Genomic DNA, 144,179 nt, shown 5'->3' with positions numbered 1-144,179 from the left:
AAGTAAATAGGATATATTACTGTGCACCTAAATTAATAACAGATGAAATCTTAAACACAGGGCAGTAAGAGAAAAGAAAGAGATAAATCAAGTGTCATCAAGGAAGTATCGAAGAGAGAAAACTATAAAGCAATTAAGACAAGACATTTTGCTGTTACAGGAATACAGAAAAGGGAACAGATCAATAAAAATATTCAGCTAGAAGCATAAACGCAATGTGCAGGATCAGAAAAGACCAGTATCTATCATAAACTATTGCAAATAATACATTAAAGACATCAGCATAGGCAGAAAAACTTAGAAGATATGCAAATAAATATAAAGGAATAGTACCATATAAGCAATTTATTGATAACCCCAAAAAAGTTTTATAGAGAATAAAGAAACAAGTGAAAATGAATAGTAACACCACCCAAAAAAAAAAAAAAGAAGAAATAGATACATTTTGGAGAAATATCTATGAAGATCCTGTGGAACATAACAAAGATGTTGAATGGATAGAAGTAAAAGAAAGAATAAGAAGTTTAAGTGTACAGGGTATGAAATGGGATGAAGTAACAGCCAGAAAGATTGAAACAAAGTTAAGAAAAACTCCTAATTGGAAAACCCCAGGCCCAGATGCAGTACAACTTTACATAAAGATTTAGCCATGAGTAAGAACTACTTATGCATGCATCCCAAACAGATGTCAACCTGTTTAATAAACACCTTAAGATTGAACCTGCAAGATATACTAAACACTATAGATCAATAACTTGCCTTCCAATGATATGTATAACGCATACAATGGAGCTGATGGTGACAGAGTTTATAGTCATTTAGAAGAACACTCAACCATGACACTAGAACAAAACGGTAACAAAAGAAAATCATATGGAACAAATGATCCACCCATCCATCCATCCATCCATAAATGAGTGCTTACAAATGTATGAGATACACCCTACATTGATTAATTACAGTACAGTGACCATGAAGCAAACCACTTTGCAGCTAAGACATGATAAAGGACAAATTATTACCCCAGGGATAAAAATTCAAAAGGAAATATTCCAGAGTACCTCTTTGTCCCCACTGCTATTTTGTCTTGCCCTTAATCCGTTAAGCTGTCCACGTAATAGATTAGGCTATGACTACAATTTGGCTCTAAGAAAACAACAGTACAAAGGCTTCTCATCTTCTCTTTGTGGATGATTTAAAACTGCACAATTCATCAGAAGAGGAACTGAAAGCACAACTGCAAGTGGTCAAAACTTTCTCAGATGATATAAGAATGTTGTTTGGTCTTGATAAATGTGCAAAAGCAACTTTTATAGCAGGAAAGTTGCAAAACCAAGAAAATATCAGTCTTGGACAGGAATGTAATATAAAACAACTTGAGCAAGAAGGAGTGTATGAATATTTGGGATATGATGAAAGATCAACATTAAAACATGAACAAATACAAATAAAATTTAGTAAGGAATATTTTAGAAGACTAAAATTAATATTGAAAAGAGCTCTGACATCTAAGAACAAATTCCAAACTATAAACTAATTTGCTCTTCTCCTTATAACTTATAGTTTTGGGGTGAATGACTGGCCCCAAAAGGTACTGGATCAGTTGGACAGCAAGAAAAATGCTTCATGCTTATAAAATGATTTATAAAATCAGTGTATACCATGATTACATATTCCCTGCTCTGAAGGAGTTATGGGCCTTCTCAAAATTGATTACCTGCACAGATCTGCAATCTTAGGACAGCATACAAATTTGCTGACCTCACAAGATCCAAACATAGATAAAGTTTTAAAACATGAGGAGAACAAGTCTAAGATGAATCCACTGCTTTGTTTATCAGAAGAATATCGGTGTCAAGAGGGAATGGAAATCAAACCAGAAATAGATAAAAGTCAGGCAGCAACTGAATGTGCCAAAACACAAAAGAAAGAATATAAGGTGAAGGATCAGATGAGAAAGCAAGAAATGTGGAAAATACATAAAGTACAGTTGTGTACACTTACCATAAATGTAGATGTTCGAGTGTATTCACTGTTGCAGTCCTCACACTTGGGTTATCTGCTTGCAGATGACCCTCAGTCGGCCCGAATACCACAGACTTAGTATTTTTGCATTGATTGCTGTTGCTCCAGGTCTGACATCAGCTTGTCAGGGGTATAAAAACAGGCATCAGATGCCATTACATCAGTTTTTCTTGCCCCAAATGTCAGGAGCCCCCTAATAGGGAGCTAAGCTATGGTGGAAAAATCTCCACCAGTAAAAAGTAAATACCAATACCCTTGTAAGGGGTGAGTAGTATACACAGAGGAGAGAGAAGAGAGAGAAAGAGAGAAGGGGGCTGGAGGGAGGGAAACCAGAACTGCAACAGTGAATACACATGAACATCTACATTTATGTTAAGTGTACACAACTGTACTATGTTCTTTGTGTTTCACTGTTGCAGTTGCAGTCATCACACTGGGGTTGATTCCCAAAGCTGTAGAAAGGGTGGAGGCAGTCAAGAAGTGTTTGGGCTGGCTAGAATGCCCTGCCATACTGCAGTTGCAAAACTCACCTTGGATTTGGAAAATATAGGCAGGTGGTAATGCTTGATGAATGTGTGTACAGAACTCCAGGTAGCAGCCTCCAGAATGTCCCTGGTACGGACTCCCCTGAGGAATGCTGTAGAGGCAGAAGTTGCCCTAGTGGTATGTGTTCTGACTCCTGAGGGGTTGGTTTTCCATGGTGTTTGTAGCAAAATTGATACAGTGTGCTATCCATTTGGAAATTGTCTGTTTTGAAATGGCCTTGCCCCCCCCCCCCCGGTGCAAAACTGAGTAGTAACTGGTCAGATTTCCTGAAGGGCTTAGTCCTATCCAGGTAGAATCTGAGCTGTCTCTGCACGTCCAAAGAGTGCAGGATTCTTTCCCCTTTATTTTGAGGATTAGGGAAGAAGGTTGGCAAATGGATAGATTGGTTGAGAGCCACACTGGACACCACTTTGGGCATAAAGGAAGGATTAGTCCTGAGGGAAACCCTGTCACCATGAAAAATAATGAAGGGATCCAAGGCCATAAGTGCTTGTAGCTCAGACACTCTTCTTGCTGAAGTGATGGCCAGGAGCAAAGCTGTTTTCCAAGAGAGGAATTTTAAGTCTGCTGATGCTGCAAGGTCAAAAGGGGGCAGTGTGAGCTTTTCCAGTACAAAGTTAAAGTCCTAAGCAGGGGTGGGTGGTATTCTTGGTGGCCTTAAGTTGTTTGCCCCTCTCACAAACTGGTTGATGAGAGGTTGAGAGAATAGGGGTGGCTCAGAGTTGTAATGAGCCGAGATGGCAGAGGCATGGATCTTAATGGAGGAAAAGGATAGGCCTCTGTGGAGTAGATCTGCTAAGTAATCCAGGATTAGGGGTAGGGAGGGCAGAGTTGTGTCCTCACCTTTAGACTGAATCCAGGAGCAATACATTTCCACTTATCAGCATAGGATTTCCTTGTACTGGGTGTTCTGGCTTCAAGAATGACATTCAGAACATGCTTGCTTAGGCTGGTCACTGGGAGAGAATTCAAGGAATAAGCCAGGTTGCAAGATGTAGGGTTTGCAGTTGAGCATGCAAAATCTGTCCCCCCTGCTGAGTTAGCAGGGTGGGGCTCTGGGGTAGGTGCCAGGGTGGCACCAGTGATAGGCTGCATAGGAGTGGGTACCAATGCTGGCATGGCCAGTCTGGGGCAATCAGCATTTTCCTGGATCTGTCCTGTCTTATCTTGAGCAATATTCTTGAGAGAAGGGGCAGAGGGAGAATTGCATAGCTTGAGAGGATTACCCACTGGAAGGATACGACATCCACTTTCCAGGCCCTGCTGTGAGGTGTCCTGGTGCAGAATTTGCTGAGCTGGTGATTGCAGGGGGAGGCAAAGAGATCCTCCTCTGGGGTCCCCCATTTCTGAATCAGAATGCTGAAGGTTCTGGGCTCTAATTGCCACTTGTGTGGGTCTAGGAGATTTCTGCTTAAGTCATCTGCCAGTGTGTTTTGCTTGCCTGGCAGGAATGGAGCTTGCAGATGGACCTGCATGTCCAAAGCCGTGTTCCACAGGGCCATGGCTAACCTGCAGAATGGGTAAGAGTGGGTTCCCACCTGCTTTTTGATGTACCACATAACTGTGGTGTTGTCTGTTTTTATTAGCAGGGTTCCTGGTGAGAATAAAGCCGTTAGACAGTTAGAGCATGCTGCACAGCTAACATCTCTTTTTGGTTTATGTGCAGATGAATTTGACTTGGGCTCCTGTGGCCTTGAATGCACTTGTCATCCAGGTGTGCCCCCCCCAGGCATAATCTGTTGCATCTGTGGTTAGGCTCTGGGTGGCGTGGGGTAGAGTAAAGAATAGTCCCTTGTTGCGGTTGCATGCTGCTGCCCACCAAAGAAACTCTGTCCTTAAACAATGTATGATAGGAATGATGGTTTCCAGGTCCTGAGAATGTTGGCACCAAAGACTTTTTAAGTACCACTGAAATTTCCTCATATGCAGTCTGGCATATGGAATGAGTAAGATGCATGAGGCCATGAACCCTAGGGCCTGCAGGATTTTCCTTGTGGATAGCTGGGTTCTGGTGGCCATTTGACTGAAGTAGTTTGTCAGAAAGACTTGTTTTTCTGGTGCAAGGAATGCCATCTGGGGTCCTGTGTCCATGCTTGCTCCCAGGAATACAATCTTTTGACTGGGGAGTAGTTTTGATTTCTTTTTGTTGATGGTATACCCCAGGGAGGTTAGAATGCTTTTTATAAATGTCAGGTGCTGCAACAGCATTTTCTGACTGTCTGCCTGAATCAGGCAGTCATCCAAGTATGGGTAAATTTGAATTTTTCTGTCTGCAGTAGGCAATTGCTGGAGCCAGGCATTTTGTGAATACTCTGGGAGCAGTGGATAAGCCAAAGGGAAGTGCAGAAAACTGATAGTGCTTAGATCCTGCCCTGAAGTGTAGGTATTTCCTGTATGAGTCCCTTACAGGGATGTGCAGATAGACTTCTTTTAAGTCTAGGGTAGCTAACCAGGCATCTTTGGCCAGCATAGGAAGAAGCTGCTGCAGGGTGAGCATTTTGAATTTTGGTACCAGGAAAAGTCTGGAATAGAACCCTTGACCTATCTCTTCTGCAGGAACAGGTTAAATTGCCCTTAAAGAGAGCAGGGATTGAACTTGGTTTTGTGCCTTTGCCCACTGGTTTGGAGGAAAGTCTGGGAACCCTTCTGGGGTTTGCAGTGAGTGGAAGTAAAATTTGTACCCCTTGGATACAATGTTGAAGACAGTACAGTTGTGTACATTTACCATAAATGTAGATGTTCGAGTGTATTCACTGTTGCAGTCATTACATTTGGGTAATCCTGCTGGCAGGTTGCCCTCAGTCAGCCTGAATTCCAAAGTCCTGGGTCCTGCATCGGCTGCTGTTGCCCCTTCCCTGACGTCAGGTCGTCAGGGGTATAAAAGATGCAGCCGATGCCATTTTCTTTAGTTTTTCTTGCCCCAGATGTCAGGTGCCCCCTAAAAGGGTAGCCAAAATGTATACACACACACACACATATATATATATATATATATATATATATATATATATATATATATATATATATATATATATATATATATATATATATAAATACATGCACCAATATACCTTCCTCTACAAGCAAATACACCACATAGGTTGTATAAATCAAAGGAAAGATAGGTTCCATCAGAAGAAAGGGGGATGGCGGGTGGGTAACCTGGACTGCAACAGTGAATACACTTGAACATCTACATTTATGGTAAGTGTACAGAACTGTACTATGTTCTTCGTGTTTCACTGTTGCAGTCATTACATTTGGGTAGAGTCCCAAAGCTATGGTTGTGAGGCTGGAGCGTTAGGAGCGGCTATGAGGCCCTGCAGAACTGCAGTGGCAAAGCCTGCCCTGGATTTAGAGTAGAGTGGCAGATGATAGTGCTTTGTAAAGGTGTGCACTGAACTCCATGTAGCAGCCTCTAAAATGTCCTTGGTTGGTACTCCCCTGAGAAAGGCTGCTGAAGTGGCTGCAGCTCTGGTTGAATGTGGCCTAATGCCCTTGGGCACTGGCTTGCCATGGTGTAAGTAGCAGAAACTAATGCAGTGGCCTATCCACTTTGAAAAAGTCTGCTTTGAGATAGCCTTTCCTTGTGATCCTGCAGCATATGCCACTAGTAATTGCTCTATCTTTCTGAAAACTTTGGTTCTGTCCAAGTAGAATCTAAGCTGTCTGTGTACGTCCAAAGAATGCAGAATTCTCTCCCCCTTGTTCTGTGGATTTGGACAAAAAGTTGGCAGATAAATAGTTTGGTTAAGAGCCACACTGGACACCACCTTAGGCATAAATGTTGGATTTGTCCTCAGAGAGACCCTGTCTGGATAAAAAATGATAAAAGGTTCCACAGCCATGAGTGTCTCTAGCTCTGAAACTCATCTTGCAGAAGTTATTGCTAGGAGCAGAGCTGTTTTCCAAGATAAAAACTTTATATCAGCAGTAGCAGCTGGCTCAAAAGGAGGCAGGGTGAGTTTTTCCAAGACATAGTTGAGGTTCATGCAGGCATTGGTGATCTCCTTGGAGGCCTTAAATTTTTGGCTCCTCTGAGGTACTGCTTTGATAAGGGATGAGAAAAGATTGGTGGCTCTGTATTGTAATGAGCTGAAATGGCAGAGGCATGAATTTTAATAGATGAAAAAGAAAGGCCTTTGTCCAGCATCTCAGTTAAGTATTGCAAAATCTGAAGAATATTTGGCACAGCTGTATCAGTTCCTTGTGGCTTGTTCCAAGCACAGAATCTCTTCCATTTTCCAGCATAAGATTTTCTAGTACTAGGCCTTCTGGCTTCCAAAATGACATCCATCACAGCTTTACTGAGAGGTGTGTTTTGTATGACTACATTATCTGCCATGCTGCCAGGTTTAAAGTCCTGAGTTGGCTGTGCAGGATCTGATTGCTTTGCTGGGACAGTAGATGAGGTATTTGAGGTAAGGTCCAAGCTGGGCATTGAGACAAGTTCCTTAGTATTGGATACCAGTACTGGCGGGGCCAGTCTGGGGCAATTAGTATCATCTTTGGCTTCTCCTGTCTGACCTTTAGGAGTACCTTGGGGAGGAGAGAAAGTGGGGGAAAGGCATATACTGATAGGTTTTTCCAGCTGAAAGATAGGGCGTCCACTTTCCATGCTTGTCTGTGATAAATCCTTGTGCAGAATCTTTTTAGTTGGTAGTTGTGAGGGGAGGCAAATAGATCTATGTCTGGGATCCCCATTCCCTTGTTATCATGCTGAAGACTTGTGGATCCAGTTGCCACTCGTGGGGATCCATGACGTTTCTGCTTAGTTCGTGTGCCAGAGTATTTTTCCTTCCTGGCAGGAATTGTGCCTGCAGATGTACTTGGTAAGTCAATGCTGTGTCCCACAAAGTCATGACTAGTCTGCAAAGGGGGTAAGAATGTGTGCCCCCCTGCTTGTTTATATACCACATGACCGTGGTGCTGTCTGTCTTTATCAGTAGTTGTCTCGGATGAAGTAGGTCCTTGAAGGTTGTCAGGGCATTTTGAACAGCTAGCATCTCTTTTTGATTGATATGTAGATGCATTTGGTTTGAGGTCCATGTGCCCTGAATGCATCTTCCTGCCACGTGGGCCCCCCAGGCATAATCTGATGCATCCATTGTTAGTGTCTGCCTGGTTGGGGGTAATGTGAATGGCTGTCCCTTGTTTTGGTGACAAGCCTTTGCCCACCATCGAAACTCCTTTTGCAGGCAGGGAATTAGAGTAATCATAGTTTCCAGGCTGTGGCAATGTTGAGTCCAAACACTTTTTAGGTACCATTGAAGTTTCCTCATATGCAGTCTTGCATATGGAATTAGTAGGATGCAGGATGACATGAAGCCCAAAGCCTGCAGAATTTTTCTTGCAGATAATTGGGCCTTTGTTACCAACATTTTGAAATAGGTAGTCAGTTACCTTTGTTTGTCTGGCGTGAGATAAGCCATCTGGGTAGTTGTATTTAAGCTTGCACCCAGGAATATTATCTCTTGAGAGGGTACTAGTTTTGATTTCTTTTCGTTGACTGTGTACCCTAGACATGTTAGAAGTCTTTTCACAAATGCCAGATGCTGTAGAAGAATGTCCTTGTTTTCTGCTTGAATTAGACAGTCATCCAAGTAAGGATATAGTTGTATTCCTCTTTGTCTGAAAAATGCAATTACTGGTGCCAGTCACTTTGTAAAGACCCTGGGCGCAGTAGATAAGCCAAAGGGCAGTGCAGAGAATTGGTAATGCATTGAGACAGCCTTGAATCTGAGGTATCTTCTACATATTTGTCTGATTGGGACATGCAGGTATGCCTCTTTTAGGTCTAAAGTCACAAGCCAAGTGTTCTTGCCCAGCATGGGCAGAAGCTGCTGCAAAGTCAACATCTTGAATTTTGGTATATCCAGGAATCTGTTCAGAATAGATAGGTCCAGTATTGGCCTCTAGGCTTTGTCCTTTCTGGGTACCAAGTACAGTCTTGAGTAAAATCCTTGTCCCTGCTCTTGCTCTGGTACTTGTTGAATAGCCCTCATGTCCATGAGGGGTGAGACTTGTTTTTGTGAGTCTGCCCATTAATTTTTTGGCAGATCTGGCAAGCCGTTTGCCTTTGGCAGGGTATGGAAATGGAACTTGTAGCCTTGTGACACGATATTTAGGACCCACTTGTCCTGGGTAATAATGTGCCAATTTTGAGAAAAAAGTGCTAATTTTCCCCCTAAGGGTGCTGCCAGGACATAAGTGCTTGGTGCAAGCAGGGGGAAGTCATTGGGACTGTTTCCTGTATGGTTGTGATTTGTCTTCTCCAACTTTGGAGGTAGAAGCACCCCATTGTTTTGACCTGTATGAACCTTGCGCCTGGGATCTGCCTCTAGGGCATCTGGATCTGCCCCTTTGAGGTCTGTCTGACACAGGAAAGGACCAATTCTTTGTTGGCCAGTGTCTACTAAACCTAGGTGGCTGTACTTGTAAAAAATCTTTGACAGTTTGCATTTAGCTTTGTCTTCCATTTTCTTTAACACCTCTTCTGCCTTAACACCAAACAAAGTATCATGCTGTAAAGGTGCATCTAGTAATTTAACTTTGACATGATGAGGCAGATTCTGTTCTTTTAACCAAACATGCCTCCTAATTACAGAACCCGTAACTGCAGCCCTGCAGGAGGCCTCCAAAGAATCAAAACCACATTGCAAAGTATGCTTTCCAACTTGTTCAGCTGCATGCAATAATTCCTGCATTTCCTTGTTTTCTGCACATTCAGAGTTTAACATTTTCTGTTTAAGCAATGCCTTGATATGTTGCTGATATTTGAGCATATGAAACTGACAGTTAAGGCCCTTATAGCCAAGGTAGCAGATGTGTATACCTTTTTTCCCCATCTATCCAGTGCCCTAGAATCTCTGTCAGAGGGGGTAGGTTTTTCTTGCAACGGAACCTTAACTCCTTTGGGACCCTGTGAAATAGTTTCTTGGTCTGCAGCAGGGTTTTTAAAAAGGAATTTATGAGAATCAGGAACCCTGTAATATCTGTCAGGCTTAACAGGAGCTGTAGGTAAGGAGTCAGGGGTAAGACAAGACTCCGAAAACACATCATCTACAATATCTAACACAGGTGGAATGGCTATTGGCCTGTGTTGTGGTAGTAAAAGGAAATCCCTGAGCCTCTTTTTAGATACTGAAAAATCTTGGCTCTCCCAGTGGAAATGCTCCCTCATGGTATGCAAAGTTTCCCCAAAAGAATAGTCCTCTGGAGGAGAAGCTGAAGGTATAGATTCTTCAGCATCAGAATCCTCATAGGGGGGAAGAGAATATTCCTGATCAGAAGAGGAATCAGAAGAAATGGAAACCTGATCTGAAGATTCATAGTCAGTCTCTTGCCTAGGCCACTTATCAGGAGGGGGATGGGAACGCCTTATCAAGGTAATCAAGTCTTCGGCCACTTTGACCATCTGTTTTTTGGGCATAGAGGCCTGACCACGTGGCTAGTGAGTTTGTTTCTTTGCTTTAGAAGGTGCTTTAGTCTTTGCCTTTGAAGCTGAAGTTGGTTTAATGTAAAGATGTTTAGGTCTGAATACACCCTCAGAAGCTGGTGCCTGCTCAGCGGCTCTGGACCCATCTGAAGGAATAGTATCCGAGGCTCCAATACCTTGAGTTTCCAGCAGCATGGCCGACTCCACGTGGGAGTCGGTAGTGGCCTGCAACTCTAAAGTAGTGGGTGTCAGGGGCTGCAAAAGCGCCTCACTGAGAACCTGCGAACTGGCGACTGGCTTAGGAGAAGCTTCGTCATCGGTTTTGGGCCTTGGTTGTGTATCTCTCTCCTTTTCTTTGTGTTTTTTGTGAACTCCGGTAGTCGGATGGCTATCCGACGACATTTCTGGATAATTAAACCAGAGTCCAAAATAGTTTAAAGCAAAATTATACCAACGCTTAATAGTGTGTTGGTTAAATCTAGCACAAAACCAACAACCAGAACCGTTGTAATCAGGGCCTAGGAAGGAATACAGTAAGAATGAAAATCCTTATGAGGTATTTGCTTTCCACAATTATTTACTTTTTCCTGACATTGGTCTGGAGCAAGAAAAAAGTTTCCCCAATGGGGTACTTAACTTTATTGAAGACTTCGGATCTGAAACTCGAACACGAAAATTTCAGGAGTCAGCCGACCGGTACTTGCAAACTGCTTCTGCTTCGGGCACCATGCGGCAAGAAAGACTGAAGAAAATGGCATCGGCTGCATCTTTTATACCCCTGACGACCTGACATCAGGGAAGGGGTGACAGCAGCTAATGCAGGACCCAGGACTTTGGAATTCAGGCCGACTGAGGGCAACCTGCCAGCAGAATTATCCAAATGTAATGACTGCAACAGTGAAACACGAAGAACATCCATCGGTCCTTGGTGATGGAAGTCCAGTTTTTTGCATGATGGGCAAGTTTTCTTCCTAGGGGCACAAGGAGTTGGGCAGAGGTGGGGGGGTGGAGTTGAGAAGTCACTGGGAATTTTTCCCGTAAGGGGTGTCTTAGCACTCCCTGTTTTTGAAGTGGAGGCACTCCATTGCTTAGATCTCTGCATACCCTAAGACTGTAGTCTGGGGGGGTCTGTTTCCCGTGGGTCCAGTTTGAGATGGCCTTGAGGGGGCTGGAAAGGACCAATGTTTCGAGGGGCAATGCCTACTGAATCTAAGAGGCTGTACTTGCAAGAAATCTTTGACTGTCTGCATAGATTTAGCTTTTTCTTCCATCTTTTTAAGAACCTCTTCTGCTTTGGTGCCAAACAGATTGTCCTTATTCAAAGGAGAGTCTAGTAATTTTGATTTGACATGGTCTGGCAAGGTTTGCTCCTTAAACCAAGCATGCCTTTTCAGTACAGAACCAGTGACTGCTGCCCTGCAAGATGCTTCTAGGGCATCAAAGCCACACTGCAATGTATGCTTGCTGACTTGGCTTGCAGAATGCATAAGCTCTTGTAATTCTTTATTTTCTGCACATTCCATAAAGGTAGCTATTTTTTGCTTAATAAGTTCCATAATATGTTGTTGGTACTTCAGCATGTGAAACTGGCAATTTAAATCCTTAATGGCGAGAGTTGCAGAGGTATATACTTTCTTACCCCATCTGTCTAAAGCTCTGGAATCCCTGTCCGCAGGAGTGGGATTCTTAGCTGTAGTTGCTTTGATAACTCTAGGCCCCTGGGAGATGACCTTTGGGTCAGCAGTAGGATTTTTGAAAAGAAATTTGTGAGAGTCAGGAACTCTGTAGTACCCGTCTGGTTTCCTAGGAGCAGGGGGTAAAGTAGCAGGAGTTAAACTTAATTCCATAAAGACATCATCCACAACCTCCAGGACTGGGGGTCTTGCTAAAGGCCTATGTTGTGGCAAGTCTAGAAATTCTCTGAGTCTCTTTTTGGACTGAGGATAGTCTTGGCTTTCCCAGTGAAAATGCTCTCTTAAAGTATGTAAGGTTTCACCAAAAGAAAAATCCTCTGGAGGAGAAGCAGAGGGAATAGATTCCTCTGCATCTGAATCCTCATAAGCAGATAAAGGCATGTCTTCATAATCAGATACCTCAGAGTCGTCGGACTCTTGGTCTGTTAAAGCTGTTGGGGACAGGCCTCTTTTTCTCTTAGCAGGGGAAGGCTGACTTCCCCTAATCAACATAATAAGGTCTTCTGCCATTTTAAGCATTTGATGTTGTGGCAAGGAAACAGGTGCATGAGTTTGGATTGTCGTTTTTTTTTAGGTGTAGCACGTACTCTTGGCCTTAGAAACTTGGTAGTTTTAGGCAGAACTGAAGAAGTGAAAGAAGTCGTCAGTTTGTGTCAAATATTGGTAGTGCAAAGAACTTCCTCAGAAGGTGGTGCCTGCTCAGCGGCTCCGGACCCATCCAAGGAAGAGACATCCGCAGATTCCGTCAAAGAAGAGTCTCGTGGCATACCGGACTCCAAATGGGTCTTGGTAGAAGCCTGTGAATCCACTGAAGCAGGCATCAGGGGCTGTGAAAGCACCTCACTGAGTACCGGTGAACTGGTGACTAGCTTAATGGAAGCATCGTCCGCAGTTTTGGAGTTGTGTGGTCTGTCGCTGTCTTTATCCTTATATTTTTTCAGTAGATCAGTAGTCGGATGGCTTACTGAAGCCGTTTCAGAATACAGAGATTGAGAATGGATGTATTTAGCAACAATAAGGGCCCGAAGATGAATAGTTCAGGTATTGAACAAGGCACAAAACCGACAGCGGGGGATGTCGTTGTCTGGGCCTAAACAGGTGATGCAGTAAGAATGAAAATCTCGGTGTGGTATTTGCTTTCCACAGGCAAGACAATTGTTAACTTTTTCTGACATTGGTTAGAGCAAGAAAAAAGGATCCCCAATGGGGTACTTAGCTTTAGAAGACTTCAGGATAATTCAATTTGATAACGAAAACTCGGGTAGCAGCCGACTGGCACTCATGTGGACTGCTTCTACTTTGGGCTCCTCAGCAAGAAAGACTGATGTAATGGTGTCGGCTACCTGTTTTTATACCCCTGATGACCTGATGTCAGATCTGGAGTGACAGCAACCAACGCAGAAATACTAAATCTCTGGTATTCGGGCCGACTGAGGGCAACCTGCAGGCAGATAACACAAGTGTGATGACTGCAACAGTGAAACATGAAGAACATCTGTAGTTACAAGTACAGAAAACTCCTGGAACAACCTCATGTCAATCAGGATTTAATGTAGGAATGGTTAAGAAGAGGTAAATTTAAATCAAAAGATGAAAGTTTAATATTGGTGGACGAGGATAGTGGACTACATACACACTGGTTTACAAAATTCATTAAACATGTCAGAGAAACAGACAAATGCAGGTGTTGTAAAACAGAATTGGAAACAGTCACACATCTTGTTGCTCTGTTATATACTCATGTCAGAAGGCCTGTATATTGAAAGGCATAATAATGTGACAAGACTGTTTTATTGAGGATTGTGAATATGTTATAATATTTAAGTAGCTGGGTAGTACTGGAAACAGGAGCCACAAAGCATTATAGAAAATTATGATGTTTATATCAGATGAGATTACCCATTACCAGCATTTCAAAATAAATGTGAGAAAACCAGATATATTAGTCCAGGAAAAGAAAACATAAATAGCATTGATCAATGAAATTGCTACACCCAGTGACTACAGTGCCTTACATATAGACAGACAGATACAAAGTCATAAAATATCAGTACATACAGGTAGAAACAAGGGCAATGTGGAAGAAGGATACCTAGACAGTTCCAACAGTAGTAGGAGCAATGGGTCTCATAAAAAAGACTTTAAAGTCATATTTAGATATGTTACTGGTACATGGAACTTTGTATGAATTACAGAAGGACTCAATTCTTAGCACATTGAGGGTGCTGAGGTGAGCACTTTTGGCTAACATCAAACACTGAACAATACTAATTTCATAAACATTAATCATACTTTGAAAAGTCTTGGAGAAATTAAAAAACAAGAAACCAAACACTTTCTCACCAACACAACTAAAATTACACTTGCCACCGATTACCTCCTACCCTCACAACTTTATAGCACTCCCATCCTTACTAACTTCCAGACATCACAAAAATAACAACTTGAACAATGCTACAATAAAGTGGTTAAATTTGCAGCAAATACCTCTTTCAGAAGCCACCACTTTATAGCACTAAAAAGCCTAAATTGGATAGAACTACCCCATCAACTAACATATTCACAGCTTCTTACCACCTATAAAATTATTTAGCATTCATATTCTTTTCCAACACTAAATACTATTCTACACAACCATGTTTCCAATCAGTCATTGCAATCCAATGACCAAAATCTCCTCTCTGTCCACAAACCTATAAAATTTGCTGAGCAATGTCTGTACTCATACTATGTTGCTAACGCCTGGAACTCCTTACCTGTATCCTTCAGATACCTATCAAGAGAATACTATACACCACTGCTAATACCTAACATTGCTGGAACATATGACTCTTCCCCTGATAGGTACCACATGGAGTCTGTGTTGCTGTCCATGACTCCATATATTTTGGGTGCCCTATAATGGATGATTTCTCTCTGAAGCTAAATAAACTAATTTACATTTTAAATGATATTAGACTAGCTTCTATATCAACATGTGAGGTTTGATACCTCAATCTGCTATTAAAAGTAACCTTATCTACACAGAAAAGGCTAAAGTAATTCTAATTATCTCATTAAAGTTAAATTAAAGCTGGTAAACACATGGGCATTCCTTCTTCTCAAGAAACATTATCTTTCATTTGTAAATTAATAACCAACTTAGATTGCCACATGTGCCAGACAACTGGAAGGATCGCCTAGACAACATAGATATACAAATGGACTGGTCCAAAGCTTAGCTTAGGCCACATAAATTTATACGATTTTGCTACCAAGAATTTATGATTACTCATAATTTATAATATACATCTACAAAAATAGGACATTGTTGCAATCCTTGTATCTAATTGTCCCTTATGTCTTAATAAAATGGCTGACACTGTGCACATATTTTGAGACTGATCTACAATAAATTTAATTTATTCTCATTTACGCTGATCCATAAAAACGCAAAACAGAAAAAGAAATATCTGCAATTGGTATAACAATGACTAATACATGTTTACATCAAGCTCAGACAAGACAATAGTATGTTTATCAACATGGGTTAAAGTATTAATTGTGAGGCATTGACTAGATAGAAATTACACTTTTTTGAAGGGATGGATGTCATTTATTACACAATAATTGAAATCTGTAAATTTACACAGAAATTTTGGTAACTATATAAATTGTACATAATTAACTTAGGTGTATATGTGTGTGTGTGTGTATATATATATATATATATATATATATATATATATATATCTATATAAAAATGAATAATTGCTTCAAAAGAACTGCATTCTGCTATGTCTTTTTATTATATCTGCCTCATGGCTCAGGCAGAAGTGGGATCTTATTCCAGCCCATGCACCAAGTCAACAAATAAAGAATAAATAAATAAATAAATAAATAAATACATAAATGTCTAGATTTTTGGAACAAACATTCTAGGGCTGGTCCTAGATTTAGGAACCGTCTTCCATTTTATGACAGCATTTATATTAATGGATTTGCTCAAATTTGCAAATCATTTTTCTCAACCAAATAATGATTTGATGTATGCATAAAATTAAATCTACAGATCAACATAATGAGAATGTTGACAAAGTTGGATGTATGAAATGGCTAGTGAGCTAGGTATGCTCATTAACTGAAAGAGCTTCTAAACATTGTTTAATATATGTTTCAAAAAAATGTAATTGTTGTCAAGTACCTTAATTTTATGGCTGTACATCAAAGATCAGACAGAGCTACATCTGCTATAAATGGAAATATTAAACTTAATAAAAAGGTATGATGTTTAGAAGTCTAGGATTCATCTGTGTAGATCAGATAGTTTTAGAAACATAAAATTGGAGTTGTGTGTTTTTACTTAGTGGGATCATCAAATCAGAAAACAATATAACAGTCAAAGGCTGGTAGAATAAATCTACATGCAGCTACCTAGAATTCAGAACCAAAACCTACCAAATAAAATTCAGCAAGCATATTTATTTACAAAATCTTCAAAATGGCAAGTAGAGCTACAATTAAGATGGCATCTGATGAAATTTCACTCAAACTTGAAAAATGGCAGTACTATACAGCACACACATCATATATTTACTAAAGGTTTACAAAACATACCACACTTTCTTAATTTACTCATCACTTTATTAACTGTACAGAGTATAATCTCTATATGTACATTTATTTTACAAGAATAAATAATTATCCAGATTACTAGAGCAGAGTCTTCAGGATTGTTTCTAGATTTAGGAATCAGCTTATATTTTATGACAACTTTGATATTAATGAATTTGGTCAAATTTGTGAATAACTTTCTTGTTTTTTTCCGCCGCTCAATAATGTATGATGGATGCATAACATTAAATCTATGGATAAATGTAATTTGACAATCTACAAGGCTGACTGTACAAAATTACTAGAGTGCTATATATATCCATTAACATAATGTTTTAAACCTTGTTTAAAACACGCTTCAGGACAATATAATTGTCATTGAGTATCTTAACTGTATAGGTGTACATCAAAGATGAAATAGAGCTTCATCTGCTATAAATGGAAATGCAAAACTCAGTAAAAAATATATGACTTTTAGAGGTTGGGGATTGAACTGCATAGATCAGACAGTTTTAGACACAAAACTGTAGCTAAATGTGTTCTTGCACAGTGGGATCAGCAAATCTTAAAAATTATATAATAATCAAAGACTGTCACTATAGATATAATATACAGACACCAGTACCTATTAAATACAACTCAACAATTAAAACATTTATTTACAAAATCTACAAAAAAGCAAGAAGCACTAAAGTTAAGATGAGATCTGATGAAATATCAAAACTGGCATTACTGTAGCATGTTTAGGGTCTCCAAAAGCATCTATGTGTGCATGTGTGTGTGTGTGTGTGTGTGTGTGTGTATATATATATATATATATATATATATATATATATATATATATATATATATATATATATATATATATATACATATATATATATATCTGTGTGTGTGTGTGTGTGTATATATATATATATATATATATATATATATATATATATATATATATATATATATACATGTTACATGCACAATAACAACAATAAAGATTAAATGTATAATTAAATTAATTACACAGAATAAATATCCAAACACAAGGCAAGTCGTTAGCAGTAGAACAGGGTCCTTAGATAAAAAAGAAAGATACAATTTCCAGAGGAACATCCAATAGACCCCTCAATTGCTGTATTTGTAGATATAAAACTTGCAGTAAATTTTCACAGGAACTTTCAATGAACCACTCAATAAGTAAAATCTGTAGTAAATTTATTTGGTGAGCACTTTCGTGGCATAGATATACCACTTCATCAGACCTATTACTAATGAAACATCCAGCACTTATACATCCATGTTAGTTAAAAAACAACCAATCATCAGTCAGCAATTATTAACTTGAACACACCTTCCTTCAAAGTTAATACATCATTACTAAAAGCTAACAATTTAAAAATATGTACTATATATCCCTATCAGTTAAAAAACATTCTGTTAAAAATATATATATATATCAAAAATGTATATGTTACAATGTATACAACTGTTGTGCCTAATTACACAACTTTATTTTCTGGCCAATGGTCTCAATTTTAACAGGGGTTTAAGGGATACCCTATCATTTAAACCCCTTCCTTTATCTGCCCTGAGTCTCACTATCCACCTACTTTCCGTTATCTCTGTCAGGTTTGCAATATCACCCCCTCTTTCACTTCCATATACCATTTCTACAGCAAGAAATCTAAATGTGTGTGAAGTGTCTGTTGTATTAACATGTTTTGCCAAAGCATTGGTGCAGTCACCATTCCTAATCTTCAGCATATGTTCCCTAATCCTAAATCTCAGTTTTCTGTTGATTTTGCCAACATAGAAAGATGAGCACTGGTTACATATCGCTAAATAAACAATATTTATACTATTACAATTTGCCCTAACATTAAACTCAAATTCTCTCTGAGAGTCCGGATGTAGGAATTTGTTAGTAGTATCAATGTAACTGCGTGGATTAGAGTTATAGCATGGGATGGTACCCTTCTTTCCACCTTGTTCATCAATCTCTTTTTTCTTTTTTGGATAACATAAAAACTGTTTCAGTGACTTTTTACTCTTGTAAGAGAAAGAGGGCCTCTCACCTACAATGGGCCATATATCTGGGTCCTGTGTTAAAATTGGCCAGTACTTCCTAATAACATCAGTGACTACACCTACATCACTTGAAAATTCTAAAAACTTTGTGTCTACCTCCCTGGCAATTATTTCATTCCAGTCCATACCCTCTATACTGGAATTTCTTATTTTTTCATGGCTTTTATCTATTCATGATACTTGTGTTCAAGAGGCCCTTGTAGACATTTGTTCAATAATTTAATAATAGCCTTTGTTTTTCATTGTGTTTCAGTTGTTGCTGTTTCCTTCCCAAGTCCCTGCTTTGAGTAATTCTTGCTCTGAATTTCTCCATGTATCTCTTGAGGCTTCTTTTCTTTTCTGGCCTATGCAGAGAGTTTTAATTGTTAGAAAGAACTGGTGTAACACAGATCTTGATATGTTTTATAATGGCTTTGTTTTAGAACAACCACTTTTATTACAAATGATATGGACCAGTTTCCTTTTCTATAGTCATCCTATAATGATGCTTAACTGTTTTACAGTTATCTTTAACTTATATTGATATTGTTATATTCTATTTTTCCTGTGTTTCCATTTAGTACTTTATGCTTTCTTGGTAATACCTTGGTCCAGATTCCAAGATTCTCTGTATGTGACTTACTCTGGTGCATTATACTACAGTTAAGTCACTTACACCAAGTGGAAGTCTTTTGGAATTGGGTCAGGGTATACTGGAACAAATGCTTATACTGAGAGCAAGTCTTTTGGAATCTGGACTTTTCTGTATTATTAGTTTTCACAGAAGTGTAATGTATTCTGTTAATATCAGTTGCAACATGAGTCTTCTTTGCTGTGCTTTGGTTTAATTTCTCCAAGTGTTTACTTTTTTTTTTAATACCATGATGGGAATGGACCCACTTTCTAAGTCAGGATAGAATTAAGTTCATGAAATCAGTTTTGTTTCAGTTTGTTGATGTTTGCCATAAGGTCTCTTCTCAACACCCACAATGTACCCAGAATCGTCTTTTTTGCAGCTGAAAAGGGGTAATTTTTATTGGTAAATAGTTCTTTGGATGGTTTTCAGGCTGTGCTCATTATGATCAAAGTGACATCTTTTCATGTCAATCCATTGTATATATCACTCTTTCTCTTACACACACACACACACACACACACACACACACACACACACACACACACACACACATATATATTTAATTATTTCTTCAAATGTTTAATGCTTTTTGATGCTATGATAAAATTACAGTGTCAGTGGTGCAAAAGGAAGCACACTCAACTTTGGGTTATATTCCAACATCAGACAGATCAATTACTGACACTACAGTGCACCAAAAGGGTAGTGTTGCACTCCTGAGTGTGCCATCCTTTGGATGAGATATTAAATTCAGGTCTCATCTGTTTGAACTGATGGTAGCTCAGGTGGATGAAAAAGATCCCATGACCCCTATTAAAGAGTACGGGTTCTTTACTTACAATACTATGTACAAAGTTATACAGTGCACAGATTTCTATTCCTTCCTTTCTGTTACTGTCAACAATCATAGATATCTTACTTTTCATTATTATGTTAATCTTCTGTCTTCATTATCTGACTTGACCCCTACTCCTCTTTCCACAACCACCATCTAATTTTCTTAAAATTACTGCTAATCTCCCTTTACCATTAAACATGATTTAATTTAGTCTTTCACTCCAAATGGTCCACAGAACATAAAATAATCTTTTATCTATTTTACTAACATATTCCTTATTTTACGGCTATAATACCCACACATAATCATATCCATATTTATTTAATTTACTTCCTTTATATTTTTAAAGAAAGTTTATTTGCACAATTTGTCCCACAATTCTGCAACCCTTATACATTGTAAAAACATCTTCTGTAGTGTTTGTTTACCACAATATATACAAATTCTTTCAGTGATTTTTTTTAATATGACATAATTCCTTTTACTGGTAATTTATTAATATACTAATCTCCATACAATCTTGACATTCTACTTGCTTATTACACCATTCTTTTCGTACTTTTATAGCTTTAACTTTTTCATTCCCTAGCTCAGCCCAGGGATTAACATAATATCATATCATATTTTTATACCACACTTTCCTCTCATTTTCGATTTCATCAATGTTTATTTTCCATAAAAAACATTTTTTTTCTTGATAACATCTCATTACTTCATTTAAACATACCTTCCCTCTTTTGAAAATTTTTAACATATCCCAATTCCACATATATTCATACTTTAGTAAATTCACGACTAACTTTTCATGTTAACATTTATCCAAAACACAGCTTTATACAATTTCAAAGAAGTAGCATAAACAATTGGGTTTATTAATCCTAAGCTTCCATCTTCCTTGTCCATGTATAAGACTCCTCTGTTCAATGGATATAATCTTGAAACCTATATAAAAGAAAAAAAATTATCTGTAGTATTTCTTTTCCATAGATTATTGGCGACATATAGACACTACCTAAATATACAATCTTTCCCAGTTTAACTGAATTAAACAGATAAACCTTTTTTATTAAATGATAGCTTGTATGTTTTCTAAAAATAACAAAGCTCCTTTATTTCATCCAATATCCTAGTCCATTTTTCCTCACTTAAATTTTCACCACCAAATCTTATTCCTACCATAGAGATTTCTTACATCGAGAAAGATACTCCTCTTATCTTTACTATATCACCCAGTTCTTTACTTTTTGTTCTTTAAAGTCATGTCTATTATATTACATGACTGGAATTTTTATCCCTTCATTAGTAATATGCTTAACCATCTAGTCACTAAAATAATTAGTTTATTTTTATTACATGTAGAACAACATGTAGTCTTAATTTTATTACTAATGTTATAGTCTTCCATAATCACCCACAAACCTTCCTGCTGTACTGTACTGTATCTGTACCAAACTTTACTTAAATCTCCTATCATGACCTTGGTCTTATCAGTCCTGTTTATTATATCATCCACAATTTCCCTTACTATGAATAATAAATTCCTGACACCCTTTTCCCTTTAAACTATATATATTATAATCCATAATACCTTTCATTTTACTTCCCATATCTTCTGAATTATTTTCATAAAAAAATTACAATTTGTAATGTTCAGTACTATAGGTCTCCAATTTTTGGTTGTATCTTTATCTTCCTTTTCCATACAAATTTAAGAATACCACTGGACAAATCTGTATAGATAAAACCTTCATTCAACCACTTATTCATAACTTTTAAGTAGTATATTTTTCAGCCAATCTTCAAAATTCTTATAAAGCTGGTATCCTATTCCATTTGATCCTGAAACTGACTAAATTAACTTTTCTAAGTATATTATCTAATTCATATAAGGACATAGTTTTCCAATTCCTTATTTTCTTGTTCTGTCAATTTTAATGTCATTTTTTATTGTTGTACCTTCTTTATATCTTGAAATACTTTCTTTATATACTTTATTACAATATTCATAATTTCTTCCAGAGATCTTATCTCTTCTCTATCATCTTTCATTTCTCTCATTATACTAATATTTTCTTTAACTATGCTACTCAAACTGATACCTCTCGTCTTTTTTACCTTGTAAATAAGTTTGCTTAAATAATAATTCTTTAATTTTCTCTTGATTCTTTTCATAAATTATCCACTCTATCACATATTCTCTATCATTTCATATCTTTTAAACCATCCATACACATTGTTTTATATATTTTTTTGTTTTTCTTACATCTGACTGCCATTCTAAAAATATTTTTTATAATTTTATTTCAAAGCTAGCCATCACTCAGACCAGTTTTTATAATATGGTCTACTGGAAATGCGATCTTTCCATAAATGTAGACTTACCGTTTTTCCATTTTCATCCCATAATTTCTTATTAAAGCTTTTTATTCTCTTCCCAATCATACACCTGATTTTCTTGTTTCTTATCCTGACTGAGGGTTCTGAAAAGTTTGTTATGTGTATCTCTCCCACAGTTATATTTAAACCTTGTGATATAATAATTTATATTTTATATCTATATCTGTAGATATACATCTATATATATATATATCTATAGCGTTTATATCATGCTATTGAAAGATGAAAATAGCAAACGCTATTTCATTGAACCTAAAATATCTAAATAACAAAATAACGAACATTCAGAACAGCAAATTTTTTCCCATGGAAAAAATTTGCTATTCTGAAACACATACACACAACACAAGCACACCAAAAAAACAGCAATCCACACACATACACTTAAAATTCTACATCTAACCCTACACTAAACTGTACATACACTATCTATCCACTTACCTTAACTCAAACCCTAACCCTAAGGTCTGTCACTATCGCACACTCACCTAACCTGCGCCCTAACCCAAATTCACTTAACCCGCCCCTAACCCTAAAGTCTGTCACTATCACACACTCACCTGACCCACGCCCTAACCCTAACCCTAACTCACTTAACCCGCCCCTAACCCTAACTCACCTAACCTGCGCCCTAACCCTAACGTCCACACAATCGCACACTTACCTGAACCTGACCCATAACTTTCCACCACAGCTATGAAAATAGCGAAGCCACAGAAAAGGCCAACTGAATTCTTTCCCTAGGAAAAAACTTCAGTGTTCTGCAGCTTTGCTATTTTTAGCGTTCGCTGAATAGGGGTCAATATTAGAACATTCGAAGTTTTAAAACTTTGATGTTCTGATATAGACCCTAAAAATATATATATATATGTGTATATATATATATATATATATATATATATATATATATATATATATATATATATATATATATATATACATACACACATACACACATGGGTCCCCTTCAGTTGCTTGAACTTTTAAAAGTTCAAAGCTCATATGGCTGAGACCATCTTATTGAACTTTTAAAAGTTTGAACGGATTGAATGGAGATCCCCGTACAGTGTGGAATGGGAAGATTTCCCTTTTCCACAATGTAGTGTGATCTCGGAGTTGGTATATTTAAGTAGCAGGGGGTTCAGGGGGCTTGCCCCCCTGCTAGAAATGTTTAGTTTTGGGGTTTTTTTGTTTTATCTCAGTGTTTGAACTTTTAAATGTTCAATGTTATGGTCTTGGCCATATGAGCTTTGAACATTTAAAAGTTCAATATACTAAAGTAGATTTGTATATATATATATATATATATATATATATATATATATATATATATATATATATATATATATATATATATACACACACACACACACACACACACACACACACACACACACACACACACACACACACACACACACACACTTTGACTATATATCCACAAATTATTATTCCAAATCTTTAAATTGCCTCATTTTATAACTTCAAAAATTTTCTTGACATAATTTCCTCTCTTTTTTCCTCACAAGTCACATTTAAAATCTCTCATATTAAATTAATTACTATATGATCCAAAATGTTATAAAATAAATTTTCACTTTCTTTACTTGTAACGTAGGCATACAATGCTATAATTCTATATTCCTGATTATGACATCTGAGATCTACAATAGTTAATCTTCCCATCATTGACAATGTTATGTTCAGTATTTTCACTGACTCTCTACAAAGTAGAACTATATCTGAACATAGTTAAGTTCCTAGGCTCCACATTGTGTCTCCTCCTCAAAGTTTTTTTTTATTATCTCTCTTCTTGTTTCAGAAATCTTACATCTTTCAATATTCCAAGTATTACATCAACACACCTACTCTTTTACTTATATTTTTCATACTATTTACATTTACTGAAACCACTCTAAAGTTATGTCTATATTGTACCATACCAGAAATTGTGTAAATTTGAAGTATTTATCTCATTTGCATCATCCATTTCCTTTCTTCTTCTTCTCTTTTACACATAGCCCTTTAAATTTTCTTTTTCTGTCTCTTACTATTTTGCCAACAGAATTCTTTTTGCCTTTCACCGTTTTCCAGTTTATATCTTCCTCATCATTTATTTCAGAAGTTCTGTTTCATTTTTCTCTTTAATCTTACCTTTATTTTTCCCTGATCTTGCTCCCCTACTTCCTCTTTACCTTTTATTGGAAATATATCTTCTCTTCATATACTGTTCTCACTTTTGTTTTCTTCTTTATCTTTTTTCTCTAGATTACTATACATCCACAAATGCCCAATTTTGTTGCATTTATAACATTTCAATTCACATGGTTTTGCATCATGACCTGTTTTCCCACAAATATAACATCTCCTCTTATCAGACTTACTTATCAAATAATCATCTTTTCCATAACTGTCCCCGATATTTTACAATACCTCTCTTACCCTCTACATTTATCATACAAGGGATTTGAACATTTTTTCTTTCTTCATTTTCAGCATAATATGGCAGTCTCATCCTCCAGTCCATATTCCTCTATTATTATAGACTTTGCTAATGTCCATAACTTCTTTGCAAATTTGCTTAAATTTCTTTTTAAAGTCTATTTTTCAACTTCAGTTTGAAATTGAACATGTATTTTCTTTTTTGTTTCTCTGTGAAATGCTTTAACCACATAAGAATTTCATGGATTACTGTTGTTTTCCTTCTCATACTCTCCCAAAAAACTTTGCATGAAAAACCTGTCTCAAAATGTCACAAATGTCTGTTTTAAAATAAGAATAAAAGCTTACCTCCTGAATCTTCACTCCCAATGGGACCATTAAATTATAACTGTGCATTTCTTTTTCTTCTTTTTTTCTGAATTATCTCCATAAATTTTATTTGATTGTTGACATGTCTTTTCCTGTGTTCATCTCACATCACTTTCCCCGCAGTTTCTTTAACAGGCTCAGCATATGATTTGTGTGGCAACCTTCTTTCAACATAGCTTACGATTCCTCTGATTGACTATTGTCCATAATTTCACCCCATGAACCATCTTTTTCACTCTCAGGTTCACTCTGCAGCAATTCACCCAAAATATCCTGCAACCCTCTGACTGGAGGGTTGTAATCACAAGATCACAGGAGATTACTAGGCTAATGACTCACAGGTCATCGCAAGCCTATCAGTTTCATCCCAATGTAATAACATAGAAATGCTAGTCAATACCCAAGATTGCATTTATTAATGACTGTCCATGTCCAGGAGGGTTGTGGGCACTATCCCAAGTAAGAATTTATGGTGCCCCATCCACTCATCCAGGTTCTTCTTGAACAGTATCTTGGAAGTGCTCTGTTTCATATGAATTGGTAGCCTATTCCAAAGATGTGGCAGTCGCTGGGAGACAAATATATCCCTCCAGCGTGTCTTATTTAAGTCACAGGCCATACTTAGGTCCTTGGAATGGGTAACACTAGTCCCGCTTGACTTACGGATATGCAGCAAGTTCATTAGGTTTGGGTCTGAGATTGCTCTGTAAGCCAGGCATAAGTCTCCCCTAAGAAGGCTATATGATACAAACTATGGTAACAGGGACTTTAGTCAGTCTATGTAAGGCACATGCTGGAGACCCTTGATCTTTTTTGTTAGAAACCTTTGAGGTCTCTACAATTACTTCAGATGCTTTGTACAGTACATGCCGAACAGGGTATTACACTCAATTATGGGCCAGATTAATGCCGAGTATAGAGGGATTATAACCTCCTTTGCTCTCGAGGCAATGTTTTTACTAATCAAGAGTGCTACATAGGAAGCCCTCCTTAGTACATTATACACATGGTGGTTGATGTTAAGGTCACAGTCAACTAGTGATCCCAGACCCCTTACCACTTATTTATTTATTTATTCCAGTTTGGTGACCGGGGAGGTCCACTGGGCTTGAGAGCCCGTTTTCAGTGGAGGCCCAGGGAGAAAAGCTCCACATAACAAGTTACATAAAGTACACAATTTTCATTTTGGTTAAGCAGCGAAGTTCCGCATAACAACTTACATAACATATAGAACTATCACATTGTAAGTTACATAAACAAATTTAAATAGCAATAGGAAAAATTTCATATAAATTGCATTCAAATAAGAAGATATATTATAAGTGAGAGGTTTAGAAGGGAAGAAGGTTAGCCAGGAGAAAAGGAAGAGGGGAGGTTGGGAGGTGTGGGGAGAGGAGTGCAGTTACATTTTCTGTGAAGAAACAGGTAGGAATGGCATAGTCTTTGGAGGTGTTTAGGTTGTCACAGGCCCTCAAAGTGGAGGGCAGGGCTTTCCATTTTTAGCTAGGGTGTAGGAAAGTAAAAGTTGACCAGCAGGGCGCTTAGGTTCGTGAATGGTAATAAGGTTTTGATGAGTGGATCTAAGGGGTCTTGGGGGGCTATAAGGTAGGAGGATATTAGATAAAGAAAGGCAGCTGGTGGGTTGAAATATTAACTTGTGGGCTGAGACAATTTGGAGGAAGTCTAGTTGATTTGGGAGTTCATGCCAGTTTAGAGTAGTAGAGAGGAGCAATGGTGAGAGGAGGCTTTTGCTTTTGTGGCAAACCTGGAGATTTTGTTGTAGCATACTTCTAGTTTGGAGGTGAGAGTAGAAGATAGATTAGTAAGTAGTGGAGCGCCATATAGAAGAGATGGGAGAAGACAGGTAGTGACCAAGGTAAGTCTAGTGGAGGGAGAGAGGAAGTGATTATTCCTGTAGAATAGGCCGAGTTTTATGTGGGTTTTCTTGATGTTAAGTTCTTGATGTTAAGTTGGATATGGGTGTTGAATTTTAGGTGTTCATCAATGGTGACCCCCAAGAGTTTGGCGGAGGGAACAATATCAATGATAGAGTTGTTGAGGCTGGTAATTTGAAATGAGTTTTTATTAATGGGAATGGCTTTGGAGGGAGTGAATAGGAGGATTTTAGTTTTGTTAGCGTTGAGTGAGAGGTGGATTTGGAGCATCCATTTTTCAGTGGTTGAGAAGGCAGATTGAGTTAGCAATTTGAGTTCAGATTGGTTGGATGCATAGCAGATCAGAGTAGAGTCTGCATATTGGACAATTTTGGTGTTTGGAATGGCATTGTGGAAATCATTAATGAAGATGTTGAATAGCAGAGGGCCAAGAATGGAGCCTTGGGGAACTCCTGTGGGTGCTGGAAGGAAGGTGGAAGAGGATTTGCCCCATTTCACTGCTTGGGACCTGTTAGAAAGATAGCTGGAGAACCAGGAAAGAGTTTTTGGGAAGATGTTAAGGTTAGATAGATGGTCTAGTAGATGGGTGTGAGAGATGGTATCAAAAGCTTTAGATAAATCTAATAGAATAGATGAAACTAAGTTGCCAGAGTCTTGTGCTGAATTGATAGAGTGTAAAAAGGAGAGAAGGGCTGTGTTGGTATTGTGTCCAGGGCGGAAGCCATGTTGGGTAGGAGAGAGTAGTTGATGTTCTGTTAGGAATGGCATGAGCTGTATGTGAATTCATTTTTCGAGAAGTTTAGAGATGGGAGAGAGGATAGCTATGGGGTGGAAGTTGGAGAAGTTACAGTTTTTGCCACCCTTGTGGAGTGGGAGAATAAAAGCAGAACGCCATAGTTTTGGTACATATGACTCGAGTAGTGATGTATTGATCAGGGGGCTGATAGGGAGAGCAATACTGTCAGAGGAAATTTTTAAGGTGGAGGAGGGAATGTTGTCAGGAGCATTGGTGCAAGGTTTGAGTTTATAGAGAAGTTTTTTTTATGAGGTTGGTGGATACAGGTTTAAGTTCGAAAATAGGGGGAGTGGGAGGAGATGGGGTGGAAGTTAGGGAGGGGGTGGGTAGGGGGATGTTATTGGGGAAGGTTTTGGTCAACTCAGCAATGGAAGAGGTGAAGAAGGTGTTAAATAGTTTGGTCAGATTTGCTAGTGTCAGGACAAGGGTTATTTGTGGTACCAGGCTTGAGAAGGGAGTTTGAGTTCCAGAATTGTTTGGGGTTCTTTGTATGATTTATTTGTAGGTGGTTGTAATAGGATTTTTTGTCTTTAATGGCTTATTTTTTTGGCTAGGTTTCACAGCTGTTTGTATTTTAGTAACAGCTCAGGCTGTTTATGATGGTGATAGCTTTTCCAAGATTTGTCTCTTTGTTGCATAATTTTCTTGGTAGCTTTTGTAAGCCAAGGGGCTGTTTTTGCTTTAACTCTTTTGGTTCATGTTGGAGCTAGGTAGTTTAGGACAGAAAGGAATGTAGGGTTGAAGAAGTCTATGGCTTCGTCTAGAGGTAAGTTTTTTAGTGGGTTCCAGTTTGTGAGCTTAAGGGAGTCAGAGAAGGTAGAGGGGTTAAAGTTAGTTAGGTTACAGGTTTGTAGGAGGTGGTGGGAGTATGGGTACTTAAGGTATTGTTGTTGATTTGATAGTGTTAGGGGACACTGTTTGTGCCAAAGGGAATGATGATGCATTTCTTTGCAATCAGTTTGAGACCATGACTAAAGCACCAGTCATTGGTCTGCTTAAGACCCTCCTGGAGTATAACGATATCAATTGAGGATTCAATAATTGCATGCAGTTTGCAGTCATCCGCAAACTTTGTCAGCCACAACCCCTTAGTTTTGACTTGACCTTCTGAGAAGTATATACCAAACTGTGGGGGACCCAGTACTGACCCCTGTGGCACCCCACTGGTAACAGGTCTGTTGGTGGATGTGGAGTCTCCCACTTTGATAGTGTGCCCGGTTTGTGAGCCAGTTGGCAACCCATCTTACAACAAAGGGTTTTACATTCAGTTTGCTAAGTTTATCGATAATGTCTGAGTGTGGGATTGTGTCAAAAGCCTTTGCCAAGTCGACGGATGTTGTGTGCACAAATTTGCCCTTTTCAATGGGCCAGGTCATATTTTCAAAGAAATCCACCAGATTTGACGGGCAGGATCTGTCCTTGAAGAAGCCGAATTGGGTTGGATCCAGGGTTTGGAGGTTGCCTATGTCTTTCTTTATGAGGTCCATTATGATCCATTCTATGGCCTTACAGATGAGGCTGGTTGGCTTATGGGTCTCTAATTCCCTAGGTCTGTTGCTAGACCCCCTTTGTGGAGGGAAATAACTGTTGCTGTTCTCCATTCTGTAGGAATAAAGCCTGTGTTTAGGCTAGGATTGAAAAGGGTACTTAATGGTGATTCTAGTTCATATTTTAGCCTGTTTAAAACACAGCCTGGAATGTTGTCTAGTTCCATAGAGATTGCATTTTTTGCCTTGGACAAAGCTTTTATGACCTGCTCTTCAGATATGTAGGGTGGAGGGAAGTTTGGGGGAAGGTTTGTGATAAGTTTGGAGGGGATAAGGGAGTGAAATCTTCACCAAACCTATTCACTAGCAGGTTTGCCATCTCTGTGGGATCAGGCTGTGTGATACCGTTAGCCACTAGTTCTGCACATGCTTGGGTCCTACATTTTAGGCGATGTACTAGCTGTTAAAGGCCGTATGGTTATCCTTGGCCGTGCTTGCTAAGTTTCTCTCAAAGGAGTCCTTAGAGGATTTGACAAGTTGTCTTATTTGCCTGTTGCGGCTGAGGAGGGTGCTTTTACATTGTTGGGGCCTCGCCTTTGTTTTATTGGACATCAACTTTTTGCTTTTATTGTAAGTTTATTGATGCTGGTTGTCCACCATGGAGGCTTGTTTTTACTTGGGACTCTGGCTTTGATTCTTTCTGGTACAGGTGAGTGTATACACCTATGCAAGTGATTATACAGGGCTTTAATGTAAGCTGTGTTGTAGTTACCACTTCCAGCTGGGTTACGGCTTGGAATGCATTTATACCTTCACCTAGGGAGAGTATAGTTTGCCTTGGTGAAGTTTTTTAGTCCAATTTCACCCTTTGTAAGTTCTGGTGTTGGTACCAGCTTGAATGTGACAGATTTGTGGTCATATTTAACTAATGAGGGTCCGACAGTTGAGGCAGTGCATCTGTTTGACATGTTAGTGAGGACCAGATCTAGTATATTTGTTCCATGGCATTTGAGTTAACAAAGTCAAGGAACTTTTGCACTAGTGAGTTTGGGCTAGAGTAGCCCAGCTGATGGTGGGATAATTGAAATCCCCCATAACCAAAGTGTTCGGTAATATTTGGAATGTCTCCAGTTTGGTCAAGTAGGCTTCATTTGCGTCATGGCTCATGGAGGGAGATCTATAATTGGCTATGAATTGAATTGGGATCTTACCCAGTGTAACCTGAACTTGGAGTAACTCCATGGAGCTGTCCAGTCTAACTAGACGGGAAGGTGAATTTATCTTTAATGTAGATAGAAACACCGCCTCCTTTGGTTCTCAAACATTCATTTTGCGGTCTGAAGGTGTGGAAGGCATTGTAGCCTTGCAAGGCCAGGGTACTCTCTAAGGCCTTGAACCAGGTTTCTGTGACTGCACAGACATCTACATCTTCCACATATTCCAGTGAAAGAAGTGCTTCCAGTGTGTGCAATGTTTGGTTTAAGCTCCTAGCATTTAGCAGCATGACCCTTATTTTGTTATGATTGGCAAATTTCACTTCTATAAGTTTGTTATTGAGATCTTGCCTAAAAAAAGGCACTATGGGGGAGGCAAAAGTCTTTGCCAGAAGCTGAAAGCCTAGTGGTGCCAGGTGCAACTATGGCCTCCCAGGCTGATAGGAATTGGATCCCCTTTGAATGACACCAAAAACTAAGCCAATTAGTGAAATCAATCATTTTTGTTTATACTGTGGCATCATTCTAGGTGAGGGTAGTACACTGCTCAAGGCTAGTGACATACCTGCCTGTTACACATACTCAGAGAGCTCAACCATATCTCTAATCATATAGTCCAGTGAGGTATGTCTCAGATCGTTCACTCACACATGAACTATGACAGAGTTATAATGGTACTTGTTGCTGAGAGACCTGAGTGCATGTGTAATCTGATGAATCCTGGCACCAGACAGGCAGCTGACTGTGACTTTCTCCTTGTCCAGCCTGGTGATTGGGATGTGTATGTGTTTCACTATGGAGTGTCCAATGACAAAAAAGTTGTTTTTAAGTATTACGCCTTACAGGCTTGGTAGGTGAGACACTGGTGTTACTATGTGTCATGGGTGCTGTGGGAACTCTGATAGTTGTAGCAGTCATGTTTTGGAGTTCTGTGGTGTTTCAGTAAGTTTTTTTGACAGAACATACTCATATGTTGATTATTGTGTTTGACACATACTATTTGTATGAGCAGTGGTACTATGTGCATGAGTAGTGGTGGGTCGGTTGACAACCTCTTTATTGTTACTGTTTCAAGTGCGAGAGAGCATGGATTCAAGATTCTTGGTGTACATACGTCTCTCGCACTCTGTACTAGAGTGAGTTATTAGTACAAGGTTGTTGGTGTAGATGAGGCAATTGTTACACTGCCTCAAGAGACCCAAGTCAACAAGGTTGGCAGGAGAAACAAGTGTAGTCCAACTGTCCATAATGTTAAGTTGAAATCTGTTATCACAAAGGGGGGGCTTTTCAGGATCAATCAAGGAGGAGCTCAGTGGATGGATATTTCTGCCAGGGGTTTTTTTTGCTGTTGGTTTAAATAGGTTACAGCTCACTAGCAGTATTTCTTTGACTGGAAAAGTACTAAGGATGAGGGCTACACTAATGTGCTACAGCTGTACCTAAGGGAAAATTTGTTGAATTGATCTGTCCAGCTATGGCGTTCAAACAAGCATACAGGGCTTAAATACCAGAAGCTAAAAACTTGAAAAGAATTTAAAAAGGCTCAAAAGGACCAATGAGGATGTTTACTCCAAGCCCTAGATCAACCATCCCTCAGGAGACAGGTTCCAATCAGCACACTCCGCTTACTAGAGTGTAGAAGGGCCCTTTCTGATCAAAGATGGCCTAGAAAATGTGCTGATAGCCACTACAAACAGACCCAGATGCAGTAAACCTGTATCTGGACTATGATACAGCTACTAGCTACCATAGTTTCAGTGGGAAACACTACAGAATGTTTAATACAGCAGAAAAATAGCAGTGAGACACTAAAAAAACATTTTAAACAGCAGAAAATCAGCAAGAAGACTCTAAAGAATGTTCTAAATAGCTAACAAATCAGTTATTTTAACACTGCTTGGCAGGAAAACCAGAACAAGCAGAACAGATTGCTTTGCAACAGTGAAACATATATGAAAACACTTAAACAGTGAAAACAGCAATAAAATACAATTTAACAGGCACAGTAAGGCAGACAATTGCAGTACAACAGAGTATTTAGTATATAGTACTTATATACAGTATTAAAGTAGGTGGCAGACAATAAAAAGTGCAGTAAATAGTATAAATAAACAAAAAACAGGCAACTTACTTGTTTTGGGAATCTCAGAAGCCTCTATTCATCTGGTATCTCAGCCCAGAGTTGTGGCTGGTAGCCCATCTCAATTCAGCTCAGTACAAACAAGCACAAACACATCTGTCACTGTTTTGAACATTTGCTTTCAATGACAAAAACAAATTCTGCTGAAACAGCTCCTTAGCATCTTGTAGAGCTTCAAACAATGCACCAGCATTTGGCTCTGTGCTGTCCACCATCTTTGGATCTCCCTGAGTGCTGTTTTCCTATCTGCCACTGCACTAGGAATGGAACATGTGCTCTCCTAATGAGTATAGTAAGTTCCCCAATCCCTTGGCCAAACTTCCTCTTAAAAATACCACCTCAGGTCTTCCCTGAAAAGAGGCTAGTAGCCTAGTAGGACTAACCAAGTCAACAACAGGATAATTACATAAATACTCCATGTTTAGGCTTTTTTATACAGTGGCAGGGATGAACATTCCTCCGTTAAGGTATAGTTGCTCTGTGTGCCCTTATTTCATATTGCTCTACTTTCTGTTGATATGTCTTAATATTTTCTAACTTTGTTTTTCATGTATAACATACTGTAGTTGCTAGAAATAGTTATACTGCAATAATTAATGCTGCTTTTGTCTTTTTCTCAATATCAAGTTTTCTTGCTTCTACTTTTTTTTCTGAAATATTTTTACTGGTTCACAAATTTTATATATATATATATATATATATATATATATATATATATATATATATATATATATATAGTTTCCCTTTATAATCTCAAAATACTAAAATAACAAATTTTAGTATCTCAAGACTATAAAGCCAAAAGTGCAGTTACACAAAACTGCATAATATCAAATGCGGAAATGTCGAATCAGCGGTTTTGTTGGCGTGTTCATAATGTGCAGTGTGGTTTGTGGATGTAGCTGAGAATTCAGGTTAAGTGGTGTTTTTGTAAGGGTACTGGGTGGGGATTTTAGTGTGCATGAGTGTGTGTAGTGGTGAGTTTTATGTGTTTGTGTGTTTAGCGTGACCTCGGAGTTATTATATATAAGTTGCGGGGGTGTGGGGAGTGCAGCCCCCCACATGGGGGGTGCAGGGTTGCTTGCTACCTGCTTATAGATAGGGTAGGTGTGTTTCTTTGTTATGTTATCTTTGTGTGTGTTGTTTTGTTTGTTGTAGTGTAGTTAGGTGTATGTGTGCTTGTTTGTGTGGTGCTGTGTGTATGTGTAGGATCGTGATTTTGAATTTCCCAGTTGTGGGTTGTCGGTTTTTTGCATTTTCGGCTTTACAGTCTCGAGATACTATATATATATATATATATATATATATATATATATATATATATATAGGCTCATAGGTAGGTGCTAGGCTATTGGCCCTAGGGCCTATACAAGCCTAGCCAAAAATGTATCCTGGCTTTCGCCACCCAAGAAAATTATTTTCCTGTGCCCCTGTCAAGCAGAACCACAGAAGTGATCCCCAGGGTGAATTTCCTATTACCCATCCAATCATCAAGATTTTTCTTGAAGAGTGCTGATGAGGAGCTCTGTTTGACATGGATAGGTAGTCTGTTCCAGAGTATGGGAAGTCTCTGGGACAGGAATCTATCCCTCCAGCATGTTCTGTTTATTGTGGTGACAAGGTTTAGGTCCCTAGAGCGTGTAGCTCAGAGGAATTGGGATTTCTTTAAGTGGAGCATGTCCAACAGCTCTGGGTTTGACATAGCTTTGTATGTTAGGCAGAGATCGCCTCTGAGTAGGCGATATGCGATGGAGTAAAGCTGGAGTTTTTTGAGACGGTCTGCGTAAGGCATCTGTTTGAGGCCAGTAATCCTCTTTGTGAGGTATTTTTGCGGCCTTTCCAGTTGTTGTAGATGTCTTGTGAGGTACATACCAAAAGGGGAGTTGTACTCTATAATGGGTCTAATGAGTGATGAGTAGAGGGGAACAATGACCTCTTTTTTTCTGGATGAGAAACCTTTTGTGATGAAGTGTGCCACATAGAAGAATTTCTTGACCACTTTGGCGATGTGATTATCAAAGGAGGGACTACTGTCCACCTGTGTCCCAAGGTCTCTTATCACACTTTCAGTGTTAAGTAGATTACCGCCTATGTGGTAGTTCATGGGTACAGAATTTTTACCAAAGGGGATAACAATGCACTTTTTGGCATTGAGCTTGAGACCATGTCTTTGACACCAGGCATCTGTCTCAGTGAGGCCCTTTTGTAGGATGTCCACATCATTAGGAGTTTCAATTATGGCTCCTAGTTTGCAGTCATCTGCGAATTTAGTTAGCCAAAGACCTTCTGTGTTAGCCTGTACTTCAGAGAAGTAGATACCAAACAGGAGAGGACCCAGGACTGAACCCTGTGGTACACCACTTGTCACTGGTCTGAAGTCTGATTTGGAGCCTGCTACTTTCACAGTGTGGGTTCTTTCAGTAAGCCAGTTGGCAACCCATCTTGTGACATAGGGATTTATACTTAGTTTAGTGAGTTTATCTATAATTCCAGAGTGGGGGATGGTGTTGAACGCCTTGGCGAGATCTAGATAGGCTGTGTGAACCACCTTACCCTCATCTATGGCTTTGGTGACTACTTCCAAGAAGTCTATCAGGTTTAGGAGACATGATCTGCCTTTTACAAACCCAAACTGTGTGGGGTCCAGGATTTGGAGATCTCCAATGTCTTTGTTTATGAGATCCATGATGATACGTTCCATGGCCTTGCAGACGAGGCTCGTCAGGCTAATGGGGCGGTAGTTCTTGGGGTCTGTTGTGGCCCACCCCTTTGTGGAGTGGGATAACTGTCACGGTGCGCCATTCAATGGGCACAAAGCCTGAGGTGAGGCTATGATTAAACATGGTACTTAGGTGGGGCGCCAGTTCATTCTGTAGTTCATGTAGAAGGCAGCCTGGGATGTTGTCAGGTCTCATGGATGCTGTGTTCTTGGCTTTGGAGAGTGAATGTTTTACCTGTGCAGCCGTGATTACAGGAACTTTGCATTCTTCCAGTATAAAGATGGGCAATTTAGGGGGTGAAAGGGGGGTAAAGTTAGCACTGAACCTATCTGCCAGGATGTTGGCAATATCAGTTGGTTCTGTATATTTAGTGTCATTGTGCTGTAACTCAGAGCAGATCTGAGTATATATATATATATATATATATATATATATATATATATGTATATATATATATATATATATATATATATATATATATATATATATACACTATACACACACACACACACACACACACACACATATATATATATATATATATATATATATATATATATATATATATATATATATATATATATACACACGTTACCTGTGTTTTACCAAATGTACATTTGTTCAACAAACGCAGGGGGTGTGATTTAATGTCGATGTTAAGGATGGTGGAACAGTGGATATGTCAATGGTATTGAATGTTGATAAAGGTAAGTGAGGCTAAGGGGGGGTGGGAGCATGTGTGTGTGTGTGTGTGTGTGTGTATTTTTGGGTAAGGGTAAGAATTAGGTTAGGGAACAGATTTAATATTTCTGTGCGCTTGTGAATGTTTGTGTGTGTGTCTTGTGCAGTGGCAGTGTTACAGGAAGGTTTTAATAATGTTAATGTGTAGGATTAGGGTTAGGGTTAGCTCCCTTTACTAAGGAGGTACATGGGAATGGAACAAGGAAGACTTTGTCATCTGATATGACAATGAAAACGTGGAATTTGTTGTTTATAGGTATTTGGAATGCATCATTATTAGTTCTTCCTATATCTTTTTACCCACACAGAACAATGACAACGTCATATCTCATTCCTTTTGTAAATAACTATTTGACAAATTGCTACCATGTAAAGATGAGACAGTGATATGTTCTCTACTTATTCTCAGAATAATGTTTCTTATACTTCTTAATAATCAGCAGAAGTAAACCCAAAAAGTGGTAGGTAGTAAAGGTCTGTAATTCAACAAAGATAAATATCAGGAGAAAATGATCCACAGACCAATAGGCTATAAACAAATATAATTTAATATACCAAGATGCTAGCGCTTTCGGGTACAAACCCCTTCTTCAGATGTCTGATTTTCTCCTGATACTTCTTAATAATGAGTATACCCAATTAACACATGATTGTGAACATTAGTGTTATAATTAGCTATATTACCATCAGACTCATAGGCAACAGAATAATTATTTATCATTAGTGTAGACGGATTTCCACCTGTAGCCCTATGACAACACTTCTTATGAGACCGAGTACAAAATTCATCAATTGAACATTCTTCTAGCTCACGATTTTTGTTAAATACATCACCTGAATCACCTCTACCCTTACTTATTGTCAAATCAGCCATAGGAAAAGATGTATTTGCTTTGTGAAACAGAACATCATTCAGTACATTCTCTTCATGTCAAAAAGAGGTACGTCCACTCAATGGGTGGACTATTTATAGTAACACACACATACACACTCAACAGCAAGTGAATACATCCCCAGACTGGCTGAAGCTTAAGTATTGCTGCTTACCAAATAGTTGTTTCAAAAAAGGTTCAAGAACAGTCCCAAGTTATTTCGTGCCCTTACAAGGACATTCAAGAGAAAAGTTAATAAAAGAACAGTCCAGGAAACAAATGCAGCTCTAACAATGCCCTTTTAGCAAGCACTCATGTCTGCTGGTGGGCAGACTGTTGACAGTAACACGCACTCAAAAACAAATGAACACCCCCCTGACTGACTGCATCCTAAATACTCGCTGCTTACCAAACAGTCATTTCAAAAACAGTTGGAGAATACACTCCAGTTATCTCTTGTATCCTTAAAAGGCCATTCAAGAGAAAAGGTAATAAAACAGCAGTCCAGGAAACAAATGCAGCTCTAACAATGCCCTTTTAGCAACCAGAATTAAGAAAACTGCAATGAAAGAGAGGATTATGAAGAAAGTATGTTAAAAGATTTTGTGCAAATGTACAATAACCTCTTTGGAATACTTTGAAACAGAAAGGTATTCAAACAGTTTTTATTACATCTAAGCATAACAATGTGTTTACTGCTCACAAAACCATTTTTTGCTAAGCAATTGTGCATGTCAAGGACAAAAGGAAACAGCATGTGACGAATGTCTGATTGCATGTGAAAAAGTGTCCGTCCATTTGAAAACCTGTTGCTATTCACCAGAAATACCTTAGTGATGCTTCACAGCATCAAATTGGGGATTGTGAAGGGAGAAGTGTAAGATGGGAGAAAATATTTTTCTCTTTTTGGCATCCATACTTGTTTTGAAGATGGATCTGGACAGCCTGGGCATATCTTTAGTTTTCTTTCATTGCCAACATGAATATTGCCAGCTTAGAAAGTTCCAATATGGAAGAACAGAGTCTGTGCTTAATAAGGAAATACAGAGATAAGGCGTCAGCAGATTCTTAGTAAGCAAAATACTACAAAGGTGTTTAATTTTAACTGGTCAGTTGCTACAGTTTAACAGTTACAAAATGTTTTGTCTAGTATCCTTTAAAATATAAAAGAATGAAGTTTCATGGAGACAAGAACTTGACTGCTTAGTCTCCTATGCATGTGTGTTCTTTATAACAAATTATTCTACTCTGGTGAATCATATTTCATGGTTATTTTTGACTATAATAGTCCCTTGCTAGATTCCTGAACCACAACTAGTAAGTTTCTAGGGCTCAGCTGTACTGTGGTTTGCAACACTTTTTCACTGTAACTGCAAAGCGATCTTTTTTTTTTTGTACTACATCTATGGCATACATATGCTTTGCACCTTCTTCATAGGTCGATACTAGGCTGTTGGCCCAGAGGCCCTTATAAGCCTAGCCAAGAATTTAACCCATGTTCCCACAAAGTCAGCACCTGTTTTTCCTGTCCAGCAGGGACACAGGTGGGATCCCAGGGGTCCAATTCTTCCAGTTACTGTGGCTTTGATTAGCAACATGTAATCCTTAGCTCTGAGTAATTCGTTTTACTACCCTTCTGCTTTACTGCCATGATCGAGTTTTATGTAAATTACTACAATCTGCAACAAATCCTGTATACAGCTAAGTATGTTTGCTGCAACTCTTTTTTATTTCTAGTTTAAGTAAACAATGAATTGCTGCTGCATAGGAATTCAGAAAGAAATGTGCCACTTCCACAGACTTTTCTGATTTCTCAGTATGCTAGTACTATTCCTTCAGTAAGTGCATTTAACTGAGGTCATTTCTTCTTAGCATGAATTAGCTGATGCCCTTTTAAAATTCTTTTACATGTAAAACCTTTGTGGCAGATAGGACATTTATAGGGTCTTAGTCCACTGTGTTTATTCTCATGTGCAGTCAGACTTGTTTTATCTCTAAAACCCTTGTCACACATGGTACATTTGTATGGCTGGTGTCCAGTATGGATATATTGGTGTTTTTCCATGTTAGACTTCAATGTAAAATCCATCCCACATGTGGCACATTTATAGGGTTTGTGCCCAGTGTGTGTAATCTGATGCCGTGTCAAGCTTCCCCTATCTCTAAAACCCTTGTCACATGTACTGCATTTATATGGTGTCTGTTTACTGTGGACAAACTCGTGGCTTGCAAGTCTGCTTTTCCACATAAAACTTTTGTCGCATGCAGTGCATTTATATGGCTTCTCCTCACTGTGGATATATTGATGTTTTTCCATGTTAGACTTCAGCGTAAACTCCATACCACACGTGGCACATTTAAAGGGTTTCTGTTCACTGTGGATATATTGGTGTTCTATCATATTACTTTTCTTTGCAAAACCCTTGTCACATATAGAACATGTATATGGCTTTTGTTCAGAGTGGACAAACTGATGTTGTATCAAGTTACTCTTGTGTGCAAAACCTTTGTCACATATTACACATTTATATGGCTTTTGTTCACTGTGGATATATTCATGTTTTACCAAGGTTGCTTTCCGTGTAAAACCTTTGTCACATATACCACATTTATATGGTTTTTGGTCGGCGTGGATATATTTATGTTTTTCCAGGCTATACTTCTGTGTAAAACCCTTGTTGCATGTGGCACATTTGAAGGGTTTCTCCCCAGTGTGGATAACCTGATGAACTGCCACACTTCTTTTATGCATAAAACCCTTGTCACATATAGCGCATCTAAAGGGTTTCAGGCCGGCATGTATACTTTCATGGGCTGTCAGACTTCTCTTACATAGAAAATCCTTGTCACATAGGGCACATTTGTAAGGTTTTTGACCAGTGTGGATACTCTGATGACTTTCCAAAGTGATCTTGTATCTAAAACTCTTTTCACACATCCTGCATTTATAAGGTTTTTGGCCCGTGTGGATAATTTCATGCACTGCCAAACCTATCTTATTAGTAAAGCCCTTGTTACATTTATTACATTTGTATGGTGTCTGCCCAGTATGGAGCAAATGATGCATTAGTACACTTCTTTTATATATAAAACTCTTATCACATGTGGTGCATTTATAAGGTTTCTGCTTAGTGTGAGTATAATGACGTATCATGTTACCCTTCTGCGTGAATCCCTTGACACGTACAGATAATTTATGTGGTTTGAGTCCAGTGTGGATGCTTTGATGTCTTACTAAGGTATTCTTGTATCTAAAACTCTTATCACATATGGTGCATTTATAGGGCTTTTGCCCACTGTGTGTAATCTGATGACTCACCAAAGTACTTCTGCGGCTGAAACTCTTGTCACATTGGGTACATTTATAAGGTTTTTGCCCAGTGTGGATAAGCTGATGGGTAACCACAGTACTTTTGCGTGTAAAGCTTTTAGCACATATAGTGCATTTATAGGGTTTCTGCCCACTGTGGATAAGTTGATGGGCTACCATGTTGCTTTTGTGTCTAAAACTCTTGTCACACATGCTGCATTTATATGGTTTCAGCGCAGTGTGGATAACTTGATGTTGTGCAAAACTTTGATCATCTGTAAAACTCTTGTCACATATAGTACATTTACATGGCATCTGTCCATTCGGGACTAACTGACTGTCAGTGTCACCCATGACACATTTAGGAACAGTCTTTCTACTGATTATTTGTTCATTTGTTGTCGAGGTGTTGTCATCTCTCTTCCCACTATGAAGTGTGAACATACTGCTGCAACAATTATTCCTGGTGCATGACTTTTCCTCACCGACAGTTTCATCCTGCATTTCTAGTTCAGATTTCCCGAGAACGTCTTCATTCTTTTTTACAAAGTTATGTTTACTTCCAGTCAGCAGTGGGTCATGTCTTGTGATTGACAGAGTTTCTGACACAGCTTTGTCACATTCAAGATGAAGGCATTTTCCACATGATGACCATTGACTCTTAAACTTACTGAAATCTGCATTCCTGTTGACTTGAAAGAAAAAATTGAGTTAAAATATAACAATGAGTGATGCGGACTTACTTTCTTAACTGTACTACAGTATGAGCTGGATGTAATTATACATAACTAACTTTTTTACTTTTCATAAACAACTGCTTATGCATAAATTTTTAGAAGTAAATGTCATGTACACACACTCATATACAAAGAAAACTGTTTTGCCTTCTCAATATGACAACACTGTTCCTTCAGTAACTGCATTTAACCATACTACCTGTCCATTATTTATTCAGATTTTGTAAAACCTGCCCAAAGACAAATGTTTAATACTTTTCAGTCTATTTCTTGTCTCCATTTCTACCACGTAAATGCAATATCTCGTCATATCGACACCCATTGTCATTTAAGGCTCTCACCAGTTCTTTTTAAGACTTAACTACTCTCTTCAGAATACATTAAAATGCAAAGTACATTACAGTCAAAGCAAAAAAAAATAGAAACAATGTTACCAATAAGAACTGTCAGATTATCTGTTCTTAATGGAAACAACTAATAGGCTATTCAAAATGTTACAGACAAAACACAATTCCAAAGGGGAGCACCTCAGCTTGTTGTCAGAATCTGTCAAAAGCCAATTTACCAAGAATGTGTGATGTGTTAAAGAGATGTATGTTATGATCCTGTACATGAGTTTAAGACATTTAGCATTTTTAAGATAGACATGCAGTGTAAATGGTGGGCAAGTATTCTTTTTGAACATCCTGCAATTTGTAATTTTGTAAATAGAGAAGTTGTAAATGGGTGTACTTTTTCACACTTACAAGTGACTGCTTTTTCTGAGGCTGTGTGATGTCATAGCTATAAATAAATAAGTAGCGGTGTGAGGTGGGCTGCCCCTGCAAAAAAAAAAAAAAAAAAAAAAAAAAAACTTTTTGGTTTATTACTTGCCTAATTTATCTTTAGTGAATGGCAGCTTTTCTGATGTTTCAGTGAGTTGATTTTTTTTGTTCATCTACAGTTTTAGGTGGGGTACAGAAATAATAAATAATTTATTGCAGAAGGGTTTATAATTTTTTCCAACCTCTAAATTTCTATCTCAGAGGTACATTTGGACTTCTGTTTTTAATAAAAACGTTATTTTACATCAAAGTTAGAGTCTAGTACTGATTATGGGATGAAGTAGGATCTCAGACTAATTTAATGCGCCCATCACATTTAATAATGCCTTTTCTGAATAAATCAGATAGAGTTTATTATCATGTGGCAATAAATTAAAGTACAGAATATTTAATTAAATGCATTAAATACTTTATACATTTTAATCTATCTGGAATGAAATGGTTTGTATTAAAGCAGCTATAAACAAGTGTAAACATAATTATTAAACTGGCTGATAAAAGATGAAATGTCAACATGTATAAAAAATTGTACTTAATGTGTTACAATTTGTTAACATAATAGAATATCAGAGAATGATTAACAAATTAATAAGTCAGGTTTGCTGGTATTTTTGAGTGACATGTCTGAAAAGAAAGTAATAACTGAGCATGTGTTTGAGAGTTAGTTTTGTCTCATCCTTGACTCCCTTTATTTTATGCTTTACCTAAAGTCAATAATGCAACACATATCTCACAAAGCCAGTGTGCCAAACAGTCACAGCCCTTAAGACTAAACAACACACCTGATACACTTGTAATAGGTGACTCTATCGTCAGGCACACTGACGTCCCGCTCACCAGGCTGAACAAGGAGAGGGTCACGGTGAGCAGCCTGTCGGGCGCTAGGATCCGCCACATAACACAAGCACTCAGGTCACTCCAAGGCAAGTACAAATATGACTCAGTCATTGTCCATGCTGGTGTGAATGACCTGAGACGTACCTCCCTGGACTACATGAAAAGAGACATAAAGGAGCTCTCTGAGCATGTAGCCCAGGCAGTATGACCCTGACCTTGAGTAGCATCTTACCCTCACCAAGAATGATGCCACAATATGAAGACAAGATGATCAATTTCAACAATTGGCTTAAGTACTGGTGTCATTCAAAGGGGATCCAATGCCTGTCAGCTTGGGATGATATGCTCGACAAGCCACGATGCTTCGCTAGGGACGGCTTGCACCTGTCACCCCTGGGCTTTCAGATATTGGCAAAGGCTCTTGCTACCCCCATAGTGCCTTTTTAGGCAAGGCTCAAAAGACAAACCCACTTCCATAGGTATCACAAGGGATAAGAAACTAAGAGTAATGCTACTCAACGCCAGAAGTCTAAACCTCAAGATGCACGCTCGAAACTCTCCTTAGCATGGAGAACATCAATATCTGTGCAGTAACAGAAACCCGGTTCAGGGCTCCGAGAGCACCCCAGCACTACCAGGTTATACCTCATACCATGCTTTTCGCCCCAAAACTTGGACCGAACCACAAAAGGAGGGGAGTATCGATATTCATCAAAGATACCCACACCTCCAGGTTGGTGGCAAAGCACGAAGCATCAGAGACTATCCATGTGCAACTAACAGTGGGTAAAACTGCCTTCCAGTTTATAGCCTGCTACAGACCACCCTCCCAAACCCAGGAACCCCACTCGGCCTTCCTGAGAACACTGGAAAATATGAAGGTCTCTCCAAACACCATTATATTGGGCGACTTCAACTACCCAAACATAGACTGGGAGCATTACTCTAGCTCCAACACCCTAGCCCAAAGGTTCCTAGAATTTATAAACTCAAATGCTATGGAACAACTTGTTACCACTCCCACAAGAGGGGAAAACATACTGGACCTGATCATCACCAACATGGGGACTCTATGCCCCAGACCAGAAGTGTATCCCTCACTGGTAAGATCAGACCATAAACTAATCTCACTGGATATTCACATCCCAACCCCACCCCGTGCCCAGAAAACCACAGTGAAAAACTTCTCTAAAGCAAATTTCACACTCCTCAAAACTGAGGTGGAATCCTTCAAAGCCCCCGGGCCTGTGGAAAATACGGCCCAGACCGCAGAATCCTTTATAAACGCATTCTATGAACACCTTCAGGAATGCATGCGATCCCAAATAAAACCAAGACCCAATCCTCCAAAGGCAGACGTCCTGTCTGGTGGACCCCAGCCATAAACAAACTATACAATAGAAGGAGGAAGCTACTAAATGATAGAGCAAAATCCCAAAAAGGGAAGGCATCACTGATCAGTATTAGCAAAAAACTACGGGCACACATAAAATTGTCTAAGGCCAGCTTCGAGAGAAAAATTGCACAGGACACTAAGGATAATCACAAGGCTTTCTTTAGTTATGTTAGGAACCTGGGTAGTAATTCCCAGATATGCCCAGAATTAGTCCAAAATGACAAAAAATACACCGAACCCACAGACATTGCCAACATCCTAGCTGACAGGTTCAGCGCAAACCCCCTCCCCACCAAAAGGGCAAATATCTATCCCAGCAGAGTGCTGCCCCCCTGACATCTCAGATGCTCAGGTAAGAGCCACCCTCTCCAAAGCAAAAAACACAGCATCAATGGGACCAGATGGTGTCCTGGGCTGCGTCCTACATGAACTCCAAGAAGAGCTAAACCCAAACATAAAACTACTGTTCAATCTCAGCCTTACTACAGGATATGTGCCCAAAGAGTGGCGTACAGCAACAGTGGTCCCTCTCCATAAAGGTGGTGCCTCAGCGGATCCTGGAAACTATCGCCCCATAAGCCTGACTAGCTTGGTCTGCAAAGCTATGGAAAGGATCATCATGGACCTCATAAATAAAGATATTGGGGACCTACAAACACTGGATCCTACCCAGTTCGGCTTTGTTAAGGGCAGATCCTGCCTCTTAAACCTGGTTGATTTCTTTGAAACAGTCACCAAGGCCATTGACGAGGGGAAGGTGGTCCACACAGCCTACCTGGACCTTGCAAAAGCCTTCGATACAATACCCCACTCGGGCATTATAGATAAGCTCACCAGCTTAAATATAAACCCCTATGTCACTAGATGGATTGCAAACTGGCTCAAGGACAGAACCCACATGGTTAGAATTGCTGGAGCCATGTCAGACTCCAAACCAGTTACAAGTGGTGGTCCCACAAGGCTCAGTCCTGGGACCTCTCTTGTTCGGTATATATTTCTCGGAGGTACAGGCCAACACGGAAGGACTGTGGCTGACCAAGGTCACAGATGACTGCAAACTGGGCGCCATAATCGACTCTCCAGCCGACACCAGCATCCTCCAAAAGGGCCTCATAGAAACAGACAACTGGTGCCAGAGCCATGGCCTCAAGCTAAATGCCAAAAAGTGTATAGTCATCCCCTTTGGCAAAAACAAAGTGCCCACAAATTACCACATAGGTGGTAATCCATTAAGTACAGAAGAAGTAATTAGGGACATGGGGACCCAAGTTGATAGCAATCTCTCATTTGACAACCACGTGGCCAAAGTGGTTAGAAAAACATTTTATATAGCCCACCTAATCATGAAGGGATTCACATCTAGATCAGGGGAGGTCATCGTGCCTCTTTACTCATCCCTCATCAGGCCCATAATTGAGTACAATGCCCCTTTTGGGATGTACCTTACCAGACACCTGCAGCAACTGGAAAGACCCCAAAAGTACCTCACCAAGAGGATCAAAGGGCTCAAACAGATGCCATATGCTGCCCGGTTAAAGAAACTCCAGCTCTACTCAGTGGCATACCGCCTGTTCAGAGGCGATCTGTGCCTGATGTATAAAGCCATGTCCAACCTGGAATTAATGGACATGCTGCACCTCAGAAAATCCAAATCCCATCGAGCTACGCGCTCGAGAGACTTGAACCTCAGCACTGAAATAAATAGGAGATGCTGGAGGGACAGATTCATAACCCAGAGGCTCCCTTCACTCTGGAATAAAATCCCAGTCCAGGTTACGCAGAGTCCCTCATTGACTCTCTTCAAGAGGAATCTAGATGAGTGGATGGGAGATTATAGGTTTACCCTGGGTATCACTTCTGTGTCACTGTTAGACAGAGGCACAGTATACTAACCTCGAAAAAGGGCATAGCAAAATAAATTTAAAATGGGTGGCGAAAGCCAAACATACTCTGGCTAGGCTTATAAATGCCCTAGGGCAGATAGCCTAGTATGAACCTGTGAACCTAATAAGAACATCAGTTTCCCTCCTGGCAGACCCATAGTGTGGAATCTGTATTCCTGCCCCTCCCCCCTCCCCCCTCCCCCCTCCTCCCTCCTCCCTCCTCCCGAACTTCCTCCTGGAAGTTTTTAAAGTCCCTCCATAACTCTGGGTGCCATTTTTAAACTCACCCATACCAGCCTGCTGTGCGTCCTTGGCTGAGCACCTACACCTTTACTTTCACCCTGACTTTCCCCTTGTGATTACGCCTCGGTGGACTCCTTCACCCAAACTATTACTGTACATCCTCAGCCAATTGCTCAAAGCATTTCAACAATCCCTGCTGACTCTACCAAGATTCTCCTTCAAGGAAGTATGTGTACTTGCTGCCTAGCCGATATTCCATAGTCCGTAGCCCTGCTAGGTGTTCTGTTTGCTCCCAGCCAGGAAAGCCAGCAGCCTAACCCCTCTTAACTTCCTATCTCCATTCTTCCCCCTCACCTAGTTCCCTGACTTCTTGAGCTCCCCTCTCCCTTCCGTCCGCGCCTGACCTGGGACTGCCCTGGTGCACTACAGTGCAGTTCTGCATTTGTCCACTAGATGGCAACCTCTCCCCACTAATATCTACTTCAATTCTCCTACACTAACATTCTCTTTAAACTCTCTCGTTTCTTTCTTCCCTCTTTCTCTCTTATTGCATTTTAGTCCATTCTACCCACTATCTCCAGGTTCCCTCTACTTACCTTTCTGCTTTTCAACACACCACTGATAGGTTTTCGATCCTCTCCTGATCCCTTTGGTACTGCTTTCTCCGTATCCTACTATACTGCTCTGCTCCCTCCTCTCTCCTCCTCATACCCATCTTATAATTCCTTCCTTAGCTATCAGAGTTATCTCTGACATTACAACGCTGCACACTCTTGGTCTCCTACCCTCTCCCTATCTCCCCATCTCGCCCTCTCTTCCTCATATTTAATGTACTGCCTTGCCCAGGATACCCCTATCTTCCACTACCCAGCCATACTCCTGGGACTCTCCCCACTTCATACCTGCCTCTATCTACCATATACTCTGACTCATCCATGTGATACTACTACATCTCACCTCCTAGCTGCATTGGAAATACAGCCTTTCCGGTCTGTACCTGACTATCCTTATTCCTGCCCCTCTCCCCTCCTCCCGAACTTCCTCCTGGAAGTTTTTAAAGTCCCTCCATAACTCTGGGCGCCATTTTTAAACTCGCCCATACCAGGCTGCTGTGCGTCCTTGGCTGAGCACCTACACCTTCAGTAAGTTACCTATTTGTTCTTTATATTTGCTGTATCCATTGTTTATGCTTTTATTATTTACTAGTTAAAGTTAAAACAACAGTTTATGCTTTTATTATTTACTAGTTAAAGTTAAAACAACAGTTATTACTCTATATTGGTTATGTGCCGGTAACTGAATTTGCTACTCCCTGCACTCAGTTTTGTTTTACTAAGCTATCAGGAATATCCCTGGTCTAATGCTTTAAAGCTAATTACAGAGCGTATGTCTCTGTATTATCACAAGCTGCGACTATCGTCTCTATGAGTGCACTGCTTCTGTAATTCAAATAATATAGAGATTGCGAGTATAATTGTTATTGTAACGAAACTGCCATATTAAGGGTCTCATAGTGCTTGCTAGACTTTGCCTGTATTTGCGACATAACATTTCTAATTAGCGGTGTACATTTTAAACTCTGAATAGTGTTGAAGCACAAAACAGTTTGGTTTTCCGCGACTGTTCCACGCCTATTTAGTTGTGCCTACTTGTTAAACGGACAATTTAGAGCTTGGATTCTGTTTATATGTATAAGTGTTTCACTAGCTTACTGCTTTGAACCATAGGATACTGCCCTGCCTCAGTACCATTGCTTATTTGTACAACTGAATGTTTTTATGTTTGTCTACTGTTTACTGCATAATACTTAAGACGCTGTTTTTAAAAATGTGTTAAACACCGCAACATTGCCCGCCTTTTTAAAATAGAACCTTTGTGTGAAAAGGAGTGTTCGTCTAACGCTTCTAGCTCTCTAGAGGCTTGTTACTGCTTAAAAGTACCTTGGGTGTACCAGAGCGTTCGTACAACGCTTCTAGCCTTTAGAGGTTATAATACTGTTTAGAAGTACCTTTGTATACAGCGGAGCGTTCATATAACGCTTCTAGCATTTTGGGGGCCTGAAACTGTTCAACTATATAATTACTCCTGGCGGTGTCTTTAACTTCTTTAAACACAGTGACATCGCCCAGCTATAGAAGAACCTGTGTACAAAACGGAGTCTCATATATGCTTCTGATCTACCTTAAATGTACTCTGCCAATGGCAACCATTATATGTTGGAATTAAAAGAAAAAAGTGCCCCACTCTGTTAAATTGCTCCCTTTAAGGCTGTTCAAGGCCATTAAGGATAGCAAATTGTAATACTGTGCAGTGTAGACGTGTGTACTGTTTTACTCCCTACAACTGTTTTTGTCTCAAGCCATCTATTCCCAATGTGATTTACTGTGTTTCAGTGCTACTAATAATTGTTGATTCTTCTGCTTGTGCACTAGGGATACTGTGTTAATTACCACTACAACTTATTTCTCACTTTTCTCTTGTTCTCCAGCTTTCACCCTGACTTTCCCCTTGTGATTACGCCTCGGTGGACTCCTTCACCCAAACTATTACTGTACATCCTCAGCCAATTGCTCAAAGCATTTCAACAATCCCTGCTGACTCTACCAAGATTCTCCTTAGAGGTATTCAAGGATGTATGTGTACTTGCTGCCTAGCCGATATTCCATAGTCCGTAGCCCTGCTAGGTGTTCTGTTTGCTCCCAGCCAGGAAAGTCAGCAGCCTAACCCCTCTTAACTTCCTATCTCCATTCTTCCCCCTCACCTAGTTCCTTGACTTCTTGAGCTCCCCTCTCCCTTTGGTCCGCGCCTGACCTGGGACTGCCCTGGTGCACTACAGTGCAGTTCTGCATTTGTCCACTAGATGGCATCCTCTCCCCACTAATATCTACTTCAATTCTCCTACACTAACATTCTCTTTAAACTCTCACTTTTCTTTCTTCCCTCTTTCTCTCTTATTACATTCTAGCCCATTCTACCTACTTAAAACTCTTTAAACTCTCTTTTCTTTCTTCCCTCTTTCTCTCTTATTGCATTTTAGTCCATTCTACCCACTATCTCCAGGTCCCCTCTACTTACCTTTCTGCTTTTCAACACACCACTGATAGGTTTTCGATCCTCTCCTGATCCCTTTGGTTCTACCCGCTCTGTTCGCCCTGTGGGCTCACTCCGCTCCCCTACCCTGCCCCCAAATTTCACCCGCCCCCAGCACTTCTACCTTTATCTCCCCATAACCACACCCCCCATATTACTAACCTATCATTCTCCAATACTCTACAAACACCCATTCCTGCTCCCGCCCATTTTAGACCAATCATTCTTCAATACTCTGGAAACACCATCTCCTCTTCCCTCCAACACTAATTTCATTTACATTCCATAGACTTATCACCAAACCACTTATATTCCTTTAATATCACACTCCCACTCCCATAACACTTCACCACCTATCCTTCATAACTCTCTCACTATAACCTCCATTTAGACGCTAATAGCTCTCACCTCCACATACAATTTAATCAACTACTTAATAACTACACTTAGCTCCACTTCATCATGCCTTCAAAACCCACATTCTTCTTCTCCTCCTTCTTACTAACTCTACTACTTACCTTAACATATCTCTACCTTCTCACACAGCCCAGTTATTCCTACCACTCCCAATCCTTCCATGTAACTAACCATCTTACCCCTTCACTAACACACTCATACATCCCAATCTCACCCCATCTTTGCCCTATAATAAACCTTCTACTTTTCCCATTTAAACTCATACCCTCCCAGAAACAGTCTACCCATTTAACCATCTCTAAATCCTATAAAAACACCATAGAACTAAATCTGTTCTCAAGACTGTGCATATACTTCACCAACTCAAATATATATTCCATTACCAACCTTTTAACAGGCGATATCCATCCTAACCCTGGCCCCTCCACCTCAACAATTAAAGACAAATCCATACTACTCACTGCCCTAAACTCTCAAAGTATAGTTAACAAAATCCCAAACCTGCATGCCTGGCTAACTCACCATAAACCTGACATCCTATCCATATCAGAAACATGGTTAAAACCCCAAATAAAAGACTCAGAAATACTCCCACCAAACTATTCTATTATCAGAAGAGAAGGTCTCACAAAAAGGGGGGAGTAGCTCTCCTCTACTCAACCTCCCTGTCAATCACTCCCTATAACAAACCTAGGGTTGGGAGGGAGGCCTAAAGGGTTGGGAGGTTGGCCTAATGGTTAAGGTGTTTGCCTTACAAACACAAGGTGCAGGGTTCGATTCTCACAACGGATAATTGGCTAAGCCTAAAATGGCTCGCAAGGGCAGTTAGCTTAGTACTAATCTATGAACCTAATCTATGAACCTACTCCTCAATTTAATAACGCTGAACTACTCTTAACACTACTTCAAGTTAATAAACACAAACACATATGTATAGCCACACTCTACATCCCCCCAGGAGATAATATTTCCACACTCGAAGACATATTCTCCTGGCTTACCAACAACATTAGCTATGAAACAATAATCTTAGAGGACATGAATATTAACTGGGATGCCATTCAGTCTCCCATCAACCCACTTAACATTAACCTACATAATTTTACACAACTAATCACCTCTATAACACACCAAACAAAAAACCTCTCCAGTGGCAGTATCCTGGACTGGATCTTAGTCTCACATCCCCACTATTTCGCCAGCAGTGGAACTCTTCCAGATCCACTTGGTGACCACATACCCACTTTCACTCACCAGCTCCCCCTACTCCCACACCGCACCCAAAACTATATTACAATCCATAATCATAAAAACTTTAACCCATCTACCTTTAATAACTCCCTAAAAGCAATAAACTGGAATTGTATAAAAATACTACCCTTGGATAATGCTGTTGACCACTTCAACACCACATTCTTAGAACTACTAGACTTCCATGCTCCTCTAAGAACGAAAAGAATAAAAACCAAAACCACCCCTTGGCTTACCAAAAATACACTAGCAACAATGAAGCAAAGAGATAAAGCCTGGACAAAGTACCAGAAAAATAAGACCCCCCCCCTCATTCACAACAAATATAAAACACTTAGAAACAGGGTAAAAGAGCTGATCATCTCTGATCGACAAAATTACTTCTCCATTCTCCAAAGCAATAACAAAACAAATCCTCAGAAATTCTGGAAAGGCATCTCCACCCTACTTAATCCCAGTAAGCCTGTTTCCCCCACCCCAGACCCTAATGCCCCAGATATCGACTTAGCTACTCAATTCAACTCTTTTTTCATTGAATATATCTCCAAATTAACTTCTTCCTTCTCTAACAACACACTCTCAAACTCTCCTCCTTACCCCCCCATCAACACTCCACCCAGCACTACTACCTCTCCCCCACCCATAGCTACTAAATCTTTGCCATCCACCTCCTCTCCCACTCTCATTCCCTCCTCATCTTCCTCACCCCCTTTACCATCCACCCCCTCTCCTACTACCTCTTCCTCCTCACCATCTTCACCCCCTCTCCTACTACCTCTTCCTCCTCACCATCTTCACCCCACAACACCACCTCTCCACACTCTCCTCCATTCTCATTAAAACCTATACCCACTTCTACCATACAAAAACTCCTCCAGAAACTAAAACCATGTACCAGTGCCCCTGATGATATCCCTTTCTACTTTCTTAGCATAGCTGCTGAAGCAATTGCTTACCCCATTAGCATACTAATCAATCACTCAATCCAAGAAAGCATAGTTCCCCAAATCTGGAAAAAAGCCTTTATCATACCTTTACATAAAGGTGGCAATAATAACAGTGTTACTAACTTCTGCCCCATTGCTATCCTGTCCCCATCTCTAAACTCCTTGAAAAGTGTATCCAACTTCAACTCCTACCATATCTCATAGATAATCACCTACTATCTCCCACACAACACGGATTCAGACCTAATCACAGCACTATGACAGCTCTCCTCTCCTTCCTCGAAACTGTAAATAAAGCCCGGGACTCTGGCCTTATTGTCTCTATCCTTCTACTCAACCTCTCTAAAGCCTTTGATACTATATCACATAACCTGCTTCTAACCAAACTCTCAAAACTTAACCTATCTCCCCCATCAATAAACTGGTTCTCCAGCTACTTATCCAACAGATATCAAGCAGTAAAATAAAAAAAGGCAACCTCCTCATTCCATAACACCCCAACTGGAGTCCCCCAAGACTCCATATTAGGTCCACTCCTCTTCAACATATTCATAAATGATTTCCACAAGGCGATCCCTTTTTCCAACATCATCCAATATGCAGATGATTCTACCATTATCTGCACTGCCACATCTATCCCAACACTCCTAACGCTAACTCAGGATGCTTTTTCTACCACTGAACAATGGATGAAAACAAATCACCTAGCACTCAACGCCTCTAAAACCAAACTAATGATATTCACCCCCACTAAAGACAACACTTTTAATACAAAGACATTCTCTATCAACAGTCAAAATAACACTCAGCTAGAACTGGTGACAGAGACAAAATTGCTAGGAGTCCAAATTGATAACCAACTAAAATTCAACTCCCATCTACAAATAAATATAAAAAAAACCCATCAAAAACTAGGGATGCTCTATCGACAAAATCACTATCTTACAACTGCCACTAAAATCACTCTCTCTACTTCCTTTCTAATTCCATCCATTCTCTACCAAGCTCCACTTCTAACTAATCTACAAACCTCCCTGAAAACACAACTTTCCTCCTGCTACAACAAAATTGCAAAATTCGCTACCAGCCAAAAGTCCTCAACCCACCACTGTTCCTCTCTCCAACAATTAAAATGGCTAGAACTACCCAATCATCTCACCTATACTCAACTATCCCTCGCACATAAGCTTATTCTCAACCCCTCCCTCTGTCCCTCCCTGTCTTCTGTATTTAAAATGCATAGACCTGACAGAATATTAAGGTCTAACAACCAAAATCTATTAGAAGTGTATAAACCAACCCGTCCCCCTGGCAAAAATCTTCTATCACATGGCCTAGCTGGACTCTGGAACTCTCTACCTCCATCTATCTGTATCACCTCTAACCATTTTATTTTCAAAAACTCTCTTCACTCACATCTTCTATCTCAGTGGGAATGCTCTTGCTCCCACCCCTCATAACTAATACTGGGTATTTCCTTTTCCTTTCCTTTCTCCTGCTTATACCCTTGATTTCACTCTAACATTTCTCCTAACTCTTATATTATTATTACTATAGTATCTGCAAGAATATACTACACTATACCTCATAAGTGTAGGACTCTTAATATGTAATGACTTCTTATTTTTAATTGTAAAATCCTGTTTAATCTGCCTCTCATATAAGTTTTAACTCTTGTTGTATTAATTGTAATTGTTTGTTTATTATCTGTATTGTCTACTCAAATTTTTTACAATGTCTAAACATGTCTAAGAACCTATTGTAACCCAAAATGTCTGGAGCTTTTCTCCCCAGGACTCCATTGAAAATGGGTTCATCTTGGCCCAATGGACTATCCTGGTAAACCAACTGCAAATAAATAAAAAATAAATAAGTAAGTGTACATTGTGTGTACACATTTTGAATTCAACAACACGTTTACAATAATGTGTGTGCTGTCTCTTCATTCAGAATGGTTACACTAAGTGTACAGATGTGGTAACCGTTATGAATCTCACCCCTACGCTTACGGGTGCAAAGACCATCATAAAGGATTGGAATAGCATTGGATATATTCTTACAGTCGTATGCTCAGAAACTGAATTTGCACATTGCAGAGAGATGCAAGACTTTGTTACAACTTAAAGGGATAAAACAACAGTTTTATGTTTATTACTATACATGCATATGTTATACAGTATAATTTAGGTATGAAGGTAGTGCAGTAGATTTTGAATGTTACAAAATGAAGGAAGACTGTCTTAAGATGATGGGGTTTTGTTTAACTAATAACTTTTTATATTCATGGATTTTTTTTAATCATTTACAGGGCACAGCTATTGGAGAAAAGTTTGTACCCACTTCTGCTCATTTGTTTATACGCATATAAATTATGAAATGCCAGGACACTGAACAACCAACATTTGTTTAGAGCTTTAATCTTAAACTTATAATAGACTTCTTGAGAATTCAATAAACACTTTCAAACATTGCATTTTAAATACCATACAGACACCACCTACAACTAATAATGCCTAATAGCACACTATTTCCAACTTTGCAATTTTAAAAATAACATAATATTTGTGCGCTCATTCAATCCTGAGGGGGGGGGGTGACACAGCATCTAACTTAGACAAATTAATTATTTCCTTTTACTTTAAGTCCTCAACAGATATTGTTACTACAATATAGTCCACAAAAAATACATATATTTTAAAATTCACAGAGTGCAAAGAATGTTTATAAAGAGGCTTTGTTGTACATTTTGGATTTATTACATGTAAATGCTCTAAATTTCTTACAATGTGCTAAATGGTTTTCCAACATAGGATTTATATATGTTATGCACATAGCTATAAAAACTACTTTTTGTATTTCAGTTACATCTAAATTTCAGACTAAAACTATGTTCCATCAGACAAGCCAAAATGATTTTTCCTGTGTCTTTAAATCTTCAGGCTAAAAGAACTCTCATGGATAAGTCTGGGTTTATTATGCTTTTTACAAATTGTAGAACTGTATGCTTCTAACACACCTTGTATATTGCTTTTTATTAACAAAAATTGAGTATTTCCTAAAATTTCAAGTATGTCTGGATTTCCCCACTTTATACACCAGTGATTAATACTTACTTTTGCTGAGTTAGGTTAGCACACTGGAAAACATACAAACTGGAAAGGACTACTACCACAGGGGCACTGTGACGGCAAGCAGTAAATATGACTTATAATTTTAAAATGTACAACTTTCAACCAAAACATTTAGTAGCAGTGAATTACAAAAAGGTATTATTTTTATTCAGGCATGCAAAGCATGTTTAGTAGACACAATTAACAGTGTAAAAGCTTATACTCATAAAATGAATATTAAAATATTGTTTAAAGATGATGGTAAAAAAATAATGGAAATGCTTCATTTGCATAAGAATGTCTTAAGTGAAATACACTCACTGGTCTTTTTACAGTTCACCCTTTTGGCAGTCACGGGGCTCCATATTTATGTGAAGGTCGATGGAAAGTTTGAATTAAAAAGCTTTATAAAAGGCATAGTTAGGTTAAAATTATTGAAAAGGGTAAGTTTTACTGGATTTCAGTGTGACATTTTATTTGTCTTGTATTTTTTTTGCCAGGATAGAGCACTGATCACCATGGACCTGCGTCAGATTCAGCCCAGGAGCTGAGGATTTAGGAACATCAAGATTAGCATCTGACTCACTGGTAAGGCAGGAACTGTTGCAACAGCACTGCACATCTACCTGCAATTGTCTGGGATGTGTCATACTCAGTGCTGCATTCATTACTCTTACATGTGTACATCTGGTTACTGCAGGCAGTGGTTATTCGTAATGGAAATGTTCAGGACTGTACTGCAGCTTACCTTCCTGGTAACTGAAGGATTAAATAAATGAGGGCTTACTTATCATTCAGTTTCCCCCAGGCTTCTCTCAAAGCTCCACAGGCCTACATTACACTGTACACATTCCTGCACATAATACAGGTGATAAATTTATAATACAGAAAACAGTACAAAGGGAAGGAAAACCAAAAAGCATAAGTAAGGCTTCACTTTCTTTTAGCTGTTTTTCAATTCCTGAATGAAATGCTTGCCACAGAACTGGTTTTACTCTGCTAGGGTAGTTATGTATAATTATCGATCACTGGTAGTTATGTACAATTATCGATCACTGGCTCTGAAAAGATCAGGGTCATGTTGTGACAGAACTGTTTTTACTCTGATAGGGTAGTTATGTACAATAATCGATCACAGGTACGGATGTACAATAATCAATCACTGACTGTGACATGATTATGTTTTATCTATCACTGGCTGTGACATGATCATGATCAAGTTTTATCGATCACTGGCTGTGACATGATCATGTTTTATCGATCACTGGCTGTGACATGATCATGTTTTATCGATCACTGGCTGTGACATGATCATGTTGTGCAGAATGCAGATGGCACTAAACGTTCTGTGTGCATTAACAGGTTCATACTGAAAGGCCTTCCTCGGACTCATCTAAGTAGATGAAATGGGCTTTGAACACAGCAAGCACCCACTCAATGACTATATGTTTATGGGACAGTGCAGAGTTAAAGCACTGCTCGGCAGCAACATGAGGGTGATGGACTGATGACAAAAGCCAAGGGTGTCGTGGGTAGCCTGCAGCATCTGAAAACAAAACAGGTAGGAGACACACAGCAAGCAGGTGATGATTACTCAGTACTATTTATGCTACTATACTAATACAGAAATAATTGTGGTTAACAACATTAGAATAGTTTGCACTTATCTCCTAGGTGACCATAAGAATTCCTATCATGCAGGAAGAGGTGGTACAGTGACCTTATGTGCCAAATATCAGAATCAAACGCACTACCAGAATGCTTAGGTGATGTATTAGTGATGGACTCCATATGCATCATACACTACTTCCCAGTTGTTAGAATGGTATCCGTATCTGTTATAGGAGTACACTCCCCATCACCCAAAGGGGTCCTTATAGCATCACAGGTGCAATCCATCATACCAAAGATATCAGGAAAATGTGCCATTCTGTAGAAGACATACATGGTACTGGCTCCATCCTATGGTGACACTGGGAAATAGATATTTTCATCCACATGTGCCAAAGGTATACTGAAGAACTGCTGCAATATCCTTCAGGCAGAAGCCTGTGAGATACCCAACATATCCCCAGTTTGTCCCCCTGATAAGTTTAATGAGGGCTATAAATATGTTAGTATCCATTTGCATTTTCTTCCTTCCAATTTCTGGGCCATATGAGTTCACCAAAACTCTTTATTATATAGCCTTGCCCACTCTAAACCTGTCTAATAACTCCTGCTGGCAATGTTAAGTTGAGTAATTATTTCCCATACCTTCTGTTCTTAGCATGGCAAGTGGCACTTGACACGATCAAAATAAGGAAATCAAATTAGGAAACAGCTATGACTGCAGTGAAACAGAGCATCTTCCTGCATTGCAAACTAGGTAGAAAAGGTGTGGATTCACTTTTTATAACCCATCTGAGCCTGTTGCAGATGCATATCAAAAAGCAACTAGCAAAAGGGAGAAAATCACCCATTTACATATGGAAGTTACAGATTTTTAACACGATCATCATTTGCATCTTGCATTTCCCTCATTTGCATAAGACAGTCTCAGTCGTCTTCAGACTTATTCACTTTGGCACAGTTGGTGTTCTGAATCGCGTCTTAGCTAGTCTTGTGCGCACACTCATATACAATCCACTAAGCTTAAGTTTGATAACTATGAATATCGCTCACAGGCTCTGGACCCAATTCTTATGGCCTATAATCAACAGAAAAGATGAAATTCTCTTCCTTTAAACTAAAGGGGTAGTGCGCGATAAACTGCAACACAGCGCACAGTTCATGTTCACTGTTAGTGTGCTTCTAAGTTCCAATTTGTGTCATAACACAGTTCAAAAGAACAAAATAATACTTACAGGATGTTAACAATTTACACAGCATAACAGTGCAAAGTCCTTCTAATGTAGAGACAGTACCACACACTGTAGAAATAGTTCCTTCCAATCTCTCCAGATTTCTGGCAACAACAGGCTACTTTCATTAGGTCAAAATATGCCTTGTCCAACCTCACCAGGATTAAAGAACCACCAGGTTTCCTTCTTTATCCTAAAAGACTCATTTTAACTTCTGCAGTTATATTCCTCCACCTAGGTTATGGGTCTTACAGTGTTTTACCTTTCCAGCAAGTTGGTAAAGTCTTCTATCACGCTCTTAAAAGGGGTGTTTTGCTCCTCCCGTGTTTCTTTCACTATGTCAAGCAGGCTAATGGAGTATCTGCCATATAACACATTAAAAAGTATTGACCCTAGCCGAGGTTTAGGATACATCCTTCATAAAAGAAAGACGAAAAGGAAGTAGCTGGTACCTATTTATCTTCCATTTTCTATTGCTTTCTTCAACATGGACTTTTAAGGTTTTATTAAAAAATTCAGCTAGCCTATCTGTCTCAGGGCGGTATATAGAGGCCCTCAGCTGTTTCACCTTAAAGAAATGGTAAAGCTCATGCATTACTTTCCAGACATCAATTAGTAAGACTTTCTTGGTGTAGCTTTGGAAATCACAACCTGTAAAGGTACTTTTTAATGGAATTCAGTTGCATAGTCAGAAATAAATTTGCTGGTGAACTTTACCAGACTTTACAAATGAACCTACAACATCCATTCCTATTTGCATGGACAGGAATTCTGTTATAGGTAGAGGTATTAAAGGGCTCCTAAAGCCTATGTACCATCTTTTGACTTTCTTGGTAGGCGGCACAAAAATGTTTTACTTCCTTCAAAATAACAGGCATTTAAAATCAAGCTATAAGTCTAGCAACTAAAATTAAGCTATAAGTCTAACAACTGTTGTTGCTATTCACCAGATGCCCCCCCCCATACTGTGGCTATGTGTCAGTATCATTACAATTGTGCTGAAATGATTTGCACTAACATATGGCTGAGTGTGAATTTCCTTTCTTTGGTCCTACTAACAAATCATTTCCTAATCCAAAGTAAGCATATGAAACGGGGCTATTCTGGTCAGTTTATTTATTTAAGATTTGTTAACCGGGAAAGTCTGACTTCGAACGAAGTAAATTTTCAGCGGAAGCTCGGGGAGAAATGTTCCAGTTGCATGTCTTTATAATGTGGGAGGAAACTGGAGCACCTGGAGGAAACACACAAACACAGGGAGGACATGCAGACTCTGCATAGAAGGCACCCCAGCTGAGAAATGAGCAGGAGAACCTCTTGCTGTGATGCGACAATGCTACCGCTGCACCACTGTGCCGTGGTTGTCTCCCTTCCATTCGTGCCATATTCTCTTTGCTCAGCCTATTGAACTCCCACTGGGTTTTTTTTAATTAATACGGTTTATCTGGTGATCTGCCAGGTCAGAGTTTACTTTTCTTCTGACAAAAAGTGAAAGGTGTAGCCTATTCTTCCATAAAGCCAGGTATGGCTTACTTCTTTTCAGCTAACTCATCACCTAAAAGGGTAACTCAAAGTCATTTTCTTCTGTTTGGGATACTGACGATGTCCTGTTCAGTATTATTCCTATTTTTCTAGCCTTAGATTCTCACTTCTGTATCTGTTTGGCTCTCTGCTCTGGTACAGCAAACAGGATAGCACTCCTTTATTGGGCCTGTGTATCTCTGAAAACATGTCCATTGTACCCCAATACACATTTCTCATAGTTCTTCAAACTGTGGCAACTCCTGAATTATTATATGCTCAGAATTAGTCCAAAATGATAAAAAAATCACTGAACCCACAGACATTGCCAACATACTGGCAGACAGGTTCAGTGCAAATTTCTCCCTCCCCCCCAAAAGGAGAAATATCTATCCCACCAGAGTCTAGCCTCCTAAACATCTCAGATGCCCAGGTGAGAGCTGCTCTCTCTAAAGCAAAAAACACAGCATCAATGGGACCGGATGGTGTCCCCGGCTGTGTGCTACATGAACTCAATGAGGAACTAAACCCACACATAAGGCTGCTGTTTAATCTTAGCCTTACTACAGGATACGTACCCAAAGAATGGCGTACGGCAACTGTGGTCCCACTCCACAAAGGCGGTGCTTCTACAGACCCTGGAAATTACCGCCCCATAAGCTTGACGAGCCTTGTCTGCAAAGCTATGGAGAGGATCATAATGGTGAACCCAAACCCCTCCCTCCCCCCCCCCTCCCTACTCCCCTCCCTTCCCCTTCCCTTTCTTTCCTTTCCTTTTTTACCTACCCCTTTGGTTATTTTTCTTTCGTTTTATTTTTCTTTCTTTTTTCTTTCTTTTTTTCTTTTTTTCTTCCTTTTTTATCAGTCCTAATGACCGGAATCATGTCAAGATAGGCATATAATAAAACATTAACTGTTTAGGTCCTATTATCATTATTATTTTCAATGTTCTAACATTATTGGTTTTAGTATTTTTTGGAGCTAATTTTATTGCAGCCTACTTTTAAGATTTTTACCTGTGTTTTTTATCACAATAATAATAATTTTCTGCGTATGGAAGGTCAATTTAACTTATTTTAAGTTATTATAGCAAAATCTAGCATTGTATATTTAGGTTATTCACGGATGTGGCTTGGTTTCATTTTATAGTGACTTAAATAAGCAACTGATGTCATCATTTATTTATGTGCCTTTATATTATTGGTGCATTGCTTTAAAAGCTAAGTATAAATTGAATTTGCCCTTGCTAACTAATTGTCTGAAGAAGGCGGGTCATTGGTACTTGCCGAAAGCGCTTACCTTCACGGATATTGTTGTGTTTACAGCTTGTAATAAAGTTGATTGTGGTTTTTACCAGTGTTCTCCTCTGTGTGCAGTCGGCACTTTTTGCAGTTTTTTGGTTTTAAAAGTTGGTTGGTCTAAAATGCCTTGTGGTTGTCCTTGGCCTGGCAGGCCAAATTTACCTTAAATTTGGATTTGGTAGACTTTACTTGCCCTCTGAGTTGTTTGTTTAGTTTGATGAGGGCACTTATTATTCTGATGGGTGTTACAAATCCTAATTTTTTGCCATGATTTTCTTCCTTCTGTTATACAGCCTATTGATGTAATTCCACCAGGGTAGCTTGTTTTTTTGAGTTAGTTCTGTACTTCTTCCTGGTGGGTACAGCTGCCTCTATGCAGCTATTAGCAGGCTTGTATAGAGTTTATGTGAACAGTTTCATGTAGAGAGCAATGTTCTCAGGGTTTGGGGGGGGGAGCTTGAAATTTTGCTAGGTAATCACTTAATAGTAGGATGCTAGTCTTAAGGGTAGTTCCTGAACATTTCTGGGGTGGCTGGGTTTTATTTTCACTTCAAAGGAGACCATTTTGTGGTCTGACCTTACCAGAGAGGACATTACACTAGAGGGTGTGCAACACTCTCCCATATTAGTGGGGACCAAATCCAGCATGTTTGCACCCCTGGTCAGTGTACTGACAATCTGGCCCAATAAGCTTCTGTTTACAAAATCCAGGAATCTCTGTGCATGCATGATTAGTGTCATTTATCATTTCCAGTTAATAGTGGGGTAATTAACAGTATTTTCAGTAAGCTTAAAAACATGTTACGCTTTTCCTGGGTCATATATGAGGGCCTACAGCTTGCAAGGAAGTGGTATGGGATTTTGCCTATGATGATTTGAACATGGAAAAGCTCAAGTGCATCACCCTTTTTGACCACCCATGAAGTATATTTATTTTTTTATGTAAACTGAAACACACCCATCTTTAGTCTCTGTAGTAGCAGGTCTAAATGTGTGGAAGGCAATATAGTCTTGCATTGCTAGGGTGTCCTCCACAGCTTTAAACCATGACTCAGTGATTGCACAGGTATTAGAATTCTCTAGGGTAAGGACAGCAGGTAGGTAGTGGAGTTTCTTGCTTAGATGCCTAGCATCGAGCAGGAGCACCTTTAGATTTTCTTGGTTTTGATTGGCTATGTCAAAAGTATTTTCAGTGTAGCATTGCATAAAAAAGGGACTATGGGGGAGGACAATGTTTTATCTAAAAAAAGCCTAGAGGGGAGAGGTGCAGACCATCCCTGGCAAAGCAGCAGGGTCTGTTGACCATCTCCTTCCATGCTAACAAACATTGCGCAACCTTAGAATGACAACAGAAAATAAGCCAACTATTAAGTCATTCATCTTCTGTTCAATAAAATGCTGCTCAATGTTAGGCTCATGCCAGCCCGGGACACATATTCTGAAAGCTCCATGATGTCTCTCTTCATATAGTCTAGGGAGGAATGTCTCAGGTCATTTACACCCCCATGGACTTATGATGGAGTCATACTGGTACTTGTAGTTCAATGATATGAGTGCATATGTAATATGGTGGATCCTGGCCCTTGATAAGCAACTGACTGGGGGTTGGGAGGGTGGCCTAATGGTTAAGGTGTTTGCTTTACAAACACAAGGTGCAGGGTTTGAGTCTCACAAGGGATAATTGGCTAGGCTTACAATGGCTTGCAAGGGCAGTTAGCATAGTACTAACCTATGAACCTGTGACTGTGACTTTCTCCTTATTCAGCCTGGTGAGAGGAGCATCAGTTTGTCTCACAATGGAGTCTTCAGTGACCAGAGTGTTGTGTTATGTGGGGGCTTCCCTTGTGTGCTTAGAAGTAGAGGCTCCATGAGATATGGCTGTATGTGTTGATGTGGGTATTGTTTTAAAAGAGAGTATTTGGGGCTGCTAAATGCGTTTGTTACATGTGCTTTTTCTAGGAGATCTTTGATGTTCAGTAAAGTTACATTTAAATGTCTTAACATATGTGGATCAATGTGTCTACTTCAAGGTGTGGGTGATAGGTGCAGCATGTCTTCTACTGACAACCTGATTGACATTAGCAGTGCCATATCCACCAAGCTGCTAACAGAGATAGTGGGAAAGTTCATATCCATGATTTTTTATTGATTTGATGGCTGCAGTGAGAATATAGATTTAAGTTTAGGGTATCTGATTTGCAGTTGTGGGTACAGTTGTTGTTACTGTGCAAGCTAGTTGTCTTGTGTGCAACTAAGTATTGGTAACATTTCAAAGCTGCTTTTAGAGAGAAAATGTCAACATAAGTGCTTGCATCTGAACAGGTCTCTGCCGAACACTTGAGAGGAAACTACTAAAGTAGAACTTAACAATTCATTATTTATTTATTTATTTTACATTTGTTGACTGGGCTAGTCGAACTGGATATATGTCCATTTTCAGTAGAGGCCCGGGAAGAAAAGCTCCAAGCATCAGCAGTGATAAAGAATACAATATATAGTAATAGTCAAGTGAATTACAGTATATTGGCTAAATTGGTCAGAACAAAAGTTTTACAGAGTAATTTAGTAGGTTTAAGCTAAGATGAAATACAAAGATCAAAAACATGAATTAAAACATTTTTTTCCTCCAGTACTATGAAGGAAATTATGAATTACAGACAGGTGAGATAAAACAGTAGCATAGAGAAGTATAGAGAGAGTAGGAAGGTGAAAGAGATATCAGTCTGGGTTAGAACAGGGACACAGCCAGTGAGCTGTAAGATATTCTTTAAGATGTTTTTTTAAAAAGAATAGTGGAAGCAAGGGAGGAAAGTTCAGTAGGAAGCTGGTTCCAGCTTTTACCTACTGAGTTGGTGAAAAGTGAGTCCCCAGCCTTGTTATTTGATTTAACAGTGGAAACTAGAAGCTTATTAGCTGAGCGTAGTGTTGTAAGATTTTTGTAGGGTGAAATCAGGTTGGTGAGGATAGGGGTATTATTAGGGTGGTAAACGATCCTTTGGATGATAACAATTTGTTGACAAACTAGTTGGTTCTGCAGTTCATGCCATCCCAGTTGTTTTAAGTTGAGACAGTGGTGAGTTCTAAAGGTGATGCCAGTGGCAAATCTGGCTATGTTATTGTAACTGGTGGAAAGTTTGGAGAGGTTGTTTTTTGTTAGATTGGTATATATTGTAGAATCATAGAACAGGGTAGAGATAAGGTGGGTCTGGGCAATAGTTATTCTGACTGAAGGGGAAAGGAAGGGTTTGATTCTGTAAAGGGTGCCTAGTTTTTTGTTGACAGACTTTATTGTAGAATTAATGTGGTCATCACAACTAAGGTTATTATCAATTGTTACTCCTAGTAGACGGGTTGAAGTGTCTGGGGATATGTTAGTTGCATTGTTAGAGGTTATTGTGAAGTGCAGTTGAGGTGACTTATGAGTAGGAGCAAAGAGCAATAATTTTGTTTTTTTGGGGGTTCAGGAGGAGGCAGTGTTGCATGAACCAATTTTCAACACTGTTAAATACTGTTTGGGTGAGGGACTGGAGAGAGGTTATGGACTTGGCTGAGCAAATTAAAGTAGAGTCATCTGTATATTGTATGCAGGTGGCTTGAGGAATTTTGGTATGTAGGTCATTGATTATTGTATGCAGGTGGCCTGAGGAGTATTGGTATGTAGGTCATTGATAAACAATGAGAAGAGTAGGGGTCCTAAAATAGAGCCTTGGGGTACTCCAGTGTTCACAGGGAGGGATATAGAAAGATTATTATCCCACAATACTGCTTGTTATCTGTTTTCCAAACAGGATTTAAACAATTGTAATGCTTGTGGGTCAAGAGATTGGGCCTTTAGAATGTCTATAAGGATATTATGGTTGACCATATCAAAGGCTTTTGAAAGGTCAATAAATAGTGCAGAGAAAAAAGTGTTATTATTACGATTTTTGTTTATGGAGTCAGAAAAGGGTAGTATGGCAGTTGTTGTGCTATGGAATGGCCTAAAGCCATGTTGGCAGTTGGCAAGTAGATCATTTTGGAGAAGGTGGTCAAGTAGTTGTCTGTGTATGCATTTTTCCATTATCTTAGCTATAGGAGACAGTAAGGCGATAGGCCAAAAGTTGGAGAGTTCAGTAGATGCCCCATCTTTATGTAGAGGGATGATATGGGATATTTTCCAAATGGAGGGGATTTTGCTTTCTAAAATTGTTCTATTTATAAGGATGGAGATGGGATAGGCAATAGCTTTTGCTGCAATTTGCAGATATTCAGCTGGAAGACAGTCAGCGGAAGGGGTGCATGGTTTTAGTTTTTGAAGGAGTTTGCAAATGAGGGATGTAGGTACCGGTTGTATTTGAAAGGTTGGAGATGGAGTTTTAGTGGTATTTAATGGGGATGTGGTAATAGGTGGTAAAGTATTGGCTAGGGTTCGAATGGCTTCAGTAAAGTAGTTATTAAAGGCATCAGGAATTTGGTTAGAGTTATTTTGGTTGAATCCTGAAGGGGCAGGAGTTTTAGAGTGCCCTGGCTGAAGAAGTTTGTTTATGCCAGACCAGAATTTTTGTGGTTTTTGTTGATGGGTTTGTTGGCGGTGAAGGTAATAGTCTTTTTTGTCTCTGAGAATATCTTTCTTGGTGGCATTTCTTACCTGTTTAAAGTAAAGGTGATCTGATGGACATTTGGAGACTCTCCATTTAGCCCAAATTTTGTTTCTGAGGAGGATCTTTTGCCTAGTTTGTTTTGTGAGCAAGGGGGCAATTTTGGTCCTTATTTGGGAAGAGCAATAGGGAGCATGGTAATTAGGGATGTGAAGGAATCTAGTGTTAAAGTAGGTCGCTGCTTCATCAAGTGGACGATGAGACATTGGTGACCAGTCACATGCTTTCAGTTCATTTTGGAAGCTCTCTGGATTAAAATTTTTTTTGGAACGTGAGGTTTTAAAATTATTAGTAGTTGGACTATGGATTCTTTGTTTAATAATATAGGTTAGCATGTGGTCACTAATATCGTCAGGAAGGGTTCCTGGTTTATAAGTATCAAGGTGGCTGTTGATAGGATCCAGTCTAGAGTGGTTTCCTTACTGCTTGGATTATGGATTCTAGTAGGAGTGGTTATAATTTGTGAGAATCTGTAAAGATTTATATGATTGGTTGGATTAGTGGAACTGCAGGTAGCCCAGTCTATATTAAAGTCACCTATTACAATGGTTTCCTGAGGTAGGTGGGTAGCGAGGTAACTAAGTAAGTTTTTAAGGGTGTTGATATTATTTCCACGGGGGAGATATGTGCAAATTAGATAGATTTGGAGTTGTTGATTTGAAGTTTGGCACTAAGAGTTTCTGAACTGGTATCAGATGGTAGGAGCACATTGAAGGGTGAAACTTGGAGTTCAGATTTATACAAAATGGCTACACCTCCACCCTTTTTGGTTTTACGTTCACATCTCAAGATATTACATCCAGGAGGGGTAATCTCTTGGTCCAGAGTTGAGGGCTTTAGCCATGTCTCTGTAATACAGAGAATATCGGATGTGTGTACCTTTAAGAGTACATGTAGGTGGGTAATTTTATTGTTAATGCTATGGATGTTAAGGTGAGCTATTAGGAGGGAGTTAGAGGATCTATTTAAGGTAGTGATAAGAGATGTTAGGTTGTGTTGGTTATTGGGAATATCAGTATTGAGGCCAGGGTTTGGATGAATATCACCATCTAATAGGGGGTGATGGTGAGGATATTCTATAAACTTAAGGATTTTGTAGAAATTGTTTGGGGATTTTTTGATAAGGAAGTAAGTAACATGGGTAGCTCTATGGTATTTTGGTAATATATAAATAGTAGTGGAGGTTATGTTACTATGGTTGAGGTAGTTTATGGGAGAAATTGGTAGCGTTTGCTGGTAGGGGTGGTGGTGTTCAGGAAGAGAGAAGTGTTCTAAAAAGGTTACTGTGTATGGTATTGAGAGAGAAGCAAGAGTTGTAGTTAAGAGTAGTAGATTTGTGAGTACAGATTTATGTGTTGGGGCCATTAGGATATGTAGCTAAGGAGTTTGAGTATATTGAGGGAAGGAGTGTAGTAAGTAAAACTAAAGGTGGGAGAAAGGAGAGAGTGCTATAAGAGGATGAGTAGGTTGAGGGGAGAGGTGTACAATTAAGTAAAATAAAAGTGGTTATACGAGAGAAGCTGTATACACTTAAGTAAAATAAAGGTGGCTGTAAGAGAGAAGCTGTAAAATATAAGCAAAACCTTATGGATAAAGTATTTACAGAGATATTCTGAAGTTAGGTTAAACAGTAGTTAATCAAGCAGTACTCACTGAAAAAAAAAAGAATTAGCTTTATCAAGAAAGATGAACAGTGGAAGAGTTAACTATTTGGCTACAACTATTGCTGATCTCACCACAGCTTTATGCTGCTGAGATATAATGTCCCTTTGCTTTTTCTGTCACCAGAAGCAAAACAGTAGCACTAATCCCAAGATCAACAATCTTGTCCTAGATGATGCAAGGGTCTGTAGGCTTGTTGTAACCTCTTTCTGGTAGATGCCTTGAATAGTTACCAGACCAATCAGGAAAGTCCCACACAGACAAAGACTGCCTAATCGTAAACAGTCAGGAATCAATGCCCCCTGTTCCTTCTGTTACCAGGAGCAAAGAATTAGCACAAATTCCAGGCCGGCACATATGAAGCAGTTAGCAGGCTTTCTGATGATCAGCATTCTCCAGGAAATAATGTCCCCATGTTCCTTCTCTCACCAGGAACAAAACAGAAGCAGTAATGTCATGATGACTACTGAGAGGCAGAATGTGGGTTCTCCAAAGACTGGTGGCCTTGGACTAGATGTTCTAGATTTTAAAGGTAAGATGGGAAAAGAGGTTTAATATCCTAAGAATTGCAGTGTGTACTAACCAGTTAGATAAGAAAGTGGGTAACACAATCTTAAATAGTCTAAAGGGAGAGACACTAATTTTGAAATAGTAAGATAGATTGGTTGGGGATGGACACTTAGTTTTCTAGGTCAATGGAATACAGGGGAGGGTCAATAAATTTAAATAGCCATAGGGGATAATTTTGTGTTTACTGACAACAGATAGCAAAACAGGAGAGGGAAGGAACATAATAGGTTGGCAAGTAGAGAAGCCAAGAGTTTAAAAAAAAATCAGCACCAGGGGTGGGAGGAGAGGAAAATGTAATGTCTGTGTGCCTCACAAGTGAGACAGCTCTGATCTCTTTCCAGTTTAAATATGCAACACAAAACAGAATGAAACTAAAACACAATGCAATGAAAACACACCACAATATACAAAATAGAAGAAAGCAATACATAAATACAAACTACAAGAAAGCAGTATCAGGAAAAACAAACTTTTCCACTGCAACAGTCTCAGCATAGTCTGAGTGAGCTTTTCCAGTAAAGCTTTAACATGGTTTATTTTGGGTCTACATTAAAACATCGAAGTTTCAAAACTTTGAATGTTCTAATATTGACCCGTATTCAGTGAAGCTGAAAATATCGCAGCAACAGAAAACCGAAGTTTTTCCTAGGGAAAGAATTTGGTTGTCCATTTCTGTTGCTTCGGTATTTTCAGCACTGTGGTGGAAAGTTACGGGTAGGGTTCAGGTAAGTGTGCGACTGAGGGCGGGTTAGGTTAGTTAGGGTGAGGGTGCAGGTTAGGTATTTGTGTGATTGTGTGGATGTGAGGGTTAGGTGAGTTAGGGTTAGGGCGCAGGTCAGGTAAGTGTGCGATAGTGACGGTCCTTAGGGTTAGGGTTTGGGTTAAGGTAAGTGGATAGTTAGTGGTGTGTGTATAGTTTAGTGTAGGGTTAGATGTAAGATTTTAGGTGTATGCGTGTGGATTGTTGTTTGTTTGGTGTACTTGCGTTGTGTGTATGTGTTTTGGAACAACAAATTTTTTCCCTAGGAAATAATTTGCTGTTCTGTATGTCCGACTTTTCAGGTTTCGTTGAACAGGGGTCAATATTAGAACAGTCAAAGTTTTGAAACTTCGATGTTCTAATATAGACCCATTTATTTTACCTCTTAAATAGAAAATGTCTTAGTTTCTCCTTCAGTACACAAAGTGACATGTTGTAATTTCTGTATGACTAACAAGAGACACAGCTCTGATTTCTTTCCTAGTTTAAAAGTGCAATAGAATCCAAAATGCAGTTAAGTAAGCTGTAATGAAAACACCACAAAATACAAAACAGAAGAAAACAATACAAATTACAAGAAAGCAATATCTTGAAAACAAACTAATTTTCTTTCACAACAGTCTATGGCATATTCTGAGTGAGTTTTTACACATAAAATTAGCTTTATGCTTGCACATATACTGTGATATTACTAATGTAATCATGATCACCAAGCCTACCAGTCAAAAGAGCTCTTTGTCTTCTACAAGAGAAGTATATTTAATAAGCTTGGTGACAACACAGTGACAAAATTCAGATTTTGCAATCTTAGAATTTAACAGTTCAGCATTATTATTTTCCATTGGCACACACTCAACCTATGTGCACTACTCTAAGGACTTCTTCATACTTGATATGTTTTTCACAACATGACTGGCGTGGGGCCTGCCATATTAACATCATCTTGTTTTACTAGTTGGTCATCTTACTATGAAACTCATTTCCAGTCCCCTTTATATGAGTCTTGCTGGACATAAGGAAATGAGGTTATTTTTAAGTCCCAGTAAATAAAGTTAGGAGTGTGAGCCACAAGCATCTCACATAGTTTCTGGAACATGACTTCTTTTCACTTTTTTCCTTAAATTAGTCTGATCTGTATTGTTTTTAAACCTATTCTAACCTATTCACAGTAGTCGTGAATTCTCATTAAAATAAAATAGCTGAACTGCAGATTTTTCTAATGCTGATAACTTGTAGTCCTTCAAGTACTGAAATACCCTCACCTACACTCTTCCTGTGGTGTCAGAGCTATCACTGTAATCAAAGAGCAATTAACTGACCGTTACCTTTGGCTTCACAGAACTGTTAACACAAATGCAAATTACTTTTGCTGCTCATCAGTGCTTGTAATGGAAAGATGTGTGTGTGTGTGTGTGTGTGTGTGTGTGTGTGTGTGTGTGTGTGTGTGTGTGTGTGTGTGTGTGTGTGTGCTGTCCTTAATGTTGTTGAAATGTGCTTATCTGCTTATAAGTATTTTCCTTTTATAAAAGACCAGCAGAGGTACAAGCTTTGGCTCTTGAATTTTGAGATTATTATTTTTTTCTGAGGTACAAATATAGTCTTGTGTTATGTTTTTTCACTTCTGTTGCTACACTGCTAGCCCTTTTATCTGTTATACTGTAGCATTCTAACACTTTGTCCAAATCACAATTCTTGACTATGACAAATAAGCAGTTACTCTCTGTATTGTACATGAAACCTTTACATTTGTAAGAGTGGTGCTGTTGTGTCTTTCGGCTTTTCCCAGTTAAGGGTCGCCACAGCAGAACTCCGGTCCGCTAATGATTGGCAGTAGATTTTTATATGCCGAGTTGACAGCCCTGACGCACAACCTTCAACAAAGGTACGTCCATTCATGCATGTCTCCACGCAGAAGACGGTCTAGCTGAGAATTGAACTGGACAGCGTCTTACTGTGAGGCGACACAAAAATATCTCTAAAAATTGGATCACTACCTAAAATATTAGCTATACACCATACTGTGATTTACATTTTACAGTTTCTGTTGCTGCATTGCTAACCCATTGACTTGTTACATTGTGGTATGTTAACACTTTACTTATCTAAAAAAAAGATTATGATTTTGATGGTCTTCAGCCATAACCTCCTGCACAGAAAATTATTATTTTTTAAACATCTTTATTAAATTATCACTTAAGACAAGGAAAACATACATTAAAAGAAAAGAAAACAAAAAAATGTTAACATTTTTGATTTAAATACAATATACATCACATATATTTTCTTTGCTACTATCATCAGTTCAACATTATAAAATATTACTGAATTTCTGCCTTTCCTTAAACCTCACTCCTACTCCTGAACATTATTATGCATGTATTGCTCTCACAATTTCCATTTACTTCTATGTATTTCACACTTTTCCTTTTCTAAAGATCCCTCTTCCAGCTCTTGTATCTCTTTTATATTAATCAACACCTCAAATACAGCTGATATAGACTTCCATTTTCTAGTACTTGCTTTTTTGGCAGCCAACAGAATTAAACTTAATAAGGCGTTACTATATCTACGCAATTCAGATCCTGTATCCCAACTCAAAATAATAATTTTCTTATGTACAGCAATTTTCTCACCCAATATTTCCTGATCTGCCAACTCACTGTACTCCTAAAACATATATTCCCAGTTACTTCTTTCTTTTCCATCATACCTCCAACATTTACTATCTACCTAACAAAAAATTATTTGAAGGCTGCTTGGGGTATAAAATACCTATGCAACCATTTCCAAAGATTCTAAGCCTCCTGTACTTATTTACATATTTCGGAGCCATACATATGTGGCCCCATTATTTTCCTGTAAATTGCTTTTCCAGTCTCTCTTCCCAATCTGTTCTAGCCTCCTCTGATCAATTCCTATTGTATCATACAAACTTGTGCTGCTTCTGTACTAGATTCAGCTAAAAACTCTACCAGAATAGGTCTTTCCCTTAAAATTCCCCTATCCCTTTCTCTTCACTTGTACTCCGAGATCTAGTCCTGGAAGGGAAGGCAGTCTCCAGTCTGCAATCCAAATATCTTCTTGGGCTCATCCCACTCTGTTACCTTTCCTGCTTGAGTTATTTCTTCCCAATATCATTGTTCCTTTGTGAAGTTTCTCCAGTAAATTCCATTCCCCTGTTGCCTATTTTCTGTACCCCAACTTCCAGTCATCCCTACTGGCAAACTAAAAAAGTACCTCTACATTTCCTAGAGATGCCTGTGTTCAATCTAATGTCTCTATACCCACCCTACTATGTCTTCTTTTCCCCCTCTCCTCCCATCCTTCCACCCACCCTCTTGCATCCTACACACATCATTTCCCTTGCCCCTCCCACTAATCCTTTCAGCTTTAGTATACCATCCACTAACAGCTATCTGCCCTTTTTTCTTCTAAACTACTTAATATACCATAACACATAACCTCCTAGTAACATGCTTCTCATTTTGACTTTTTCTTCTGCTATTACCCACCAAACTCTTTGATGTGTTTTTATTACATTCCTCTTCAAATCCATAAAATGTTTCTATGTGTTTATTGTAGAGGCTATTATATACTTTATAAAAATTATCCAAATGTAAAAGTATTTATGCACATTTTTCTACTACATGATGTTGCTTCTAAAACTATGTAATGTTGTCTTGTAGTTTGATGTATTTTACTGCTATTGTTTTAATTTTACTGTTGGAGCTTTTCTCCCCTGGCCTCCACTGAAAATGGGTTTCTGACCAAGTTGGACTTTCCCAGTCACCAAATGTCAATAAATAAATAAAAATCTTCTTTCTCCATTCTTATATTGCCTTCATTCTTACAATACTTTCTGCTACTTTGTGAATATAATATTCTGTACAGTTATTATTCTCTAAGGATATGCATCCAAAATTCCCGTTTCTCTATTTTTTTAACTTCCCCCTTGCTTCATCCTCATTTCTTTACACAATGAATTATAACCTTCTGATTGCATTATGTATATGAGCCTTAACTGTGTAGTTATAAAATATCTCTTCAAATCAGGTAAGCCTAAACCACCTTGTTCTGTTGGAAGACTCAACTTATCCCACTTAACTCTTGCCCTCTTTTCCTCCCAAGTAAACCCCTTCAATTACTTATTAATTAGTGTCTCCAGCTTCTCCTCGGGTTGACAGAAGTATGCCTGACCCATATACAACACAACAGGGACTAAAAGCATTTTCACTGCTTGCATATTACTATCCTTATCCATACATAAGAGTTTCCAGATTTTCAATTTTTGTATATCTTTTATTTGGTCTCTTCCCACATATCCTTTGCTGCTATAAAATAATTAATTTAAATCCATTCTCCTAAATACTTCATCTTATCATGTCCCCATAAATATGGGTATTGCTGATCCAGTTTGTGTGTGGGTACTTAATTTATGGCTATAGCCTTTGTTTTATTTTCATTCATTTTATATTTTGAAAAGACATGAAACTGTCTCAAAATGTTCAACGACACTGAGATGTCCTCTTCTGGATTTATCAGATACAAAATAATATCATATGCAAATAAAGCCAATTTTTCTTGATTACCATGCCAATTATATCCTTGTATTTCTAAATCCCTTATTTTCTTTACCAATGTCTCTGAATGAAGCAAGTGAAAAGGGGACACCTCTACCTAGTTCCAGCACAGCTTATCTGAGAGACCCCCTACACACTTTAATTCTTGCCTCCTATCCTTCATACATCCTTTTAATTAACCTTATCATTGTGTTAGGGAATGCAAATACTTCAAATGTCCCACTTATAAAATGCCAACTTACCCTGCCAAATGCTTTCTCTGCATCAAGACTCACCAACAACTGAGCTATTGTCTTATATTCTGCTTCCCTCTGGATCATCACTGTTCTATTAATGTTGTCAAATGTTTGCCTTCCCTCCACAAAACTACAATAATCCATATCTATCAGTTTTGGCAACAACTTTACCTTTCTTTTAGTTAGTATAGACATAAACACTTTGTAATCGTGGTTTAAAATTGAAATGGGTCTATATGAAGCTGGGTCAGAAGGGACTTTGCCATCTTTAGGTAACATAGCCACCACAGCTTTCTTCAAAGATATTGGTGCTTACCATTCTTTTAAAATACTGTTAAACAAAACCTTCCAGATCCTTATCACTTTCTTCCCTCCTAAATTCTAAGCTTCCACAGGAATATCATCTGTTCCTGGAAACCTCCCCAACGATTAATTATATATCACTGTTTTTATCCTATCAACTCCTACTTAACTGTTAATTGCTGAGCATCATCTACGTATAACCTTGGCATAATTAAGTCTTCCATAAATATTTCCATTTGTACTGTTTCTTGATTTCCACATTTGTCTACTTTATACAAATGTTCATAAAATTTACAGAATACCTCTAAAACCACTACAGAATCTCTGGTTATTTTTCTTGTGATAGGTTCCCTTAGTTTGGCAACAACCCTTTCAATGTTCTGTTTCCTAAGTCATTGTACTAAAAGTTTTTGTGCTCTGGCGTTGATATAAAAACAGTTGCTTCATTTCTCCTGACACATTGCTATTTGCATTCTTCATTTCTTAATATCATTTAATACTCTTAATTTTATATATACTTGTAAGGCCATTCATGTTCCAGGATAACATGGACAGTATAGCCATCACAATAAAAAGCTATTATACTAATAAGAACAAAAGTTATTTTACTTACAGTTAGTATTCCCTCTTTGGGTGTCCTTCTAAACATTAATGATAAAAAGTCAGGTACATGCTTTCCAGTCTGCCCACAAGTTTAACTAAGTCAACAGAAGTCCATTGTTTTTCAGCCACTTTTTCATGCAAAACCATATTTCATAAATGTGATAAGATACTTTCCAGCCTTCCATTTATTCACTAATTTCAGAGTTGATAATCTTCTTCCTGTTAAACTCCTTCTCCATCCCCAACACCAGACTAATCCAAGGTACTGACGATTCTTCTAGTCAATTCCTGTGTTTTCTTTTCTGTCTCTCAAGCAATTTCCTTTGGAAAACTGGAAAAGGTTTCACTGGCAAGGTCTCTCTATGAACATTACCATGAGAAGAATGAGAACAGAGTCCCCTTCTGCTTGATGACTCACTTTTTGTTGAATAAACTTTTTACTTCCTCCTTAGCCTGTTCTCCATCACAAAATGAATTTGATCCTCCAGAAAAAAAACACTATGAAGACAGCTAGACATGGCAGCTTGAATCTCACACCTGCCTCTCAACATTTCCTGATTCCTGGGATAAATTTGCTTCTCTTATGCCTGGTTTACAGTAAAGTATAATTTTCTACAAACACCCTGCTGTCTCTATTTTTTAATACTTTGCCCTTCTGCAACACTTTTGTCAGGATCGACACTTTCTGCTGATATATGATTGCATCTTTAATGATATAGGTCTTGCCTACTTTCTCGTGGGTAGGTTTGGAGCAAAGACTTGATGTGCCTTTTAATTAACAAATTCTGTTATAAAACACCAGTCCAGTTGCTTATTTGTGCTTTCATAGAATGAACACAGTCTATTCCTTCCAGTTTCTTTGGTATAGCAGAAAATCCCAGGTTTTATCTGCATGCTCTGTCCTCTAACTCTATTCTTAAACAGTTCTTCTTGAGAAACTTCATATTCAGCCAGTTTTTTCTTTGTGTCATCCCCTGATTTTTGCAGTTTTATTAATTCATCTGAACATCTCGTTAAAGCTTCTTCTATTTTTTCCAGTCTTTTGTTGTTTGAATTGCTATATTCTTTTGATGTTACATTTAGTTTAATCATCTTTGAGTACATTTGATTTACTTTTTCTTGCTATATTCCTTCGATGTTGCATTTAGTTTAATTATCTTTGAGTACATTTGATTTATTTTTCCTCAAATTACTGAAAACCATCTCTTGAACCAAAGCTGAAGTTTGAACTGCTTTTTGCTGAATATCTGCAGAATACTTCCCAGGCAGTGTTTTCTCTTCACCTCTTCTGGCTAATTTTCTTTAGGGTTTTCCAAATTTCTTCTTTGATGGCATCAAGACATTGAATTTACTAGCCAGTAACTGAATTCTATGAAAAACATTTTCAATGGCACTCCTTTTTCTCAGTTTCCCAGTTTTTACACTGGGAGAGTTGAAGCTATGCTGCTAATCAGTGTGCAGCCATCTTGGAAGTCTCAAAATCATAATCCTTAAGCAAGACAAGCTAGAGATCCTTTTCTGTACTCTACATAAATGTAAAATACTGCTCGCTCTAAAGATGATGCACTTACATAAAAGAATACCTCCAACAAGTAAATAACTATTGTGATCAGCTGCATGTGCTGATAATGTGTCTTCCTCTCTGCTGCAAATGCAGTAGAAAAAAGTTTCACAGCAGTCTGTACATTTTTATAATATCAGATGTGGACATCAGCAAGACTGAGGACTGCCTGTGTAAGACTCTGGACAGAACCTGACAGGTAAAATGCAGATCTGTTTCAGTCTATGACATGTCATAAAGGTGGATAAAAATTCTTCTGTGAAGTATGAGAGAAGTTAAGATAGTAGTGGTCAGACTGCTTTCACTTCAACTGATTAAAAAGCAATGAAATTAAAGAAGTTTTATACAGTGCTGACTAGCTCTTGATAAGTAAACCATACTAAAGCCATACTGCATGAAGAAAAGAAACCTCAGGATTGATACAAACTGTAAGGTAGGACAGAATTGTCCTTTAACAGCTTGATGACTATTATTATTAGTTTTTACAGGTGCAGCATTGTTACTGATAGCTATACCATGCAATACATTGAAATATACTTATGTTTATGGACACTGACATGTGATTATGTGATGGTTTGTTATTAATCCTTGGTAGAGACAAGTTAGCCTTAACAGCTGCATTTTCATTTAATAAAGATTCTGTTGAAGCCACTAATTGTTTGGAAGACTTAAGGTCATGGTGAAATATACTCTTTCTTAAGTGGCTACAAAATGTCCTTTCAAATGTACTTGCAGCTAAAATTTCCAAAATTGTATTTACATTGTTCACATTAAGTTTTAACCATTGTTTCAAATATGAATTAAATCTGAAAAGTTTGATATTACTTGTCTATCCATAATGGAATGTTAAGCTATGGTATGTAAGGGCCTGAGTGCCAGGGCATGGTGACTGTCCTTGCCAAAATTTCTTTTTCTTTAGCTCTTCGCTGTCATGAGCATCACTGTCTTCAAGATTCATATAGGCTTTGGAGGGGTCTCCATTTATTTATGATGAGATCTATTCAGCTTGAGGCCAGCCTTCTTCAGTCACATACCTTTTAAAAGCCAGAAGACAGGCCTCCACATTGTACTTCACTCAGCACCTGCTTCAAGCATGAAGGAGACCTGACAAGGATGTAGCAGACCCTAAGTAAGTCAGTAAACCTTTTGGCAGGAAATGTCATGTTCCGAAATAAACTTTTGAGACGACAGTTCCCAAAAGCATCAAATTCCAACAACCCCCTTACTTTACAAGAGAAAGTAGAAAAGTCAATAAAATATGCATTTTTACAAAGCTCTTTCTTATAAGCAGCACATAACCAACTCAAAGCATTTTCTCTCTTCCCAGAATAATACAAGGGTTTTAAGAGATGACGTCTACCTCACGTATAGAACCTCTATATACTTTAATCTGTCTTTCCAATTGCACATTCACATGTCCAATGTTATCATAAATATCTGCTCAAGGGACCTTAATCTTGTTTGCAAAATCAATGGTAAATGCCACTGAGATAGATATGTATCACAAAGAATAACGACTCTGTGGACCCGTCTTCCACTTCAAGAAAAGCTGAGCAATTCCCTTTCTCTTTTCAAGTGCAATTTGGATGAATGGGTGGGAAACCATAAACTCACTTCTGATACATAGTAGAAACATGTAATTACCTCAACATGTACTTCTTTGACCCATCTTTAGATACTTATATTGCAAAATATAACAACTAATAATTACCATGGGAATGCAAGACTAGGCTTTTTAAGATCCTCATAGTGCAATAGCCTAGTAAGCACCTAGAACCTATTTTCCTCAGATGCGAGTTGAAGTTTGGGGTCCCTGGTGGGATGGATGACTACTTCATCATTGTGGGTATCTGGAGTTGCAGGAATAGTAACTTTCGTTCATTTTTTTTCATACTTACTGTTTAGACATTGGTCAACAGATATGGCAGCTTTTGCTAGGACCTCATTTACTTTGTTACATTTTAGATGTCAGCAAAGGTGATGGTAGCAGGCATATAATCCAGTCACAGTAGCTGCAGCATACACAGACTTAAAGGACAATCCGTATTAGTAGTTCTTTTCCCTGCCACAAGAATCTTTTGGGCTAATGTGAATTCCTGCATTGGTACAAGTTATTTTTTCAATAAGTCTTTTCACCAGCAACATTTCCTTCTGCCAAGTGAGCACCTTCCTTTAGTGGCATAAAGTTGCAAACAGCTTGATCATGTTCAGGGCCCAGAGGGATCATCTACCAAAATGTAGGCCTAAGTCCTTTCAGCTACCAGTTCCCTCATTATGCAGTTATCTCTTCACAGGTAAAGGAAGTATTCAGGCAGAAAGACAGGACTCCTGCAGGTTATGGGTTGCAGAAAAGGGGTGTATATGAGATCAGCGAATGCTTAAACAAGCGAACGCTGATTGATTGACCTTATTTAAGTGAATGTTCAAAATATCGAAGCAACAGAAACCCAAATTTTTTCCTAGGGAAAGAATTTATTTGTCCGTTTCTGTTGCTTTGGTATTTTCAGTGCTGTGGTGGAAAGTTATGGGTCGGATTCAGGTAAGTGTGCGATTGTGTGGATGTGAGTGTTAGGGTGGGTTAGATGAGTTAGGGTTAGGGGGCGGGTTAGGTATGTGTGCAATTGTGTGGACATGAGGGTTAGGGCGGGTTTAGGTGAGTTAGGGTTAGGGAGTGGGTGAGGTGAGTGTGCGATAGTGACGGACCTTAGGGTTAGAGTTTGGGTTAAGGTAAGTGGATAGTTAGTGGTGTGTACATAGTTTAGTGTAGAGTTAGGTGTCAGATTTTAGGTGTATGTGTGTGGATTTCTGTTTGTTTGGTGTGCTTGTGTTGTGTGTATGTGTTTTGGATCAGCGATTTTTTTCACTAGGAAAAAAATCTCCGATCTGACAGTTCGAGATTGTAAGCTTTCACTTACATAAGGTCGATCAATCAGCGTTCGCTTTTTTAAGCGTTCGCTGATCTAATATAGACCCCAGAAAAGAAAAGCTGCTTTTTTTCTGCCCAGTAAACTAGAAATATGACAAAAATTCCAGCTAATTTTCTCACCTTCTCTATTTGATTCCTACTCTGGTAGGAAATGTAAAATTGTTACCAAGGCTAATATTTCAGACCGAATTAATAACGCGTGGCATTTACACACAAGTGAAAGCTCTCATCACTAGTCCTGTAAGAATGCTCTTGTATTTATATTCTTGCATTTTGTAATGCATGTCGATCATTGCTTACTTAATTGCCTACTGTAAACTTTGCATATTACTTCTCACAGAACTGCTTTACACTGTTTGCATAACTTGCATTTTGTAATATAGGAATGACATCTCTTACTTATTTATTTATTCTTTCCACTTCAGACATTTACTGCTTGTATCAGTCCCTTCCTAAGGTCCATGTAGTGCATTAAAAAGGCCCTTGGACAAGTACACCTACCTGGTTAGCACATTCAAATAAAGTAAAAATAAAATAAATAAGGTAGACTGACTGGTATTAGCAACAAAAACAATCTCTGAATTCTATTCCTTTGGTTAATATTGAGTTTATTTAAAAAATCAAAAGAAAAGAAGAAATTCTCCAAGTTTAGCCTGGGAGAGGTGGGAAAACCAAAACTAGACACACAGTTTACACTTACTCTGAAATTTTCCTCCAGGCTCCAATTTGGGTCACAATTTATTAGTTATTTATTGACATTAGTTTACTGGGAAAGTCCGACTAGGACCCGGTTACTAATTTTCAGTGGAGGCCCAGGGGAAAGACCTCCAAGTACAAGTTTATACAAAACAAATTAATTACAATGGTATTAAGCTTTACATCCATTGTTGAGAAAGATGTGTTACACATTAAAGTATTAAGATGTATAAAAATTAAAATAAAAGACATACATTTACATGGTTCAGTGAGACCTATGTATTGTTTAAATGATAATTAAACAATTAGCAAAAAATGGAGTAAAACAGACTAAAATGGACATTAGTCTAAAGTTAGTATCAGAAAGAAATAAGATGGCAGACAGTAAATGGTATGTTGAGTGGAGAAGAAGGACTGGGTTAAGGACGTGGGGGGTAATGGTCAGTGAGTCATAAAAGGAGCTAGCTGAGAGGAGATAAGAACATATGGTAGTGAGAGTAAAAGAGAAGAGAAATGGAGAAATGTAGGTTACAATTAAATGAGAGAGTTTTGTTGACAATAAATGGAATGAGTAACAGGATAGGGTAAAGTGGTAATGCTTTCAGCCAGGGTTTGCAATTCAAAGGGACAAAACATTTCTTAAAGGAAGTTAAGAAGTTTCCAGAAGGTACAAATCCAACTACACATACCTGACCTTCTCTAAAAACCTTACCAACAAAGGGAAGGCTAGAAACTGGTCTACAGTTATCTATATCATCAGGGTCAAGAACAGTTAGAGTAGTTGATATTCATTTTGTACTTACACAGTTTTGGTATTTCAGTTAGTATACCAACACTTATTTATACTCTTGATTTGGTAATATAGTCCTCTAATACACTATCGGCAAAATCATCTGCAAACAACATGTTCATATAAAGGACCCAGAGGAGTCAACAAATAAAAAATCTTAGTCCTTAGTCCTCATAGATAGCAGTCAAATCACTCCAATGGCATACAAGGATGAAGCCCCAGCTACATCCAGGCCAACCTGGGATAGATTAATGGCTCAGGCAACTGACAGAGTTGTAGAGAGACATGTGCATTACCATCCCCGAGAGGATTGGCAGTCCTGTGGGCACATACTGCGGCAATCCCTAGTGGAGGTTGGGGACATCACTGTTGGGAGGTATGGTCCAAAGGGGGAAAGGTGTAGAATCAGTTGCTATAGGGGGGAGGGGGACAATATGCCACACGCCTCCACTGTACACCTGACCCTCAGATGTAACTACAAGAGATCATGTGGGAGGGGATAGGGAGAAACAGGGTAGGTCATAAAGTGTAAGCACTTTAGCTAGAGGATGGACAGCATAATCCCCAGGATCCATGTAGGATCCTCTCTGGCCCTGGGTTAAATTGAGGCATTAGGCCAGGGGTGATTGAAGTGCTAGCAGTCAGGAAGAAAGATGTGGGGCACTGGGCCGACTGTGAAAATGACAGTGGGGGAGAATACAAAAAATAGTTCAGCTTCAAAGGTCTCATTGAAATGTGTGTGTGTGTGTGTGTGTGTGTGTGTGTGTGTGTGTGTGTGTGTGTGTATATCTATATATATATGAATCTACGTCAGATTATCAAAGTTCCAAAACTTTGAAATTCATATGACCGAGACCATATGATTGAAGGTTCAGAACTTCAAACATTAAAAAAAAAAATAAAAAACAACAAAAATTATATTTTAACGTTGCCCCCCTGCACCCACACACCCTCTGTTAATTAAGTACATCAGCTCCAAGATCACACTACATTTAGGAAAAGGGTAAAATTCCCGTTCTACCTCCATTGATCTCCATTCAAAATGTTTGAAGTTTCAAAACTTTGATCATATGGTCCCGACCATATGACTTTCAAACTTCTGTAGATATATATATATATATATATATATATATATATATATATATATATATATATATATATATATATATATATATATATATATATATATATATATATATATATATATATATCTATATCTATATCTATATACACACACACACACACACACATATTTACACACAGGCACACAAACAAAAATCCAGTCACAGTACCTGATCTTTGGAACTGCCCTGCACCTCTAATCTGATCTCTAATACTTGATACTGGCTCACCCTCTCACCTTTATGCAGTAGTGTATACCCTGTCCAACACTTTAAATGCCTTGCTTTATTGCTTGGTCATGTGTTTAGAATCCAAACTGACATTATGGCAACTAAGTTTAAGACTTCACTGGTAATGTGTCACAAAATTGGATATCTAACTCACAAAGACAAAAGTACCACTGCAAAAGGAGTACTTCTTCCTATTGGAATATGGGATTCCACTGGTCACTTCTAGCCGTTACACCTACTGCTTATTGAGACAAACCAATGAAGTGAGCTTCGAAAACCAGAGAAACCTCTCAAGCCCAATAGTTCCTTAACGCAACTTTATTATGAAACACTAACAGCGTTTTCGCTACTCTAAAAAGGTAGCTTCTTCAGAGGAAGTTCAAGTACAAAAATAGCGCCACACTTTTGTGTGGTTAAATAACAATATTGTGGTTACATCACTTCCTGTAGGAATTTATATAGACATAAAAGACTGTGTTTTATCAACAAGCAGCTTAACAGCAAATACTGTCATGAAGGAACCTATCATGACTGGTATCTGTATAAAATGCTTAACAGCCACTCTTAAATTCGCTAAAATAATGGATACTGAACATTTCAGTTAATAGTAAGTTATTCTAACACAACTTGTCAGTATCTATTTCTGTAAGCAAGCAAGTCACAGGATAAAACTGGGGAAAATACAATATTAAAACAGCGTTTTAAAAAAACATTTTGACTGTCTCAAAACAAACAGTCAATAAACATACCTCATAATTCTGCTAATTAAAAACAAAGTACTAAAGGTCTAAAGGGTACATGCCTTTCCTAACTTCAATGGTATTCTACCTAATAAGCACTTACAATAAAAGAAGAAATATTCTTTTTTACAATTCGTGCTCAAATAGATCTATGAGAGTATGTTTAAGTGGTAAATCACCCATAAGGTGTTCGTGCACATGAAAAAATATACTAAAAAATGGTATAATGCAGTGTGTGGCTAAAAGGGCATAAAAAGCTTTAAATTAATTATCCAAAATCAAGTTTATCTCAAATAAGATTTATATTTTAAAACTGGTGCAATATTGCAACTTTCATTAAGACCAGGTGCGTTGAAGGCATCTAATTTGAGTTGCCACCACAATTCACGATTTTCTAACAGTAGCGAAATTGGACCGCCTCTGATAGAAATGGGCATATGGTCTATGCCCATAAAAAGGAAACCGTGTCCTGAATTATTCACTATGTGTTTAGCTAGAGCATTTTCGCACTTGCTGTTTTTAATGGCATAGCAGTGTTGATATATGCGTTCCTTAAATCTTCTGTCGGTCTTACCGACATAAAAAGCCGGACAGCAAGTGCAAAATGCCACATAGATAATTGATTTTGTGTCACAGTTAATCCTATATTGAATGTCATATTTTTTCTGCCCAATGGAGAAAGAACTACCTGTTTTTATGAAATTGCACCAGTTGCAAAAGCCACATGAAAAAGAGCCCATAATCCTATTATGGACTTTTCCTACTGTTCTGCTTTGCAACATTTCTTTAATATTCCTTCCTCTCTTAAAAACAGTGCGCGGGTTTACCCCTAGTTTCCCTACTAGCAAAGCATTGCTAGAAATGAAGTACCAGTTCTTGGTTATAATTCCTTGAATATGTTTGGAATTAAGGTTGAAAGTAGTAATAAAACTACATGGGTACTCCTGTAAGTTGGTTTCAGTAGTAATAGTGGTACAGTGTCTAATAGGTAAACTAGCTGAGGTGTCTAATATTTCAGTTATGTTGGAATCTACCTCAAGTGTACCTATAAGCAATGGCTTATAAAAGCTATTAGCCCTCTTTATTTCTACTTCACAAGTCAAATCGTCAATTAGATTTCGGGGATAACCCCGATTAATAAACAACTCCTTCAAAAAATACATTCCATTGAGAAATCCACCAAATCACTGCACATCCTTACTGCCCTCACCAACTGTCCTTTCACAATAGCTCTTTTTAGTTTGAAAGGGTGAGAGCTCGTGTAGTGCAGGAAGGAATTAACATATGTGTCCTTTCTGAAAATAGTAGACTTTAGCTTTGAAGCTGTTGGGTCTCTCGACAACCTAACATCAAGGTAGTCAATCTCATCAGTAGCAAATCGGTGCGTAAATTTCAAAAATGTTGTAGTTGTAATGTAATAAAAGTTGCAATATCGCACCAGTTTTAAAATATAAATCTTATTTGAGATAAACTTGATTTTGGATAATTAATTTAAAGCTTTTTATGCCCTTTTAGCCACACACTGCATTATACCATTTTTTAGTATATTTTTTCATGTGCACGAACACCTTATGGGTGATTTACCACTTAAACATACTCTCATAGATCTATTTGAGCACGAATTGCAAAAAAGAATATTTCTTCTTTTATTGTAAGTGCTTATTAGGTAGAATACCATTGAAGTTAGGAAAGGCATGTACCCTTTAGACCTTTAGTACTTTGTTTTTAATTAGCAGAATTATGAGGTATGTTTATTGACTGCTTGTTTTGAGACAGTCAAAATGTTTTTTTAAAACGCTGTTTTAATATTGTATTTTCCCCAGTTTTATCCTGTGACTTGCTTGCTTACAGAAATAGATACTGACAAGTTGTGTTAGAATAACTTACTATTAACTGAAATGTTCAGTATCCATTATTTTAGCGAATTTAAGAGTGGCTGTTAAGCATTTTATACAGATACCAGTCATGATAGGTTCCTTCATGACAGTATTTGCTGTTAAGCTGCTTGTTGATAAAACACAGTCTTTTATGTCTATATAAATTCCTACAGGAAGTGATGTAACCACAATATTGTTATTTAACCACACAAAAGTGTGGCGCTATTTTTGTATTTGAACTTCCTCTGAAGAAGCTACCTTTTTAGAGTAGCGAAAACGCTGTTAGTGTTTCATAATAAAGTTGCGTTAAGGAACTATTGGGCTTGAGAGGTTTCTCTGGTTTTCGAAGCTCACTTCATTGGTTACACCTACTGCAGTAGGCTCCAAGTCCCACTGCATTAGGTTTGTAGGATTATAGTACAATCTCCTTACTTGGACAACCAGTGTGTTACCATTGTTGCTAACACCTACGTTGCTTATCGTACTGTGCTCCTAATCATGTCTGCAACACTACATATATGAGTTACCACGTCCCATTCAAGCTGACAGTGCTTGAAAAGCAGACCACATACAGCAGCTTTGTTCCCAGTAACTTAAGTGTTGCACAGAATCTGCAGTAGTCAGAACCACAACTATGCACATTACATTTGAGAAAATGATAATGGAACATTAAATGCAAAAAACATCTTTTCTTGCTCAGCTGGAACAGTTGGCTTAAGTTTAATTTTCTATTTGCTCTCAGTTCGTGGCTATACAGCCTTCAGGCATGGTTGCCACTCTGTCAGCAGGGATTAATGAGTTAGGATAAAGTCTTATCCACAGCAGAGCTCACTCTGCCTCCTGATCCCTTCTCTATGAAGTTCTTTACCTAGAGCAATGTCAAACACTGGGCTCCTTCCTCAAGCACAAAACTATAACTCTAAACCTGTAATAATCTGTGTCCAGTCACTTTAGCTTGTTAGTGTTACGCATACATTGGAATGCTTCATCAAAGGCTTCCCTTACTGGGTCCTAAACTACTGACTTAACTGCCATCGACTACAAAGAGCTCAACTACTTTTTTCTAAATTTAATTCCAGTTTGACTGTTTGGGCACTAGGCAAATTTTGCATGTATCTGCACATAAAGGGGATACCCTGCATTTAGCTTATTCATCAAAATGTATATCAACCACAATTACTGAATTTGCTTCTGTTAACTTGGTGGTCATAATATTGGACTTTTCTGTCTTCTGTATGAATGCTTTTTTCAGCTACTATAATTATTTATTTCACTAATCATTATGTACCAAGGCTGAAGCTGAAAATGGATGTTATTCCATTTATCCTATCTCAAATCAACATCATGATAATCAACCTCCTTTCTTCCATTTCCACATGGGTTTGGGGTGTCAAGTCAACTGTTGCCACTTCTACTGATTTAGTGCCACTCTCATACCTTTTTTAACAGCCATGCCTGACTACTGCAGGTATTTTCTCATGCAATCCATACATTTCTTGGCTGTACATCCTTAATTTCATCTTGCCCTATTCTCTCCTCAAATATTCTTCATTAAATCATCATCTTCTTTCTTGCATGTGATTGAAACACTGCAATATGTTCTCTTTGAATTTCTCTGTAATCAGAGCTACACTGGCATCTGCCCTAATGTCCTTGTTTCTTCATCTCTCCCACAGTATGCATCCTACCACCCATTTAAAGTGCTTCATCTCCATCACCTCTAGCTTCTTCAACTGCCTGTCTTCACTGCCCATGTTTCTGTACCATACAGTAGTACTGGTCACCCCACTGTTTTTACACCTTACTTTTCAGTTTCTTTGGCATTCTTCTGGTATACACTACCTCTGATACTCTGTGTCAGTTTGCTCCTCCCACTCAGATTCTAGCTTGGATCTCCTCATTAATCTTCCCTTCTCCCCAACCACCCCTAATGGATACTTGAGGCTGTTAACTACTTTCCCTTTTATTTCAATTTTCAACAACTTCTGATTTCTCCATATGTTTCAATGCTCATTATCTTGTCTCTGCTCAGTTTTAACCTCTATACCTTCAGTTATGCATTCTAGTCCCTCATCATTTGTTGAATGTCTTGTTCAGAGTCTGCCTGTAATGTCATATAATCTGCATATAACAGCTTTGTTGTTCAGTCCCCTCTGATGTGTGTGCTGATGTAGTCCATCACCAGTATAAACAGAAGTAGGCACAAACCTGAACCATGATACATACCCACTGAGAAATCCTCTCTGAGTTTAGCTATTTGAAATAAAATACATAAATAAATTTTCAGCCAGAACATAAGATGACACTTCTGTCAAAAACTGAAAAACAGAAAGTCAGGTATGCTTCAGTTCACTACCTCTCGTTTTTCTTTTTACATCTTTATTTTTCTTCCCAGAGCTAATTTTTAATGTAGGACAGAATCTGGAGTGCAGTGAATAAATGAATCATGGACAGTGACAATTGGTTTGCACTCCAGATATTTTGCAGTCTGCAGATAAAAAAGTAAACAATTAAACCGGAACTACAGCAATGCTTCCATAGGACAGATTCTCCAAGTTATGTCTCTCATTAGTCATGCTCCACTTTCCCTTCACCTTTTCTTTCTTTATTCTGTTATTCATGCCACACAACACCTACTATTCTTCTGGATAAAGATAAGGGTCACTTAAAGCCAGGTCTGTAACGTACAGAAATGGAGCCAAGAATGCAGCTCTGGCAATCCTGGTTCAAGCAGAAGCTCAAAGTCAAATAAGATGGCTTGGGGATGGGACAGAAGAACCAGTGACAAGTGAACCCAATCCAGGGAGGGGGTATAAACCCACTGCTGTGCTCTTTACTTGCAAAGGGCATGTGGAAACTCCCCAACAAGCCTGTGTCCACAGGGGGACTGCCAGCCAAAGAGCACATATACATGTAATCAGAGCAGAATAAAGGCATGTTTCTGTGCAGCTTTTACACCGTACAAAATCTGCAGACTATCACTGGTAAGGACATGCATCTGCGAAGGTGGCACATAAGGCTTCCTAATTGGAAAACAGCACTGGATAGGGTGATGTGGAGTGTTAAGCCAGGCAGGAAGGGTGAGCACATGGTATTATTAAATTTGTTAACCAGCGCAGAACACTGACAGGTTGCTTGGCCAGATGGAAAGCATTTGCATTTGGCTTGAATGATTACATGGTTCTGCAACAGTGCATAAAATGTAGGGTAAGAAGAGCTATCTTTAATGTGGGGAGGGGGATTCCCAGAGTTTGGGGCCTACAACAAAAAAATCAATAGTCTGAGACATGAAGTTTGGATTACAGGATTTGTAGCAGTCATCCTGAATGATTATGCTTTTTGAGGTTGTAGGTGGGTGATTGTCTAATTAGAGTTTAGAGGGGGGAGATCATGCTCATGTAGGAATCTGAACAACTAAGAGCCCAGGAGTAAATCACCTCTTTGTTTTAATAGGGGCCATGTAGAGTTTTTCAATTTTATACAGATGTGTTATTGTCCAGGAGATCAAGTGTTTAACTGACATTTTGTTTAAGATTGCTTCTACAGAAGTGTGTGTGTGTGTGTGTGGGGGGGGGGTGGAGTTCGATGCAGCTGCAACTAATGGCGGTCAGTATTCAACATGTGGAAGTAGGATTCATTTTCTTATGGCTGACCTGGAAATGTCTGACAGAAAGGGAAAGATTTAAGGGGCTAAAAAAGGAGGGAGATGACCTTTTTTGGATGTGTTGTCAAGATGAGTATTAAAAATGAGAGTGGGGTTCAACTGTTTTCCAAGGTTTTGGAATGAGGGGACACTTACCCATGTCATGCACAGAAAGAGGCAGGCTCCCAAAAGAATGATATGGGTATTAAGACATTAAGTGGGATGAAAGGGCCAAACTGAATGACAGGGTCCAGAATGGTCAATAGACTAATAAAGGCCAAATTATTACTTTAAAGAGTATGTAATAAATCAAAATGAACTTAGAGTCAGCACTTCAAAATGTGCTCCAGGCAAAACAAAAGGGTGAGTAATTCCAATCACAGTCCGCAAAACATAAATGAGAATGATTCCTTCATTTACACCAAATGGTCCACACTATCTCATCCTTTCTTCTCAACCTTTTTTCTTCTTCTTGCTAATAATATCACTACTTGGTCAGGCAGACCATGTTTTATTATCTCAACCTTTTCAGCAGACTGCAGAGTGTAAGTAAATAGTGACCACAATAGAAGAACTGCTGTTCACTGCCAAAAAGCAAAAAAAAAAAAAAAATCTCTGACTGGAAATATCTACCAGAACTTTAAAGTTTCTATTAAAAGCAGAATATAGTACAGTTATGTACACTTACCATAAATGTAGATGTTCGAGTGTATTCACTGTTGCAGTCATCACATTTGGGTTATCTGCTTGCAGTAGCCCTTAAGTCGGCCTGATTAACAAAGTCTTGGGTCCTGCGTCGGTTGCTATTCCTTCTTCTGTGACGTCAGGTCGTCAGGGGTATAAAACATGCAGCTGACACCATTACATCAGTTTTTCTTGCCCCAGATGTCAGGTGCCCCCCTAATGGGAAGCAGTTAAATCTATAAATATACAAGGTTATACCTCCAACAAAAAAGCAAATACACCAAAAAGCTTTTGAGCATAGTAAAGGAGAGTAGAGGTATAGCCAAAAGAATGGGGGCTGGAGGGAAGGTAACCAGGACTGCAACAGTGAATACACTCGAACATCTACATTTATGCTAAGTGTACACAACTGTAGTATGTTCTTCGTGTTTCACTGTTGCAGTCATCACATTTGGGAAGATTCCCAAAGCTAAGGATGGGAGGAGGAATTTAGATAGCATTAGGACCAGCTGTAAGGCCCTGCAAGACAGTACTGGCAAAGCCAGCTCTGGATTTAGAGAAAATTGGCAGATGGTAATGCTTGGTGAAAGTATGTACAGAACCTCAGGTAGCAGCTTCTAGGATGTCCCTGGTAGGGACGCCTCTGAGAAAGGCTGTAGAGGTAGATGCAGCCCTGGTTGAGTGGGGTCTGATCCCCTGTGGGATAGGTTTTCCATGGTGCTTGTAGCATAAATGAATGCAATGGCTTATCCATTTGGAAATGGTTTGCTTTGAAATAGCCTTCCCCTCTGCCCCTGTAGCAAATGCCACCAGCAGTTGGTCAGATTTCCTTTGAGGTTTAGTCCTGTCCAAGTAGAATCTAAGTTGTCTGTGCACATCTAAGGAGTGCAGTATCCGTTACCCTTTGTTCTGTGGATTAGGAAAGAAGGTTGGCAAATGAATGGACTGATTAAGGGCCACACTGGATACCACCTTGGGCATGAAGGAGGGATTGGTCATTAGGGACACCCTATCAACATGAAAGATGATGAAAGGCTCAACTGCCATGAGGGCCTGTACTTCAGATACCCTTCTTGCTGAAGTGATTGCTAAAAGGAAAGCTGTTTTCCAAGAAAGGAATTTTAAGTCTGCAGTAGCAGCTGGCTCGAAAGGAGGAAGAGCGAATTTCTCTAATACAAAGTTAAGATCCTAGGCTGGAGTTGGAGGTCTCCTGGGTGGTCGTAGATTTTTGGCCCCTCTGAGGAACTCTTTGGGTAGTGGATGAGAGAAGAGGGGTGGGTCTGTGTTATAATGAGCTGAAATGGCTGAGCCATAAATCTTGATGGAGGAGAAAGATGGGCCCTTGTGAAGCATCTCAGTTAAGTATTGTAAAATCTGAGGTAAATTGGGCACTGCTGTGTCCATCCCTTGAGATTGGTTCCAGGTACAGAATCTTTTCCATTTTTCAGCATAAGATTTTGTAGTACTACGCCTCCTTGCCTCTAAAATGATATCCATCACTGGTTTACTGAGGGATGGTAAAGGAGAGATTAGGTAATTAGCCAGGCTGCTGGGTTCAGTATTTGAAGCTGAGGGTGCAGAATCTGGTTCTCCTGCTGAGACAATAGGGTAGGAGTCTGAGGCAGGTGCCATGGGGCCAACAGTGACACACTGCGCAAGAGGGGGTACCAGTGCTGGCGTGACCAGTCTTGTGCAATCAAAATCATCCTTGGTTTGTCTTGTTCGATCTTTAGTAGTACTTTGGAGAGGAGAGGCAGAGGAGGAAAGGCATAAACTGATAGTTTTTTTCCAACTAAAGGACACAGCATCCACTTTCCAACCTTGTTTGTGGGGAGTCCTTGTGCAAAATTTGTTCCCCCATTTGCTTGTCAACATGCTGAAAATTCTTAGTTCCAGTTTCCACTCGTGTAGGTCCATGAGGTTTCTGCTTAGTTCGTCTGCCAGTGTATTTAGTTTTCCTGGCAGGAATTGAGCTTGTAGATGCACTTGGTAGCTCAGGGCTGTGTTCCACAATACCATGGCTAGTCTGCAGAGGAGGTAAGAATGTGTACCCCCTGCTTGTTTATGTACCACATAACAGTGGTGTTGTCCGTCTTTACCATTAATTATCCTGGAAGAATGTGGTCCTTGAAGGCTGTCAGAGCATTCTGTACAGCTAACATTTCTTTTTGATTGATATGCAGGTGCATTTGACTTGGGTTCCATTTGCCCTGAATGCACTTCCCTGCCAGGTGAGCCCCCCATGCATAGCATTATGCGTCTGTTGTTATGGTTTGGGTGGCAGGGGGTAATGTGAATGGTAGTCCCTTGTTTTGGTGGTAGGCCTCTGCCCACCAAAGAAACTCTAGGTGTAGGCAAGGTATGATAGGAATCATTGCTTCTAGAACCTGAGAATGTTGACACCATAGGCTTTTTAGATACCATTGTACTTTCCTCATATGCAGTCTTGCATATGGAATTAGAAGAATGCAGGAGGCCATGAACCGCAAGGCTTGCAGTATTTGCCTTGCAGATAGCAGGGTTTTTGTGGCCACTTATTTGAAGTAGGTTGTCAAATGAATTTGCTTCTCTGGCATGAGGAAAGCCATCTGGGAAGTTGTATTCAAGCTTGCTCCCAGGAATATAATTTGTTGACAGGGTACCAGGTGTGATTTCTTTTAATTTATCGTGCACCCCAGACAAGTTAGCACCCTTTGTACAAAGGCCAGATGATTCAAATGTATGTCCTTTCTTTCTACCTGAATTAGACAATTGTCCAGGTATGGGTATATTTGAATATTTCTTTACCTGCAAAATGCAATGACTGCAGCTAGGCACTTTGTGAATACCCTGGGGGCAGTAGATAAGCCAAAGGGCTGTGCAGAGAACTGATAGTGCAAGTAGCCTGCTTTGAAGCATAGGTATCTTCTGCAAGATTCCCTGACTGGAATGTGCAGGTGTGCTTCCTTTAAATCTAGTGTTGCCAACCAGGCGTCTTTGCCTAGCATAGGGAGCAACCGGTGAAGAGTCAGCATCTTGAATTTTGGAATCACCAAAAAGGTGTTTAGAGTAGACAGGTCCAGGATAGGATGCCATGAACTGTCTTTTCTGGGTACCAGGAATAGTCTCAGGTAGAAATCTTGTCCCTTTTCCTCTTCTGGTACCAACTGAGTAGCCCCCATGCTTAAGAGAGAAAGTACTTGCTTGTGAGCCTCTGCCCACTGATTTGAGGGTAGATCTGGCCATCCGCGTGGGGTTGCTAAATGTGGAAGTGGAATCTGTATCTTTAGGAAACTATATTTAAACCCAATTTGTCCTGGGTAATGAGTTCCCAGTTCTTTGCATGAAGAGCAATCTTTCCCCCCAAAGGGGCAATCAGTTGAGAAGTGCTTGGAAGTTTTAAAAATAAGTCATTGAGACAGTTTACCATTGGGGGGGGGGGATTTATTACTCCCTGATTTAGAAGTGGAGGTCCCCCACTGCTTAGCCCTGTGCGTACCCTGGGACTGAAGCCTGGGTGCTCTGCTGGATCTGGGTTTGGACTGGGAAGGTCTGGAAGAGGCAGGAAAGGACCAATTCTTGGAATGCCAATGCCTACTAAACCTTGAGTGTTGTACTTGTAAAAAATCTTTAACAGTTTGGATAGATTTAGAATCCATATCTGTTCCTTATTTTATCCACACACACACACACACACACACACACACACACACACACACACACACACACACACACACACACACACACACACACACACAAAAAATTCCTTGAGAACAGAGTTTCTAGCAAATTTATCTAATGTTCTGTAATAATTTTTGTATTGAATGACTGAAATGTTATGTAACAATCTGCAAATAATTTCTGTACATGCATTTATATGTTAATCATTTTATGTTAATCTTTTTGTTAATCTTTTTAAGTGGAGCTTATCTCCCAGAGCCTCTGATGAAAATGGACATGCATCCAGTTAGACTAGCCCGGTCAACAAATGTAAAATAAAATAAAATAAATAAAATAAAATACATTTAGCTTTTTCCTCCATCTTTTTAAGAACTTCTGCCTTGTTGCCAAACAGGTGGTACTGGTTTAAGGGAGCATCCAGTAGTTTCGCTTTAACATGCTCTGGCAAGGATTGCTCCTTAAGCCAAGCATGCCTTCTAACTACAGACCCAGTTACAGCAGCCCTGCAAGATGCCTCTAGTGAATCAAAACCACATTGCAAAGTATGTTTTCCAATTTGTTCAGCTGAATGCAGTAAATCCTGTAAATCCTTATTTTCAGCACAATCAGGAATCAACATCATTTTCTGTTTAAGCAATCCAATAATATGCTGCTGATACTTTAACATATGAAACTGTCAGTTTAAGGCCCTAATGGCCAAAGCTGCATAAGTGTATACCTTCTTACCCCATCTATCCAGCGCCCTGGAGTCTCTATCAGAGGGGAAAGGATTTTTGGCAGTAGTAGCTTTAATGCCCTTGGGTCCCTGTGAAATGGTAAGCAACGTAACAAGGAGGTCCAAGTACACCAGGAGTAAACACCAACAGTCTTCAGCTACAAATGCTTGCACCAATACACTGGGCAAAAAAATGATATAACGTCGATCCAAAACCACTTTATTAAGAACCACAGATGACCCAGGTTTCGTTCAGTAACAAACTTCATCAGATAACCAACATCAAACATCTCATTCATTAAATATGTACCACCCACCCACTAATTACATCAATTAACTAAAATTACTCAATAAAATAATTATTCCATTAAAACATTTAAACACACAGTATACAATTGTGTGCATATGAAATAAATGATTTTGATACAACATACTAAAAACACATCCTATAACTTATAAATATGATAAAATATAATATATTATATATAACTGTACAGATGAACAAGGAATAATATAAATCACATTTCCTAGTGCAATGAATAAAAATTGTATGTATATCTAACATAAAGGTAAGGTGCATTGTAATGCAATTATAATAATATAATATAAAAACAAAAACACATAATATCAGCATATACATAAATTTAAACTTAAATACGAATGTCTATATTAATATTAATATGTAAGGTATAATTGTATATGAAAAATGTAAAAAAAAATATATATATATATATATATATATACAAAAAATTATTATATATGTATATTCATATAAATGTGTGATTAATAGTAAACACAATTATATAAGGCACTATAACATAAATAATTAATTAAAAAATGATAATAAGAATATATATTTTTGTGTATAGGTTGAAAATGTATGAACATAAATGTGTATATTGTGTATATAGTGTGCAAAATTGATTTCACTAAAATACTACTTCCATAAATGTAAACTGTATTGTGCATTATAGGCTCATTAAATTCACACAATTTACCTGCCTTTGACTATAATACTTTTCAAAAAGGGCTTTATGGTACAACACTCATTAAGCCCTGGAATGTTACATGCATCTAAGACTAACTGCCATTTTAATTCACATATGTCCAAATCTAAAGGAATAACCCTACCTTGTACATCAAAAATAACATTTTGTATAATGCAGAACTTAAATTTATGTCCGGCATTGCCCATAATATGCCTGGCAAGTGCATTAGTTGTTTTAAGATTTCTAATATCAGATAAATGCTCTCTTACTCTATCCCTAAAATGTCGGGAAGTCTTACCGACATAAAATGAGTCACAATCCTGGCACAAAGCAAGGTATACAACGTTAGATGTGTAGCAATTGTAATGTCCCTTTAAATTAATACTATAACTATTGACAACAATATTTTCACCAGTGCAATAAATATGTGAACATATAGTACATCGTCCACACTTAAAATTTCCTATCTGTCTACATGTAGTTGTATTTTTGAAACCATCAACTCTCTCAAAGCTATTTTTAAATGATGCATCCTTCTTGTACACAAATTTAACATCGCCCTTAAACAAGTGTCCTACTTTATTATCCTTACTAATTATATCCCAATTCCTCAGAATAATATCCCTAATAATCAGAAAACAATCATTGTAAACTGATATATATAAGGGAATACCACTCATATTATCTTCTTCACAACTGGGATTGGTATTAATCAAATCCAGACCTGTAGATGTTAGTATAGCCTGATAAAATCCTACTCTTCTCTTGTAAGACACCTCATTTAGTATTTTGGCGCATAATTGTTCAGGATACCCTCTATTCTGAAACATATTGGACATAAACTTTAGTTCTTCCACAAAATCATCATCATTACTAACCATTCTGGCAGCCCTGACCATCTGCCCTTTAACAATTGCTTTTTTCTGATGGTCAGGGTGCCAGCTGGTGTAATGCAAATAGGCATTGGAAAAAGTTGATTTCCTATGAATATTAGATGTTACTTTACCACACTCCTTATCATAAGTTAACCTCACATCCAAATATGTTATTTCTTTCTCACTAATTTCGTGGGTAAACTTCAAAAACCTCACCGTATTATTAATATACCCAATAAACGATTCCAACATATCCTTTCTCTCATCCCATACAATAAATATGTCGTCAAGGTATCTTGTATATAATTTAATATGTTCAAAATATTCAGTTTTGAAGATGTAATTAACTTCCCAGTAACTCATAATCAAGTTAGCGTAAATGGGGGCACAAGATGCCCCCATTGCCACTCCATTTATCTGCTGATAGTAGTTGCCCTCATAATATATATAATTATTCATTAAAACTATTTCCATTAGGTTCACCAACATGTTTATCCTATCCTGATCAAATAACTTTGTTTCATGTAGTTGCTCCTCCAGCCAAATAAGGCCGATATCCTGTGGAATTGTAGTAAACAAATTACATACATCAACTGTGATGAATGAGTCACCCTCATTCATTTTTAACTCCTTAATTTTCGCCAAAAAATCCCAAGAATCTTTGCTGATGTAAGGAAACTTAGTCAAACATTTCTTGAGGTGGTAATCTAAAAACTGACTAATAAAACACGTCTTATTTCTCTTACCATCGACTATAGGTCGAAATTGCAAGTTATCCAATCCTTTATGAATTTTAGGTATGCCAAATATACCACTAATTACTGGATATTCATTATTCATATAATTATATTCGTCTTCTGTTATCTCTCCTTTATGTAGCATATTTTTAATTGTTAAATCTATCTTGGCATACGCAATATTTATTTCATTAAGACTTACTTCCTCATAAGAGTCTCCTTGCAACATGCCGATCATATAAGAAATATAATCTTGTGTAGTAGTCACAACCACCCCATTACCCTTGTCGGGTTTCATAATCCTAATGCTTGACTCATTCCTTATACTGTTGAATGTCTCATATTCCTCTTTGGACATATTGTGATGCATTAAATTTTTATAAGTCCTGTAAAATTTCCTCATATCATTCTCGCTTAGTCTTTCAAAAATAGCTATTTGGTCATTCATTGGTGGATTGAATGCACTTGCTCTTTTTGGTGCCCTGTCTTTCTGTCTATAAAGGTTTTCATCATCAGGACACATATTGAACCAAGTTTTTAAATTTAATTTACGAGTAAACATTTTTAACTCCATAATTGATTTAACCAAATCCCCTTTCCTACACAGAACAAAGTTAAACCCTTTAGAAAATAAGTTCACCTGTTTTTCATTCATACTAATCTTTGAATAATTATATAATTTAAAGTCACCCACTTCGTTCTCGATAATCATAGGGTGACTCAAAACCGCACACATGTTACTAGCTGTGTCTATAGTTTTATTAAAATTTAAATTTGATGTATTTTCATAAACATTTCCTACTTCGCAATATACATCTGGATCCAAATTAATATAAAAATTCACGTTCATGTCCGTACTTTCATTTTCAAGTTCAAGTACCTGTCCTGCCAAGTCTTCCTCAACACATGTATAATTAAATAAACTTCCTTGTACACCATATATCATCCCTCCAACTAATGTGATGTTATTTATATATTCATGTGTGCTCATATTCATCAAATCTATGATGTCCACTTCATCCTTGGCATCGTGCATCTCGACATATTTATGCATTTCATTACTTTCATCATAATTAATGTCTCCCCACACTTGTGAACAACCACCATCATTTTCGTTATTATCAACTAAACGTGACTTATTGTTATCCAGAATCCCAGTAGATTCTACAATTGTCATCGAGCCACATAATGCATTTCCAACACATATATCAACAATGTCATTATCATACAAACTATTATTAGCTTCCAAATGAGTGTCTGTACCAATAATGCACTTACCTATACACATGATATGATCAACCCTATCCATATTCACACAAGAATGTCCAAAAACATCATGCACATGTCCCAAGTTCAAATCTGTACAGTTCGTACACGTATCTTCAATTAACGTCATTGTTACTTTCGTGTCTTCCACCCGTTTTTTTGGTTGTCTAAAAAATCTTTTTTAGACCGAGCTCCAGTTCGTTGGTAATCAGTATTGGGGCCACTTGGGCCTGTGTTTTTAAGTCTCTCGGACCTCCGGACGCCTTCCTCTATATCCCCTTCATTCAGCGTACTGGTGTCCCGAACTTCCCCTTGTTCACTACCGGAAATGACGTCTGCCTCGTCACAACTATGACGCAAACGCCCTCTTTGTGTTTGGTTGCCATGACGACTCTCCGTTGCCTTCGAATAAGGATAAATAACACCCAGCTCATACCTCTTAATGTCTCTGTCTATTTTGTTGCTTTTCCGGCGATAAATGTTGTCGCAACTAAGTTCTACGTCTTGAATAATGTGCGTGTAATTATTATAGTATTCATCAAATAACAGATCCTTACTGATACTGTTATTAAGCTGATCCAATTCCTCAGTCAGCTTTGCAATTTTGATGTTGTTGAATTTAACCATGATTTGGCCCTAATGGCCAAAGCTGCATAAGTGTATACCTTCTTACCCCATCTATCCAGCGCCCTGGAGTCTCTATCAGAGGGGAAAGGATTTTTGGCAGTAGTAGCTTTAATGCCCTTGGGTCCCTGTGAAATGGTCTCAGGATCCGCAGTAGGACTTTTAAAAAGGAACTTGTGAGAGTCAGAGACCCTGTAATATCTATCAGGTTTTCTGGGAGCAGGAGGTAAAGAGTCAGGGGCCAAGCTAGATTCCGAAAAGGCATCATCAACAATGTCTAGTACTGGGAGTATGGCTAAAGGCCTGTGCTGGGGCAGTAGTAAGAAATCCCTAAGCCTCTTTTTAGAATCAGAGAAATCCTGACTTTACCAATGAAAATGCTCTCTGAGAGTATGTATGGTTTCATCAAAAGAGAAATCCTCTGGGGGGGAAGCAGAGGTAATAGAGTCCTCAGCAACAGAATCGTCATAGGTAGATAAAGGTAAATCCTGGTCATCAGAGGAAACAGAAAATTCAGAATCCTGGTCAGAAGTATCATAAGCAAACTCAGTCCTAGGTCTCTTAGAGGGGGAAGGCTGACTTCCCCTGATTAAAGTAATAAGGTCTTCAGCCATTCTTATCATTTTTAGGCATAGAGGCCTGACCATGCGGTCTGGGCATCAGTTTTCTAGGCATGGTTCGAGTTTTAGGCCTTTTAGAAGAAGATGGCGTACACCCTCACAAGCCGGTGCCTGCACAGTGGCTCCGGACCCATCCAAGGTAGAGACATCCACAAGCTCCACAGTTGAAGCATCTCACGGCAGACCGGACTCCGAATGGGTCTCAGTAGAGGCCTGTGAATCTGAAGTAGTGGCTATCAGGGGCTGCGAAAGTGCCTCAGTGAGTACCGGTGAACTGGCGACTGGCTTAGGAGAAGCGTCGTCAGCAGCTTTGGACCTAGGAGGCCTGTATCTGTCTTTATCTTTGCGTTTTTTAGAATGTCGGTAATCAGATGGCTTACCAAAGACACATCAGAATAATTGAATCGAGTACCAAAATATTTAGAACCGAAAATATAATGACGACGGATAGTTCGTAGTTTAAATAAGGCACAAAACCAACAGCGAGGTACGTCGTGGTCAGGGCCTAGGCAAGGAATACAGTACGAATGAAAATCTTTATGAGGTATTTGCATTCCACAAGTAATGCAATTATTTACTTTTACTGACATCAGTTTAGAGCAAGAAAAAGTTTCCCCAATGGGGTACCTAGCTTTTAGTTGAAGATTTCTGTTCTGAAACTCGAAAATGAAAATTTCAGGAGTCGGCCGACCGGTACTTGCGAACTGCTTCTGCTTCGGGCACCGCACGGCAAGAAAAACTGATGTAATGGCGTTGGCTGCATCTTTTATACCTCTGATGACCTGACGTCACGGAAGAAGGGACAGCAACCAACAGAGGACCCAAGACTTTGTTAATCAGGCCGACTGAGGGCTACTGCAAGCAGATAACCCAAATGTGACAACTGCAACAGTGAAATACGAAGAACATCCCCATTTCCATTACCAGCAAGTTATTTGCCTGTAAAGAATGAGAGACATTATTTTTGACAATTCATTTATTACACAGAAATTAACTATCACTGATGGTGAATTAAGTGTGTTAATTTCCCTTGTGACATACACAACCTTAAAACTACTTCCACCCGCACTACTTAGGCTGCCGTGCAGCTTCTGATCATGCTAACTCATCTACCAATCCCTTAGCTTTCAGTAAGACACTACGTCCTCTACAGTTGCCCATGCCAACATTCAGTGTCATTCCACATGATGCAGTACTAATCACCCCAACCTTACGTACTGCACAATGTTCTGCACTGCATCTCACCTCCAGCCTTCAGTACCACACCATGTTTTGCAGTGCTTCTCACTCCCAGCCTTCAGTACCACACCATGTTCTGCAGCACCGCTCAACCCCAGCCTTCAGTAGCCACCATATTCTACAGTGCTGCTCACCCCCAGCATTCAGTACTACACCATGTTCTGCAGTACTGCTCACTCCCAGCCTTAAGTACCACACCATGTTCTGTAGTACTGCACACCTTCAGCCTTGAGTACCACATTGTATTCTGCAGTACTGCTCACCCCATCATTCAGTACCACACCATGTTCTGTAGTACTGCTCACCACCAGCCTTCAGTACCACACCATGTTCTGTACTACTGCACACCTTCAGCCTTCAGTACCATACCATTTACAGAATTTATGAATAGAGGTTATAACAGTCAGCATGTTTTGGAAGTAATGAATAATGTATTAAAAGATGGAAATTTGATAGTACCCCCATTATTCAGTGAGTCGGTCTATATTAACAGACTGAAAACTGTACTGAACGAATCACAGTTGAACAACAACAAAAGTGTGAAAACCGCAAATATCGCAATAATGAACAGAGATCGCATAGGGAATTCTTCCCTTTACTTCATTGTAGTGCAATCTCAGAGTTGGTATATTTCAGTAGTGGGGGTGTGGGGGGTGCAGGGGGGCATGCTTCCCTGCATAAAACACTTAGTGACAGTTTACATGTTTTAGTCGTTTTGTTTATTGGATTCAAAATTTGCGGTTTTCACACATTTGGTGTCGATCAAATGGGATTCGCTCAGTACAGTTTTCGTTGTGCTCATATAGACACCAGTGAGTCTACTCAAAGTGGTGAATTGCTTGGAAATATCTCTTCTATACTCAGATATGTTACACCATACAACATCATGACTAGACAAGTGGAAGCTATAATTCAAAAAAATTGCTGAATACTAATATCTTTGAATTATCTGCTTTGTTGGGTGCTGTACCTAGATTTGCTTATAGAAACAGTAATAACCTTAAAAGACAATTGTGTTATAAAAACTTTGATGTCAACTTAATGAATAATTCCAGTAATGTATAAACTTGGTACAGCCCCCTGTTATAACTGTAGCTGCTGTGCGAATATTTGTAACAAACTGTCATTTCAACATCCAATAACTAAAGCAGTTTATGAAATTAAATATCAAGCTACATGTAATACAACTGCAATAGTATATATAGCAATGTGTGTAGAATGCAAAGGATTTTACATAGGAAAATGTTCAAGGTGGCTTAGAGACTGCATTATTGAACATAAATCCGAGATTAGGAGAGAAGTAGCAACCGATGCCTTGGCTAAACATAATTGAGAAGGGTCCATCTCATTGTTTTAAGTTTAAGGTGTTAGAAATAGTGTATAAAAGTTTGAGAGATGGAGACCTTAATAATAAATTAGAAATGGCAGAATATAGATGTATCACTAGGCTGGAGGCTTATAGATTACCTGGCCTTAATAATATGATAACTATTAAACCAGTATTGATTGCTAAACAAAAACAGTTTAAATGGAAAAGTTCTTTAAATAGTTACTTTTATATTCTATTTAAATTTTACCTTTGGCATGATATGTTTAAGGAACATTGATTTTATATGATATATATGTGTGTGGGAATTGTTAATTAATTATTTAGTTAATTTTATTGGCTGGCTATGTCATGTGCTATTTTGATCAACTTATATAAAAAAGGTGTGTTTCAAATGTGTTCTGAATACTGAAGAAGGGTTATCCTGAAAGCTTTATTTTTGTCATATAAAGTGAACGTTTCTACCCGGTCGTTTTTTTGTTTTATATCAATTCATATGTTACCAGATGAGTAGCAAACTGGCTCACTGATAGAACCCACCTAATCAAGATTGGGGAAGCCACCTCAAGCAGTAGACCCGTAATGAGCAGCATACCCCAGGGATCGGTCTTGGGGCCTCTGTTATTCAGGATATACTTCTCTGAGGTGCAGGCCAAAACCAGTGGACTATAGCGGACCAAGTTTGCAGATGACTGCAAGCTGGGCACAGTCATCAATTCCCCAAGTAATGTGGATGTCATCCAAGAGGGTTTAACCCAAACAAATGATTGGTGCCAGAAACATGGCCTCAAGCTGAATGCCAAAAAATGCATCATTATCCCCTTTGGGGAGAGTGACATCCCCACATATTATCACATTAATAACGTCATAAGTACAGAATCAGTAGTGAGGTATTGGGGGCAACCAGGTTGATAGCAACCTGACTTTTGACCACCATGTTTTTTCTGCTGTACGGAAAGCTTTCTACATGGCCCATCTCACAAGTAAGGGTATCTCATCCAGGGACAAAGAGGTCATAAGATCCATGTATTCTTCCTTATAAGGCCAATTATTGAGTACAACATCCCCTTCGGCATGTACCTCGAAAAGCACATGCAGCAGCTGCAGAGACCACAGAGGTTCCTCACCAGGAGAATCCAAGGCCTCAAACACCTACCCTACACAGATAGGCTTAAAAGCCCTGTCCCTCTACTCAGTTTCATATGAACCTATAAAAATCTTGATGATTGGACGGGAGATAGGAAATTCACCTCGGGGATCACTTCTGTGGCTCTGCTCGACAGGGGCACAGGAAAATAATTTTCTTGGGTGGCAAAAGCCAGGGTATATTTTTGGCTAGGCTTATATAGGCCCTAGGGCCAACAGCCTAGTACCTGCCTATGAACCTATGAACCTATATGGACTCCTCAGAGGTGGCCTCTGTCTGGCATACAAAGCAATCTCAGACCCTGCCTTGATGGGACTGCTGCATATCCGTAAGTCAAACTCCACTTGAGCAACCAGTATGCGCAACCTCAACCTGGTCTGTGATGTCAATAGGACTTGCTGGTGGGACAGATTTGTATCCCAGAGACTCCCCCATCTGTGGAATAGACTCCCTCTCCACATCAAGCAGAGTACCTCATTATCCCTTTTTAAGCACAACCTGGATAACTGGATGGGAAACAGAAAATACACTCCTGGGATTCTACCTGTGTCCCTGCTGGACAGGGGCACTGGGTGCTGATTTGTGTAAACATGGGCTAAACTCATGGCTAGACTTATAAGGGAGTTAGGGCCAATAGCCTAGTAACCTACAAATTCAAAATCATGCTGAGTTTAGACTGTCATGAGACAGGTTAGTTTTACCCTACTGATGATGTGTTGTTGCGATAGTAATCCTGCTCAGTATGAGAGGATTCTCAGATTCAGACATTTGATGTATGTGCTTGGCGGAGGAGCCAATGGTGCAAAGCTACCATCTGTGGATTATGACTAAATGCCTCTAAGTCAGAATCCTGCCTAAACGTAACCATACCATAGCACCATGGATCTCTGGTTGGGCAGGGATAGCCAGACGCAAGGCCGGCGAGGAGCACCGCTCGTCACTGGGTCAGAGTGTGGACGGAAGGGGGCCACCTCTCTCCAGTAGTGCACTGTACGTTCATGGGGAACTGGGTGACAAATCATTCATAGGCCCCCGGAGTTGTACAGCAGCTGAATACTTAGAGTGGTGTTAGGTTGGAGAGACACTGAGCTCCTCATGGGGCCTGTAGCATATATGAAGGATGCAGTGGATGAAGGATGCAGTGGTATTGGGTTAAAGGGTGCAGTGGTATTGGGTTAAAGGTTTGCATGTGTGTATGAAATTCTGCAATATTCTGCACATCTGAGAGGTATGCACACCACTACTAATGTCACATCTTGGCTTAAACACCTAAAACAGTACAACAAAAAGGGAACTATCAAACAGAAGGAGATTTTGCTTCTTATTTTTCTAATAATAAAGGTCATAGAGACTATTCCAATGAAATCTTTTCCAGTGTTCCAGTGGGCAATGCTTGACAGAGAGGAAAAAAGTACAGGAGTTAACTAGAAGAACCAGGAGTACATTGGAAATGAACCAGAGACTGGAGTTGGGAGATAGAGGTCAACAAGAAAAAAACAGCAACTTGGACATTCATGGCTCAATGTGGGATTAGAAAGCATCAATCACACTTGTGAAATATGGCAGAACAAGAAAACCTGCAAATATTAGATTTTTTTGACTTTGTTAAATTTCTAAAGCATATGCCTTACATCATGAAATGAGTGCTTGGAAGAACATTAAGGAGAGGGGAAGGGAAAGGAAAGAGATAACTGTAAGTAAAACATTTTTTTTTCATACCAGTATTTAAAAAAAAAACATTATGTATACTGCATTTCTAATAGTAAAGCTTTTTCAGTTATTTTTGTGTGTAAGAAGATACTAAAGAAGACAAGTACACATATTGTTTCCTTCTTTCTTTCTTTCTTTCTTCTTGTTCAGTTTTAATAAAAGTAATGTAAAAAGAGAACAAAACCTGGACAAAAGAGCATGAGATAAGTAAAACTGATTTGATTTTTCTTACTTTTGCATAGGGGAATGAATGGATTATGGTTCTTGGCTTAATATAAGAACCGGTTTTAAGTGGAAGCAAGTAAACAAAAAATCATCGAATGCAATGAAGTTTCCCTTTGGCAAATAAATGTTCACAGTGCAACATGAGAAGCTTGTAACTGAAGGCAACTGTGAATCTAGTTCTCATGTTTCTAGGTGGGAAGCTGTCATAATGGTTAAGGTTTTCACCTTACAGACAGAAGGAGCAGGGTTTGATTCTCACCTGGGGTAATTGGCTAAGCTTAAAATGGCCCACAAAGGCAGTAGCTTAATACAAACCAATATTCTATGGAGACACACTGATAAAGGCAGTAGAAACATAATACTTTTTTCCTTTTCAGTGGCTAAACCTGGGCTATTTGAAAATGTATACAATTTTGTGTGTTTGTATTAAGTTACTAGGTTATAGGGGTGTTTTCTTTTTGCTTGAGATTTTTCGTTAAAACAAAATATCTTGTAAGATGTGACATAGGTTCAAATGGATATGACAAGAAACAACTGTACAAAAGCTCAACCTGTCAATCATTACTGTATGCATATAACACAAAAGCTGAAACTAGACATGTAAAAAAAGCTGTTGTACATAACAGGTAGGAATAATAACTTCTTATCATAATAGCAATACTTTCCATATTATCTTTGAATGTGAATGCTCTCACAGGAAAATACAAAAAAAAAAAAAAGAAATAGTACTGAACTATATTTAAAAATGCAGAGTGCAAATAGTCATGCTACAGGACACACATTTGGAAATAACTGAGTATGTGAATTTGATAAAGAAAATATTTTAGGATGGTTATTCTTTATCAAATCTAGATGAGCTCCAATAGTGACAGAAGGGGGCATAATAATGCTGGATTTGTAGTAGTAAGGGGCTACTGGCAAGGGAGAAGAATAGCACTGGCATGTATTTATATTCCATCTAAAACTGCTACAATGGCACTTAAGAAAATCCAAAGAGAAATAATCAGCTTTCAGCAGGGAATATTACTTATAGGGGACTGGAATTTGATTTGCAATGGTGAGGATGTATTGGAGGGCCTAAAAGAGATAATATAACAAAAGTGGGTAGATTTTTGAAGACATTTATGAAAACATTTGGTATGGAAGATGTGAATTCAGTAGTAGGAGCTCGGACAGAATTTACATATTATTCCAAGGTACAAAAACCTGGGCTAGACCATATACAACTTATATTTCACAAGACAAGTGCATTTAATTGAAAGTTTTGATATGCATCCAATAGCTATTTCAGATCATGTGCCAATAATAACTAAAATAAAAATGGAGGGTAATGAAATATACATGAGATGCTGATGCTTTTACACTTATCTGTTAAACTGAGAGGAATTTACGGAATGGGTGGTACAAATTATTAAGGAAGGTAGAAATTTCTTCAGAAAATATAGCTAGGGATTGAGATAAAAAGAGTTTAAAAATAAGGTACAAATAAAAGAAAAAGAGATAGTTAAGAAGTAACAAAAATTATTTAGAGGGACTGGCATAGTGTAGGTTAAAGTATTGCAGAATGGGGTAATCTCACAGAACAAGAAAAGGCACAGCTGCAGAGTGCTAAAGAGAAAATAAGGGACTACCTAAACAATATGCATGAATTTAGAAAGGCTGCTGTTAAGCAACTCTTTTTTTGATAACTCCACAGCACAAAATCTTTTACCATATCGGCTGAGGCAACAGACAGTAAAAAGGGTTTCTGCCAACTTTAGAGATCCTAGAACAAGGACATTAACCACAGATCTTGTTGTACAGGTATTAGAAATATTTTGGAAATTGTATGAGCATCTATATAAAGCAGAGTCATGTGGAAAAAAGAAAAAGTACAATGGAAGTGTTTATGGAAGAATTAAATATGCCAAGGTTAGAGGCAGGTGAGGCTCAATTACTAACAGGATGGGAGGAGATGAGCTAACAATGGTGATGTATAACCAATCTACAGCAACGTCTCCAGTAGCAGATGGTTTTCATGTGGACATTTGGTAGTAGGAGGGAAGAAAGTGATAAAGACCTGGTAGGTTTTGTTTAACAATATTTTAAAAAGAGGGGAAGCTGAAGCTGTGGTGGCTGTAATACTTAAAGACGGCAAAGACCCGTCAGATCCAGCTTCATACATGCCCATTTCAATTGTAAACCATGATTATAAAGTGTTTAAGTCTATAACGGCTAAAAGAATGGCAAAGGTGATACCAAAATTGATAGATATGGATCAATTTAGTTTTGCAGAGGGGAGCCAAACATTTGCCAAAATTAACAGAATAATGATGATCCAGGGGGAAGCAGAATGTAAGAAAATACCACTGTTATTAGTTGGCCTTAATGCAACGAAAGCATTCAACAGACTAAGCTGGGATTTTATAAGCAGGCAATGGAAACATTTGTATTCTCTGACAAAACAGTAAGGTTAATTAGGAGGATATAAGATAGATGAGAGATTGGAGGTGAAAATTAAAGTGGGAGGTGTCTCTGATAAGTTCTGTTTGAACAGTGGAACAAGGCAGGGGAACCCTATTTCCCCTTTGTTCTTTGCGTTATATTTAGAACCACTGGCAAAGAAAAATGGGGACTCAAAAATTCAAGGATATAATTGGTACAGCAATCAAGAAAAGGTAGCTTTATTTGGAGATGAAATTTTGTACGTGATAAAAATAGAAAAGGACATTTCAACATTATGGAACATTCTGAGGCAGTTTAAAATCTTTTTAGGATACAAATTTAATGAAGACAAAACAAAGGCAATAGCTGTAAACTATGTAACCACACAGAAATAGTTTCAGCAATACCTATATTTATGGGGACATGATAAAATGAAGTACTTAGGAGTATGAGTTAAAAAGGATTCTGTTATGGCAGCTAAGGATGTGTGGGAAGAGACTAAATAAAGTATAACACAAACATTGAGAAAATGGAAGTTTTGTTTTATGGATATGGATAGCAAAATACAAGCAGTAGAAATGTTTTTAGTCTCTTTAGTTTTATACACAGGTCAAGCATATTTTTATTAGCCAGAGAAGAAGTTGTGGATAGCAATTAATAAAGAGTTGAAGAATTTTATCTGGGAGGGGAGGAGAGCAAGAATTAAGTGGGATAAGTTGATACTTCCAATAAAATAAGGTGGTTTGGGATTACCTGATCAAAAGGGTATTTCTGAGCCCCATAGTTATAGCACAAACAGAAAACTATAATTCAAAGTGGGAAGGAATAAAGATCAAACAGGGGGAAACTCAAGAAATAAGGAGAGACTGGAATTTTGGATGCAGATCCTTAAGGAGAATAACAATAACCATACAGAATATTATATTCAAAAAACAGTAGAAAGTATTTTAAGAACTAAGCCAGCATGGGAATGCAGAAAAGTAATCTGCTGATAGGAATGACTGCAATTAGGTTTACATAGAACAGGCAAGAGGGGGCTGGAATTTGTTGGAGAAAACTCACACGGTATTGGGAACAAATAATTAGAGATGGAAAGGTAGTAAAATGCGAAGAGGCCAAAAATTCAATTGGACTGCATGTTAGACATTGCCGTCCCTATTAAGGACTGATATCAGAGTATAGGCAGAGAGAAAGGAATGGGAGGGGGGGTCCTAAATGAAAGAGTTATTAGTAGAATCTAGAACAGAAGCTGCTGTTAAAAAGGGATAATTAGTAGGGCATGTAAAATATTGCATGACAACTATAGGAATCAATTACAGGAGGTTATAATGGCTTGGGAAGAGAGAATGAATATGCAACTCACAAAGAAACAATGTAAGAATATGTATGTATGGCTCCCAAATAAGCAAAAAAGTGTAGAAGATTTAGGATCTTTGCAGGGAATTGTTTGCATAGGTATTTTTATACCCCAAGCAGACTCCAAAGAACTTTTTCTTAGGTAGACTCAAATGTTTGAGGTGTGATGGGGAAGAAAGAGGTAACTGGAAACATTGTAATGCACTGGCAGACTTTAAAAAAATTCCTTGCAGACTACTATGTCAGAAATATTGGATAAGCAAATTGGTGTAACTAAGGAAATCATTTTTTTTTTTTTTTTGAGCTGTGATACAGAATCAGAATTGCCTAGACATATTTAGGTCTTGCTATGTTTAATTCCGGTGGTTTCTAATACAGCAATTACTAGAGAAATGGAAGTCAAAGTCATACTACAAGTAGTGAATATAGTAAAAGAGTTAAAAGAACTGAGATAGGATCTTTAGAAAAGAGTGTGAGGAATCATGGGAACAATACGTGCAGAATAATGTTTTGGAGTACGAATAATATTTAAGAGAAGACAAGAACTGAATGAGCTATGTAATGACTGTATAAAACAGGATTGAGTCAACAGAAATGGTCTGAGCAAGTGAGGACCAAAAAATCATAAACTAAAGAGCAAAAGACCCCAGGTTTATGCGGACTAATACAAAGTCAGCCCTCTGGCTGTATTGTAGGTGAATTTGAACAATAAATAAATTAATTAATGCATTATATTTGCCCTAAAATTCAATATCTCATTCTAATTATTAAAAAACACTTAATATTGGATCTGCAGAATAATTTCTGGTAGTAATGAGCCAATAGTATGCCTCATTTTACTGCTTTAATTTAAGGTAGCTCCAGAAAACCTTCGCATGTTTTATATAAAACTCGCGTACTGCATACACTTTGTGCAGGCTGCAACTTCATACTAACAGAAAATAGTATTAAAATTGCTTTTCCCAAACCTCAGACATTTGAATAATTTAACATTTTAAAAGCAAATCCAGAACTGCATTGCAAACACTGACCCACGCAATAGAAGACACAGCCGTTCTACCTGCATGCATTCAGTCTCTGCATTCTGTATGCAGGCTACAGGAAGTGGAGGGCTCCTATTCTCCTATACTCCTATTTGTAATACCACTTGCATGTCAGAAATTCCTTAAATCACTCATCTTCATTTCCTAAAGCAGCATTTTGGACCACCAGACATTCTCCTGCAGTTCCTATTGCCCTATGGGCATGGCATCCAAGCCCTTTACAGTAAAACAACCTGCTTCTGAAGAAATGCTTTTAAATAAAGCATATACATTTCACCAAACAGGCAGAAGAGTGGGTTAAAATTTCATACATGCTGTTCTGCACAGAAAGAAGAATCAAAATACAGGAACAAAATATATAAAGTGGATATGAAATTGGCAACATAGAACACATGGATGCTAAACATCAGCAGAGTCAAGAAATGTAACTCAATTCACTGTCAGCAAGGATCCTGAACCAAATGTTGGTAGCTTCAAAACTTGACAGTTATGCAAGGCAACACTTCTGAAGAGTGCATTATGGTAATCCAACTACAAGACACTTTTCCAATTAAATTAAAAAAATCTGAAAAATAAATAAAGCCCTCATTGTAACAACAACAAAAAAAACATATACCATTATAAAATCAAATGCACTGTAGTTAATCAAAGCATTGCATGTATTGTACACCTTCTGGTCAGTAATTACATATTAAACTCACAAAATTCTTCCTTCAGCTTTACTAGAACTATAAAAGCACAGAACAAAAAAAGCTGGGACGTGTAAACACATGGAAAAAGTTAAATTAAAATTAAATTTAAATTTGGTTATGGGTCGCATGGAACTCCTGGTATAAAAGATTATATGTGATGTATATATAACATTTGCAACTGAAAATATGCCAAAATGGTTTGTTATCATTTATATAAATGTATGATTGCCTATATTATAAAGATGTTTCTTGTTTAAAAAAAATAAAATGACAGCATGCTTGGAGGGGGAGTTTCATAAAAATAAGTTTCAGAATGCCAAGGGAAGCTCTATTTTGATGGTTTCAGCTAGGAAATAAACAATTCTGCCAAAGAAAACGCACTTAACAGTCACCACCAGTAAGCTATTGTGATACACGCACAACAAAATCAGAAATCTTATAAAAGTATGACAAATCACACTGAGATACATTCTTTAACTTTTTTAAAAATAATTTTTATTGATTTTATAAACTTAAAGAGATACATTCCTGATAGTAGACAATTCTAATTTACAGACTTAATCTTTGAGACAGCTTTTTCACAAACTGGTAAGCCAAAGATAGACATTTTTACTGTGAAGAAGCATGTGCCTAAGCCTTGAATGGGTAGAGTTAATTCTTAAGTTTCCTATTTTATAGGCCATAAGGCCAGCCTTTATATCGATGCATTAGGTAACTCCATGGGGAACCTTGCTTGTAGGGGGGGGGTCTGTTTCCCCATTTAATTATTTATTTGTGTTTAGATAATGTTTTTTTTTTTTTTTACTTTAAAAAAATGGAGAAAAGTGCTCCTACAAGGGAAAAAGAACAATGCACCCCTGCTACACAGCAAACATTCCAGGGGGAGGTGTTCCAGCTGACTTGATATTCATGTCAAGTTACATTGCGTTTAACTTAAACATTGTGAAGTCGTAGGAGTACAGACCTTTTAACGTTCAAATGTAGGCACAAAGCTGCCTGAAGGAGTTTGTATTTTATTTCTGGCCGTATTTGTACATTGTGGGACAAAGCAAAGGCAGGGACATTCCACATAATTCTGGACAGAGTGGAAAGAAATGGCATGGTGCCAGTGAGAGAAATGTTATTGCCAATTTTGCAGTAATCTTGGTAGTGATCAACTAGATATTCTGGACAATATGTCAAGCGTAGCTCTCAACCTCTTAGCAGAAAATCTGGAAAAAACTTAAAATAATACGGGGTACAAAGGCCCAAAATAGGGACAGATTTTAAATATTGCTCTTATAAACTTAGAAAGGTGCTAGAATAACAGGGTTTGTGTTAATATACATTTTCTGAAGGGTATGAAGTCTGAAGCTCAAATGTATGTCAATATTTAGTCACTTCGGTCCTGAATGATTTTCCAGAAAACCACAGCTTTTATGAAGAACAGATTACAAATATGAAGCAATATTCTGGATATTTGCAAAAATTTGGACATACGTATGAAGGAGAAATGATACTTTGTTGCCATCAGACATGGTGGCTATACCTGCCGGGTAGGATTGGGGTGCAGGTTAGCCAGATGAAAGTAACTTTCTTGTCATTTGCTCAGTTTAAACAGTCACTATCTGGCTTAGAGGACTAGTGTGCATTTGTGAAATGTAAGATGGACTGCTTAACTAGATGTCTGATATGCACACAATGAGTAGGCATAACTGCTGAAGTTGTCTTCTGTGGAGAAAAGTGATTAGCTGTCTGCTGCTGTTTGTTTATTATTTTGGTTTGGAGACTATGCGAAGCAGTGTTCAATATTTTAATGTGCAGCAACTGTTTGATTAGAACAAAGGTGAACTACATTGCATGGTCATCCTCTGTTGATCATGATCAGATGTCTTGAATTGTGCATATTGTGGCAATAACTGCTTGTTGGGGGGTTATCTGGAAGAAAGTAACCAACTCTGCTGTCATTCGGTCAGTTTAATGGTCATTTCTTAAAAATTAGGGATATATGCATGATAAAATACCCAGAACTTCAGTATAAGCCCCAATCCCATATCTTAATACAGTTACTTCCACTGCTATTATTACAGTGCAGTCTTGGTTAGCTTCGATGTTCAGAAAGAATGCTGGACAAAACAAAGTTAAAGACTTGAATGAATTCCTTTCTTTGATCACAGTTTTTGTTCAGGTAATCACTTTATGAAAAAAGATGTTTAAAATAACTCTAAAATGCACCTCATAGCATCTAGAATCCTCACGGTATCTGGGGGACTTGTGGCCCCCAGACCTCCAACTTAAATCTGGACAGTCTGCGTAGGCAAGGATGAGCTGGTACAATACATGTAGTATAACCTGGCAACCACTTTCTTAATACACTGACTGCACACAAAACATACTAAACGTTTCTTCATATTTAACTTAGTAACATATACAGTTTCACGCTGATTAAAATATATAAATGCACCTCTCTTCCTCAAATTACTCAAATATCTAGCTGTTACCAAATCTCACAGCACCCCTCTTCCTCAAATTACTCAAATATGCAAATGTTACAAAATCTCACAGCACCCCTCTTCCTCAAATTACTCAAATATCTGGATGTTACCAAATCTCACAGCATTGATATCCAAGCTCTGTGTAATATCATCTGCGTCTAACAAGCTCATCTCTACTAACTCCCACCGTCTGTACCCATCTTTATATTCCTTAAAGACCTCTCGGTCTTCAACACTGCTAATCCATAACCCACTTATATCACAATTCTTCATCATCACTCTAGTAACATATCACTTCCCGACCTTTTTTACACATCTTCACTTTCCACCTCCTTATAATCAGAATTATCTGCATCATTCTACTTTTCTACCATGGTCCTCACTTCTCTTTCTCTACCTTCATCCACCACCTTACACATTTCACAACATCCTCCATCTCATCCAAATGAATCTATTTCTTTTACACCCTCCACCCTACCAGCCTCAACTTCCACAAGATCCTCCTCTTATCCATCCTTTCAAACCACAACTACAGACTTACATTCCTCCTTTTTATTCATTTCTTCAAATCCTAAACTGTTACTTTCTACCATACGATTACTCCTCAATATACAACCTCCAAAGTCCTGCCTCCCCTCCTACCATCACCACATATCCACAGAAAAAACATTCCCAATATCCCACTTTACTTCTAATAATGGGGATATTCATCCCAAAATCAGCCCTCAGTCTCAATCTAACCCCAGTTCCCCCCATTCAACCTCTCCAAGTCACCCATGACACAACCTTAAACACTTCAGTCCCAATATATGTAGCATATGCAACAAATTTTCACTACTATGTGTTTGGACCCGCTCACCACATGTTTCTGATATCTTAATGTTAACAGAAAACTGGCTAAAACCATCCATCTACAAAGAAGAAGGAATCCTAACCTCCCCATATTTGTGACCAGACTATCTAACCACAACAGCAGGTGGTATGACCATCCTGTTTTCAAACAACTTACAAAACAAAATGCTATCCTACAGAAATCCCCCACACCACCCGTGCTGAAATGCTAGTGTCCATTTTACATGTAAACAACCAAAAAAACATATACATAATTTCCCTACACATCCACCAGGAAAAAACTGAAGATATTTACCCTGAAATTCTAGATAACCTTAATCAGTACCTCTATCCATGTAGGCACAAAGCAAACCTACAAACCTAAATCCACTGAACCAAGAAGATTGAATTTAAAAGTTTAATGAGTGCTTTTGTTTGTTGCTTTCCATAGATGTCTTCATAACATCTATTTACCCAATAGCACGGCCTTAAATAATTTAGATACAGCATGTGATACTAAGTAATCATTTGACAATGACAAAAGATCATAGAGTTTTAATGATAAAAATACCATACAAATAATTACAAAAACATCAGATATTTTACAGTTTGGATGACTGGTGATAAGACACTATTAACAGAAATAAAATCATTCAAACCAGTTGGATGGGAAGCATTGAGCAATATCTGGCAGTCCACTTCACTTGTTTTTTATTTGCTTCTCCCAATCTCCTCCTCATTGTAATGGACAAAGTTTTTCAAAAGCAATAAACAAAAACTTGAAAATGTTTTTACAAATCATACCATGTGTAAGAAGAACATTATCAGAATCTGATCTATGAATAGAGTATAGATGCTCATAGTAACTTTGCTGTAAGTTTTTCAGGATTGTATCTACATTAAAGATGGGCTAGTGGGATGAGGAAATTCGGCAGGAAGCAAAGGTAAAAGAAGTATGTCAGTAGAAGTGGAGACAGTGCCAGGCTACAGCATCATGGTACAGTGCCAGGGTATAGTGCCAGGGTACAGTGTCAGGGCACTGTGCCAGTGTACAATGTCAGGATACAGTGCCAGAGTTTAATGCCACGGAACAGTGTCAGGGTACAATGCCAGGGTACATTGTCAAGGTACAATGCCAGGGTACAGCGTCAGGGTATAATGTCAGGGTACAATGCCAGGATATAGTGCCAGGGTACAGTGTCAGGGCACCATGCCAGGGTACAATGTCATGATACAGTGCCAGAGTTTAATGTCAGGGTACAGTGTCAAGGTACATTGTCAGGGTACAATGCCAGGGTACATTGTCAGGGTAAATGCCAGGGTACATTGTCAGGGTACAATTCCAGGGTACATTGTCAGGGTACAATGCCAGGGTACATTGTCAGGGTACAATGCCAGGAAACAGTGTCAGGGTATAATGTCAGGGTACAATGCCAGGATACAGTGCCAGGGTACCATCTCAGGGTACAGTGCCAGGGTACAATGTCAGGGTACAATGCCAGGGTACAGTGTCAGGGTATAATGTCTGGCTACAGTGTCAGGGTACAGTGTCAGGGTACAGTGTCAGGGTACAATGCCAGGGTACAGTGTCAGGGTACAATGCCAGGGTACCATCTCAGGGTACAGTGCCAGGGTATAATGTCAGGGTACAATGCCAGGATACAGTGTCAGGGTACAATGTCAGGGTACAATGCCAGGGTACAGTGTCAGGGTATAATGTCTGGGTACAGTGTCAGGGTACAATGTCTGGGTACAGTGTCAGGGTACAATGCCAGGATACAGTGCCAGGGTACCATCTCAGGGTACAGTGCCAGGGTACCATCTCAGAATACAGTGCCAGGGTACCATCTCAGGGTACAGTGTCAGGGTATAATGTCTGGGTACAGTGTCAGGGTACAATGTCTGGGTACAGTGTCAGGGTACAATGCCAGGGTACAGTGCCAGGGTACCATCTCAGGGTACAGTGCCAGGGTACCATCTCAGGATACAGTGCCAGGGTACCATCTCAGGGTACAGTGTCAGGGTATAATGTCTGGGTACAGTGTCAGGGTACAGTGTCAGGGTACAGTGTCAGAGTACAATGCCAGGGTACAGTGTCAGGGTACAATGCCAGGGTACCATCTCAGGGTACAGTGCCAGGGTATAATGTCAGGGTACAATGCCAGGATACAGTGTCAGGGTACAATGTCAGGGTACAATGCCAGGGTACAGTGTCAGGGTATAATGTCTGGGTACAGTGTCAGGGTACAATGTCTGGGTACAGTGTCAGGGTACAATGCCAGGATACAGTGCCAGGGTACCATCTCAGGGTACAGTGCCAGGGTACCATCTCAGAATACAGTGCCAGGGTACCATCTCAGGGTACAGTGTCAGGGTATAATGTCTGGGTACAGTGTCAGGGTACAATGTCTGGGTACAGTGTCAGGGTACAATGCCAGGATACAGTGCCAGGGTACCATCTCAGGGTACAGTGCCAGGGTACCATCTCAGGATACAGTGCCAGGGTACCATCTCAGGGTACAGTGTCAGGGTATAATGTCTGGGTACAGTGTCAGGGTACAATGTCTGGGTACAGTGTCAGGGTACAATGCCAGGGTACAGTGTCAGGGTACCATCTCAGGGTACAGTGCCAGGGTATAATGTCTGGGTACAGTGTCAGGGTACAATGTCTGGGTACAGTGTCAGGGTACAATGCCAGGATACAGTGCCAGGGTACCATCTCAGGGTACAGTGTCAGGGTATAATGTCTGGGTACAGTGTCAGGGTACAATGTCTGGGTACAGTGTCAGGGTACAATGCCAGGATACAGTGCCAGGGTGCCATCTCAGGGTACAGTGCCAGGGTACCATCTCAGGATACAGTGCCAGGGTACCATCTCAGGGTACAGTGTCAGGGTATAATGTCTGGGTACAGTGTCAGGGTACAATGTCTGGGTACAGTGTCAGGGTACAATGCCAGGGTACAGTGTCAGGGTACCATCTCAGGGTACAGTGCCAGGGTATAATGTCTGGGTACAGTGTCAGGGTACAATGTCTGGGTACAGTGTCAGGGTACAATGCCAGGGTACAGTGCCAGGGTACCATCTCAGGATACAGTGCCAGGGTACCATCTCAGGGTACAGTGTCAGGGTATAATGTCTGGGTACAGTGTCAGGGTACAATGTCTGGGTACAGTGTCAGGGTACAATGCCAGGGTACAGTGTCAGGGTACCATCTCAGGGTACAGTGCCAGGGTATAATGTCTGGGTACAGTGTCAGGGTACAATGTCTGGGTACAGTGTCAGGGTACAATGCCAGGATACAGTGCCAGGGTACCATCTCAGGGTACAGTGCCAGGGTTTACTAATACTAGAGAAGCGCAATCAAGGACCAGAGTGATCAGAAAAAAGCAAACACTGCTAATCTCCTGCTTCTTCTCTGGGTGATTTATGCAGGTAAAGAAAAATGGTTGACTAGTCTTTCTCTCTTTCTGCCATCACAGAGTGGTTCACCACCAACTAAGCTATTTTCTCAGCATTTGTGTAAGAAATAGCAGAAATGTTTGCATACTTCCTGAAGGAAATCACAAAATGGAAAAATTTTGACACAAACCAGAGTTAACTTTCCTTCTTTCTTGTTAGCAGTCAGGTGACATCCAGTGACCTCACACCAACAAATGGGCAAAAGTATACCTGCTTTCTGCTGAGTCTACTGACAAACTTTAAAACTAAATTAATAAAACAAAATAACATTAGTTTGTCTGTCTGTCTCTCTCTGTCTCTCTCACTCACTCACTCACTCACACACACACACACACACACACACACACACACACACACACACACACACACACACACACACACACACACACACACACACCATCACACAGCGTCACACAGCTTCTCTGAATAGTAGTCCAAACTGCATTTTTTCCACATCTGCTTTTTCAAGTTTCTTTAGCCAGTTGGAAATAAATTATGTATTTCCCTTTCTCGTCACAAGTGGTTATTTAAGCACTGTATCTAACATCAGTTACTTAACTTCCAACAAAGGGCTCATGCCAGGTCAAAAGCATGAATAATTGCAAAACCTGTGTTGATCCAATAAAACATAACGTCTGTGTTCCAATCTCTTTGTGCAGTCTCTTTCATGAGCTTTCTTCTGTGTGTATAGAAAGATTAAGTAATGTTCTTAAATGTAAGCATTGGGATGACAGCAGGAACAGAAATTGTGTCGTACTCCAAACAGGCAGAATAACACAGGTGTTGGCAAAACTGTCAAAAGACAGAAGTTATACATTAGAAGTTCATGGCGAAGTATCTGACCACCTTAGTAGCTGATACACCTGGGTAAATTAATAGTCTCTTTGTCACTTAATTTGATACATTTGTTAACCAGTTAAGCCCACTGGACATAAGTGTCCCTTCTCAGGGGAGAACTGAAAGCACGGCCTGGTAGAAGGAGCAGTTCATTAACAGCTGAGAGCCTTAATCCTCTGAATTAACTTTCAGACAATGAAACTTGTACAAAGACAATGACCTTAACAAACAGCTCTGCTGTCAATCAGAACTCAAAGAGCCAAACTTTCAGGTTTAAGAGACAACTGCTCTTCTCTTCCGTTCCTTCATTGTTTCCACTGGAAATATGTCTAACAAGTCCTAGGACTCTTCTGGTATGTTTTAATGCTCTAGGCATACCCTTTCTATCAAACACCCTCTGGAATCCTCCAAAGTACTTTTCTTGCATCTCCCAGTATCAGTGATACTATTCCGTAATTCAGCTGGATACACATAAATATACAGTTGCCCTGCACAAACTGCCTGAAAGGTGCAATCCTTAAAGAGCCTGCTACCCCATAACCAGACTACTGTAAAACTTACCTAATGACACAATTATTCCCTCTAGGTACTAGCTACTAGGTATCACCTGGTAGTTCCATCACTGTATGTTATAGATGATCCCCTCAAAGCTTGATGCCACTGACTTCAAGAAAGCTGGGAGGTTTGCGTGTCCCAGACAGACCATCTGCATTGTGATGGTGCTCACCAGGCCAGAGCAGGATTTTAAACTGGAATGGATTTAATGCCAGGCCCACTTACAAAGCGTGATGTTGTCCTCCTTTTGTTGTTAAAGCCACTGGAGGGGTTAGGGCATGCCATGAACTGTAATCAAGGTGAACACAGCCTGGAAAAGTACCTCAGTGCCCTAAATGCCACTTTACTGCTTGGCATTCCCATTCTATGTTCATATAGCTGCTTTACATTTTATTATATTGCGGATGTAACATACTGGGTGTTCTTCTGAACCAGACTGCTGGTTAACCACTGCCCCCACCCTAACCTCAGGGACATCAGTACACATGATAACTGACCTACAGAAGTCAGAGGCATACAATAATATGTTGGCTGCTAATAATTATGTGTTAATTAGTTTAGTTAATTTATTATATGATGAGACTATCTAAAAGAGAAGGATGCTGTGTGAGTTGATATCTGATGAAGTCCTATGCTTTGGATGAAAACATGGTAAATTCAGTTAAGCATTAATAAAGTTTATGGTTCGTTTTTATTAACTTGTGAAGTTGGTGTTTAATATCACTATTTTTAGTGGTTGCTCTTTATGCTTCTAGTGTCCTGTGGTTTTTGAACTGTGGTTATAGTTTAGATCACCTAGGAAAATGGTACTGGGTTTAATACTGAGTGATCCGACGTCCTGTAGATAAGCTTTGTGGCTTTCTTTTGTCACAGAGGGAGTGTGGAAGGCATTATATCCCTGCACAGCTGGAGTGCTCTCCACTATGTTAAACCATGTCTCACTCACTACACAGACATCAATGTCCTCCAGAGTGAGAGGAGGCTTGTCGGGAGTGGAGTTAGGGCTCCTAGCATCGAACAGTAACGCCTTCATATTTTACTCGGCTGGTTTTATTATGCTTGTAGGTTTATCAGGATGGCATTGCCTAAAAAAGGTACTATGGGGTGGAGAATGTCTTTGTCAATAATTGAAATCATTGAGGGAACAGATCCCTGGTGAAGCAGCATGGTCTGTTGATCATATCCTCTCAGGCTGAGAAATACTGGATCCGCTTTGAATGACACCAAGAACTAAGCCAACTGCTGAAGTCAATTATTTTTTGTTCATATCACTGCCCCATCCTTGGAGAAGGCAAAATGCTGCTTAGTGCTAAGTTCATACCTGCCTGGGACAAATAGTTTGAGAGCTCCAGCATGTCTCTTTTCATATATAATCCAGGGAGGTGCATCTCAAGTCATTGATGACCACATGTATAATGACAGTGTCATACCAGTACTTGTTGTTCAAGGACCTGAGTGCTTGTGTGACCTGACAGATCCTGACATCAGACAAGAAACTAACCATCACTCTTTCCCTGCTCAGCCTGGTAAGACGTTCATCTGTATATCTTACAATGGAAACACCTATAACAAGAATGTTTGGTTGGGTAGATGTCTGCCTTATGGGCTCAGCATCCATGACTTTGGGACTCCTTATGCTATGCGAGGTGGTAGGCTTAATATGCCGAGTTTGTTTTGTGCCTGTGTTGTGTTTTGTATGTCTTTGAGGTTTAAGCGAGTTAATCTTTAGAACCACAACATATGAGTGCCTTGGAGATGTGTGGTGTACTGCTGACAGTTTTGGTGTACGAGTTTAATGTGTGTGAAATTTTTGTCTCCAAGGATAATTTTACATGTACATTTCTCACACACTGTGTTATGCTGTCTGAGTAATACATGATTGTCAGACAGCGTGACAATTCTTACGCTGTTTCAAGAAACCCATCACCAACCTGCCATTCCTTTGAATGGATGTTTAATTATAATCTCTTCACTGGTTTTGCTGGACATTCTCCATGTGCTACACGTAATGGTACTTTTGTGTCGGACAAAGAAGGGAATGTGAGTAACACCAGGATGGCTACAAGTAATCCAGCCATTAGCAAGAACAATTCAAACTGCTCGCAACATGTTTTTTGTGTGATAAGGGATGAGTTATTATGCGGTTGCCTAGCTGATCCTGCTAACCCCTTTATGGACAATGTGCAAGCCGTTGGTAATAATAGGCAAGTCAATTTAAATCTCACTGATCGTTTTACATCTTTAGAAAAGGCTTTGGTAAAACTGAAAAGACTGCAGTGGGATGTGTTGTTTTTCAAAAGTAGTATTTCAGCTCAGAGGGTGCCGAAGGGCTTGAAAATTAATAAAATGCCGACAGGGAATGACTTGCCAAATGAGCTCATAGACAAATGGGTTCAGCTTAACCAAAAGACTGGTATGAGTACATGGTTATACTGGTGGATTGTTACAAGCAGAAAATTCATGAGTTGGATGAAAAAATCAAAGAGGAATATTTTTTGCTCAAAAAGGATTCCACCAAAGAGAACTTTCACACTAAAATTTGTCTCATTCAAGATAAATTAAACAAGGAAAATGAGATACTCAAGAAAAGAAAACTGAAAAAGTATGAAAGGGATCGCTATGAATATGAGCAAGGTACTGCATATACCTTTAATTCTTCTACCAGTGACAACAAAACGGTTGTGAGCGTGCTGGAACAAGGAAGTTATGCTCTGACAAACATGTCTGATGTTCTTAGGGCTGAGAAGTCTGCTAATGAGTTACAAGAGCAGGGTGAGATAATGTCCACTATGCAAGTTGCTTCCAAAACAAGAGCTATAGATAAGTCGACTACTGGTTTTGCTTCTGGTGCTGCTAGCAATATACATCCTTTTCAGGGAACAAATGTTTATCAAGATACAGGCACGGGCAAGCGTTCATGGGCTCAAGTAACATCGGGGCCAGTGAAGAAGAATGTGCAGAAGAAAAGGAAAAAAAGTACATTTTCTGAATGTGGCTTTAAAATTGTCAATCTTTCCCATAGACTGTTGAGTTTTTATGACATTTTGGCCCTTAGTAAAGGCTGGACTTTTGTGCCCGCATCTACAGCGCATGTTTGTGAAACCATAAACAACTTAAAGGACTTTGTCTGGAGGTTGAATTTAAAATGTTTGTTTAATAAAGATGAAAATATTCGGAGCACTATACAGCCTAATGTTTATTGTAGACCTAGTTGTTTTAACCCCCCACTGAGGCTGGAATTAGAGGCCTTCCAAAATGTAATGGAAGTACAAATTAGAAAACTACTGTCGAATAAACCTGTTAATAAATTTTTTAATTTATCATATGAAGAATGTACTGCCTTGAATAGTTTAAGCAATGACAATAGCACTGTACTGTTGAAAGCAGACAAGGGCAATGCAATAGTGATGTCTGACAAAATTGCTTATATAAATGTTATGTTTGAACTATTACAAGATGCGCATTATTACAAAGAGGTAACATTGGACTTCATTAGGAAGTGTTACAGGTATATTGACTCAACGGTGGAAGAATGGTTATGTGAAAATAGGATTAGCCAAAAAGAAGCAAGTTTTTTTGCAAAAGATAATCCTATAATAAGTAAAATATTTGGCTTGCCTAAAATACATAAAGCTTTGGACAATCCTCCGTTTAGGCAGATTGTTGCCAGTGGGGGGGGGGGGGTGCAAAACAGAGGCAATGGCGATATATATTGACAAAAAGTTGCAGGAAGTAGTGAAAACAGGAGAAGCACATATTAGGGACACTTTTGCTTTTGTAAGAAATATTAAAAGAATAAAAGTAGAGGACAGAGACATATTGGTGACTACGGATGTTAATTCTTTGTACACCACAATACCTAATAATATAGGAGTAGGATTTGTAAGATTGGAGCTAACAGAATTAAATTGTTATAGTAAAGATGAAATATCTATTATTTTAGAAATGTTGGATATAATATTATATTATAATTTTTTTTAATTTAATGGTAATTTTTACCAACAAATTAATGGGGTAGCAATGGGGGCTGCTACGGCTCCCAGCTATGCCAATCTGTTCATGACGAAATGGGAAAATTGTATATTAAAGCGAGCAGGTATTACAATCAGGTATTGTTTTATGGTTGATTTATTGATGACCTTTTTTATCTGGAGAGGTGACTTGAAGGAACTTTTATGTTTCTTTGAAGAGATTAATAGAAGAGGTTAATTATTAATGAAGAGATTAATAATGCATGCGAATATTTGAAATTCACTTGGAATTATAGTTATGATAGTTTCTGTTTTTTGGATGTTGAGGTATATAAACAGGATAAAAAGTTTTTTATCAAGACATACAAAAAAAGTGTTCAAAGTAATACTTATTTAAGTTTTCGTAGCATGCATCCTAGTTATATCAAAAATAATATTGTGGCAGGACAGTTAAAAAGGGTCAGTGATTTAACCGATTGTGATAAGAGGTACAAAGAAGAGAGCAAAATGTTATGTAAGAAGATTTTAGTTAGGGGTTATCCAAAAGAACTGATAGAAACTGAAATTAATTAATTACGATCAATTAGAAACAACGGGGTTGTTTGGTACAACAATTAATATGGGTAGTATTCAGAAGTTTAAAAAGAAAGACAACAAAGCAAAAGACAATGGATTGGGAATGGTCGTACCATACTCTATAGATGGTAGGCAGATAAAAAATATGTTCAAAGACAACTGGAAAATCATAGCTAGTTTTCCAGATATAAGGGATATAGTTGGAGATGAGCCCATTTTTGTTAGCAAAACGGGAAAGAGTTTGAAAAATGTTTTTCAAGATAAGGTTGAATATTTACATGGAAAAAAGGAAAAGGTAACAAAGTGTTTAAAGTGTAAATATTGTAAGCATATATATATATATATATATATAAAGGGCAAATTTTGTTATGCATAAATAATATAAAAATACATGTTTTTAATGAAAATGTTTGTATGATGAAGTTTGTTGTTTATATTTCTATCTGCACACAATGTTCCTCTTATTATATTGGCATGACAACTAGAGAATTATATAAAAGGATAAAAGAGCATTCGTATGCTGTTCAAAAGAATGATGATACTAATGCATGGGGGAGGCATTATATGAACAATAAATGCAATGGGAATCCTAAATTTATGGTAATAGATAGGTTTCTCAATTTTGATAGTAGGCTAGCAGCAGACGAAGAGTTAAAATGGAAAAAGTACTGCTGGATTGTGAAATTAGATGCAAGTCGCCCCCCTGGGTTGAATGACAAAGAAAATTTTAAAATTTATTTAAAAAGAAAAAGGTTGAACCACTGACATATTACAATTCTGAATTCTAATATTTGCACAAAAGTTATGTGTTTTAAGTCATGAATGTTTAATGTTTCTACAATGTATTGTTTTAATGGAGTTTCATCTTTAAGATAATTGTATCATTAATTAATCAGTTGGGTGAAGACTTAGTATATAAAGTGTTTAGTGTGAAAGAATTTTTATTCAGTCTGAAGAAGTCTTTGCAAGACAAAAGCGCTTACTGAATAAGGTGCTACTTATCTTGGTGAATAAATGCTGCTGTGAGGATTTTACCCTTTGCTGTTTGATTTTGTTGGTTTTGTTGCTGAATTCTCCATTTTATTGCAATCTCACACACTGTGTTATGTTGTTTGAGTAATAGATGATTGTCAGACAGCGCAACAATTCTTACACTGTCTCAAGAAACACATCACCAACATTTTGGTCACCAACCTGCCATTCCCTTGAATGGATGTTTAATTATAATCTCTTCACTGGTTTTGCTGGACATTCTCCTGTCTGGCTATAGGCAGTACTGGCCATATTCTCTGTTGGGTACTGTCAGAGTATTCAGTGACAGTCCTGAAGGGAGTCTCCTCTTCCTCACAGGCTTCTTTGCTTACATCTATTAGTCTCCAGGGACATCTACCATACAACAATTTGAAACAGATAAAGTCCACGGAAGCTTGGGGCACCACCTTTATATAGAATAAAAGGTAAGTCAAAAACTGGTCACAATTCTTCTGTCTGTTTCTATTACTTTCCTTAACACAGACTTCAAGGTTCTATTAAACTTTTATGCATATTCAACACTTTGCTTGTGGACTATGGAGGTTCTCAACTGTTTTACTTGAAAAATCTGACATAACTGTTTTATTATTCTAAACATGAATGGGGGGGGGGGCTTGGTAGGATTTCTCTGGGTATTGCCACCCTTGGAAACATAAGAAATAGTCCTTTAGCTATAGCTTTAGAACTGGCATTTCATAGGGAGAAAAGCCTATGGGAAACAAGTAGCATAATTCAATATTATTACAAATTAATGGCAGCCACTCGTGGTCTTGAAATCATGGAACCCCCAATATCTATTGCAATCCTCTCAAAGGGGACATCAGTAATGGGCACAGTAGCAAGGCATTTTTAAAGCCAAAATGAGACGCCATCCCCTGATATTATGGGTAGCTTGTGTAGAAGTTCTCTATTTTTTATAATCACAGCAGTAAAAGTGGGTTAGTGTCTGGGTTTTCGTCTTGGGAATGGATACATTCAATTTTCACTACTGTGGACCCAAATGGCTGGTATGCCAACAACTGGCAAGTGACCTTGTCCCTGTCTTTGGCTATGCAACAGAGTAAATTTTGTAGTTCAAAATACAGAAATTAGAGGGGGGAGGGGTGACCTGTAGGGATTTTGACCCTACTACTCTAGCAATATTCTCACAGCCGAGCACAGGGATTTGTCTTTCCACTGAGCCTATTTTAACATTTCCTGGACTAGCTGGAAGTCCCGACAAACTGTGCTTTTCCTCGCTGGCAGCTTGGAAAGTGGTAGGCCTATCCTCCTGGTACAACAGGCATGGGGACCTTGGTGTTTCATTCCTCTTTCCAAAAGGTCATCTCAGTCCAGTATTCCACACAGTCCAAAGCAAGTGGCAAGAGCATGAGATGCATCTGCATATCAATATCCTGGAGATGAGAGCTGTGGTACTAGCGTTGCAAGCACTTCAGAGTTTTCTTCCTCTCGGGATTATTGCAGTCCACTCAGACAATATGTCAGTGGTGTGGTATCTGAACAAGCAGGGAGGAACCAAGTCTTATCCCCTTTGCAGAGAGGCCATGTGAGTGTGGCAGTGGGCAGTGTTTTCCCAACATTTTCTGGTGGCAAAGCACATTCCAGGGAAGTCCATTGTGATCACAGACAGGCTAAGCAGAGCTATTCTGATGCCTTACGAGTGGTGCCTGAACTGTCAAGTTGCAGAACAGATCTTATGCAGGTGGGGTCAGCCTTGCTGCAACCTTTTTGCCAGCCCCTTCAATGCCAAATGCAGCAGCTACTTCACGTTGATCCCCCCTCAGGGGGAGTCACCCAGGGATGCTGTAGTCCATGGTTGGCCCTCCGGTCTACTATATGCCTTCCCTCCGGTCCCCTTGCTGCCAAAGGTTATTCAGAAAGCGCAATCCTTGGGAAGCAGAATGATTCTGATTGCCCCACACTGGCCTCGTCAAACTTTGTTCCCCTTTCTCCATCCCTATCTCATGGACACTCCTTGGATTCTGGACCCACAACTAGACTTACTGACACACATGTCATGGCAGCTCCGTCCCTCTCTTCGGACCCTCCGGTTGACAGCCTGGCTACTCCACTTCCATCATTACTTAGGCTTCATCATTTTTTGCTGGAGGTGGTTCATATTTTATCTTCCTCTCATAAGCCCTCGACCAGGAAGATTTATTACAGTAAATGGAAGAGGTTTTGAATCTGGGCGCATACCAAAAAGATTGACCCTTACACAGCTCCAATTTTGTTTGTATTGGAGTTTTTGTCTATGCTGTTTAACCAGGGTTCAGCGGCCACAACCATTAAAGTTCAATTGGCGGCGATTTCTACCTTTCATGTCACAGACGAGCCTAGCCTGATGGCACATGGACTCTGTAAGGCTTTCCTGAAGGGCACTTTGTTACTTTGTCCTCCGGTATCGGAAACTGTCATGCCTTGGGACTTAAACTTTGTTCTACAGGTCTTACTTGACCCCCCTTTGAGCCTGCTGCCACTTGCGATTTAAAATTCTTATCTTGGAAGACTGTCTTTTTAGTAGCCATTACGTCAGCCAGACGCGTTTCGGAGCTTCAAGCTTTATCAATCAAACCCCCTTATTTGATTTTTCATAAGAACAGGGTTTCTCTCAGACCAAACCCTTCCTTTCTTCCCAAAGTGGCGTCAATCAGTAACCTTAACCAATCTATTGAATTGCCAGTGTTTTTTCCCCAGTTCTCAAACAAGACAGAATTCAAATTTCATCAATTGGATGTACACAGACAATTACATTTTTATTTGCACAGAATGAAAGACCTCAGAAAATCTGATCAGTTGTTTGTTTCGTTTTCGGAAAACAGAATTGGGTCTCCTGTCTCCAAAGTCACATTGTCCAGGTGGATCTCCAGTTGTATTTCTTTCATTTATTCCTCAGGGGGTAAAGATTTACCATTCTGGGTGAAGGCTCACTCTACTCGGTCTGTATCTACATCTATAGCCTTTCAGGCCAGATTGTCTATGCATGATATTTGTGCTGCGGCAACTTGGGCATCTCCTCACACCTTTGTTACTCATTACAAGTTGGATGTGGTATCTATGGGCAGGTCTTCCTTTGGTTCCACAGTGCTCTGGAGTATTTTCCACTGAGCCTGCCAGGATTTAGGTGCTAGGGACGCTGTCCCACAGGTAAGAATGTAGGCGAGATTGGACTACATAACATCAAGAAGTTATGTACTCACCATAACGTTCGATGTATGTAGTCCATCTCTCCTCACATTCTTACTGCCCCCCCTCCTTCCCCCATCCTGGAGGATCTGGAGGTTAGGTCTGGGTTCAGAGCTCCCTTCATTATTGGTTTGTTCTTCCTTTCCTTGGGTGTTGTTATGCATGGAGAATGAGTGCTGGGGCTCACAGCAAACTAGATCTGGGGATAGAAAGCAGTGCAGCATGGGATACCATCTTAGCCCAGCCAATAGAAAGACTTTGAGCTAAAAAAGTTGGCCAAGTCGGAGCCGACATTCGGCTCCGAACCCATGGGTAAGAATGTGAGGCGAGATGGACTACATACATCGAACTTTATGGTAAGTACATAACTTCTTGTTTAAGCCTACACAGGTGTGACCTGCATCTGTTTTTTTACACCTTGGTAGGCGCAATGTGCTGCTGGAAGCTGCACCAAACAGCTTAATCTTATCGAGTTGCTCCATGTTAAGTATTGATTACCCTAAAGAAGCAACTGTTAGAAGCTGCTGTCATTGCTTCTGAGGGGATGCTAACAATAGCAAAGTCTGTAGCCCAAGGTCAGGATCCTCTTACTATGGGTGGAGGCTTGGCAGCATATTCCTTTACATTTGAAATGATTGTTAGCTTGGAGGGATGGGCTTGCTCAGCATTGCATTGTTGACTGTCTGTAAAGAAAAATCTGTTACCAAGGATGGAGATAAAGGTGGATACATAGACACAGAAATTTAATGACTGGGACTTTTTGAGATCTAAGACCATGAGGATCCAGTTATGTACTCTGACAAAAACAGAATATACTAGAATTTTGGCTATAAATAGACAGATTCAAAAGGGTAATGTCCATTATAAAAAACAAAATGTGTCTGTCAAACCCCCTACCCTAGAACACTGATGAGGTTGTGGTCTTAGTAGAAAGGGCATTGAGTTATAAAAATGAAGGAACCATCAGTTAAAGTAGGTGCTAAAGGTAATACTGAAGTGAAAACTGCCATGTCCCCAGCATTTTGATTTAAGTATAGGAAGTAAGCCACATAACTACATTTTATGAAGAGGCCAGACAGGAAATTCCAATCCAGGCAACCACTGATAAAAAGAAGACAGGAAGCTTTGAGGTGTGACCATGCTACAATGAGGGTTGTGGAAACCACTTCCTGTTATTGTATTACACCCAAATTAACCAAATGTACAATAAAGGTTGATGTCCAAAAGTTGTAAGGTCTCTTGGACTTGAGTAGCATGATCACCCTGCTGAAAAAGCCAGTATTTTTTTAGGAAGAAAGCCCAGTCCCTGAAAAACAAGCAGGAGTTATTTGCATCTATGGAGAGCAAAGTCACTATACACTCACTCAGTTTGAAATCCATACCTCATTTGGAACCATATCCCATCCAGTACTGGTAGTGCCTTCCTACATCATGTCATCATATAGTACGATTTTCCTCACGTTATTGAGTTATCGAGGAATTGGAAAGGAGAAAATTACCCAGAGGCTCGGAGGCATTTACCTACATAAGAAAAATAAACCTCCCACTCATCTGAAGGAGAAAGGGAATTGACAAAATATGACCCCCTGTTGCAGTAGAAAATCCTATTAACACCACAGTCTGAATTAATGTCTCAAAAGAGGGGAAGAGAAAGATAAAGTAGAAGTAAAGGAAGAGAAGTCAAATAACAAAAAGAGTCAGAGATAGATTCAGAGAAACTAAAGGAAACAAAAGAACAGAGATTAAAGAAATCCTTCTATAAAGAAGAAGAGAAAATTGTCCTATAAATGGAAATAGGAGAAACAAGACAGAGATGTAAGGAACAGAGGCAGAAATGTGTGGACCACTCATGGGGGTACCCTGAGGCCTTAGGGATCTGCTGTCTAGAGACAGATGTCAATCAGATACCTGCACTGGTGTAGCAGGGAACAGAATGACTGACCCACATGATGCCACTGACGACCTGGCCAGCGCGCTCTGCATGGCCTCGAAGGCTGGTCCCCCCGAGTCCGAAGAATGACCAGCCTCTGAAGCCATGACAGGAGTCAAACTTCCCCGCGCTGAAGCACTGAGAGGGAGACTAGGAACCGAGAGGTGTCCCAAAGCCTCTCCCTTGGGTACGACAGAAGAATCCTGAGTCCTGAACCCTGTGGACGGCGCCAACAGGGTCGGAGCTAATGTCGGCACTGATAAGCCAGGAGGGGCTGCCGGAACCGACCTAGGGACATCACATGGAGCCGAGCACTCTAGCTCCGAAAGCTGAGGTGTGCTCGGAGGAGGAAGTATCGAAGCAGGTTGAGGGACGGGCTCCAGCGCCGACTGGGTTGGAGCCGAGAACAATTTAGCCAGAACCGGTGACTGAAGGAGTCTCTGCACCACTCTATCGACGTCCACATCTGATAAGGTCCTGGAGGATTTAGAGGATAGAGATGGAGTTTGAGACCTCTTCTCCGAAGGAGATCTGCGAAGAGGGGATACTGGCCTAATGCTAGGCGATCGGCTCCGAACAGGTTCCAAGAAGATTGGAGCAGAAGCAGTTTCCATAACAATTGACACTTCCTGTGGCTCAGAGGACAATGGAGCCGAGGATGTCGAAGCAGACTTTGCTATTTTCTCCGGTGGCTCCGAGGAGAGGAGACTGATGGAGCCGGAGATCTCTTTTTTGATTTAGAAGATTTTGCCTTAGAGCTGGAAGCACTCTCCAGACCCTCCTCGAAGGAGGGTTTCAGAAGTCCCTTCAAAATCAATTTATTCTTCCTTTCCTAAAGAACTCGTGGACTAAAGGTATGACAGAAGTTGCACAACTCCTGGAGATGAATTGCTCCCAGACAATACACACAGACAGACTGTCCATTGGTAATGGACATTTTATAACCTCATCTAGAGCATTTCTTGAGGCCCGAGGGCTTGTGCTCCTTAGTATCTTTGGGACATCGTTAACCAACAATAATAAAGCACCAAAGACAATTAATCACTGAATAAATGGACCAACAGTCAAACAGTCACAAGGTGGGAAAAAGCCTACAACAAACAAATACCACAAGATCTCTAAGTTAAATGATCCTTAGACACAAACACAAGGGGGAAAGGACTAATACCTCTAATTTAAATGTTTTTTAGTCCCTGTAAAGTTTTATGACACAAGGAAAGCAAGCGGACAGACTAGGTCCTCTAACTGAAAACGGGCCTAGCCCATTGGAAACAGCTAGTGGGATACCACAGAAAAATTATCAAAAACACAACTTTTCCACAAGACAAGACAAGAACACACAATAGCTATTAAAATAGCTTTTTATTTGCAACAAATTCTCTGATAATGACGAAAAAGGGTACTTAGCTACAATCAAGAGCGAGACCACGTCTGAGCTACACGAGCGGCAAACGAGATCTGGGGATAGAGAGCAGTGCAGCATGGGATACTATCTTATCCCAGCCAATAGAAAGACTTTGAGCTAAAAAAGTTGGCCGAGTCAGAGCCGACATTTGGCTCCGAACCCACGGGTAAGAATGTAGGCGAGAATGGACTACATAACATCTGAAGTTTATTATACTGACAATAAAATTAAGCAGTACTGGTTTGCATAGTGACAGACATAAAATGACACAACTGCACTTTGCACATCAGTAGTGGGTATTGCCACTGCCATGGCTACTCTCAGTTCTTTACAAAGTTGTTCAGAGTTATGAGACATTTGTTAACAGTTGAAATGCAGTTCTTAACACACAGAAGCATCTTCTTCACATGCTATGATAGAAAACAATAAACCAATGGTGATGTTTTGTTTCTTCCCTGGGTGACAAGTGCAGGGAAAGAAAGGTGAGTAACTGTTATATCTCTTTCTGCCACTATAGAGTGGTTCACCAACCAAGCTACTCTCTCAGCATCAATGTAAGCAAGCAAGAAAATCGTCTAAACAGCTAGTTATGGAAATCATAAAATGAAAAAGTATTTTCAATAATGACATAAGACATTAACTTTTTCTTTTTAATTAACAGGTGAGAATTCTTCACCTGATCTTGCAATAGCAGATTTGCAGTAATTAACAATCAGACAAGAGTATACCCACTTTCTGTTGTGTCTTCCCACAACAAACTTGAAAATTAAATTAATAACAAAAAATAAAAAGAAGCCTTTTTCATGAACTTTCTCTCAAGAATAAGGAAAATTCAACACAGTTCTCAAATGCAAAGTTCAGGAAGACACTTAACAGAAGTTGTTTCTGTACTGTCATGCAACCAGAATAATACAGGTTCTACCAAAACAGTCAAGAAACACAACTTTCATATAGGACGTTCAAAGCAAATTCTCTGACCACTGTAGTAGCTGACACATAAAAAAACAGCAGTTAAAATAAACAGGTCTGTTATGACTGAAATGTGTACAAAGACAAGGACTTTACTGAGCAAATTTAGCAATGTTGACTATAACTCCCAGAGTCAAACTTTCGGGCTTGACAGCAGACTACACATCTCTTCCTTCATCATTCCTACAGGAAATGTGGTACTCAACTCCTGGGACTCTTGTGGCATATTTTACCAGACCCAGGCATATCCCTCTCTCAAACACCCTCAAGACTCCTCAAAAGCATTCTACTTGAGTCTCCTAGCCCTAACAAAACTCTGCCTTATTCAGCTACAGGCTCATTAAATAAGGAGCTGCCATAACCTACCTGACAGGTGCATTCCTTAAAGGTCTAGTTACCGTCTGTACTCCAAAGTACTGTAAAAACTTACTTGCGTAGTAGCCCTGTGGTCCTAAATCCCCTGTAGGCACTACTTACAGGCATCACTCAACAGTGCCATTGCACTATGGTGCTATGTGTATGCTTGTGTGGGGGTTACGTATATTTACACACACACACACACACACACACACACACACACACACACACACACACACACACACACACACACACACACACACACACACATTTCATTATTATACTTGCTTCATGTAGAAAGTTTTATTCCTTTTGAAAAATCTTAAGAACAGAGACATATTTATTTGCTGAAGTGTACGTGTATGAACTACTGTTTTACTAACAGCTACCTTCTTCCTTTTGAAGAGTTACTGCTCAAGCTACTGACCAAGAGTGAACAGCACTTGTATTCTTGGCATGCCACAATGATATAGCCGGTGACAGCATTACCATAAAGAAAGGGAAATGGGAAAACATTGCAGTTTGTTTGCGTCAAAATACATCCCCCAGTAAAATATCATACTCTTTTGAAGTAGTTACAGAGAGCCAGTAGGAAATGGTGACCTTCTTTTAGGATTACAACCCTGCAAAATGACAATCTCATATAGAATCTGTCATTACTACCAATGCAGATGATCTATCAGGATGGGACTGGATATTGTAACTTGAAATGCATCTGTACCACAAAGCATTGTTTTTGGTTAGATGTCAAGAAGTCTACAAAGGGGGGGGGGGGATGTACAACAAAGTGACACTCTAAATGAAACTTATAACTGCTTTTCTGTAAAACATAAAAAAATGGAATATGTTTACTTAAAAGAACATTTTTTCGTAAAAGATTATTGTATAAATAATCTTATGAAATGTGAGTTTGTAATTAGTTACTTTGCAAATACAGCAGGGAGGATAAAAACAGAAACTAACTTCTCAAATATGCACACATTTGCAGTGTTTTATCAATTTATATGCAAGTACTAAATAATTTAGTCTACAGATCATTGCAAGCGTAGCCAACAAGTGAAAGTATACCTGCTACCATTCCTCAGCATATTATCTCAAGAGAGCAGGTCATCTCTCTAAGGCCAAAAACACAGTATCAATGGGATCAGACAGCATCCCAGGTTGCCTTTTAAACAACTTAGTACATGACCTAGCAGACCCATTTGGATCCCTGTTTAACCACAACCTGTGAACTGGTTATGTTCCTGGGGAATACAGGACAGCAACAGTAATGCCTCTACAAAAAGGGGGACCCATCAATTGACCTTGGGAATTATAGGTCCATAAGCTTGGCTAGCCTCATCTGCAAGGTCATGGAAAGAATAATTATGGGTCTTATTAACAAGCTTATAGGTAATCTCCATACTCTGGACCCAACCCAGTTCGGATTCATTAAAGGTAGATCATGCCTGTTAAACATGGTTGACTTCTTTGAGAAAGTCACCAAGGTCCTGGATGAGGGAGAGGCAGTATATACCATCTATCTTGACCTAGCCAACGTATTTGACACAACTCCCCACTCAGGTATAATAGAGATATTCTCCCAGCTGGGAATTAACCCTTACATACCTGATGGCAGCCAACTGGCTCACCAATAGGACACATACTGTCAAAGTGGGTGATTTCACCTCTAGTAAAAGACAGTCACCAGTGGCATACCACAGGATTCTGTGCTGGACCCCTTACTGTTCCAAATTCTTTTCTCACATGTCCAGGCTATCTTGGACGGCCTGTAGCTAACTTCACTGATGAGTGATCACTGAGTCCCCCAACGATGCTAATAGATAGGGTTAATGAAGAGAAATGATTGGTGCCAAAGTCACAGATTAAAGCTAAATGCAAAAAAAAATCATTATTATTCCCATTGGGAAAGCTGACATCCTTGCTAATTACATTACAGACAGCACCCCTTAAGTGTACACTGTGGTACATGATCTAGGTACTCAGACTGATAGTAATCTGAACTTTGACCACCACATAACCACAGCAGTAAGGAAATGCCTCTATGTGGAACATCTTATAAGTAAAGGCATCTCATCTAGCTCTAAGGATGATGTAATTCCATTACTGCTCCTTGGTGTAGCTGCATCTCTTGTCATGTGGAGTGCCCATAGCTAAGCTCCCACTTTTAAATTACTATTCCCTGGATCCCTCCTTCACACTTGAACTACTGGCCTGTGGCGCTCTTTAACAGAATCAGGCAATCTCGGGATCGGTGTTATTTTCAAAAGATACAGAAATTCCCTCTTTTAAATTACTTTTCTCTGGATCCCCCCAAGCTCAAACTACTGGAGTATGGCTTTCTATAACTGAACCGGGCAACCTCAGGATTGAAGTTATTTTTCAAAAGACACAGAAAGCATGTCTTATCCTCTGGACAAAATTGTTGATTGCTAGCCCTTGTTTAATTCTACTTTTTTAACTAAAGCATTCCACCATGGATGTCAGCTGCTCCCCCATCCTGTGCTTCCTAACAGCAGTCTCCCTTTGTATGCTGTTTAACTATTTGGCCCTGCCCATTTTGCTACAATTACTAAACCCTTTTTCTTTTAAATGCTGGTCATTCTAAATCCCACATACTCCTTGGTAAAAGTGGTTTATTTTATTTCAATAAGAAAGGTATGTAAAACAAGTAAGTGCAAAGTACCTATTTCCTTTCCTGATTGTTTCTGTAGACTTGCGCATCTGTGAAATCAGGGCCAACCTACTCAGTTTGCTCTCGCTGGGCTTGGGCTCACTCTGCTCCCCTAATCTACCCCCATTCCCACCCACCCCATCCTTCATTAGCTTTATACCTATCCTGGCCACTACCATGTACTAATTAGCCAATCAAATTCCATAAGATCACCACCCAATCAGTGAATCAGCACATTCTAAAATACATTCCCCTCTGATTTCCTTACTAGTGCAACAGCCAATGACATAGCTTTTACCCTTCACCTTTACCTACAATCCTAATAATCATTTTTAAAGTAGCAGGCAAACATCTGTAAAACTTCCTCTAATTTTCATTCTTCTTATCACACTCCTCCTAACACTGACCAAACTCACCTCTCCTCATAACATAAAACAGGACTTAAACTATCCCTTCAAACTAAAAACTCACACTCTTCCCACAGCAACACACCACAACAAAGTTAGCTATTCTAACATCTCATCATCACTATTCAATTGTGACCATGCACACACCATTAAACTCAAAGATCTCTTTATTGCTAACAACAAAACAAAAACTTTTTTCTCTTAAACTTCCAGAATTCCCTCTCAAAATTTACTACCCAACCCTCATAATATGTCACTCACTGCTATCTCAAAGTGGTGATATTCACCCCAACCCTGGCTTTTCCCCTCCCATTATCTTCTAACATAAGACCCAGCACAACCTCAAATATACCAAGCTTCACTAGAAACCTATTTTTGGTAACAATAAATATACATAGCATTTGCAGCAAGTTCACATAATTTCATAACTGGCTACAGCAATACTCCCCCAGACATCATAGCTATCACCGATACCTGGCTCAAGCCACATATACCAGACACAGAAATAGTCCCAACAGGTTACAATATGCTATGAGAAGACAGGCTTTTAAAGAAAGGTGGTGGAGTAGCACTAGTCTATCACAACTCATTAATTATTACACCTTTCCCAAAAAAATACTATCCTTTAACAATCTGGAAACAGTTATAGCAGTACTACAGATAAATGACAATAAACAGATTTGCATCACTTCCATATATATATTCCATCAGGGCAAAATATCCCCACCCTTGAAGATTTCCTCTTCTGGACAACACACAATCTTCTTCTTCTTCTTTTTCTTTTGGCTGCTCCCATTAGGGGTCGCCATAGCAGATCAACTGTTTCCATTTCTTCCTGTCCTCTGCATCTTGCTCTGTCACACCAACCACCTGCATGTCCTCTCTCACTACATCCATAAACCTTATCTTAGGCCTTCCTCTTTTCCTGTTACCTGGCAGCCTCATCCTTAGCATCTTTTTCCCAATATATTCTGCATCCCTCCTCAGCACATGTCCAAACCAATATAATCTTGCCTCTCTGGCTTTGTCTCCAAACCTTCCAACCTGGGCTGACCCTCTAATATACTTATTCCTGACCCTGTCCATCCTCATCACACCCAGTGCAAATCTTAACATCTTCAACTCTGCCACATCAAGCTCTGACTCCTGAGTTTGTGTCAATGCCACTGTCTCCAACCCATATAACATAGCTGGTCTCACTGCCCTCTTGTAGACCTTCCCTTTCACTCTTACTGGTACTCGTCTGTCACAAATCACTCCTGACACTCCTCTCCACCCACTCCATCCTGCCTGTACTCTCTTCTTCACCTCTCTTCCACACTCACCATTACTCTAAACTGTTGATCCCAAGTATTTAAACTCATCCACTTTTGCCACCTCTACTCCCTGCATCCTCACCATTCCTCTATGCTCCCTCTCATTCACACACATATATTTTGTCTTAGTCCTGCTGACCTTCATTCCTCTTCTCTCTAGAGCATATCTCCACCCCTCCAGGGTCTACTCAACCTGTTCCCTACTCTCACTACAGATCACAATGTCATCTGTAAACAACACATGATATATCCTCCAAAACTGTAATACTAAGAGATACAAACATAAATAGACAAAACCTAGAATTAAACTCCCCAACAAATAACATTAATCTCTACAAATACATGCAACTTATCACACGCCCCACCAGAGTACAAAATAACCTGAAACAACCCTCAACTGGATCCTTGTATCACATCCAAACAAATTCACTAACTCAGGCTCCCTACATGAATCCCTGAGTGATTATCTACCTGCTTTGACATACAGAACCCAAACCCAGGTACCAAAACCCATATCTACAAAATAATCAAAAACCTCACTAAGTTTCACCAATCAACATTTAAGATCATTCTAAAAGCCCATAACTGGAGCCCTACATTCTTTACAACTTGATGATGTGATAAGCATTTTAACAAAATATTTCTAGATACCCTTAACTCTCTTGCCCCTACATGAACAAAAAGAATCAAAATTAGCCATGCTCCATGGTTTATTAAACTTACAAAACTATTACTTTTGGCTAGGGAATAGAGTCTGGAAAGTCTGGTGCAGTGACAAGACACTAACAAATGAATCTAAGTTTAAACAACTCAGGAACCAACCCCAAAAACTAGTCATCAACGACAAAACAATATATAAACAACTATCCACCCATAAAAATAACCTCAAGAATTTTTGGAAATCTGTATCATCTCTCCTCAATCCTGGAACCACTCAAAATCCATCATCATCCCATGACATGACCCCACAACATACAGCCCACACATTCAACTCCCATTTTATTGATACCCTCCTTAAACTCATTCCTAAACCCCCTACAGACTCAGCTCCATATACAACCAATAATACAAACATCAGGCAAGCAACCATACTAACTTCTTCCAATAATCTTGCATCCCATGAAACTAACACTAAAGCAATACCAGAAACCCATATTTTCTCCCTAAAACCTGTTCTCACCTCTATAATTCTAAAACTTAAAAAAAATGAAACCCTGTTCCCTATCTGCTGACACCCTCCCCCCAGAATACTTGAAAATCACTGCTGATGCAATAGCATACTCCATCAGTATTCTAATAAACCGATCCATCTCTGAAGGAACCATCTAACAAATATGGAAAAATTCCATTATAACTCCACTTCATAAAGGTGGTAATACAAATGACCTTACTAACTACAGACCAATCTCTATTCTTTCTTATCTCTCCAAAATATTAGAAAAGTGTATACATGGTCAACTACTCAACCACCTCATAGACAACAACCTCCTCGCCTGAACACAACATGGTTTTCACCCATTCCATAGCACCACCACTGCCCTCCTCTCCTTCACAGACACCGTGAACACAGCTTTAGATGCAGGTCTAATAACATCAGTAGTCCTGTTGGACTTATCCAAGGCATTTGAAAAGTATCACATACCAAACTACTTCAACAACTGTCAGAAATAGGCTGCTGATTTGCTAACTACTTACACAATAGACAACAATCAGTGAAGTGTCAGAGCAAATCATCTACCTATCTACTAAATAAAATAGGAGTACCCCAAGGGTCCATCTCCAGACCCCTGCTCTTCAATACTTTTATAATCAATTTACATCTAGTGTCCCCTCAAAGCAAACTCATCCAATATGTGGACGACTCCACAATCATACCCTCCTCCAACAACTTTCAAGACCTCCTAAAAACAACCTAAAAAGCATTTGAATCCATAGAAATCTGGCTTAATGAATTGCAATTACTTCTAAATGCTAAAAAAAAAAACAAACTACTTTTTTTCTCCACCAAACCAACTCCACAAAACTTTAACATTTACTCCCAAGATAAAATGGAAATTCAGGCTGTTCATTCTGCAAAACTTGGTATAACAATAGAAGATAAACTCTCCCATCAGCAACACATTCTTAACACTATAAAATGAACTCACTTTAAACTAGGGAAACTCTACAGGCATCAATAGTACATGGACGGACCCAGAAAAATCAAGCTGACCAAGTCTTTACTACTTCCCTCCCTCTGCTATGGTACTCCCATCTTCACAAACCTCCCTATTTAATAAACTACAATGCTGCTACTACAAAACTGCAAAACTTGCTTCCAGCTTGCAACACTGTACCCACCATTGCCAAGCTATCAAAAATGCTTAATTGGTATGAATTCTCCCAATACCTCAGTTACACCCAACTAACTCTGGCTCACAAGCTAGTATATAATCCAGAGAAATGCCCTGCTCTGCTGTCAACACTTCAACCCTATACCCCCTGGAGAAATCTACGGTCCACAAATAAACAACTTCTGATCATATCAAAACCAAACAAAAGAGGAGGACAAAGTCTATACTACTATTTCATAGCTAAATTATGGAATGCTCTACCAACATCTATTACTTTGTTAGATTCCCTTTATGCTTTTAAATCCTCACTAAAAATGCTACTATCTTGACAATCCCACATGTCCTTGCTCCCTTAATATCAGACCCCCATAATGTTCTCCTTATTAATCCTCTATCCAAAGCTATAACCAATCACTAATGACCTACTATTTCTCCCTAACCCATTCCCTGGTGGAAAAAATATATAGTGAGTGGGTACTAGTGTATATCTCAGTTTTTAATACAATGTACTTAAATTGAATTAAATATAATTCCTTTTTTCTACAAAATGTCTTTACCCTCACCTCTATGTTAAATATAAGGTGCTATATATTTGTAAAAAAGTTTGCTATGATGTGATAATTGTTGTATATATTTTTTACATAGGTTAAAGACTTTCTTTCTAAAACTGTATAACTTTCTATCTTCTGTAATCTGATGTTATTTTACTCATTGTGGAGCTTTTCTCCCCGGGCCTCCACTGAAAATGGGTTTCTGACCCACTGGACTTTCCCAGTCAACAAATGTCAATAAATAAATAAATAACAATACTTGGCCCTCATCAGACCAATAATTGAGTACAATGCTCCTATTTGCAGGTACCTCACTATATACCTGCAACAACTGGAGAGACCACAGAGATTTCTCACCAAGAAATTACAGGGTACACAAAATAAGTCTTATGTGGAAAGACTAAAATCCCTGTCATTGTATTCTGTCTTCTATACATTATTAAGGAGTGACCTGTGCCTGGCTTACAGGCAAGGGAGCCCGCAGGATTTTTTGCAGGGGGGTGCAAACCCAGAGCCCCGCCCACACAGCCCCACCCACTCTACCCATGTAGCCCCCCCCTCCACCCACACAGCCCCCCCCCCACGCACGCAGCCATTCCAGTGCCCCATTGCTTGGATATTTCTCCCCATTTGTCATTGACACTGTTCAAATCCCTGTGTGCGTACTGTTTTATGCTTTACTTCAATGATTACAGATATTTGGATTTCATTTATAACTTATTTCAAATTTATAACTTATTTCAAATTTTATAGAACAAACACTGATAGACATTTACTAAACCTAAACAAATCAATAGTCTTACAATGAAAACAGACTCAGCATTAAAACTTCTCTACCTTTGAAACCCACATTCACTGAAACAGCATTGAAACTCACATTCAAAGAAAATGCATCTGGTCAGTGGCAGGGTAAGTTTACCTTTGGGCTGTTTTCAAATCATAGGCTCCTGGCACACATTTTTAGAACCATGCAAAAGTTCTTTGATTCATCTTCCTGACTGTATTAATTATACTATATAATAATTGAATTATATACCTTGTATAATACAGCACCACTTGTTAAGAGTGGGTTTTAAATTAATAGTTCTGAACATTTTTCCATTAAGCAATGAAATAAATCATATGAACCAATAATAACAACCTACCCAATTCAGAACATTTCAGCCATAAAGGGCCACTCAAACTGCTGTCATACACATTAAAGAGATCTGAAACCAATAAAGAGGTTGTTGCTAGAAAACAAATATGTCAGTGTTTCATTTACAAATTCAGTGCCTGTCGCCCTTGAAGAATACATTGCCTATGTTACATTAAAAGAAATGGTAAGCTGGTATATTGCAATAAGGAATGGGTGGCAAGCTGAAAAGCAGGTTCATAGTTATTAGGTGTCTCATCCAAAGGAGGACATACTAAGGACTGCAGTACCATACCCCCTTAAAATACAAATGTACATGCTATAGGAATAGAACCTACACCCCTTTGTATCAAGATGTAAAAATGCTACCTGTTGTGCTAACACTGCTTTAAAATTCTATACCACAATAATGATACTATTTGCTAAACAAAACAATTGCACATTTTAAGCAGACTTAGCATGAGCAGCAGTAACCTTTGCTTCCCTTGAAGCTCACAATTCCTTGAAAATGCACTTGAAAATAAATTCCACCTGCTAGATCTACCAGGTTTATATTGTAACAGTGAAGTCTCAGAACTTTGAATGCTACAATATCAAAACCACTACATTGAAAGTGGAAAATAGCGAAGCCGTAGAACATTGAAATTTTGCCTAGGGCAAGATTTCGGTCGGTCGTTCCATGGCTTCACTATTTCCTCCACTGTGGTGCGATAGTTATGGACCTCAGGGTTAGGGAGCAGGTTAAGGTAAGTGGATAAATAGTACTGTATGTATGGTTTAGTGTAGGGTTAGAAGTAGGGTTTTGTAAAGTGTATGTGTGTGGATTATTTATTTTTGGTGTGCTTATGTTGTGTGTGATAAGATCTATGACTGATAAGATCAAATCTCCTACTAGAGTCTATGACGTGACAGTGCTGGTAAACAAAGAGCAGCTGCAGCAGAGGAAAAAGTTTTAAAAGCTCTCAGCATGTCTCTGTTATCCCTGTTCTTGTAGAATGTAATTTAGCTTCATATTTTTGCACTGTCATTTAAAAAATACTTGATTTTACATTAAATATTAGAGCAACACAGTCAGTCAATAATGCCATTCATTATAGTTTACCATATCTTACTGCTCAGAAAATTATGCTGGTTTAGCAAATTTGCTCTCTCTGCCTTTTAAAGTAAATTAAACTAATATAAAAATGTGTGCAATATGTAGCCTGATTTAGGCTTCCTGGTGTTTTGGTGCTAAACTTGTTTTAAAGTTGTGCCTTACAAATTTCTTATTTTTGGCAGTATCCTTCCTGCCCAGACATGGGTCCACTTAAAACGGATCAAAACACGAAACATGCTGTCAGAAATTAGCTATTTAAGGGTCTGGAGGCTATGGTATAGTAGTCTGCTTGGTATTATCAATTACTTCAGTGGCATTTTGCCTCTTTCTGAATTTCCAAGCATCAGAGCTGTAAGAGAGTCACATTGTTAAGAGGATTGTAAGGGAGATTTAACATGCCTGCGTCTGCTGCAACTTTTCTGAGTGAGGATGGCACCATGCACCTTTTTCCTACAGAATAAGCTTGATCATTTGCTGCAAGAGGCGAGTGCGTCTTCCAGTTCTTTAACTACTTCCACCCACACATGCAAAGAGAGAGGCCAAGCTGCTGACCAACTAGTTTATAAATAAGTCTCTGGCTGGCGAAAGTTCACCATTATTGTTGGGTCACAGTTCTCTGCAGGCAGGGCCGGCCTTAGCCGAAATGGTGCCCTAGGCGAGGTAGTGCTCAGGCGCCCCTTAAGCCTCACCCACACCACAGTCATGAAACACCCCTATTTGAGCCACACCCACAGGGTCACTCCCCAAGAAAGCCAATCCAGTCATTTCCTTAAATTATTTAAATGTATAGGAAGAATAGTTACATTCCAAGGTGTCTATCTGCAACTACTTCTGCATAATATTTTCTACTTTAAATACCAGAGCCAGATCACGGTCAAACAGAGCCCTAGACAGGCTAATAGACTGCCCCCCAGAGCAGCTGCTCCTGCAGCAAACCACTCCCCCCTGCAGCACCCTCCTCCTCTGCCATTCCACTGTTCCATTATTTGGTTATTTCTCACCAGTTGCCACGCGTACTATTCTCTTATTTGATTTTACAGTCATTACAGATATTTAAATAAAATAGCACAAACACAGGTAGCCATTTGCTAAACAATACAGTCTCGCAATGAAAACATACTTAGCATAAGCAATAAACTTCTCTGCCCTTGAAACTCACATTCATTGAAATGGAAAAATTCATATTCATTGAAACAGCATGAAAACCCACATTCATAGAAAATGCATCTGGCCAGTGAAGAATTAAGTTTACCTTTGGGCTGTTTTCAAAACAGACTCCTTTCACACATTTTTTAGGGCCATGCATACGTGTATTTGTTCTTTGACTCACCTTCTTGATTGCATTGAATTATATTCCTTGTATAATATAGCACCACTTGTTAGAAAGTGTTTTAAATTTGTAGTTTTAAACATTATTTTTATAAGCAGTGAAAAAATATACGAACCAATAACTATCCATTTCAGAAATGCTCAACCATAAAAGGTCACTCAAGACTTCTGTCATTATAATCCACCAATATTACTCCATACTCAGAAGCTCTGCAGATGTAAAATCATCTGAATTCCACACTAAAGAAATCCATACCTAATGAAGAGGTTGCTACAAGCAAAACAACTTCACATATCAATGTTTTATCTACAAATTCAGTGCCTGCTTTCCCTGAAGAACTAAATTGCTTATATTGCATTAAAATTGGTAAGTTGATAATACTGCAGTAGTAAATGACCAACAAGTTCATAGTCACTATGCATCTCATACAAAGGACATACTCAGGAGTGTAGAACCCCTAGCACCCCTTATAATGTACCAAATAATCATATGGGCACTGCAATACCAGCACTCCATCTAGATGGTGTGTGAGTAGAATCCACAGCCTTCTGCACCAAAGGCAATTATGCTAACACTGCTTTCATATTTTACAACACAATGTGCCATTTGATAAACAAAAAACAGCTAGTTTCACATAGAAACATTTACACTTGTTAGAGTAGGTTATACATTTGTAGTTTTGAACATTTTTCCAGTAAGCAATGAAACAAAATGTATGAACCAATAATGATAAAACTACCCATTTCAGAACATTTAACCATAAAAGGCTCCTCAAACATCTGTCATTACAACCCTTGCCTTCAACCTGTACCTCCCTCATAACTCTGTATTTGAACAACATTTTTTTCTGAATTACTTAGACTTCCTTTAGACATTACATTAGTCTGTTAAGTTGCAAATTACGGTCCACTGACTGTAAGAACTTTAAGAGCTGCAAAATATAATATTTCATATTTCATTGAAAGTACTTCTACCCAAAAGAAAAAAAAGTGTTGATAGTGAAATGAAAAAAGGCCTTGGAATTTGCATCTGTGGAAAACATTGCTTCTTATAGGGATGAATCTCCAACTCTCTCATGTGAGAAGCCGCAGTACAGCACATGTATCTTTTGCTGACATTTGTAACCAATTCCAAAATCCTACTATTCGAGGAACAAAATACCTAGGGCTTCTGGTGAACTCCGACTGAAACTGACGTTTTCATGACATTTAAATAACTGTGCTTGTCAGAGCTCAGACTGGGTTCTTACGCATTAATGAGTAAATTTGCAGCCCTTTCTTCAACAGGCAGCTGCTACTTTATCCATGTTAAAAACAAAGCATCAATACATCACTAAAAGACCTTCATTTTAAGACATTAGACTACATCACCTTGAAGTCCCTTCACCTTTGATCCTTTATTCACAGACAAGCCAGATTCATCTTTGAAATCTACCAGGGCTCAGTCACATATGGTTGCAAACCTACCTTCCTGGGCAGAAAAGGAGTATATCACTCTGTATTATATCATCCCATGACCACCCTTCCCAGCAGCCCCCATCTATCTCTAAATCTATCTCTAAATCTGTGCTTCAGAAAAGCACATAAGCAGCATGTCGATTCATCATCAGGCTGACTCACTCTATGCATCAATCGTACTCCCAGCTTGAAGATTTTGGCCCGAATGTGATACACATTAACTACTCAGAAATGTCATCTCTTCTATGAAAAAATATTAAGATCACCAAAATTAATATACTGCTGTTATTGACATAATGTATTTCTAATCCACAAAATGCATAAACTGGCATTATTTCAGTATTATTAAAATGTAATGTAAATTCTACAGGTAAACTGAGATATTTCACTTAAGAAGTCTTGCTTAACTTTCAGATAGTAAGTAAATTTCTAACTAAACTAATTTATGGCGTGAATTTCATAACATCACTATTTGTCTGTTTGGACTGTAATAGCTGAGCAGAATTGTATAATTTCTGCTGTCAGACAGACAATAGAACAACACTAAGGGGAATATGGGTCTAAAAAGTCTTCAAATATTCAGATGACAATTAACTACCCTGGGAACAAAAGTATGAACTCCTTTCAGCAGCTCTTGTACCTTCCAGTAACTGCATTTGTAAACACATAATATTTTATACAAATAAGTGCTGTCAACAACATTCATATGCAAGCCACACAGTCTGAATATATATTCAGCAGATGCTTGGTAACTGGTGAGATGTTACTGCATAAAAAATGTTTTTGTTTCTGAGATTAGTTACTCATTAGAATGAATAAAGTGCTATAGTTATCAAAATACAAGTCCTGCTGTCTGTTCATTACATAAAAAATAAACTCTTGTTCCAGATATTTTAAAATAAGTTTTAAACAACAGAAGACATCCATCCATCCGTGTATCTGACAAAGAATGCAGACACATCTTTCTTCTAGCACTCTGTTGCAAAAACATTGGGTACAAATTCAAACAGATTTATTCCAAGTGTAAATCAGTTATTCCATGGGTAATACCATTTTTTCAATAAGCATTACAGAGGAGTAAATCACTTATATTGACTTTTAATTCTTTACTAAGGAGCAGCTTACTAATAATGTAAAAATTATTCATTTGTGTGACTGAAATAGGAATATTAACTTACTTTTCCTCTGCATTTGCTTTCATTGATAATTTCTAAGGCATATTCTGTACCTGTTGTCTGTCGACCTGTGAAAAGAAGACAACTGCTAGAAAAATCACTCAGGCTGGGTGGCATTATCTTTTTCACAGAGTGTGAGAGAGGAAACGTTCTTTATGGCCAATATAATTCGCGCCTAACTTGCGTTTGGCATAAATACATGATGCAGACGCGCGCAAGGCTTCCGGTCCTCCTAGAC

General features: G+C 38.9%; 1 protein-coding gene across 1 annotated transcript; it reads right to left on the bottom strand.

Moving 5' to 3' along the window:
- Window positions 1-38,414: 38,414 nt before the first annotated feature.
- LOC122797881 (zinc finger protein 841-like) lies at window positions 38,415-96,388 on the bottom strand. The gene is made up of 2 exons (XM_044066400.1): window positions 94,606-96,388; window positions 38,415-40,907 (listed from the first exon to the last, which is right to left on the bottom strand). Exons 1-2 carry the CDS (start codon window positions 96,386-96,388, stop codon window positions 38,764-38,766), a joined length of 3,927 nt encoding a protein of 1,308 aa, XP_043922335.1. The 3' UTR covers window positions 38,415-38,763.
- Window positions 96,389-144,179: the final 47,791 nt, after the last annotated feature.

This window comes from Protopterus annectens, chromosome 3.part1, assembly GCF_019279795.1.
Source record: "Protopterus annectens isolate FY-2018-M chromosome 3.part1, PAN1.0, whole genome shotgun sequence".
NCBI lineage: Eukaryota > Metazoa > Chordata > Ceratodontiformes > Protopteridae > Protopterus > Protopterus annectens.
This window is presented reverse-complemented; position numbering and strand designations above follow the sequence as displayed.

Coding starts and splice junctions, on each gene's coding strand:
- LOC122797881 (XM_044066400.1), bottom strand. CDS start 96,388: ATGACAATTGTAGAATCTACTGGGATTCTGGATAACAATAAGTCACGT. Junction 40,908..94,605: donor AACTTATGATAAGGAGTGTG/GTAAAGTAACAT, acceptor TTTTCTTTCAAG/TCAACAGGAATGCAGATTTC.